This window comes from Gymnogyps californianus, chromosome 16 (assembly GCF_018139145.2).
Source record: "Gymnogyps californianus isolate 813 chromosome 16, ASM1813914v2, whole genome shotgun sequence".
Classification (NCBI taxonomy): Eukaryota; Metazoa; Chordata; class Aves; order Accipitriformes; family Cathartidae; genus Gymnogyps; species Gymnogyps californianus.
This window is the reverse complement of record NC_059486.1, coordinates 9,703,254-9,832,689: the sequence shown is the minus strand read 5'-3', so window position 1 is coordinate 9,832,689 and position 129,436 is coordinate 9,703,254. Positions and strand designations below refer to the sequence as shown.

General features: G+C 45.5%; 2 protein-coding genes across 2 annotated transcripts; both read left to right on the top strand.

Moving 5' to 3' along the window:
* Positions 1-20,746: 20,746 nt before the first annotated feature.
* Positions 20,747-105,307, top strand: ULK1 (unc-51 like autophagy activating kinase 1). Its single transcript, XM_050906422.1, is given in 30 exon segments — positions 20,747-20,811; positions 21,019-21,169; positions 22,016-22,108; positions 22,197-22,238; positions 38,007-38,039; positions 38,884-38,920; positions 45,902-46,075; positions 47,841-47,914; positions 50,729-50,830; positions 58,794-58,852; positions 62,784-62,866; positions 67,336-67,386; positions 74,619-74,707; positions 76,722-76,884; positions 78,163-78,223; positions 78,564-78,653; positions 82,698-82,823; positions 86,429-86,580; positions 87,414-87,497; positions 88,068-88,330; positions 88,980-89,164; positions 90,010-90,125; positions 90,715-90,819; positions 90,822-90,857; positions 94,008-94,195; positions 96,954-97,132; positions 97,277-97,395; positions 99,636-99,793; positions 100,011-100,146; positions 102,090-105,307. Coding segments are annotated over 29 exon segments (3,144 nt in total). The 5' UTR covers positions 20,747-20,811; positions 21,019-21,079; the 3' UTR covers positions 102,146-105,307.
* Positions 105,308-112,373: 7,066 nt separating this feature from the next.
* Positions 112,374-120,837, top strand: PUS1 (pseudouridine synthase 1). The gene is made up of 6 exons (XM_050906892.1): positions 112,374-112,469; positions 112,846-113,070; positions 114,572-114,709; positions 115,436-115,538; positions 115,778-116,475; positions 118,903-120,837. Exons 1-6 carry the CDS (start codon positions 112,374-112,376, stop codon positions 118,951-118,953), a joined length of 1,311 nt encoding a protein of 436 aa, XP_050762849.1. The 3' UTR covers positions 118,954-120,837.
* Positions 120,838-129,436: the final 8,599 nt, after the last annotated feature.

Below are 129,436 nucleotides of genomic sequence, written 5' to 3'. Positions count from 1 at the left end.
ATGCGGTCTCTGTACTCCAAAATGTTGCTGATGCTGTGCTGCCGGGCTCCCTGGCACCGTCCCTGTGCCTGGATTCCTCCGGTCCTACCCAGAGTCCCTGGGCCGGCTCTCCTCCACAACAACATCCTTAGTCTTAGCTGGAAAAGCCACCTCCACCCTCCGAAAAAATAACCTGAGCATCATATTCCTATTGCATGCTGCCCAGTCTGGATATTTTCTGACTTTAAATTCTCAGAGGATTCTGTGAGGTCGTTTCAGAGTTGGAATACTTCTCCTCTGTAATAGGAGGGATGGGAATTTAAGGGGGGGCACTGGCCATCTGAACCCCTGAGTATTTAAAGCTGAAAACCTGACTTTATGGCAGCTATGCTTGCTGGGGCTGGCTCCAGGGTCCCAGTCAAGGTTTTTCCTGGCTCTCACTCCCACCCATCCCCAGGCTCAGCAAGCCCTCAAGGACTTTTCTGGTTTGCTACCCTAAAGAAAAGCAGAAGGAAAAAAAATAAGAGTAAGGTGGGCAGGAGCAGTTTTCAAATGACAAAGACATGGCAATGCCTGGATTTTAAAAGAATTAATAACAAGTCATCTCAGACAAGACCTGGGATTTAGCAGCTTGAGAAACACAATAAAGTTATTGAGAAGAGACTCATCTTTACTTGCTGATTCAAATCATAAGACAGGTGCGTGTGCTATAAAAGGTTCCTGCCTCCTACAGCCCCCTTATAGCCGAGGGGAAGACTCTCAGCCCTTACCCCAGAGGGCTTTTCTAAAATGGAACTTTCTGCTTTATTAAGACTGACATTTCTCTCCTCAGCCCCCAGTTTAATCAGAAAATGCCCTTGCACAGCTGAGGGCCAGCAGAGCAAGCCCCATAGCTCCGGTGGAGCTGCTCTGGATGACGCCCTACATCAGCAGGTGGGTACGTGCTCCTGAAACCTTCCTGCCTTGCTGCAGCTCCTGGAGATGGAGCTGTCTTTTGCTTCTCAGATGGCAGTTTGGGAGAGGACAAATACCAGAGCTGCCTCCAACCCTGCCACCTTGCTTTTTCCATCCCCTCTGCCAGGTGAGTGTGGTGTATGAGCCGGAGCTGAGGCTGATGCTGCTGTAAGCAGCAGAAGCAAGCCCAAGGGATGTTTTGTCCAGGGGAAGGGGTCTTGTCCTGTCTCTCTGTGTCCCAGCAGTTCCTGGTAAGCTCAGTGCTGTGGATCACTTGCTTTTCTCTGAAATTTCTAGACAGGAGGATTTGGCTGGCCTCATGGGGCTGGAACAGGCCAGGGGAGGGATATAGGACAGCCAAAACCAGGGAGTACATAGCTGAGTAACAGTCTATAAGAAGTCCAGCTTGGGCTAAGAATAGGAGAGGGTATTAAAGCTGGATGGTATGTGGAGGATTTCTGTAGGCATGTGCTATGGCTGTAAACGGGGAAGCGGGGGGGCTGTCTCTGGATCTTCTGCAGTACAAGCGATTACTGATATTGTGGCACTAACAAAATTACTACAAGAGCTGCCAGAGCAGTTCCCTGTCCTCCACCCAAATTTCTGGTGCCTGGTTTAAAAAAACAAATCCCAAACCTCTGGGATTTATGATCCTGTCAGCAGTGAATATCTAACTCAGCACTAGGTTGCCAGCTCCGGTGGACTTATTTCACAATGGTACGGAAGGATCTGGGTTTCTCTTTTTTTTTTTTTTTTTTTTTTAAAAGGGCTTTGAGCTTGACTGCACACCCAAAGCAGTCAAATAAAATAGGACCTAGGCCTGGCTTTCACTGGAACAGTGATCAGTCTGCTCCAAGCAGCTTTCAGCAAGCACGCCTTGGCAGGGGAAGAGCTGCATTGACAACAGGGCCACTTTGTTGCGGTGAGGACAAGACTTCACAAGCTTCCCAAGGAACTGCGTCAAGATTTATGGGTTGTGCTGTTGGGGTTGTGGCAACTCGTCTTTGGGCTTCGTGTGAGGAAACACATGTCCTGGGGAGAGGCCTTCCCACCCCACATCTGACAAGCTGAACCAAGCCAATGTGTTGTGCAGCTGGAAACCTCGGGAGCAAGAGGGTCTCTCACTCCAGATCAGATATTTGGTCTGTTCCTCTCTGTCGCAACAACAGGAGAGTTTTGGGCGGAGTACAGGTGATGATTGTGGAAGCCTGTTTTTATGCAAGGCCCCTCCACCAAATTTCAAAGTGTAAAATTGCCCTTGGAAATTTTGCTTCCCAACCCGTCTGTACTGCACAAATAGCCAAGCCAGGATGGCCCCTGGCATGCTCTCCCTGTGGAGCAGGGCAGGGAGCTTGGTGGTTACAGGGCAACTCAGTGACAATGTCTCCTTCCTCTTCCCAGCCTGAGAAATTGATGGTTATTCTGGATCCGAAGCTGGGTTTGTCCGGGGAATAGAAAATTATGGTGTTAGGTGGTCTTCATGTGGCAATTGTCCATCACCAGCTGTCTTAAAGCACCGTGACCATCTCATCTCCTGCAACTCCTCTGCTCCTGGGGACTCACCCTGCTACTCCATGTTTACTTGGATGACAGGTACACGCTGCACCCATCAGCTCCTGCGCGTCAGTAAGGAGGCAGCGTGGTGGGATGTCTTTGCTTGTTTCCAAAGTTGCCAGGTAATGGAGTAACTGTGGCCAACGAGGGCTTGTTGTGACGAAACCGTGCTCCCGCCTTGAAACCCTGCCTCTGAGCAGAGCTCACAGGGAGGGGTTTCCATGCAAGCGGTGGTAACTCTTTGCCCCACGTATTTGCATTGCCATGCTTGAACCTACCTGAAATGTCATCACTAATGCTCAACCCAGGCTCTTAACTGCTCTAACTTCCTGAGCACACAGAAGCAAAGGGCTCGGTGTTTTACAGCAATTACCTGCTTTCACCCTCCCTTTTTCCGCTGTTGTGTTCATCCTCCTTTTTTCCTCATCTGCTGCCATGAAGTTCTCCCTCCTCATTGCAAAAACGCACAGGTCAGGCTGGAATTGATGGTCTCTTAGGAAAGAAGATCCTGGAGCTCTGCAGGCACCAGTGGTTAGAGAGCTTCTCATATCTCCGTATAATGGATGGCCACCACCCATTAGAGGATAGCATGACCTCAGCCCAGGGTCATGAGGATCAGAAATACCACATCATATTTGGTGAATCTCCAATAGTCTGACCGAGGAATATGAAGTTGGGAGAAAGCAGGACTAGAGTGACCTGCGAACATCTATGGAAAGGAGATTTGTGTGATGGGATTTTACAGATGTCTGTGGTGCTGCTTTAAAACATCTGTCCAGATGTGCCTCCTGGGCAGCAGCAGAGTTCCCAGGCTGCAATGAGTATGTGTGTAAGGAGACCATGAAGAAGAGTGGAGCAATTTGGGTGTAACTCTGGATGCTCAACTGGCTCTTTCTCCTGAGGTACCCCTGCAACCAAGGGAATTCCTGCTTTTCCCAGCCCTGTGCCTCAGAGGGGTGCAGATATTTGACTTCCCAGGGAGGAGAGAGCATTTCTAGTACTCAGCAAGAGGTTGCACAGCGCTCCCATGCCCAGTCTCCCTCATAGCCTCCCTTCTGTCATGGGGGATGTGAGAGGGGGACTCTGAGATGTCCTTGTCACGTGAGTGCAGCTTGAAGTAGGTCTTGTTCACAAACAGGACACGGATCCTATTCTAGTCTCATAAAAAACCATAATGCCTTGTGTAGGCTGCTGAGTCCTCTACTGAAAGAGAGGGGGCTGACTCTGGAGAGAACAGCTCGTCAGGAATGCACTTCCTTCATCTCTGTTGGCTCTGGAAGGCTTTCATGATCAGGTACAACCAGGATAAACAAGTGAGATCAGAAACCCCCTAAGCAAAAGCTATGCTCAGGCGAGTAGAGCTTTGCAGGGCCCATGCTAATTCTATTCTGCAAAGCACATGCCAAACACTTGGCACCTCTTGCATTTATAGGAATGAAGTCATGTCCCTACTGGCCTCCATCTCCTTCGGGGGTACTGATGGGCCCTACTTCTCAAAGCTCTTCCCCCTGCGAGCCTGCCAGGGGAGCAAGCTTGTGGCTGCCCTAGGAAGCCTGTCTCTAAATAGTTTCATTCTGGCAGCATGAGGCAGTGGAGCCTGATTGTTATTCTTAACCCTTGGGTCAAGCAAGGTAGCAGTGACGTAATGGAAGAACTTTGCTCTGCACACTGTCACAGCAGCTCTGAAGTATGGCTCATCTGTCAACTGCCCCACTGTGATCTGCATCGAAACTTGTGTCGTTCTGTTTGTTGCTGCAAAGGGGGATGGCCCCAGTCCTTCTCTTCCACTGGCATAAGCCGTTTCTCATTAGCTCTTCTCTATGCTGCCAAAGGCGATCTGCTTATTTACTGTTGTCTACCCTGCTGGGAGCCAGCACAGGCTTCCTTGCCTCCCATGTTACCATAAGTGCAGGGCTTTGTGCTTTGCCTTGTTCTACCAGCCCCTTTGGCGTGGGCAGGATGAGGTGACTGTAGCTGTGTGAGCTGGCACCTCTACAGATCCTGGGCAAAGCCATTCAGGGGTAATGCCTCTCCTTCCATGAGTATCTGAAGACTGATACAGGCTGACTTGGCAAGCACTTGCCAGGAGATGTTGATCCCTTAGTAATTCCTGTCTCCTTGGGTTCCAGGAGGCTGCCAAGAGAAATGGGCTTGACAAATATCTGGAGAGGCTGCTTTACCAGCTCCTAAGAAGTATCCCTCTCTGCTGTGCTCCCAAAGCATAAGAAGTGCTCTAATGCTATCCTGAGCCTTGCAGACACAATTAAGGTGTTGAGTTTTAATTCAACTCTGCTTCCTACTTGCTTGTCCGTGTCACTAAGGGTGAGCAAACAAATACTTGCCAACAGACTCCACCAAAAGGCATAGCTGTGTGACTGCCTGCCTGTCCTTGTAACACGCGTGTGTTTATATACACGTTATCTCCAGCTTTGTTTGGACTGGGCTGGACTGTGCAGGTGTGCCCACTGGAGCTCCTGGGGGTGTAATCATGCTGCAGATAGCAGAGAAAAAGTGCGGTATTGTTCTCTGCCTGGTGTCAGGGCTCTCACCTCACTTGAACCCAGCTTCTGAGGCATATTCGTATAGATGGATGTGACAAGCTCTGATAAATGTGAAGAAATAATTCAAACACGTATCAGCGAATATTCATCATAGCACCAAACTTTTGAAGGCTGATATTTTGGGTTGCTGTTCCCAGCGCTGCAGAAGAAGCTGAGCTGCAGCAGAAGACCGGTTTGTGCAGCTGCTGTGTCTGGTTGAGCCCTTCTTTACGGGCAGAGCAGCAAAGACCATGTTGCTATTGGGCTTTCTCCTTCACTTCTTTCCCCTTGAAGCCATGAGTGCAGAGCAGATTTTTTTTTTTTTTTAATGTCAGAACAGAAGCCTAAATGCAGTATTTAGCAAACCATGCTGAATTAGGGCAGGGTGAGCAGTAGGAGAAATATTAGAAGTTAATTCTAATCTTGCCTTTTATATTGATTACAAGTTATGTCACTAGGGACTCGTATTCTAAACTGGAGACAAGCAGCCCGTTGCAATTGCTGGTGAAATCCGGCGCCAGGAGGGAGAGAGGAGCAACAGCCAGCCGGGAAGACAGTGCCTTCACTGGTGGTCCTCAGCTCAGTCCTTGTGCCCCGTGCAACTGCAGGTCACTGGCCACTGACCTCTGTAGCGGGTGTTTGACTCAAGAGCTGTCTTCTGAACTGTTTGCTCAGTGCTCTTGAGCTTCCCTCCTTGGGCCGTGAGCCAGGGAATCAGGCCTATCAACCGATGGGCTGTTTGTTTTTCCACAGGCTGTTTAAATTGCACCAGTGCTATCGGTGAAACCAAGTCTGCTCGTGGCCTCTTGGTTTGCAGGTGATGGAGGCCTCTGATCTCTTGCTCCTGTGCTTTTTGAGGATAGGGGAACACCTTGCATGAGTTTCCACAGCACCAAACACAAGGCGACCACACTGTAACTACTTGTAAAGACAAACTAGCCCTACAACAGTAGTGCTGTGTGTTTGGACTTGGAGCAAGTGTAAAAATGGCGGGGGGGGGGAACAACTGTGTGGTCATGCATCTGGGCTCACTGAGCTTTCCAGTGGTCCTGCCCTCGCTCTGAAATAAGGACAGGAAAATGCCATTATTTTGAAGGGTGCTGTTTGTCTGGTTAATGCTTTGCTCTGGTCAAGTGCGATGTGACCAGGCTGGAGCAGTTTTGAGGAAGGTCCAGGTTTGGACCACCTGGATTTTTCCTCAGATCTGGAATCTTTTGGTGGTTGGTTCAGTTCTGCTCATACCCTCACAGGCGGAGGATTTGCCTGCTGGAGTTTCTGCCCTGTGCTGCTCTTCATGATCAATAACCATCCTTGATCTATACCCTGATAAGGCTCTAGGAACCAACTCACCCTGCCTTGATAAAACTAGCCGTGCTGGTGCTCCAGCCCTGCGCACGTGGGTACAGCCCTGGGAACAGCATCTGCCTCTCCTGTATGCGGGATTCAGCTCACACCTAGCTCTGCCTCTATTGCTTCCCCCATCCTAGCAAAAACAAATGCAATCTGCTCGCATGTATGCTGCAAGAGCCCTGCCAGGAACAAAGAGAAGTTCAAATATTTGCATTGGGTTGTTAATCTTTCCATTCAGGCAATAAATGACAGGCTTCAGCAGAGTCTTTTGGTGCTGAGTGCAGGATTTCCACTGTACTGGCTCCAGCTTCAGAACCTCACCAAGATGAAACACCTACAATTAACAGCTGGGTTTTAATTTGGGGGAAAATGACTGAGGGTGATTGAAATCGGGTGTTTAACAAAAAAAAAGTTGAAAAAATCATCAGACTTTCCCTGTGTCAAATGAGAAGTGTCTGGTCTTTGTGTGCAGTTTCACACAGAACAGCATTTTCACCATGAACTCTGGAGCTCTGTTACTGATTTCTGTCCTAGTGCCTGGGATGCACGCCGTCAGTCTGCACACAAATATTTCAGAGCTGCCTTTCTTTGGAAAGTCCCAAGCTCAAAGCCACATGGAGGCCTGAGTTTCTCTGGGACTGGAGCTCTTGTTTCCATTTGGCTGAGCTGATCAAGAAGCCAAAGATGTTTGCTAACAAATTAATTCACGAACTTCAGATCTCTGCTTCTTGGTATCTGGGAAGCTGCTGTGCTTCAGCACTTGGTAAACCCAGGAACAGAATGGTGAAACAGCCCCAGGTATGAGCTAGCTCAGAAAACAAGCTGGTTTGGTGTCACTGAGCCTGTTCAAAACTTGGGGGACAAAGAAAGGAAAGGCATAATTCAGCCTTGATGGGATTTCACATGCCAACATGCCAGATCAGTAGCAAAGCATCGCAGGGAGTGCAACCATCCAACACTCTGGCTACAGCAATACAGAAATGTTATGTAGGTTAAATTCTGTCTTAACACAGAAGGACAAGGTAAGCGGCCGTCAGGGCAATGACTGAGATATTTTTTCTTTCTCTGTCATACCAAAATAGATGTTGCACAAGGTACTCATGAGTTGAATGTCTGCCGTTCAAAAAAATCCCAGGAAAGGCCACGCTGCTCTGTCTTGTGGGGTCTGCTTGGCTCTGTGCAAGTCGCGGTGTTGGTTCAAGAGCAGGGCTCCGTGACAGAGGAAGCGATAGCGGACGTTCCTGCCCTGGGGCACTTCTCCACCTGGCTCAGTTCAGAGGGATAGGCATGATGTGCTGATGGCACTTTGGCTGTAAAATGAATTGGGAATGTCTCTGGGTTTTTTTGGTAGGATATGCAAGCAGTTTTTGCCAATTCTCGCAAAAAATTATGTAATCTGTGGCAAGGCTTGATCTCTAACTAGACGGAATTTCTCAGTAGCCCAGGCCTGGAGATCTCCATGTGCTCTTCTTTGTGAATTCTACCTTTTCCCCCCACCCCCACCCCCTTTGGTGTCTTTCTCTGTATTACTTTGGATCTTCCATTATGCCCAGAAAATCACAGTGCTGCCAGCCTTTCCTAGCATCGGTCTGGACTGGATAACTACCTGTGCTTGACAATTCTGATTGCCTTCTCAAGTTAATTTGGTATTTTCCATTAGTCACACCATGAGTTTTCTGGCTCAGAAATTTCTTATCAGGAATTCATTAGGCCTGAAACTTAAAGGACTGACTCTTCAGGCTTAAATACCGTCTGCAATTACCTTCTCTTTGTGCTGTACTTTGGAAGATCTCTCTAGTGTTTCATTTTACACAGCAGGCAGTACTCCCCTAATATTGTAACATGAAGTTAAATCATCTCTACTTCAGGTAACTGAAAAACTACCAAAAATCTCAAGAGCTTCAGAAAAAAACTAGTGTCAGAGATGAAGCTTTTTCTGGCTTCCTTTTTTTGTCCTATTCATTATACGCAACAGAGATAAGCACTGTTTGAGTCTGCTTTAGCTGCTGTCTGTATTTCCGAAAAGGATCCATTTTGGCAGGCCTTTTAAGCTCCCTCCTTCTTACTTAGGTCTCTTCTGAGATCATGTAAGAGCTGAGGAATCTCCCAGTAGCCTGCTTCTCTAAGTGCTCTGTCCTGTTTTGCTTCTAGGCTCAGCCTGACACTTGACAGTCATGCCTATCAAGGCTGTACTAAAAGTATGTATTAAAATGTAGATATTCCAGGCAGAGAGTAGAAGGTGGGTAGACACTATATTGTCCACATTAGAAATGCTTAAATTCAATTTATTAGCATAGCCTGACCCTAACATTCACTGACTGACACCTTTGAGGAGTGGGTAGCAGAGGGCTAAATCTTTTACTGCCTTTGGGTCTTGAGCACTGGCGGTGGGTAAAGGTCAAAGACACAAGGGCACAAGGAGATAACTTCGCCAAACATATTTCCTTTTTCAAGATGATAAATGAAATACAGGTTGAAAACAAACCCTTGGCAGAGGCTATGTATGAATCATTGTCTATTTAAAAACAGTTGATCGATAACAGTTCTTGCAATCAGCACAAGCAGTACTGTTGGAAACTTCCTGGAAAACACATGTACACAGCAAACCTGTTACAATGAGCTGCACGGTAAGAGGTATTACACTTTAATGAAGTTAGTGGGTAAAGAGCAAAGAGGCCTTGGTTTCTTGGATAACAGGAGAAAGGAAAAAAAAATGCAGATGTTACGTGAGTCAGCAATGTATAAGCCAGTCTTTTTGTGTAGTCACAGAACAGGTTTAATGCTGGCTTTAACCATCGCGCACTGTGAACCTGGAACATTTTCATTACTTATGTTCTCCTGAAATTTTTCACCTCTTCTCCTCTGCTAGAAGTAATCAGGCAGGTATTCTGGCAGCCTTGTAGTCTAGCAGCCCAGTGGTTCTCCATTCCCACTTGCAATCTCTGGCACTCTAGCGAGGAGGCATTCGTATCGAAACAGCCTAACATTGGCAAGTCTGTTCTTAAAAGCTAAAGACTTGGCAAGAGCTTTGCTGAAGAAAAGCAATGAATGGCTAGCCTAAATCCAGAATACGGTGTGCTATTCAGGACCTGTCGGCAGGGATGCTGAATAACTTGCTGCTGCTGCGATGCATAGTGATGCCTTTACTTGGCTGACGCTGTGCTGACAGCCCGGGACAGGCAGGACGTTTCCTGTGCGATGCAGGCAGCGTGTGCCTCCTGTATCATGAGAGAACTGGCTAAACGATTAGAAGGAGGACACTTGATTCACTGCGTAACAACAGATCCTCTATGATTCAGATAAGAGTATACTTATGTTGTTAAAATGGTATCATTGCTCCAGGGCCTATTTGTGCGTACTCTTTCTAACTGAATCCAACCACAAAGAATTCCTCTGATCAAATTAGGCAGGTTGGTTCGACGTGGGTGGGTCTGTGGGTGACAACTCTCGTCTTCAGTGACAGTGCTGACTTGCAGTGCCTGGTAATGTTTGTGTTTTGATTGTTTCTGGTACATTTTCTTTTTTTTATCTTTCTTTAAATGCTGTTGGGGTATCCTATTTAGATATGGGGACCCTTCCTCTGAAGCTCACTGTAAGAAAAACTAAACCTCCCATCTACAAAGACCTAGTCCTCCCAGCTCTCACTCACATGCAATGATCAGAATGAATATGCCACGCATGAAAAAAAATGAGTGTGCATCTTGCTATGGCTATTCTTCCTACTCAGGTACAATGGCTTTTTCTGTGTCAGAGTCACAGGGACAGCCCTTCTGTGCCTCACACAACAGTCTGTACCCACACAGGTATCAGCAGACCTTTTTTTTATCACAGCCTTAATTGGGTGTCCTGTGACACGTTAAACTAATGCCACAGTGGTTACACGTCTGTCAAGCTGATTCTCTTCCTAAGCATGTTGGCTGGCATTAGCCAGCTCCTCTGCTGGCACAAGTCAATATAATTTCTGGCTGAGGCTCTAGGCTCCTATACAAGTGCAACGTGAAATTGAGAATGGTTGAGTATAGTCTTAAAATATACAACCTGAGGACTATGAAGCGCTTGGAGTTTTTAATGAAAGATACTGTATTAGTTTAAAAGATTGAGACTGTTGACAGAAAAATCTGATTCTCAGTGTAAACCCTGAGATCTGAAGGAAGTTATGCCAAGCAAATCCTAGTCTTATAAACTACAGGATAATGACATCAAAAAATAAACAAGTTCTCTTAAAACAAATAGTTCCAGTGTTCCTCTCTTTCCCCTAGATGCCATTTAAACTCTACTCTTCTGCCTGTTTTTTCTCTTTATCCATCATATATAGCTTCTGAAGGAGAAAATCTCTAACTTACAATCAGTATTGTTGGAAAGATACAATATATGTTACTTAAACCAAACTGACTGTGATGTTTTAAATGCAAAATGTATTGCATTGCTCCCTAGACTTAGGTCTGTAGTATTATGTCTATACAAGAGAATTCAAACAGGCCATTAGGATCCCAGATATGGTAAGGGTCAAAAAATAATGGGGCACTTTCTATCCCCTATAAGTCCCACAGTGGACAAGCTTTCCACTGCCAATCCCTTTGCGTTCCTCTGGAATTTATACCTGTTCGACCAGCAGCATCCCAGGCCTTTCTATGGCCTCTGTTACTGCAATCGATCACTGGCCCCACAATATTTAATGTATTTCATCCTCTCTACTCTGCAATTCCACTCACCCTGTTTTACAGAGAGAACAGAGGTATAGCGGGGCTAGAGAGGTTTGTCTGCAAACTATGTAATTTACCAGCATGATTATCTTGTTATAGTTGCAGAGGTGCCCAGAGCTTCCCAGGAAATTCATTGCAAAGCAGGGAGCATGAATGCACCCAGGACTTTGGAAATGTATGTTCAGACGCCCCTTCCATGCCTGTCCATGGGGTCAGACTATTCATGTTACAGTGTTAAGCAAGTGCATAACGTTTTGGCAGAAGGGGAGACAAGTCAACCTTGTTTACTATATTTTATCTTGTGGTTCATTTATGGCTACATTCTGGTTTCTATGTATTTGTCTGATAGATTTTGTTTATTTGCAGTAGAATGGCAGGGAACTGCATTTAAATATAAGCTAGTATTAATAGCTTGTTGCATGTGGTCATGCTTTCTGTAACTGGATTATATTAATATCGCTATTCAAGCCTCGAAGCTGCAAAAAGTGTCCCATCTTAATTACATAACCTCAGCTGAGGTCCCTTGGTAATAAGTGAGTGGATAAAACTCTTCCTTATGAGTTTCTCAAGAGTCAGAAAGAGGATGTTGGTATCCTGCTTATTATGCCATGTTAATTTTAAAAGGCTCTTGTCAACCAACAACCCAATAGCTTTTCTTCCCTCTGGGTTTTGTTAGGTTAATCCATGAGTCATGGAATATTTGACTACAATTTCATGAGTCATGGGAAAGCTCCATAGCCCTCATACTTCCAGATGATCTTACTGTCCGGTACTGCCAGGTCAGGTGTCTTCCCAATGCCTGGATACACATCGTGAATGCATCCTGCAACATTTTATAGTGTGAATAAAAACAAAATCCTCTACTGGGAGACATTAGGGTTAACCTGGCATATTAGCAGAACAGCTCTCACAGCTTGTACCTCGCCCTGGGGAGAGCATTAGCTATGGACAGAGAATTCCTAAGTCAGGGTTAGCCTTTTTCCTCTTGCTTTCATTCAGGTGTGTGTTTTTATTAGTGATTGTACCTTGTTGCATTTGACAAAGGGCAAATGACAAATGCTGAGATGTGTATATTTCTGATCTTTCATCGGACGTAACCATTACTGCATTACAGTCGCTACCAAAATCATAGTACAGAAATAATTATGAGAAATTAGGTCTTCAAAGACTTTGCCATTTACACAGACAAGAGAAAGGAAGAGATAGCAATCTAGGGGAGTTAAGTACCTAAATACCTGTCAGAAATGCATCTCTGATTTGTCAGGCAGGAAGTCAGCAGCTAGAGATCTTCAGTCCCAGCCAAGTGCTTCACCTAAACTGCATTTCTGGGCAATTGCTATGTGAATCCATGGAGCAGAGAGCTCAGATGTGCAAAAAAGGAGGAAAGAAATTTAAAAAATCAGATTTAAAATAACTCTTTTTTCATTATCTTCTTGCCCTTAGGTTTTCCTCTTTGCTGTGGGGCAATAAGTGCTGGGGGACAGATATGGGCAGGTCTGACATCTTAGCAGATCAGTGGGTTTTGGTTTTTTTTTTTTTTTAATGAGTTTGAAAGCACTAAACACTAAAAAAACTCTTCTGATGTTCCCCTGAAAACTTTTCTTCTACTTTACTCATTGCTTCAGGCTTCTGTGCTGGAGAATTGTCCCTCTGGTTTCCTAAAAATGTGCAAGGACGAGGGATCATTGCTTTGGAGTGTTGCAACGCGGGTACAGATCGCAGCTGCTTGCTGCTGCAAACAGCAACATCCAGACTCACTGCAGGGTGCATCTGTGCCGAATTTTACATTTCTGTAAGGCAGGCTGTCCTTGTCAGTTGAAAAAGCTGGCTGATAACAGGTCCAGAGGAAGAGCCTGAGTTTTTTTCCCAAGCGATCTTTCTTTGTATCCGTTGGAGTGGGACTAGGATGATAACTTCCAAGGCCTGAGTTAGGAGTAACTGCTCATCTTGGGCTTTTAGGGAGAGAAACTCTCAGCCTCTGCCCAAAACTAGAACACCGAAAACAAACCACAGAAAGAGGGAGAGAGCTGGGCATGACATAGCTTGCTTGTCCAAGGCCACAGTTTGACCTTGCCTGTGTCATTCCTGCCAGATGTTTGCCCAACCTGTCCCAGAAAGGCTCCAGCAGTGACAGTGCTCTGCTGCCCGGGCAGCCCGCTCCCGTCCCGAACCCATCAGCGGGGTGAGAGATGTCCTTCATTGCTGCTGAAGCTCATTATGTCTTGTCCTATCTCCTGTGGACATTCCTCACTGTTACAGCTGTTATTTACATGTATCTGTAAATAAAGGAAACTATCATTTCTGCCCTGGCTTTACATGGGATGAGTAAGGCCTTGGCTGGAGCAATGCCTACTTGAAATTGTATATGCTACTGGTCTACTTGAAACACAGACACCTCCAAGCCAGTTAGTCACAAAGAGGGAAGTTTCATTAACAGTTCCTTCCCCAGGCAAAGCTGAAAGTTTGCTGGAAGCAGTCAGCCATCCTGAGTGAGCTGGTCCCAGGCATGGGGTGCTCCCGGCCATGCCTCCCCTCCCCAGGGGCAGCAGTGCTGATGCACCAAATCCCAGAAAGAGCCCAGCTGCAAAGAAAATGCCTGAGAATCCCATTTTTAAGCCGTTGCAGGTCTTGGACTTCCCATGTTCATGATGGAGAGGAAGGAGTGACTGTTTCTATGAGCCTGCACACTTCTGCTGCTCTTTGCCGTAATCCAGCAGGGAAAGGGTGTTAAACCTGCTCTCAGATGGGCAGGTTCTGGAGCAGGAAAAACAACGAGGCCTCTGATTCATAACAGGACAGATACAGGCTCCTCTGGGAAGTCACTGCTGCCTTCTAATATTTTAGCTTTCATAGGTGATTTTTGTCTTAAGGCTGCTTTTGAGAAGGTCAAAGACACCTGAGGTGATAAATGTGACTTCACTGTCCACTTGGACTCTCGGGCTGAGAGGTTCTTTCTGACCATGATGTTCAGCTCTCTCCTGGAGAAGGAGATGGTCCTTAAACCTGGAGGTTTCCTCTGTATGAGTTATGCCCCCTCCTCACCCCATGTTGGCCCTGCCCTATCCGGAGAGAAGCCCAGGCTGAAGGCTGAGCGACCTTCTTCTGGCCTCCTAAACGTATGACTCCATAGATGTGAAAGATAAGGAACATGATGCTCCTACTCCTCTTCCTGCCACGAGGTGAGCAGTTATTTTTAACACAGAGGTCACCAAAGCAAGGGCTGATGCTGAAGCATGTTGGAGCTCCTGGAGAGGATCCTGTTGACTTGAGTGGGCATTGAAGGGGGTCCCAGAGGACCAGGGTGCAAGCTAAAGCAAGGCCCGTGTCCCTTCCCAACCAACCTTGGCTTTACCAGGACTGACATGAGGAGCCCCACAGATGGCACGGACCAAAGTGTGTGTGTGGATGTGGAGGGAGGCTGAGGGTGGTGAGCATGGGTCTGTTCTCATCCAGGACAGAGATGACATCTTGTAAGGAACTGCATGATGATACCTGCTGATTTATGGACAAGCAGTGTTCGTTCTGGCAAGAAATAGCTCCAATTAGCCTGAAAACAGACTGCTCTGGGTGGAGGACTTGCAGACTCTCTCTTATTTATTGGCAAACCTTATTTTAATATAATCAGCCGCTTGACAGGCAGGTTAGGTAATGGTCCTTGATGTGAGCACTAACGGATTTGAACACTGAGTACAGCCTTTAGTGCCCAGAGCCCTCTGCCAGGAGCTGAAATGCATCTGATATTAAAATGCAAGGGGAACCTAGGAAGCCCCTTGCCAGAGCACCTTGCTGAGTACATTAAAACGCCGCCTTCAATAATTCATAAAATCTGTTCAGTGAGCTGGTGTATATGTGTGGGGAGGGGAGTAATAAAACATCTCAGACCTAGCCTGCCAGGATAATTCAGTGGCTAGTTAAATCTCTCAACAGTATTAATCAATAAAGGGGCCCACAGCATAAATAAATCCAGAATGTAATACGACAGGGCTACGGAAGTGCATGGAAAGTGATTCTTCCTCTCCTGTGCGTGCTGCTAGGTGCCATACTGCTCCAGCAACTGGTATTTGAATAACCTCAATGCTCTAATAGCTTCAACATCCAATCTTTCCAGCTGTGTTATCCTGTGTTTAGATGTCACCTAAATGTCTTCGATTCAGCTGTGCGTGCGATGAAGGGAGCAGTTGGTTGTGAAAGGTAGGGAGCAGATTGTAAACTCCATCACTTAACTGAGTGTCTCCAGTTTCACTGATCAAGAGCTGATGTTGTGAGTGGAGGATCACTCCCTTTCTAAGATAAAAGCATTTTACCAGAGTTGGAACGCTGTTTCTGCAGATCCCTGGTGAGGTATGAACAAATACTCTTAACATAACTTATGCTGCTGCTGTAAATTTACAGATGTTTTCAGGGCTCCAAATTAATTTACTCATTCAACCTCTCCAGGAATGCAACACAACATGGCTGTGTTCAAAAGTCACTTATCCTGGTGTGACTTTGGTGCAATTCTACTGTAATCTATGTCTTACCCTTACTGTAACTGAGCCAGAATCTAACCTACTAACAGACATCTGAAACGGGTATGATTAAAAGATGTCATTTTAATTTTCCATTAAATTCAGCCTGCAGCTTGCCTTCTATTCATTAATGCTAGGCTAATATTTACTTTTACCATTTACAGATATTTGTAGACCTTCCACATATTTCTTCCACCAAACTGATTTTCAGCCAAGCATTGCATATTCAGTTCCTTCACTCCTTCTTGATGAATCTGGCAAAAATTCCAGCATTCAGGTTAGTGTTGGCTCTGCCCAGATGCTGGCGATTATGCTCAGCTATTAGGATGTTTGTGGAAAGCGGATGTGTAACTGTCTTAACATGTCTGAATTTGAATCAGATTTTGAATCGGCACGAATGCAGTGTCTGCTTTTCATCCAGATGTACTCTCAAACTAAGCCATACCTGACCTTTCCTCTTGTGCTACTCTGTCCATCTTTTTTGGCTACGAAGTACCCAGAATAAGTTTCAAGCATGCATTTCTGTGAAGAAAATTAATTACTCAGCAGCAGCACTACGTTAAAGTTCATCTTCAGGCTTAAGCGTTCATTTCACGCAAAGAGGAGATGTGTGGCCAATTATAAGGCTCAGTCCACGTGCAGTAACTTGTTCAGTCACATCTTGCTCATGTGCCCAAGCCTCATAGTTTGGCATTTCCCTTCATCCAGAAACACTGATTTGTTTTCCTAGCCCTTAGTGCCCCTATCTGTGAGGCAATTGTTGTAATAAAAAGATTACACAGGAGGGCCTTGGAAATTCCCTCTGCATCAAGCAGAACTTTGATTTCAAAATAGACTTATATAGCAAGGGAAAGAACTTGTTCTTTGTGATCGTATCTGGCCAAGGATTCCCCCATGCCTTCCAGATACAGTGGTTCAACTTCATGGGTGGCTGCTGTGAGGCTTCTGATCTTTCATCGGACAGTGTGGGGAACACTGGGATGGACTTGCTGAACTAGAAAAGCAAAAATATTAGGATCTTGGGAAAGATAGCTGTCTGGCCCGCAGAGGATGCTTGTAGTAAGTAGCTAGAACTGTCTAGAAAGGCATCAAGAAACATGTCACACATCTGACACAGGTTCTTTGGGACATGAGAACACAGGTCTTTGCTATATAGGACCAAATGTAAAATGTCACTTGTCATAGAAGACATAGTCAAATGGATACATCTTGCTCTTTGGGTATATCAGGACGGGACTGAAGTCTCACGTAAGTGTCCACAGAAGCTCTGGTACCTACAGCAAAGTACACATAGCAGCAAGCAGCTGAGTATGCACCAGCCCCCCCGTAGCATCCACCCAGCTTCCAAGTTAGGCTTTGCTGTTCAAAATGAAGTCTCTGTTGCTCCAGGTTACTGGTAAAAGAATTAGCTCCTTTAAAACCGATGCAGTTGTACCTGCGTGAGCTTCAGTCACACCTTGAGCTACTGGTTAGGTACATACATAATTTATTCCATAGGTTGGACTATGATGAGAACAATTTAGCCCTAGATGGAAATCTTTATTCTGTCTTTATTATAAATCTTTATTCTGAGTTTGCTTGTTCTTGCATAATTCCCTCATACTTCTGTAGCTTTAACCAATTCCACAGCACAGAGGTGGTGTCAGAGATAATTATATCGTACCTCTGCAGCCCAGAGGTAAGGATGGCACTCTCGGATTCCAGTAGGTAGAAACAGCCAAATTTTGACTACTGATTAAAACATGGTATTGGAAAAGAATATAATTTGAGTCATCAGGATATCAGTTGTCTGTTGCTTTCCTTCACGTGTGAATTAGAAAAAAGAATAAAGTTGCATTAAATTAAAAAAAGAATTTCAAGAGAACATTCGAAGGTTTCCCACAGTTGGGTATATACTTATATTTTTCTCCACCCATCGTAAATCACAGCAGTAGATCTTCCTCCACTCATGTTTTGCATTAGTAAATTGAACTATATACTCTGTCCTCTCAAAGATTAATGCATCCATCTGAGGAAGTAGTTGAATACGTGCTGGTGGTAGTACTTTCATCATTAGCAAATGGGAGGCTGTGGGAGGAGAATAGAATTGGCATGTGTTGGATGTTGGCCTAAACATACTCTCACTGAATTCTGGACATCAGGGAAGAATTGATAGAGCATAAGCATTTAATCAGCAAACCACAGAAAAAAATTTGAGGAATCCTACTTTTAATTAAAAAGCTTTTCAGCCCTGTTTGTTCCAAAATGAACAAATGTTTTGCTAATACCATGTGTCTGCAGAGTGCACTCCAAATATCTCAAAACTGTATTTGCTGTCAAGTGGCATTACATTTTATTAGTTGTCCTTGGGTAAGTATTTAAATCTCTGTAGAAGCTTGAAATCCTTTCACTAGCCTATTTTTGGAAGACATATTTGAGAGACATTTAACTGCTACAAATGTTAAACTGTCAGTTCAAAGAAAGTGTCATGCCTCGTGTGCGCATGGCATCCAGTACAACTTGGTCCTGATCCTTGTAGAGACCTCTGAGTACCTTCACAATTCTTATGCTACTTTGAAGTTTCACGTACTCACTAGAAAGCTACCCAGTGAGTCTGCTTAAAAACAAACCCAGTTTGCTCAGAATAAAATGTCAACAGAGAGGAAGCTGACTTTGCCACCTGGCTCTGTATATCGCTGCATGCAGAAAGCTACCTTAGAACTTACGTTTAATCAAAACCGACTTAAGTTAAACATTTTTTTCACAACCAACAGCACGTGAAGGAACAAATAAGCACACACAGAGTACAGAACAAAGAACATTCATCACTGTGATATTTTGGCCTCTAATTGAACAGCAGCGATACCAACTTCCTCCTTCGCCCAGCGCTAGGACTGCGTGGCTTTGCTGTGCTAGGAAAGCAAAGGCACAAACACCTGTGGTCACTAGAGATTTTACCGCAGTTCTCGCAAGAGTACGCTTGCTAACCATGGTGCCCTGGCTATTTTCCAGTGAAACAAGATTTTGCCTGCCTAGAAATCATCTAAGAAGTTTCAAAACCTTTTCTTCACTTCCTGTCTTAAACTTTTGCAACTGTTACCTTCTGCATCAGAGACAGCGGCTTTTAACAACTAGTAAAATAAATTCCTGTGTCTGTCATTTGCCAAGTAGTTTGACTTTTTTGCGAGTTTGATGGTGTTTGCCATTTTTACTGGTTTCTGTGTTAACTTTTGAATTAATCCCTTGTGAACACTGACAAAAGCCTGAAATTTTAGACCTCGTGGATGGCACAGGCCTAGAAGTGAGCAAGAGAACAAGTAGTTAAGTATATTGTATTTTTTAAAAAAGTAAATTTTAAGTTCATTTCTGCTGAAATCACAAAGGTGCTCTAGTCTTGTTTTGGTTTAAAGGCTACTTCAACAGATGCTGTTCTCAAATTCCCATCGAAGAATACCCTTATCACTTTTACAGTTCCCACCAAGCACTCAATAACTGCTGGAATTTGAGATGCAAATTACTACCAGTCAGGCACTGCTACTTTTATATTGGCGTTTGGTACATGCCGTCATTTTTCCACCAAAATTTTAAGCGCAGGACGGTACCTGAACATGAGTTATCTAGCAACCGAGGGCAACAGACCACAGGCCAGACGTTGTATCAGTCAGCCACTGCTTTTGTGTAGAAAACAAGGCCTGACGCTGTGAGGTGCTGCTTGTTCCTAATTTTTGCTGAAAACAGTGATAACTGCAGACACTCAGTGTCACAATACTGAGCACCCTCCGCGCTCAGTATCTGCAGAGCCGCCAGCATTGTAAGAGCAGCACACGTTTGGTATTGCAGTGCTGATACAGGTCGATATACAGGCGATGCCGTGCAATTGTGTGAAAAGCAAACTTCAGACTGGAGTGTGTGAGCAGGGGGGCTGCCCGTGAGGCGCACTGTTTTCTCTGCAGCTGGAATACGATGTTCCGCTTTGGACATTTTGATAAAAACTGGAGCGACTGCGCAAGCGGTCTAGATGATACCACCATGGCTGGCGGGAGCAGGTTTGGGCAGCCTGGAGCAGGGGATGGGTCAAACATGCGAGAGGTTCCTGCAACGGAGGGCATGAACTGCAGGCCCATGCCCACAGGGCAAAGGTTGTGGGTTACTGCACAGCGAGAGATTGAGGGTGGCCAAAACCCGAGTACCAGGCTCAGGCTGGGAAAGGTTTCTCATTGCAACAGTGATCGCACACTGAGCTCCAGAGCAGGGTGTCTAGAAAGGTTTCTCTGAGGAGAGCTTGATGGAGGTGCCCTCCATCACTCCTCAGGGGGAGCTGGAGGCCCGGTTTGCTCCCCTCTGAGAAAGTGGGGATGGAGCAGGGGATGGAGCAGCTGTGAGCCCCCAGCACTGGAGCGTGTGGAGGCCAGAGCGTGTGGAGGAGATGGGCCATCCTGTGGGAGAAGAAGGGGTGCTGTGGGCGGTGGGACCAGGTCCCACCTGGGCCCTGTCACAGCTCCTGTGGTGAATTTTTAAAAATTCACCCAAACAGACCCATTTTGTTAGTTGTTGAAAGCATTTCCCAAAGGCTCGGGGCAGGGGGGCTAGCAGGACCCGGCAGGAGCCCTGCCGTCCGCAGCTGGCCGGCGGCGCGGAGGGGCACGAGGGACCGTGCCGCGCCGCTGACTCAGGGCCGGCCCGGGCGGCGCCTTTAAATGTGTCGGGCTCGGCCCCCTCCGCCTCAGGTGGCCGCCGCTGCCGCTGCCTCCGTGCCTGCCTCCCCCACTGCCGCGCACCGCGCTTGCGCCGGGGCCGGCACTCTCCTCTCGTCCGCGCCGCGCTCCGCAGAGCTTTGTCTGGGCCCGACCGGGTGGCGAGGCCCGGGCGGGCGAAGAAGCGCGGGCGGGCGGCGGGACCCTCGGGGTAACCCCGGCCCCGCTGTGTACGAGCAGTCGAGGGGCGCAGGCGGCCCTTAAGGTGGACTCGCGCTTAAGGTGGACCGCTCCCCGTAAGGTGGACTGGGTGTTAAGGTGGATCGCGCTTAAGGTGGACTCTCCGCGAAGCCGCGCCTGCGAGGCGGGGAGGGCCGGGGCTCGGCATGGGGAGCCCCGCCTGAAGCGGCTGCCGGAGGAGCCGCGCCGGTCTGTCCGGAGGAAGAGATGGGGAAGGCCCGCTGCTGAGGAGCCAACTTCTCCCCGGCCTCTAACAATGACCAGCTCCCGGCCGTTCTGCAGGAAGAGGCAGCCCATGGACGAGGGCGAGGTGGGGGAGAGGAGCCCGGCGCTGAGCTGCCGGGGGGCTGACAGGAGAGAGGCTCCCCCCCCGCCAGCGGGTCTCCGGCTCCTGACTGCTCTTTGGGGGGCGGTGGGGGGGGTTGTGCCCCGTTGTGTTTGGATTGGGAGAGGTTTAATTTTCTTTAAAGGGAGCTCCTTCATCACCGCCATCCTCCTCCTCCTCGTCCCTTTGCAGCTCTGAAGCCGTCCCGGCCGCAGTCTCCCCGCCGGCTCCGGGGACCCCCCGGCGCAGCGCCATGGAGACGGTGGGAAAGTTTGAGTTCAGCAGGAAGGACCTGATCGGGCACGGAGCCTTCGCCGTCGTCTTCAAAGGCAGGCACAAAGAGGTGAATAATCGCTTCTTTTTCTTTTTTTTTCCGGCTTTTTATTTATTTATTTGTTGGTTTGGGCCGAGCTGGGCACCGCATCGCGGTCACCCTGTCCCTGCTGAGCTGCGGTGGCTATTCTTAGTCTGGGCATCAGCCCCGGGCTCTGGGGCAGCTCTGGTGATGGTAGACGTATTTATTATTATTTGTTATTGTTATCTTTGGAGTTTCTTTGGGAGGCAGGCGTGCGCCCCAGCAGGACCCGGGCAGGTGGCTTCACCTTGCGGCTGGGCAGAGCGGGGCTGGAGGCCGGCAGCCTGCTGCGGAGGTGTCCGCAGAGATGTCCTGCTCGCCAAAACTGGCCCTTCCCTTGAAAACAAGGGGAAAGAAAAAAGAAAAAATCGCCCCACAGTGTCTGTGAAGTGTGTAGAGGGCTCTTGCTTTGGGGGTGTAAAGTTTTGTCTTTCTCCACTTAATTTTTCTAAGAGGAGGGGAAATCACTCGCTGGTAAATAAAAGGAGACCAATCCAGCAGTGGATTTTCCATCGTTAGGGCTTGGGATAAGCCATGGCTCCCACAGTGCATTTATTTCTAGTGATTAAATAAGAGGATAATCATCGTATCAAGTAGTAACAAAAACCCAAAACTTGGGGTTTTCTCCTTGGGCTGACAAGCATAATTTGGGAAAGGGCAAGTCTGAACAAGTGAGGGATAGGCATTAGGATATAAAGTAGGAGGCCTTTACCGGTGCTGCAAGACACTTCTTTCAGTAGTACTAGTAATCTGTTAAGAGGCTGCTTATCCTAATGTAAATTAATGGTGAAATTTACATTTATCTTTGAATATGTAATTCACACACTCTTTCAGAAACCTGAGCTGGAAGTAGCTGTGAAATGCATTAACAAGAAGAACCTTGCAAAATCTCAAACTCTGCTGGGCAAGGAAATTAAAATACTTAAGGTAAAGGTAGACTGACTTGTTTTCTTCAGTCTTTGTTCTATATGCCCTTTGTGGCTCCTAGTTTATGGTCTTTGTTTACTTTTTCTAGGAATTGAAACATGAAAACATCGTTGCCTTGTATGACTTCCAGGTAAATACATTCAATTATGGCAAAGCATTCTGGATTTGGGGGCGGTTGAATGGAGTTTGTGGAATTTCAGTTTTTAACAGATGTTTTATAATCAAACGTGTATTCTGGGGGAAAAAAGTCTTCTGATAAGTTAGGGAAAGATAAACAAACATGGTTGAGCAGTACATGTATTAATTGTTGTCTGGACCACAGAACTCTTATGCAGTTGGGAGTTGAGGTGGGAGGTCCTGCTCCCAGGGTGTTACGCAGTGAAATGCAGTGTGTGGTGAATATGTCTGTGTTGGAAGCTCATAAGTTCTCAAAATGTTAGAAATAAAATTACAGTAGTTATTCTTGGCACGCCTACCTTTTATTTTCTTTCTCTGGTCTGGATACACTCCCTAAGAAAATTTCTTTTTCCTAGGCAATGTAAAAATAGTGTGAGCGTGACTTTGTAGCATATGATTGTCTCCAGTTCCAGAGGATTTTCATTTGCATTTTTCTGTTGTCCTTGTGGCAATCACTAAGTGTTAAAAATTGCAGCAGACATTTTTAGATTATTGTGGTTTCCCGCAGTTGCTTTTTCCTTCAAAGTCAGCTCTGAAGATCTAATCTAGGGGGCTAAAACCGATTCACTCTGAAACCCAAGTTATCCAATGATTTCCCCCCCCCCTTGAATTTTTAGTTAAAAAATCCTGCTGGGTCATGGGGCAAGTTTCTTTGACATTCGTGATGCTTTTTAAAAAAACGCTGCGGGATCTAGAAGCCTAAAATGGAGCCCTTCTGTTTCTGGATGGAGGGGCTGGCGTGCGGTACGTCAGCACAGCCTGTGCCGCCCTAAGGTCTGATGTTTGTGAGCCACGGCTGGGTGACCGCTGCCTCCACCAGACCCCCCGGGTGGCCCTGGGGTGGCTTATCTGGAGCTGCCTGCCCCGTCCCTGATATCACGTGTCCTGCAGGCCGCCGTGTTTGTTGACATTCCTCCTTCTCCCGTGGATTGGCTCCGGTGGCCTCCACGTCACCCCAGACACGAGTCCCAGCCGGTTGGTACGGCCTATTTGCAGTGCCTTCTGGGGGCTGTAGTCTGCCCGCATCACCCCGGCCCCGCAGCCCCCCGGGGCTGTGTCACCTGCCATGTCCCTCTCCGCCGGAGCAGGGGGTTATTGCGAGGTGCTGCAGGGGGCCAGGTCCTTGGAAAGCGTTTAATGCCTGGCGTTGTTTTGGCGAGAGGTGGATGTGGGGGATTTCAGGCTGCTCTGGGAGGGAGGCAAGGCTGCTGGGAACGGGATTGCTTCTTGGAAGTATCCTTTGGGTAAGAGGCCAGCTGTGCGTTGCCCCTGAACCACCCTTTAGAGCTGGTCTTGCAAAGCAGTTGACCGCCTCTGGCCTGATGCATGCTGTGGAGTAGCTCGGAGAGCTGGGGAAGTTTCCTCTGGACACAGGCCACTTGGGGCATTAGATCTTGTGTTTTTTCATTCTCCTCTGTACCTTCTAAGTTTACTTAATAACTTTTCAGTTGAGGGAGTGAGTGGCTGCTCCTGCGCTTCTTCTGTAGTTTGCATTTGTATGAAGCATTATGCTGCTGGATTTGCTTATTGCAGATCTTTCAAAACCTTTGTTCATCTTCTGTTCCTCGCCCTGCTTCGAATAACTACCGGGTAGGAAGCAGCTCGAAGACATTTCCTGCAAAAGGAGTGATTTCGTCACTGTTACAACTGCAGCAATGCATTTTTCTCCTTATGTGATGGCAAATGAGCTTTAGTTAAATTCTGTGTATAGCAGCGTAGCCTGGTGAGGTATTAGCAAGAAGCTGTGTAAGATACCACAATACAGGAACTTGAGAATGGTCCTGGGGTCAAGGCATGCCCAGGTATATGTTTAGTTACCAGCTTTGTCAGAAAGTCCTTGTATGACCTGGGTAATTTGATTTCCTGGACCAAATGAGATGACTTAGGTGGCATTGGATGTCATATAGTGCTATCAGGGTGTGGAGTCTCCTCTGGTGTAAGTTGATAGGTCATCAGACACAGTCTGGTGTTGTGCATGTAATGTGTCTGAGTGTTTGGCCTTGCTCTGTGTCTGCTTAGGAGTTGTATGAGCGTAAATTATCTGTAAAGGTAAAAGTGCAGTTCTGTGGCAGGCTGGCTTCTGCCCACCTTTCCTTACTTTGTGGAAAACACTACTTACTACTCACCTTGTTCCTCTGATACAAGACCGGTTGCTTCATTCATAGCTGCATATGTATTTACCCTCGAAAATGTCATAGTTGCAGTTAATTGAGCTCTTGCTATTAGGCTTTCTAAAACTGAAGAGGTTTATTCTTGTATTACAACATCATAGACCAGAAAGGAAAAAATATCTCCTGTGAATCTTAATGTTGCCCTGTAGCTTTGTCTATCGTTACATTTTTGTGTCATCCCTTCCTCTGCACCTCCTGTCAACAGTGACTTTAACTTTTACTCGTGTGTTCCTTACACACAAGGAAATGGTTGCCAAAACCACAGTGGCTGTAAGCAAGTGATTACACCCAATGATGCTTTCGTTTGCATTTTCCTGGTTAAAAACTAATGCTAACCAGGCCTCATACAAATCAAGATTTTTGATGGAGTGCCAGATTTGCCCCAGACAGACACTTGCGGTGCTGATATTTAATACTGACAGCAGCTCTCACCCTGGCACACTTATTTTATCCTTCAAATCCAGGAAGATTGCTGTGTTCCTTCTCATTTCATAGATCTTTGTGATATTGGTTCATAAATAATGACAAAATAAGAAACTTCCTAGGAATAAATGATACTGGTGAATGTTTAATGCATAAAAGTGCAGTGTCTGGACTTTTATAGATCCCCTCACTGGAGTCCTAAGAGCAGCATCATTACATGAGAATGGCTCACAAAATGAAATATGCATATTCCCATTATTATGTGCTCATGTATTAATGAGAGGTGCTGTGAATAGTCTAGGAGCCTAATGCGAGAACCTTTGCTCAAAAAGAGGATAAATCATACTGTATTGTGTTTCTAAAAGTACTGTCTATTTAGTGTCTGTATGGAGTCGTGGTGCGGATTTTTCCCAGGCACAGGAGATGTTTGGCATAAAGTAAAAACCGTATTCCACCATATGTGGAGTGCATTAGTTGCTACTGAACAATCCCTGACGACTCAGCTGACTTGCAGAGGAGCTGGAGTCGGGGGTCTCCAGACTGCAGCAGTCGAGGGGAGTACAGCAGTCTAGAGGGACATCTGGATACCAGAAGTCTTTTTACTGTTTGAAGACAGCCAAATGAGCTCTTGTTCCTTAAGGTGGAAATTAGTGTCAACAAGGATACAAGTGGTGGTTTCCACCGGATGAGGACTTGGTCTGGAAATGAGATTTCTTGGAAAACGGATTTCCAGAACTCTGAGGATAAGCTCAACTCTTCACGCATGTTGACGCTGAAAGCTTAGCAGCATGTGGTCTGGTGTATGGGACTTACTTGGGTTTCTTTCATGACTGAGAACATTGAATCCGAATCTGTGATCAGAGACTGCTCAATTAGCTAAGGGGATTCAAGGGTAGGAACGTAACTCTTCAACTTGTCAGATCCTGGGAGCACTATGCACTAGACAGCTTCTTCCAGCACTAGTAAGAAGTAGGTTCTTACATGTAACTAAGATCTTTGGGGCAATGGAAGGTCCTGGGTATGTTTTCTTCCCTGTGCTGTGCCAGCTGCCCCAGGAAGGTTGGTTGAATACATGTCAACTGAAGATCTCACATGTGGCTGTGTTGGTCCTAGGGCAGAAAATCTGCTATTCCTGGATGTAAATCATGCTTTGGATATTAGAAAGCATTTTCCTGCATGAAATAGGAAGAAGGATTATTTTACTGGCTCATTTTCCCTAGTTGTATGCTGTGATCTGAGCTTGCTTCTTAAAGCAGCCTAGCTATGACTGTGCTTGTGTGGGTATCAGGTGGTTTTTGTTTGGTGTTTTTTTCTAATTTTTGCACAGGTGGGATGGACTGGTTGTAGAAACATAGCTGTTAATGTCACGCAGGGCACTGTGCTGCTGAGTTTCTGGTTCAGCCTAGGTTACCTCAGGGTCTGCTTTCCATAATTTTGTGTCAGGTTGGCTTATTGTACTCACCAGCTCGGGATGAGCTGAGAGTAATGCTTAACTCACTCGTGCAGTACAGTCTCATCAAAAATATTTCTGCTGGGGTGACTGTATCACCTGGAGTTCCTGGAGACAAAGAACATGGAGTCCTTGCAGTGCAGCTTTTCTTGTACACATGGATTAAGGCATGGGTGGCAGAACAAACACGTCCCAGCTTAATGATCAGTCACCCTAGGCTGGTCTTGAGAGCCAAGTAATAACAGGCTTGTTCTATTGTTGCTGTATAGAAAGTCCTTGTGATCAGTAGGACCACGGCTGTTGAGCTGTGATGTTCCGTTGTGCTGTCTGCGCCATCACCCTTTTCCGACACGGAGCCTTTAGCTGCTAGTCCACATCTTGTGTACGTGCCTCCTGCTGTCCCCCGGGACCTCGGGAGCTCCGTGTATGGCAGTGTCCTTTGGCGTGCCCTCCAGCACCGCTCGCTTCTGCTGCAGTGCTTCGCTGATGAGTGTGATGTCGGATGAATCAGTGTTGCTGCAGTGTCACCTCCTTGCCTTGCCACCTCTCGTGCCACCTAATGCAGGATCTTCTGTTCCTCAGGCACTGCTGTTCGGGTGCCCCGTCTTGGGAGACAGGGCTCTGCTGTGACACTTGGAATGACTAAGGAGGCACTCTGTGTCTGGGAGATCACACTCCTGAGGTCAGGCTGCTTGCCTGGTTAAATCCTGTTTTAATTCCATCCTCGAGCAAAGCTGGCAAGTTGCCTGGTGAGTGGGTGTAAAGTGCAGACTTCTCTGAACTGCCAAGCAATCCTCTTTCTGTTTGTGCTGCGTACAAGAATGGGGTGTCTGCTATCCTGCTCCGTCAGCATCCTCTCATCTGTTGAGGGGAATCACTCTGTTAATGAAGATTGGGTCTGGCTTAATTTAGAGCTAAAGGGGGAAAGGACAAAAACCCAATTACCCTCTGCCAGTAGTTTTGTAGGATGAGGCTTGAGAGTTTAGGGGACCAAAATGGCTATGTTTATGGAGAGTAGAGAATTTTATAGTCTTGAACTTTGATTTAATGTTGGCTTCACTAGCTGAGTACCCCACTGTGCAGGTCACAGAAACATCTAGCAAATATTGACCACTAAATATAGACCTCAGAGGAGTCATGGGCTTTTTTTAGAGGGAGTGGTCTTGTTGCATTTCTGAAATTATGATCACTGTTTTACTCATCCTATGTGTAAAGCACATACCTGTGTTCCTCTCACATGATTAAGATGTCATGGAAGAGCCGGTGACGTGGAAATTAATAGCCTCTAAAGCTGCTGTGGAAGGTAGCATTACTCAGACTATAATGACAGATTAAGGAATGTTTCCCAGGAGTAATCAGAAACTGGTACGCTGTTGTGTTCGCAGTTTGACAGCAAAGCTCTGGTAATGGCTGAGGTGCTATTCATACTGCTCTTCTTGAAGCTCCATCAGTGCTTCCGTTATGAAAATATCCACTGTTTAAATCCTTGTGATGATTGAATGCATTTGGTTGGAGTGAGCAAAGCAAGGAGGTGGAGATTTGGAAGATGGATGGGAAGAAGTGCCTCCTAAACAGTGGCTGGGTGGGATTGAATTCATATGGAGAACCACTGTTTGAATTTCTTTCAGTTATTTATAGGTCCAAACCGATTTATAGGTCCAAACCAGAGCCCAATTAAAAGATTTAATTTAGTGGCCAGACTGGAATTGACCCTAAACTGCAATAAAACTGTGTGTTTCAAAAGCTCATCTTAATGCTCAAGCATGTGTAGAGAATTGAGGATACAGTTCACTTTCATGTGTCTTCCTTTTTACTTTCCCTTTCCTGCACCCCCTGCCTTCCCATTGGTTGATACCAACTGAAAAGCTTTTGCACGACAGGCAGACTAGCAAACAGCAAACATAGGGTTGGTGTTGGTGGTAGGAATCTGAGCTGGATGGCTCTGGTTTGCTTTGGAGAAACTCCTAGCGAAGCTCTGGTCCTCTGAAGCGGACGTGTGTCTTCCATGAGGCAGACTGCCTTCATCACATGGCACGCAGCGAGATACAGTGGGAAATGAGAAGCTAAGCACAGGGGTGGTCAGCAGAGGTGGTACTCTTTGATCTGCAAAGTCAAGGAGAGGTGTTTGGTTTGGTTTGGTTTTCAAAATAAGTATGTACTTTTTTGCTTGTTGTTTTCTGTTGGTTGGCTGCGTTTTTGGGTTGGGTTTCGTGTTGGTGTTTGGGTGTTGTTTTTCTGCTGTTACTCATGTTCATGTAGCAACACTAAATGGCAAACTTGACGGAAAGTGAATGAGTGGTGTGGTCTTCCAAGGCAATGTTTCTCAGGTACAGACCTAAACATACTTTGCTTAAGAGAAGCCATCTTAGTTGTCCTCAGATGTTATGGTTCCTCTCTGAGAAATTTAATAATGAATGTCCACAGCAGAATCCAGGGAAGAGCCCTGCCAACAGCTTTCGAACTTCTTTTGTGCTTAGTATATAGCAAAGAGGTGCTTTAACTGTGTGATGGCTCCTGCTTTATGATGTGCAGGCCTTAAATATCACCACAAACATAAAGAGATGCTCTCAAAATGCGAAGTGAGGATCTCAAAGCTGCATTTGTTTATTAAGCAAGGTTGTTTCAAGGGGTGCTGATAGAAATGAATCAAATTCTGCATCATTGGTTGCTTAGGGCAATGATGTTCTGTCTGGCTGCAGGAGCACCTGGCTTGTCTCCTAGCATCACAATAACAGGAGGAATTAGGTCAGCTGAGCTGGCATACTAGAGATCAACCAGACAGTGTGGTTCCGGTGGGGGGGAATGAAAGATGCAGAATTTTAAGTCATTAGAGATCCTATTTAGCAAAGCGTCTTACATCTGCAGGAAGGGAAGGCCTCCCAGCCGGCTCGGTGCACGCTGGTGGCCCAGAGTGTGAGAGCTGCTGGTGTGATGGGAAACCCCACGGATGGCAGCGGAGGGTGAGGTGGTGTGAGGCAGGGCTGAGACACAGCCCCACCGGGCTGCCGCATGGGTTTGGAGCACATAGGCTGTATGTTTCCTGTATGTGTGTGCTGCTTAATGTCACTGTGCGCACAGCTGGGCAGTTGGGCTGCTTTCTTTCTGGAGGCTTCTTCATTTGTGTTTGACTGATATATTTTTTTCATTTAGCTGGCAATTGTAGCCAGCATGTTAAATACGTTAAAACATACTCAGTTCTCTTTGTTTTTTAAATACTGCAGATTCAAGCCCATGTTACTCTGGCTTCCAGTAATTGGATTTTCTTCCCTCTTAAGACCATTTTTATTTGAAAGAAAACGCATGCTTTTTTTTTTCCTCTAAACTCCTTGTTATAACACCTTTGTGCTGTGTGTTTTCTCAAATCTGGTAAATGAAGTATGAAATAAATGGATGTAAAAGACTTGCAAAGGCCAGTCAGTCATGCAGCTGCCATAGAAAACCCCGTGGAGGCTGGGCCTCTAATTTCCAGCATGGCTTAAAAAAAAAAAAAAAAAAAAATCTCCTGCAGGGTATCAGATTGTGTTTGGGATATACCATTGTCGTGGTTTAACCCTAGCCAGCAACTAAGCACCACGCAGCCGCTTCCCCCTCCCCCCTCCCGGTGGGATGGGGAGGAGGAGAAAAAAAAAAGGTAAAACTCATAGATTGAGATAAGAACAGATTAATAACTAAAGTAAAATAAAATATACTACTGACTAAGAATAACAATAATATAATAATTGTAATGAAAAGGAATATAACAAAACAAAGAGAAACCCAAGAAAAGACAACTGATGGACAATGCAGTTGCTCACCACCTGCTGACCGATGCTGAAGCAGTGATCCGCCCCTCCCGGCCACCTCCCCCCCCCCCCCCCCCCAGTTTATATACTGAGCATGACATTCTATGGTATGGAATATCCCTTTGGCTAGTTCAGGTCAGCTGCCCCGGCTGTGCTCCCTCCCAGCTTCTTGCACACCTGCTTGCTGGCAGAGCATGGGAAACTGAAAAGTCCTTGATTTAGGATAAGCGCTACTTAGCAACAACTAAAACATCAGTGTGTTATCAACATTATTCTCACACTAAATCCAAAACACAGCACTGTACCAGCTATTAGGAAGAAAATTAACTCTATCCCAGCTGAAACCAGGACAACCGTTAAAAAAACAAGTTGTTCCCAACTTTAGTAGAACTACATTAATTGGTTCTAAAATCAAATTTCTGGTCTGAGTCACTTTGCTTCTATTTGCACATATCTCAGTAAGTGAATATGTCTCAGTGAGTGTGTGATTAAAACTGAAATGTTGGCTCTTGTAGCCTGCCTTATTGTCTCCCTCGACCCACAGCACTCCCCCCGCTCCTCCTGCTCTTTGGGCAGGCTCATAAAATACAACTTTATGGTATGCAAGGATTTCATTCCAGTACATGTGACTGAGCTTAAGGTAATGGGGAATTCAACCTTAAATGTTCATTTTTATAATATGACTGTGATTGATACAGAAAGGAGATAAGGAATAAATATAGAAAAGCAAATTGGATCTTCAATGTTTTTATCATTGTTTTTAGAATTCTGAAGTCTCCTCTCTTGATAGCATTAACATAATGCATTGCTGTTTGCAAAAAGGAGCTTGCTTTTGTTTAAAGAAGCTTCTAGGTCTTACTCTGTCTGTTGGCAAAGGGGTAACTATTCTTTCTGCACCATGTCAGAAAGTCCAAACTTTTCAGGATTCTGCTGCTTTTTCCCTCCGCAATCTCTTATCCTTGCTGGGCTGCTGCAGCTGCTGCATACAGATGTGACCTGTGCTGCATGCTCTCAGGCAGTAATGCCTCCCAAAGAGCTGGCCAGCTCGGGGCACAGGCTGGTGTAGGTGGTGCAGCATTACACCCAGACGAACATGACTGCTATAAGAAGTGATTGCTTTTCAGTGTCGCAGCAGCATGAGTCTTCAGTTTGCTCTGATGCATGGTTTTGGTCTCGCCTTGAAGCTCTGTGACTTGTGGGACCTGCCACTTTGTCTCTATACTCTTATTATGACATTAATCCTTTATTTTGGTTTCTGTGGTTAGGCTCAGATGCAGCTCTCAGCTTTGACTTGCAGTAGCGCGTTGCTCTGCAGAGGCCCGGTCTGCCTCCAAAGGAGAGTCATGTTTTCCTGTTTGAGCTCTCTGCAAGCGCTGTAGCCATCAGTCATTCAGCAAGTGCGTTAAATCTCAGGGCTTTGATCAAGGCCTCCAGTGAACTTGTGTGAAGCCAACAGCAGACTGCCCAGTCAGTGGGGCTGTGACAGTACTGCAGCCTGCCACCGCCTGGAGGTAGAGGTGGAGAGGAGAAGAGAGCTGGGGCTGGTTTGAAGGAAGCTGCAGAAAGCTCATGTCCAGTGGAAGAGATAGTGAAGTTTCTTCAGGTCACTTGAAGATCGAGCTGTCTTACCAGCTGTCCTACCATTTGCCTGTGGTGGTATTAGCTGCCTGGCAAACAGTAGCTCCATGGACATGACGTTGTCTTGTTTGGTTTTTAATGTCATGCAGTCAGACTTTAGGACTGTTGCCAGGGGGATGGGAAATACTTTCCCTCCCTTCCTGAAGCCTGTGTAGAACCAGAGGATAGCTTTCCTGCTGTTTTTAATCTGCCCTGAAGTAAAACCTGGCCTGAAACAACTCATCTGTTTTATAAGCAGAGAATACCGTAGTGCCCGGAATGGGGTAACACTGGCCCTTGGCATCATTGTTCTTCTGGTCCTACAGAAATCTGCCTGCTGCAAGGCTGGCCATAAGCCACTCTTGTGCTGCAGGGCCTCCCTTCTGCTTGCCCTGTGCCTACACTGGTGCTCTGCATCCGGGAGCAAGCTCACAGGTCTGTAGGAAGCAGAATGCAGTCAAGAGCCAATGCAGAAGTCTGTGGGCCTCTCTGGGTCTTGCTTCTTATGCTTATTCCCTGGGATCTATATGAGGAAATTAGAAGCCCTCATTCTTTTGGTAAGTCAAAGATCTGCTGACCATAGTAATAACGCTTTCCAGTTAGTAGCAGCAGGTTTTATTGCTGGACCTGGAGGTGCCAAAACGGGCAAAGGTATTGAGTAGGCTGTTGGATGATGGTATTTGTTGCTTGCATATCATCTCCTGGACCATGCTTATGTGTGACTGCTACTGTAGCCCAAGATTTGTCACTTCCAGTGTAGCCCATACACAAGAGGAAAGTGGCTGCTGGTTCCTTTTAACGTGCTAACTCTCTTGGTGCAGAACCTCACTGGCTGCAGGACTTGAATCCCAAAAGTCTGTCCTAAAATGTACTTTTGTCTGGCTGCGAAGCTGTGTCTGAGTTTGAGAAACATTTTGTGGTATTGTATGTCTGTGCAGAGAGATTATACTGCAGTGAATGAGTACTTTCCTCTTCTTTCCTCCTTTTCTTCCTTCATCCGAGTTAATTGTTGTCTCCTGAATTGGAAACCTGCTTGAAATGTTCCTGAGTTCCTTATTGGTAAGGTTCAGAAGGAGTGAAGAGAACGACCAGGGCCAGAGAACAGAGGAAACACAATAGGCTCTGAGACATGTTTTTCTTTCTGCATGAGGTCAAAAGGCATGTGAATATCTTCTAGCTATTTGCTTTAGATCTATTTTCCAAAGGGTGAGCATTGGTAGGTGCTCCCACAATTCAGACTGATGTTAGTATTGTCTTTTATCTTGCTTCCGTTCAAATAGTTGCGTCAAGAGATAATCCTTGCATAGCACGACAGTTTTCCTTTCCCTCTTTAGAGGTTAGCCTGCTCAAGCCAAGCTGTGAGCCAGAGTGAAGTAATACCAAGAGATCTTACTGTTTGGAAAGTTTCTTCCCTCTCTTGAGAACAGTGGGTTCTGTTTCCCGAGCCCAGCTGGCTTGGGAGCCCCTGCCTTAGCTAGAAGCTTTCCAGGTGCCGTTGGCCTAGGAACTGGTTTCTGTAAAGCAAAATTGTGTTCGTTACAGCCCATGTTCGTGACTCCAGTGCCACTGTCAGAAGAGTGATGACTAGAGACCATAGGCCGAAAGGGCGCTGGCCCCATGAGATCCTACTGGCAAAACAGGAGGATGCGGTGTGGTGTGGTTCTGCTACAGCGAGTGGGGGAAGTAGCATTAAAAAAAACCCAAAACAAACCAGAGCAGAAAAGCTTAGCTTTCAGTTGGTGTCGAGTTTATCCTCCACTGTCAGACCCTTACCTTTATTTTATGCTTCTGTTGTGTTGGTACAATTGATGAGTCCTAGCCCCGTTTACAGAGATCTGTGTGCGGCAATTATCTTTGCTTGGCAGCTGCTCTGGGTGCTGTTTGAGAGGCAGTGTTGAGCAGCACGTGGTAGATATCTTCTGAGAGGTACAAAACGGGAACCTTTGCCATCGGAGGGGAGGCCAACAAACAGGTGGTGGTATGCCGCTCTTCAGGAGAGTAACAAAACCAGTTTTGAGGACTTGAGTCCATATGGCTCCTCTCCTGTAGGCAGTAGGAGCCTTGTCAGCCACATGGTGCTCAGCACATGGGCGTAACAGTGGAACTACGTTCATCTCCGTGTTCCTCCTGCATCCCCCAGTCTTCCTAGAAAAGAGGATTTGTGTGAGGTGGAAGCCATTCTTTGCTGGTTTTACCCCAGTGTCTATTACAACACTGGTCCCACACAGATTGGTGAGAACACCGCACTGCTGAGAGAGTTTTGGAGTGTTGTGTCATTAAACTTCAAGTTTTTTCCTTTCCTAAATGTCTTTCTAAACTTGGTGGCAGGCTAGGCGCTGGGGTAGAGTGCAGAGGAGGATTTCTCTACAGAAGTTTCCTCTTGCAGACTTTTTAAGCTGTGGTAGGAGGATGACTAACTGTGGGTACACCCAGACATTTCCCTTTGGACACACCTAAACACACACTTTCCAAGAAGAGGATCATGCCACCTTCCAGTATGGGTGGAGAGAAAATTTAAAAGGAGACAGGACTGCTGGGTCTTCATGTCCTTAACGCCCTCCCTCCTAGTGTCCCAGTGAGGCATTTTAACACAGTACTGTCCTGGGGTGGTTTATGCTGTACTGCCAAATGAAGTTTCTTCATTTCTTTGTCCTCTGTCAGCAGATGTGTGTTATTTGTAGACAGTAGAGGCTGTTGCCTATTTTTACACTCAATTAAATTGTAACTTCATCGTTGGGGCCTCCGCTGCAAGAGCTACGAGTCAGGCAATGATCCAGACTGATTAATTATCAGCTTGATGTCTTTGGCAGAGGCCTTTTGGTGCTGTTGTGGAGCATGGTCAGGGTACTGCTGCACTTTGTGATGAGAGGATAAGTTAGAGGGTTGCCTCTATGCTGTTCCCTTTGTCAAGCTTGTTTAGTGTCAGGATTAGCCTTGGCTGAACAGACTGGCACATGTGAGTAAGAGGTCCAGAGTAAATTATCTGTAGCGCTTCTTGGACATAAGCTTCTGCAGAAATACAACAAACTAATGTTATTCTTTTTACTGATGTGGAAATGAATGGGTTGGGCATTTTGTTTCTTTTCAGAGAGACTGATAGCCTGCAAAATTTGGCTTGCAGTATTTTTTCCTTGTTTTGTTAATGAACAAATCGTAAATACTGTGAAAGGATAAAAATGGAAAAAGTTTCTGCTGCTGAATCAGCTTGAGAGAAGTCCATCAGCCCATTTGAGAAACCAGAAGTCTCTTTAGACAGTTGTATCTGACCACAGTAAGCTACTGGCTGAAGCCTTTTTCAAACAAGAGCTTGTTTCTGGGGCCCTTCCTGAAATAAATATTTAGTTTTATTGGCAAAATTCCTACAAATCTCCTTCTGGTAAGTGGGTCTTGAAATGCTGAAGTTGCAAATGTGGAAGACGTGTCATCCCTGCCACAGGCGTCTGCGATCTGAAAATACACTTGCTAGATGTTGCTCTGCTGCGGTGGGTGCGCATGCAGCAGGGTGGAGAGTGCTTCCTAGCAAGGCTTGAATGTTCAGAGGGTGCTGTTGCCAGTAAATGGCTGGGGCAGCCACCTACTTCTCTCCTAGAAGCCTTTCAGGCATTGCCCTCTTATCTCTTCACCCTGTGTTGGTAGGATAAAACCGCCAGCCACCAAGGTCACTTTGTTGCTGGGCAAGTCGAGCAGAGCATCTCCCTTGCCTGTGTAGGTCCTTATTTAACCCTAGTCACTGTACACACTGGCTGCCAAAAATCAATGACTTGATGTTTGTTTGCAGAGTCTTTAAATCACATACAGTGGAAAAACAGTGCACATTAGCTATTGGCTAATAACTTATTACAAGTGTCTTTGGGACTTAGTTTGTGTAAGCTAAACTTCCTCTTCATTTTCTATATAGGTAATAATATACTAAGCTTCCCCAAACCCTTCTGGCACTATACGTATTAATGTGTAGAGTTACTGAGCTGCAATGATCACAGCACGTTTAGACAAGAAGTGTCTATGAAAAATGTTGCTGTGGCAGTGATGAACTCAGTGTGGGCTGCAAAAACCACTTCAGACACTTCCTCCGTGCCCAGCAGTTGCCCTGTAGTGAGCTCCCTGGCCTGCTGCCCCGCAGTCGTTCCCTGAGCAGCTGCACCGCGCTTCTGGTGTGTCCTTGCGTCTTCTGGTACATCTGTGGCTGGGGTTCCTGGAGAAGTGAAAGGCCTGGGTGTCCTTCATAAACCTTGGCTTTCCACTGTTCCTGCTAAGGACAGCAGGAGCTGGTGGGCTTTGAATGCTTCTGAACGTTTCCCCCCAGCGCTTTGTCACATGCAAAGCTTGTGACGATGCCTGGGGTTTTCTTCTTGCGCTGCTTCCCTGGGCTAGTGCTTTTAACCACAGACTGGTTTCCTACTTCACCTGAAACAGGTGTAAAAGTGGATGACTTAACGTGTGCTGCTTTTAAATGCAGAGGTTGGAAAACAAAGCCTGTTTAAAGCAGTACTTTTCATGCAAGGAAATGCAACAAACGCCTTCTTGAAGTATCGCAGAAAATTGCTTTTTGGACAAACAAGGGGACTTTCAAAACGCTCAGCTGAGCTTGGCAGTGAGAATGGCTGTAAGAGCCGGGGGTGGCCAGTCCTGGGGTCTGGTGAACGCTTGAACCAGGGGAGCCACATGAGCCAAGGCTGCTGGACTGCCCCGTGCCTTGAGCCCCTCCCGGGGAAGGTGGCCTGTGCTGGATGCAGCTGTAGCTTGAGTCTCTCAAATTGCAGGTAGTTCAGCTTCCTCCCCTCTCCCCCCTTTCCTCCAACCAATCTTCCAGCAAGCATCTGGAAACTCAGATTTCACGTTGTGAGGTTAAAAGAGGACTGCAAGAGAAATGATGGGAGGTGCTGAAGACTTGAGGCGTTGACAAAGTCAGTTTGACAATTGGTCAATTTGGTACAGGCTTGACAGAAGGTAGAGTCCTGTGGGCAGACCAAGATGAAAGGGGCTTGAGACCAGACAGTGGAGACTGCTTGGAAACTAAAAGGCTGGTAGGGTGGATGCTGGAGCTTTTTCAAATTGTAGTCATGCTTGGAAGAGGAATCAGGCGGGCAGGTGTCTAAACAGCCTGTAAGTAAAGGCATGCTGCCCTGGAGCTATGGAAATGGAGCGAATTCTCTTGCTCTGCTGCTGCTTTCAGAGCTTCTCCACTCACCCAGGTAATTGCTGCCTGTGCTTGTCCAGGACTGGGCCTTGAGTTTAACAGTGACTTCTAGCATACAGGCTCTTACGTAGTAGGTCTGCTTCTGTCTGACTTCTGTTTCAGTAAGAGGATTTGGAGTCATTCACCTTTCTGGGTCTACCCAGGGTTGAAACATCTGGCTGTTTTCATGTTTGTTCTCTGCTAGCGGTTTGGCGGCTCTGCTAAATAAGTGCCAGGCAGCTGCTGGTGTCAGCATGTGTGTTGCACGGCCACCAAAGTTCCTAATGTGGCTCCATAGTGCTTTATGTTTGTGGGTCACTTCTCTGCAGTATCCTGTGCTTGTACCATGGATACACTGCCTTGTACATGCTTCCTAAGGCCAGGGAGTCAGTGGAGATCAGCTAAGGCTGGAGGTAAACTCTCAAGATTGTGAGAAGCATCACAGTGCAGCACCTGGAGCAAACTTAGGAAGACAAGCATTTGGCCTGGACTTTGCTGGTATTGACCCCCATGATAATCCAGAAAGCTTTAGCCACCCGATAATAGCACTCTGTTAACGCATGTGCAGAAATTGGTTGGCCAATGTTGCGTTTTTGACCTGAGATCTTTCCTTTTTGCCATCAAATCAAAGGTGAATCTCTTGCGCACTTTTCAGCTGTGGGGTTGAATTGCAGGTCCCAAAGTTGCATTGCTCTTATTTCTCTGTTCAGGCTAGCGCTGCTCATGTGGGCATAGCTGCTATAAAGGGCCAAGTTAAATGTGGAAATGATTAAGGCTTTAAGATAGTAGTGTGCCAGCATCTGCGTTGCGTGCCACTGTTAATCCCAAGAGCCCGAAAGGAACATGAAGACCCAAGTCACAATACAGGAGATCTGCTTGGTTAAACAGACGCACACTCGGAAAGGAATAACATGCTTAAATACCTGGCACTTTCAAAGTAAGCAATCTTCCAGGAATTAACCTATAATGAAGTTTTTACCCTCTCTTCAGTCTGAATCATAACGGAGCACAGTTTACTTGTTAAAAAGGAAATGCAGCAGTTGTGAAGTGTGTGAAATATTTCAATGCATAAACCTTATTTTTCCACTTTCTATTTCCCCAGGAACTGGCAAACTCTGTCTACTTGGTTATGGAGGTGAGTGTGTGTCTCTCTTTTTAATTATTATTTTTATTTTCTTTTCTTTCCCTTCCTTTTCTCTCTTTTTTTCCTTTTTTTTGTTTTTAGTTTTTTTTAGACTTGTTTTAAGCAGACCATCTTGATACACAAGTAGTGCTTTCTGCTTGCAGTCTCACCTGTGATGCTTTTGCTAATCTAATCTGCAGCTGCATGCCTTTGAGAACTGCAGCAGTGTGGGTGAAGATAGCAGCCAGGGAGATTTTTCATATTGCTGCTGTCAGAAGGTCATGCTGGCACAGGTTTAGTCAGTCAGACGTCTTACCTCAAGGGTCAAATGAAGTGTTACTGGGTAGTATCTGCTTCAAAGATACACGGAAAGAGAATTTTCTTGACACAGTCTACCTGCAAAGCTTTTGAATGTTTTCTTTCCTCTGCAGTCTTCACTCTGAGGTCTTGTTGACTTTCCTTACTGATGCGGATCATGATGTGGGGAATTTCAGTTTTCAGCTGTGGCTACTCCCAGGCTTTCCTCAACCAGCTTTCTAGTAGTGTCTCTGGTGGTGACCCTTCTGCCTTGTTCTGGTTTTATGTTTCTCTCTGATGTGCATGTACACAAATGTGCACATGCACAAAAGTTAATGCTGGTGTATCATAATGCAACGTAACGTTTAGGGGAAATAGGACAGAAGAGGAACCTACAGGAATGAGGTTTTCCCTGTCAACTTCTGAATACATATTTTGACATGTGTGATTATTTATGTTTAAGTACTACGATAAGCCTGCCATCCTAGTGAAGTTCACTGTTTTTCTTTTTAGTCTTTGATTTGCCTTGCATTAACTGAGCTTTCTGTTCTGTTTGCAGTACTGTAATGGTGGTGACCTGGCAGACTATCTTCACAGTAAGTAGAACAATCTGGAGAATATCCTCTGTATTCAGAAGAAAACACTGACTGTTTTAGCTCATTAAACTTGCTGGGGTTTGTGGAAGATCTAAGTAAGCAGATTGTGTATATATATTTTTTTTTTTTTTTAATTCCTGCAAAATAAACAGTATCATTGCTCCTCGTCTAAGAGGTTCACCCTTGGTAATCATTTGAAAACTGAGAATCCATGACAATAAAAGCTAGTCTTGTAGCCTTTCCTATGTAGGTCAGTAGTGACCGTTGTCAGTAGTTAAGTATTTTAGTTACAATGGCCTTGTAGATTAAACTTATTTTAACACTGCTAGGGACATGGTTTCTCTTTTTCTTGGTCACTGGAAAAAAGCTATTTATACTGAAGCCTTGCAGTTCTGTAGGGTTGGATTAAAAATAAGATCCCAAGAGTATATTTCACTTTCTTTAAGTTTACCACTAAGGATGCCCCCACATCTAGGACAGAACATATTTTTTACTTCAGTGTATTGAGGGTGACTAGTGTAGCCAGTAGTGTTGTGAGAGTGATGATACCTACTAACTTCAGGGTCTTTTGGAGAATATAGCACAGGTATCTGTGGCTGTGGTGCCTTGGAGAACCTTTTGGTGAGACTGCAGTGTGTCTTTGCCACCAAACCGAATGCAACATGCTTTGCGTGATATCCAGCTGTATGGCTGGGACTCGGGCTTCAATCTCCTAAGCTATTTTTCAGTGCAGCCCACTGTACAGGTACAGGATCCTGGCCTACGTGAAAATCACATTGCACCTGAGTACCTAAGCGGTAGGAGGATAACATGGTGAACAAGTTGCTTAGCTGCAGTCAGACACAGCCCTTATTTTCTGTTGGCCTGACTGTATTTTTTTTTTCTTTAAAGTAGCTTTCTTGTTGTTTTGCATGTTAACTAGAAGATTACTAAATGTGAAGAGACAACTTTAATCTCATTTCTGATATGGCTCTGGGTCATGGTTAAATAAAGTTTGTTCACATTGTTCCAATTAAAAGCTAGTCAGCTGGATAATACTTCAGGCTCCTTATTTGAGGTGCATGATGCCTAGAAATGGCAAAAATTGAAGGATTAAAAGCTAAATTTACATTTGCCCTACAGCTAGTGTTGGTATCCCTAGAATGATTATTTGGGGCTTGATGCTAGTATGTTGCACTCTATTCATACAGGGTAATGAATTACATTTGTGGACTTTTAATTTTCAGAAGAGATTTAGTACTTGAAGGAAAATGAAGGAATATTCTGCCTTTCATGTGTTTTGCTTGTTTAAAATGTGAGTGAGATAGAAGTGACAGGCATTTGTTTTTTAAAATCCAGGTTTAGTGTGCTTTGTCTTAAATAAGTGATGGTGTTTTGCATCTATTGGATATTGCTGTGCTTTAAAAGGAGCATCTTTGGGGTGGTGAAATGCTGTTATGAATACCAAGTGAAAATGTTTTTTTTGATACCTTCTTTTTCTCCTTGAATGCAAGTGCAAATTTTAATAATGAAATGCTTTTAAAAAATAGTGAAACTTCAGTTTTACCACTGCGTGGGCTTTGAAAGCTAAAGTTCTTAGCTTTCGTGCAGGTGAAATGAACTTTGTTAAAGCACTGGGCTGTGCACTCTTGTTGGCAAAGCAACGTATATAAACAAGAACATAGCTTCTGGCTGAAAGATTTATAGAAACATGGATTTATAGAAAATTTTTCTGTTCATACTACTGCTTTTATGTGTCCATTGTCATCTTCTCCCTTCCACCCCCCCACCCCCCCCCAAAAAAGTGAAGCATACTGTGCAATTAGCTAGGCTATTAATACAGCTCACTTGTTTATCAAATGAGAGTACTCAGGAAATTGGTGGCTAGTTTGAGAAAGTGACGGTGAATTGTATTTTCCAAATACAATTTGGTTTGTTTGAGTGTTGCCTGGGATAAGGTTTGGTCCTTCTTTGCCTGAGTTAATTTGAAAAAGTTACCTTTAGCTCTGTTTTTACCAATAAAATATTTTACCTTGACAACTGTAAAGAGCAGCTATTGTGACTGGGAAATCGGTGCTTGCTTTTATTTTAACTCTTAACATCTGTGTGCCGGTTGCCAGAAAGAAAACCCAGCAGGCACAGATTTCCGGAGGGAGCAGTCAGTAAGGGACTGCAGCAAAAAAGTTAGTTACTCCGATCACTGCAGCAGAGACCTGGGTCTTCCAGATCCCAGAGCCTAGATACAAGTGTCAGCTTTTGCATCACATGGCTTTTTCCATTCCTCCATGTGTTCCTTTGGGGTATCTCCTTTCCCAGTTTCTGCAGGTGCTCAGGGTGCTTTTGATGATAAAGATTTTTTTTCCTGAAAGCTCATCTTGGAAAGTTCCGATTTCTTCCAGGATGTTTCACTGGTACGCAGGAGGCTCATCTCTATTGAGCAGTTATTGTGCTGCTTCAGTTACTTTAATAATTGCGTGATGGTATTTAATTGCAACATCTACTTTCCCACTGACGACTCAGACGTTTTTGCTGGTAGTTCCTGTAACACTTATGCAAGCTGCGCATGCAAATCCCCTGTTTCTCATTGAACGAGATGCTTGTAAGCTTCCCAATCCATTCTGCCCTCTAATTACAAGCATTAAGCAATAAGGTAATTCTGTGTTGAATCCAAAGGCACTCTAATTCTCCTTGTCTTTGTAACTGGAAGACGTGCATATGTGCACGTTTCAATGCAATACATGTTTCGGCTGAGTTACACTGTTGGTCACCCCCTTCTGTTTGATACAACCCAAGGTTGTGTGTGTTCTGCTAAGCACAACTTCTATGTTGTTGTTCTTTAATGGTACAATGCAATTTCCCTTCTGATAGATCTCTGTGGATGTTGCTTTCATTTAAAGCCCCCAATAGGGTATGTTTTGAGCTGAGAGTGGCAGATTGCCGCTACATGTGGTAGAGCTGTGGGGAGCGTTACAGAAGTGACCGTCCTCTGTATGGGAATAACTGGAATTCTGTGGCCTTGGGTACTCAGGAGGTCAGAGCAGGCTGACCTAAAATTTCTTCTTAAATTCTGTGAGTTGGCCTTGACACAGGCTGTTACGGACAGTTCATAAGTGCGTATTCGTGACCTTTCTTTAAAGCTGCTTCTTGGAGAGCACATCTCTGAAGAAAACTTCATATCAGAGCAGGGCATGTCTTGGTTTGACCACCATACATGCAAGGAGCTGTTATCTTTCTAGTTCATCCCAAGTGGTGTGGGGACCCTTTTGCGAACAAGAGGTGTGAGGCACTGCTGTGTAGCTTTTCACCCTCTACAGCTAGGTAATTAAGAAATATCTATGATAAGACTAGACCTATCTGGAATAAGTCTTCTGACTTGTCCAGAAGACTTCACAGGAGTCTCACTGGCCATGCTCTGCATGAGTGGAGCTGGGGTAGTTACAAGATGGGCCCCAAATAAATCAGCTTGGTCTCTCAGACTTCAGTGTGATTTGGATTGGACCCATGTTAGAGATACTTGTGGCACCTGTGGGTAAGAGGAGAAGTTCTTTTTCCTAAATAACTTTTCCAAAATGGTGTTGTCATGTAACATCAGTGGGAGTACTCCAATGCATCTACCCTTGGATCAGCTGACAAGGGCTGTTTACTATAGTTTACCTGGCAGCCTCTTGACAGGTTGAACATCTCAGCACAGGCTGACCAGGGCACTTCTTAGGTGGTTTCATCCCTTTCCTACGCCTCAAGAGCTACGAGGCACATGGGCCCCACACTGACCCATGGTAAATATTTGCTCTGATCTACTGACCTGTGTAGCTGCCATTCCCAAGGCAGTAAGCTGAGTGCCTTGTCACTGAAGTGGAGCCCATGAAAATAAACACAGGGATATTATTACTTCTCAGTAATGGCAAAGTAGAGCTTGTGAAACAGCATTCTCTGCAAGAACGTGTTGCTCACCACAGACATCCACGGGGATACCCAGCCTTCAGTGCGGGCTTAGTGTTTTGCCAGCAGTTTTCTGGTGAACATGAGAATATCCCCTTTTTACAGGGACAGAAGTACAAGTTCTCTATTTGGGATGTAGCAAAGAGAGGGAGTTGTTTTTGTTCTCCATGCTTCCCCCCCCGGGTGGCACCTAAATTGAATGAGTCTTCTGTATCTTCTCCCTCCCTCTGCCGATGGTAGCTGGTCTAGAAGATCTTTTGCAGACCGATATCCTGGAGTCGCTGAAAGTGTCAGTTGTATTTATGTCTCTGTCCTTCAGTTGGAGATTGCTGCTGTCACACAGTAGACTGATGGACTGAGTATGAGAGATAAGGACTTTTGTTTTTCTGTGTTACAGCCTGTTTGTTAATGGAGGAAGGTAAAAGGGTACTCCCCTACGCTCCCCAAGCAACTGACTGTCCCTTCTCTGTTACTGAGGGCAGCATCTCAATTTCACAGTCCTACCTTGCTGCACTACCTGGATCCTCTGGCAGCATTAAATCTCACAAATCCAACAGACCTCTGTCTAATTTTGCTGCGCTCTAACGTGGTAGCTCCACTATGCCACAGCAGTTGCACTGGGGGAATCTGTCGGCAGGCTCAAGACACAGGCTTAGATTCTGCGTGTGTCAGGAAAACAGTACCTTTGCAGGGCTGAGAGCTTTGTACAGACTTCTGTGAAGTGGAAAAGCTTAAATTCTGCAGAAATTAGTAGCTTAGAGGCCCTATTTTCTTTGGGTGAATGGATTTTTCTGATCTTGGTAGCAATGTTGTTTTCAGTGTAAAGAGTTAGAATCCACATTAGGGAGGCTTAGCTGGTTTGCTGAGGGATGGTGGCTAGTGCTGTGTTAGCCTTATAGCCACCAAATTATATAAAGGAGAGGGTAACGCCTTAAAGATGTGGCATGCTGTTGGGACTGCAGGTCAGAACAAGGCTCTCAACAACACAGTTTCTCTGCTAGAGGCAGAGTGTATTTAGCCAGGAGTTTGTAATTGCCTGCTAGCTTAATAATGTTAAGAACTGCCAAGTTTCAAGTCTTGCTTTGTGTTTGGGGTATGATGAGACAGCCTGTCCTTTCCTGGGCCTGAGCTGAAGTGGGCAAAAAAACTTCAGAATTCTTGCTATTTTGTTTAAAGATGGTGTTTTAACCATTCCTGAATAGATTTCCTTGAATAGGGATTACAGAAATATTGCAGAGACCTTTCGTTGGAGAGAAGATTGAGCACAACTAAGATGCTAGACCTTTAATAGACAGAAAATGGTACAGGACTCAGTATACTGATATATTTCAGCAGGAGGTCAGGGAAAGCCTCGTTAAAGATGAGGCAGTGCTTTTTTCAGAAGATGCAAGTGGGTTTGGAAGACTTGCATCTGAGCTGCCTCTTAATATCCTTAAAATCCCTTCACAGAATCTCCCCTTCTTGCAGAGGAGTCTCTTGAATTCCAGCTGAGTGCCAGTTCATGAGGAAAAAGGCCCAGTGAGGGGAGAGAAACTCTATATACATGTGCACTGGTCTCACATGTATGAGTCCAGGACCAGCTGATAGCTGTGGTGACATTTTAGCTCTGCTTGTGCCTCCTTCTAGAACAGTGAGGTTTGGGAGTGGTGAGAGTTTATTTTTTATTCTAAGTGCTGTTTAACTTATCTGTGTCCCTTGCTGTTTCCCATGCACATATTTTAAAAGTTAGATTTTTAATTTCCTGTGTTGTGTTAAAGCTGTGTGCAACCTCATCTGTGTTTTCATAAGGATTCCTCCCTTCTAGCTGACTAGGTAGAGTAGTGTTTTGAAGCTCCTGCCAGCTTGTTTTAATCTCTTACTAGAGAACAGCTGGAAAAACACTAATGAAGTCCCAAGTAATTTAGAGGGACCTTTTACAAAAGAAATTGTTTTATTCAAGTGGAATGGTGCTTGCTTTTAAGCCTGACTTGCTCAGTGACTGACAAGGGGGCAGGCTAGTAGCACTGTTGATCCTGGGGTTTGTTCAGCAGGCTGCTCCCAGCTTTGGCAAGAGTTTCATACGTATGGTTCTTAAAATAACGAGAGCTAATGTCGCATCGCTCTGATTAGAAGAGCCAGTTGAACACTATTTTAATACCTTCAATGTTTATTTTCACACCACAGTTCTTGGGAAGCCCATATGTCAGGAGAGTGCAGTTCAGAGCTTCCATATTTGCAGATTTTGATTACTAATATTTTTTTTTACATTTGCTTATGAAAGGATTCTGAGATGTTCTTGCTGCATCTATGGATGCAAGGTGGAGGGTGTCAGATGACAGTTTGCAGGGGCCATTTGGTAGGGGTATGTTGTTAGAAATTGGACCGTGATTCACTCTAACACTGGGTTTGGGATTAGAATTATGGTTTGGTCTAGTGGGTGATGATGCACAGGGGTTAGGCCTAGACTTGGACTCATACCCCAAAGTTACAAATCCCTGCTGGCCATGTACCCTGACCGTCTGAATTTAACCTACCAACCCTTTCCAGGCCCAGCATAAGCCTTAATGATTCTTGCAGGCCTAAATCCTAATCCTAACTGCCTTTCCTCTTAGCTCCACCTTTAGGCATAGTCTTTGTGATAAAGCTCTGACCTTAGGTGTCCAACCACTATTGACCATAGCTCAAAGGTAGTGACCCTCCCACTCCGTGGGCCACAGGCCCTGCCTAGTGCTTGCCTAGATCTGGCTGGCAGCTCTTGCTGAGGGAAGCCCTAAACCTCACCAGATGTCACTTTTGGGCCCAGCTGATAACCCAAATTCAGCACCTGCCACTGGCCTGAGTTCACCATGAGAGACTCAGGCCTGAAAACAGCCCTGACCACAGAATAAGCTGGGAATGCAAACGCTCTCCCTTGTTGCCTGTAGGAATCATTCAGAAATGGTGTGTGGAGAAAAAAACACCATATGTGGAAATAAAAATGGCAAATTATGACTAATTGCTGTGGAGAATCTGCCCTCTGGGCTCTTCAGAGAACTGACATTGTAATTTTTTCATCTGTGGTTATTTTTTGTTCCTCCTTCCTAGCTATGCGGACACTTAGTGAAGACACCATCAGGCTCTTTCTCCAGCAGATAGCAGGTGCCATGAAAATGCTGCACAGCAAAGGCATCATCCATCGGGACCTGAAACCACAGAATATCCTCCTTTCCTACACTGGAGGCAGGAAATCAAATCCCAACAACATTCGCATAAAGATCGGTAAGAGCCCATTACGAACGTCACCCTAAGCGCTCTCCGGATAGTTTGACAGATAAGTGGCAAGCCTCAATCTTTCTTTGGAGAACTGTCTAGGAGAAAGAATTGCTGCACTTTTTAAAATGCCCTGATGTTTTTCATCTTCCTTGCTTAGTTCCTCTGCTAGACATAACCTTCAGTTGGCTCCAAGCAGTAGGAGCAAGAGCTTTCTGCTCTGCCAGGACACAGACTAACACAAAAGAGTTGGGCAGGCCTTGCTCCACTTCCAGCTGAACCGTGCCTCCCTCAGTAAAAACAAATACCAGCCTGCCCTAATTGGCTTGTAGTCTCCAGGCTTACCAAGAAATGAGCAGGCATTGTGACTTTTGTCTTCAGCTTTTAATAGTATTGAGGTAAATGTTGGTGTTTTAAGGCCTGAAACTGGCTGCTCTCCTGGCTGGCCTCAGAGAGCACAATGGGAGGCAGGCACACCTAAAAGCAAGTGTTTCCACAGTCCGAATTAGAAGCAGGCTTCTCAGCTGCATCTTGAAGAAATTCACTTTTTGCACATTAGGCAAGTGGCACAGATGGACCAGTAGTTGGGACAAATGCTCCAGAAATCCAGTTACAGAGTACGCATATCCCCTGTGGTCCCTCAGAAATGAGTGCTGGATGATATCACCCTCAACATGTGGACTTTTGATTATGTTACAGTTCACGAGCTGAAGCTGACACCAATTAGATAAAACTGTTCCTCACCTGAACCCTGTGCTGCGGAGGAAGTGTTAATGCTTTCATTCAGCTGAGAAATGAGGTCTAGTGGAAGAGTTTGAAATGTTGCTGCCTGTTTGGCTGAAGCTTTTTTTGTGAAGTGTAGAGTTTTCTGGAAGGTGGAAGTGACTGGGAGCCGCAAACGCAGGCAGGAGGGCTGTGGGCATGGCTGCTCTTGGGTGTGATGTACCCTCCAGCCTCTCCCTCCTGCTTCCCTGAGAAGTACATGGTCCAGGGAATAGCTAGCCATACCAATTCATTAGTGACAGATGACAGTGTAAACAGCTGTGTCAATCTCCTAGCTTGAAATATCTGCTAACCTTGAGAGAGCCTCTGAGTATCATATGATCAGATGCTGAGTAACCTGCAGAAGTAATTCATCTTGGTATTCCTTGTCCCTGGCTTTTCTAGGCACTAGGTGAACTATGGCTCAGCTTTCTGTCCTCGTGCTGGGGTTAGGACTGTTGAAACTCTTCTAAAGGAACAGAGCAAGACTGTTTTCAGTAGAGCTGGTCTTGAAATGTGGGTGGTGGAGAGTAGTGGTTTCTCTTGGATGTCTGTTACATTGCAGCCTTTTCAATGGAGGGGAACTTTCAGTTCCCCAAATTAAAAGTTGAAAGAGCAGCAGATGAACTAGCTAGTATGAACTGGCACACTCTCACTGAAGTCAAGAGAGCTTTATTTACCAGCTTCCAGCAGCTGACATTTCAGAGTGCAGGCAGATGGGTACAGGAAGAAGTGACTGTTGATCTCTGAAAAATGAATGGGAGTTTGTTCTTCTGAATACTTTTTTGTGGCTTGGTCTATCCTTTTCTAGTGTCTGTAGCATGCATTAATAACTAGCACAAGGATGTTGCTGCTCAAGAAGAAAGCTGTCAAAGTCTTGTTAAGATGGGGTGCTTCACTTGCTGTGAAGACTCGTGGGAGGTGAAAGGAAAGTAGGGGGAATCAACTGGAGACGGTGCAGGCTCTCTAGAACTGGTGTCTGATCCTGACCTATCTCTGTTTCTCTTTGTAGCTGACTTTGGGTTTGCCCGATACCTGCAGAATAATATGATGGCAGCAACATTGTGTGGTTCACCAATGTACATGGTAAGTGTGTTTTGCCTACAGGTTTTTCTGTATTGTTCTTGCTTTGCCCCCCAGAACCAAGGCCTTGTTTTTCGCTAGTCTTTCCCCCGAAGGTGAAAATTTATTTAGTTGTCAGAAACCAGCTATTACACAGGGAGACTTCATAAAGTTCTAGCTGCTGGTAATGTTGGACCACAGGTGCCTGTGTTGTCATCTAACTTTCAGGTGGGCTGTGGATAAATAAAACTGACCAAAACAGAGTATTGATTGCTGTCTGCTCCCCGAAACTGGATCTTCCAGAGGGGACCAGGGCCTCTTCACTGAAGGCATTGGGAAATGAAATCTATTTCTTCTGCTGCAAGCAAAGCAACAAAAGAGAGTGAGGGCTGAGGTGATATTTCACACATCTGGCTATATTTGAGATGTTGCTTCCTTGGAGAGGAACCTCAGTAAATCACTGCTTCAGCAGGCCCTTTTGAGACAGAGTGGTTCCACAAGCCTGCTGTCACCTTGGGCTTTGCAGTCATTTTTGCTAAGGCCACAGCATCAGGAGCAAGGTCCCTGTTTAACAGCAGTTTTGTAAATCTCCAACTGTTTTTAGCTCTTTGGTCTTGCAAAATCCCTTCAGATCTATGGACCTATGCAGGCAGAGATTTTGCTGTTCTGGTTAACTTACTCCTGAGTATGCTTTGGTGTACAGCTCAGCAGATGGGTGTAAACAGAGCTCACCTGCTTCTATTTGCAATTAATGTTTTGTGCATTCCCACTCCCTAACCCTCCTCCCCCACTAATTCTTTCACCAAACCAGCTGCTTCCAGGATGACTTCTTGGCTTGTGAAACAGATAAGTTTAAAAAAAAAAAAAAAAAAACCAAAAAAAAAAAAAAAAACAAAGCTGATTACTTTCACTCCCTTTGTACTTTCCACTCTGGGACCAGGATGTGAGGAGGTGATCTCTTGTTTGTGCTCATGCTAGCAGTCAAGATCTCAGTGTTGCATCAAGTCAATGAAATTAAAAATGACAAAACCAGGCCAGAAATAAAAATGTCAAAGCCAGCCATGTAATAGTTCCTGGGGATGTGGCTGGCTGAGCTCAAAGTAAAAAGATGATGTGGATCAATTTAGGTTTAATTTTTTATAAGTGCCCTGGGGGCAGTAGGCACCTGATTTTGAACATGGTCTAGTCCACTAAGTTTTTTTTGTCTATGCTCTTTGGGCAGAGTTAGGCTGGACTGTACTGCACTGCACAGGGGTAGCATGTTTGGTAGTCTGTTCCATAGTACTCAAGCAAAACAGACTTCCTCTCTCTCCTGTTTTTTTGAAGCCTGGATGTTTATTTGAACTATGCTATATGTGAAGATGACGTAATTTTTTTCTCCTGTGAGAGTTTCCTGAATTGTCTATTTCTAGTGATACTTTTTCTTTTGGAATCTCTTGTGAAAGTAAATGAAAATACCCAGCCTATTTTTTTTTGAAAGGACTGGAGGAAGCTAGTGATGACCTTTTCCTATTTTATTTTTTTATTTTAAACAACTCTGGACAGTACGAGGAATCTCAATGTTTCATGTTGTTCTCTGTTTACTGATGGATTTGAAGGAAGACGGGGAGGGAGGGTTCAATGAGGGTTTAGGGGGTGTTTGAAGTCCGTCCCTACTGCTATTGTGGATCTTGTGCAGTAGCCCTGGGAACATCTGCTGGCCAGGCAGGCCCTTATTCCCTGCTTTAGCTCGTAGCCCATTGCTGCTCTTCTCATTTTGCTCTTTTAAAAAAGAAAGGTATTTTACCCACACCAGAACGAGCTTTCTGTTTGAACCCTGATATGATCCATGTCACGTGAGACTTCAGACCTCCTTGTGCAGTTCTTGTCCTGCTTCCTTGGCTTTGTTTGGTGTCATGCCTGCTTCCCTTAGGGACAGACTGAGCTCCTGTCTGCAACTTGTTTGCTGCTTTTTTTTTTTTTTTTTTTTTTTTTTTTTTTTTTTTTTTTTTTTTTTTTTTTTTTTTTTTGTTACATGTGGCCTTTACTTCTAATAGAGCTAGAAAATTGATCCTCTTCCATGCTGGCAGCGCTGCGATGAAATCTGTTGTTGCAAACACACGGGATTAGCAAACCTGCCCTTCTGTCCCTCTTCTTCTGCTGCCGCTCCTGAGGCATGCTGCCTCCTGAGCCACAGGGCCATGTGGGCTTGCACCGTCTCCAGCTTCTGGAACAAGCCTGGGAGGGAGCAACTGAGGGCATGGTGTGAGATTAGAAACCAGAGTCTGAGGACAGCAGGGCTCAAGCTGTTGGACTGAAACGCACAGATCTGCCTTTGAACCCAAACTGTGACCTTGGCAGCAGACTCTGGAGCATAATTAATATGCTGCCATCTTAGGCTAAATGAGGAAAGTGCGTAAGTGATGCAGATCAGGATGGAGGCTGAAGCTTACCTGTGCAGTGTGAGCCTTTGCTCTTCTTGATCATTTACCTGTTACTTGCTTTGGTTTAGAAGATCTGTCTGTGTGATTTCAGTGAGGCTTCTTCTGAGCACAGGTGGATTCAGCAGAAAATGGTACGCTGAGAAGGGAAGGTACTGAGTTTGCCCAAACTAGCCAAACAGCACAGAGTATTTTTTTGTCTGCCTGAATGAAAGTCTCTGCTTCCCCCACTTAGGCAGGGAGTTGGCCCTTTCAAGGTACTGTTACACTCTTCTCAGGAGCAAATCTTTCATGGTTATTGGGGAATCTAGCTCAAGCGTTTAAAGCATAGTAGTGACTTCTGTTTCTTTCTTGCAGCTGCTAAAAAAAAAAAGCTACATATTTTTATAAAACAGATTTCTGTTCACTCCCCAAAAAGGCACCAGAAGTCATTATGTCTCAACACTACGATGCCAAAGCTGACCTCTGGAGTATAGGAACCATCATTTATCAGTGTCTAACAGGAAAGGCTCCTTTTCAGGTGAGTTGCTTAGTTCTAATGTTTCTGACTCTTGCTTTTTTCTCTTTTTCATTTTAATTCATTTACTCTAAGGCTTCTGTAATCTGTAACATTAAGTCCCATAGATCCAGCCTCATGGAGGTCTGGCTGTCCAACACCTTGACAATGTGGTGCTTGATATGTTGTAATGCTGGATGTGTTACTAGAATATGACTCTCCTTCTCTGGGCTGTATCTCAGTGAAATGTATTTCCTGGTTATAAATCCTTAGGAAGGGTCATCTACTCAGAAAATTATCATGAATCAGTTAAAGCAGTGTTTTTTTCCCAGGCCCACACTTAAAAAAATCAGTTTCTGTTTACAACTGTACTCAGCATATAATGTATAATTATAATTCTGTTGGGTGTGGAAGGACAAGAAGGAAGATTGTAATTTCAAGTTAATGTCCGGGATGATTTGGTGGTAACTGGTGTATTGCAGCTAAATTGACTGGGTTTAGAGCAGTTAAGTAGGATCTTATCTGTCATCTCACAGCAATCCCTTCCAGCCTGAAATGTTTATGTTCATCAAGTCAAAACCCCTCCAAATATAACACAGTCCAGTAAAACTCCACCCTGAAATTCATGCCATAACTTCTGGATGAGCTAGAGCGTATCTTTTGTGAAAGGCATTCTCTGATTTTAAATTTTCGAATGATGGAGAATTCATCAGTCTTACGCAAGTTGCTTCAGGATTACTTCATGTATTTTTGATCATACAAAGCTGGAGTTCATCTAGACTCAGTGAATTTTTCTTCTTCCCAATCATTAGTGTGCCACACTGCATATTCCTGTTGTTATTCCATGCTGAATGAGACCTGCAGACTCTCCCTTGAAACCACTATTTGAAAGTACTGTACTTGTCAGGTTTTTTTCTTGCTGTCTTACAGCATAGCAGAGAGATGCTTGAGCTGCTGATTCTTCTTTGCTTCTCCAATGTGTGAGCTCTGTAGAGCTCATCTCTAATCCATGGAAAAAGACCAGACCTCAAATTTGCATGCTGATATGTCAGCTGATGCCAACTCTTCAGCTTCTTAGATCAGTTAGGGCAAATGTGAACTGTGGCCCTATTTTCTCATGTCCTGACATCTCTTTATCCTGACTCCCTAACAAAAAAATAAAACCAAAACTAACCCAAACAAAAAAAGTCAGCTGGGGAGGGATCTATGCTCATGTAATAAGGCAAATTTTATGAAGTGCAGGACTTTCTGAGCTTTAGTTCCGCAGCTCTTTAGAATTTCACACAAGACCTTGAATGTTTATGCAGTTAAATCATCAGGAAGGATAAAGTGAATTCTGAATCTGTTGCAGGAAAGAGTGGGCAAATACAGAGGTAAACTAATGGTATGTTTTGGTTTTGTCTAGAGCCAAGAACACTTTTCTCCTTCAGGGTAATTTTTTCCCTGCTGCTGTAAGAATCTTCCATTCCAGTGCTTTATATTCTGTCCACCAGCTTGCTCTGTATTTAGAGCAAGACTTCATTTCCTTTGTGTGTTTCTTTTTTTATAAACACCCCTACAAAGTACACTGAAACTCCTGAATGGCTCCTATTTACTGGCTGCGTCCACTTGTCGGTGTTGGTATCTTTGTTTGAGAGGAGAAAATGGCTGTTAGGATAAAAGAAAATAAAGATTTGTGCATTAAGAAAAAAATGTGAGGGAGGAGAAAGCAAGCTTTGACTCTACATGCATAAGAGAGCCTTGCAGTCGTTCTGTCTTGTAACTTAGTGCCTTTTAGTCTCTAAAGGCACCTTGATACTGTACTCATTCAAATGATTTGGTTATCATTTAACGTGGAGACTTTATCATAGGTGTTCTTTGCTTAGTAGCTCACACACAACCGTGGGGCATCCGATTTCTTTGAAAAGAATTAGGTGGCTTTTATCATTGGTCATTGAAGCATGTCACCGAAATGTTCTTTGGAAAACATTTGTTCTTATAGAGAAGACTTTTCACAGGAAATAAAATTGAATACTAGTCAGCTTCATTCAGCTCTCCAGCCAAGGTTTTGAAAGGGCAGGTGGTCAGAAAACCATCAGCTCTCTGCCTGTGTGTGTCCTCAGGCTCACACAGAGCTGAGAACAGTCCTGTATGCCTGTGTCCCTCTGGTTGAGGCATGGCAATACCCTGCCTTGTGGTGGGCAATGAAGGGCCATTTCGGTCCCTGCCCAGCAGGTCCTGATCCTTGCTTTGTGCTTGCCTGACTGGGTAACTTCTCTTTCCCATATGCATCCAACATCTGTTGGGCTGGGGACGGGGGTCATTTGTTTCTCTATTTTAATTTTTCCCCACGCCCTTTCCTCTTTTGGAGTTTGTATTTTGAAGCAAGATGCCAGGCTCCATTTGTTGCTGCAGTAGCAGCTGTGGATTTGTTTGATCAGGGAGAGAGAAGAGCTCAGCCCAGATGGTTCTCTGTGCACCATCTATTTGTTTTGACCATGTGTGTCACAAATTGTGGTCTCCTAGCTGCGAGTTTCAGGTGAAAGAAGCCTGTCTAGGGCAGATGTTAGAAAGCTAGTTAAAGGTTAACTGGCTTTATTTCTTTGTTGGCATGACTGTGTTGTAAGAATTTGCTGATGGTCACTGAGCAGGCAGAAGCTATTGTTTACAGGGCTTTTAGGAGGAGAGAGGGATAGTGGACAGAGGTGATAGGGAGACAATGAATAGGAATGAGTGCTTTTGGGAGGGACATCTACAAATGGGTGGGGAGATAACAAGCTGAGTCCATGTAGTGCCACCAGCAGACCCAGTTGTACTGGGCAGCCAGGAACTGGATTTCTGACGTTAACCTCTTCAGGCTAAATCCTCGCTGTGCCTTCCCTCCCAGGCTGGCAAGGACAGCCCCTCATCTCTGTCTAGCTGAGATTCCCATGGGAATCCGGAGCACAGTGGTGTGAAACATGCTGCATTTGAGTGCTCTTGCTGTTCGCTGCATGAGCCAATTAGGCACCTTCACGAGGATGCAAACCAAAAGGACTCCAGTGCTATCTGCAGTGAGGAGGAATGAGCTGTCTAAAAATAAAATAGGGCTTCAGGGGCCTGGATTAGATGGAGAAAAGATCAAATGTGCGGAAAGGCTGAGGCAGCTGTCAATCCAGAAAGTGCTTGTAAATCAAGACAGAGATATGTGTATGTGCATGAACGTGATTTCTAGCTGTCTCAAAGTTAAAACTAACTATAGCTGGGTCACCCAAGGCAACTTCCCAGAGCCATTCCTATCCCTTCCCTGCCTCACTGCATGCAGACAAGAAAGAAGCGGCTGATGCTCAGATGTGAACAGTTGGTAGGATGGCTGGTGAAGCTGTCTTAAGGAGCTTTTTGTATTAAACATGCCCAGAAACAAAACAGTGAGACTGCCATAGGGATGAGATTAATGGGATTCATAATCCCTATAAACAGATTTGCTGAGCACTGTATTAATGTGGAATTGTTAATTTGCCTTGCCTAATAAGTGGTCTGTGCTCACATCTCTTCATTTCTGTCACTTAGGACAGGACTTGAACAGTGCGTTTCCTGGTGTTGCTGACCAGTACTGAGAAGTGCCTTGAGAGTGTAGTGGTTTTCTCTTGTCCTTACCTGAGCTGAAAAGATTGGGACCCAGTGCCCACCATGAGGTGATGTAGGCTGTGTAGACAAGTGACAACGAGAAGCAAAACTGGAGGTAGAGAAGAAAAAGATTTACACAAGGTCTAAAATATCTTCCAAAAACAATCTAGTCCTTGTCAGATGGTGTTTGAAATATGATTAGAGTTAAATGACCTCAATCTCTTTTTTTTTTTTTTTTTTTTTTTTTTTGGTGGGGGATGAATTAGGCTGACGTTCCTGGTGTTTTCTGTTGTGTGACCCCTTTAAAAACTGGGCAGCTCTTAGTGAGCAGAGGCACCGCCAAGCACGTGCGCTTTGTGTCAGAGCTGTCTGGCAGTGGCATGGGTCCACTTGGACATCAGATCCTGCTAAGGACCATGAAACCTGGTTGTCTGCTGTCTGAGCCTTTGCATGAATCTTCTCCTAGCTGCTTTACGGACATAGTGCACTGTGTCTGCGGGGGAGTGAGCCGGGGAGCAGGGAGGTGCCAAGAGAGGTAATCCAAGTTTTGCTGCCTGGTCTTGAAAGAGTTAACCTGCCTGCATATGTTCTCATCCTAGCTAGCTGCTAGGTGAAAAATTAATTTCTAAGCCTAGTGTACCAAGTCCACTGCTTTATTTCTGGTTAATTCTGCCTGCATAAGTACTAGGATTATGTATCACTTACAACAACTGCTATGTTGTGAAATGGGCCTTGAGGAAGACTAGAGAAGGGAGGATTTTGTACCCAGAATTTGAACTCCTGGTATATTTGTTAGGCAGGCTGCTCTTCTGTTGCCAAAGCTGTTCCTCTGGACTGTCATGTGTCAATGGGGAGAGGTATTCCTGGCAGTGGTAGGTTATTCTGCTGAGAGTGGGCGCAGTGATTGACTTGTTGCTGTAGTCAGTGAGCCATTGGCTTTTGGACTAGTGTTTGTGGGTCTGATCCGGCTCTGTTGGGAGTAGAGAGAAAAGCATCCATGGACAGCTAAAGAAAAAGGTTTGGGGGTTTTGTTTGTTTCTGGTCCTTGTGCTTTCAGGTTCCCCCAAATGCCAGCCACTTAGTTGTGGGAGTCTTAAAATATCAACTGTTAAGACTGCATAAGCGGAAGGTATTTGTAGCAGGGTTTCAAGCTCTTCCCTAGAACTACTGAGCTAGAAATATCATTACTTATTTCTTTTTTTCTTTCTAACATATCTGAATCCCCTCTCTGCACCTCCAAATCCCCAGGAATCCCAAAGGAAAGGATTCAAAGAACAGAGCAGATACCATACACCTGCTATGAAGTGTTGACTAGACAGTGCTGTTCACTGAGGGTGTGAAAGTCTCTGGCCCTCTTCTGACTGAGCACTGGGCTTTTGCATCCAGCCTTTGCCCAAGCGCAACAAATCCAGTGGTGAGCGCTTTTGGAAGCACCACCCTGCGTGCTTTTCGCGTGCAATTCGCTTGCAGGCAGCCAGCACCGAATGGGATTTGGCAGGGTTACGCTGAATGCCTTTGTTGGCTCAACATATTTCCACTGCTGTTCAGGACAGAGTAACAGCGTGGCCGGATTGAATTTGTCCAATTGTCTTTATATATAGAAAGGACAGACAAAACCAGAGCCGGTTACACTAATGCAGCTGCTCCATAGTAACATGAGAGGGGGAATGAGGCATGAACTGGCCTGCTAGTGTGTCTCCTGTTCTTGGGGAAAACTGAGCTGTCCATTCTGCATCCCTGTTTCTGACACATGGATGCTGTCCTACAGGTAGCAGCTGGCTCTGTGCACCTCGAATGGTCTAGTTGTTAGGTGACTAAAATGTGCTTTTTCTGCTGTTTTTCTTGGGTAGGGTGTACCTGCCTGGAAGGTAGATTGCAAGTTAAGTCCTTAGCTTCCTAGAAGAAGGAATTCAAATGGCATTTTTAGCGTCTTGCAGACATTTCTGCATTTTTTCCATGATTCTCAGAGAAGCACTGTTTATTGAAAGAAGAGGTGAGCAAAGTGGCTGAAGGTACCAGTGCTTTATGAAATGGATGCTAACAGCAGGAGAGCAGTGGGCATGTTACTGCGAGCCTGGGAGCCTGCTGCTAGGAGCAGAACTGTGTGACTTCGTTGATTAATAATGAAGTTACGTGAAGATGCATTTGGTTTTACCAAATTAATGGTGATCCACAGTTGTCTCTGCTGGGCACTCACTAAAATGACTCTATTCCCCAGCAGGCAGCTACCTATATCAGACACCAGCCTTGAATTGTGGGCTCTTGGGGGCAGCCCTAGTGAGGATGTGTGGTCTGGGTGGGTAGGAGCCTGACACACTGGATATCGTCCTTGCAGAACAAGTGGGAATTGTACGGAGACAGCAGAATGTGGAGAAACAACGTCGCTATAGGGATATCTCTAATTTGTACAGAGGAGGGGAACTTTATGGAGGATTTTGTTTCTATCCAAGCTAGTGCTTAGAAACCCTCTCTAATGAACTGGGCTTTGCATGTGTGCTGCTTTTAATATACTCTGTCTTTATTGCCAGGAAAATTTCTGACAAAACAGTGTTTGAAATAGATCAGAGCTTCATTGTATTTGTGAAACAATTGAGGAGTTGTGACAGGAAATGAACAGAGCAAACAGCCAAGGCTTGTATCTCTGATGTGAGCAAGCACTTTGCTTCCCTGCAGTGGAGTTCTGTTCCTCCTTGTACGTTATGTCTGTCAGGCATATTTTTCATCACGCACAGTGTTGTGGCCAAGCCATTTGGTACAGTGTGTATGCTTGCCTTGTTAAAGTTTGCCAAATATTAAGAATCTAATTACAGGGCAAGATCTGCAAGGGGAAGGGTGTAAAATGGAGTTTTACTGAACCAAATCAAATTGAGTGGCAGTGATTGGAAATTTTGATGCAGTTTAGCATCTATGTAAAAAGGTGCTTTGCTAAATAACATTCATTTTAATGGTTTGTGAAGAAACTATTTTTGCACCTCCTGTTTGGGTCCCTGCTGTGTCTGTGAACAGCAAAGGATTCGTTATTGCAGAAAGGAGAACCAGGAGATCTTTCTTATTTCCTTCTTTTAGGAATCCAGTAGCTCTTATTGGTACAAATTGATAGGAGAGCTGTGAAGCTTGGGTTGCTAAGACTATGCAAGAAATACTGTCCTGATCAGTACTACACGAATCTTTTGATATTAGCAGCTCTTGAGACTCTCCCTTTCGTTTCTTTTGAGGTTTTGTGCTGAGTTCTCAGTTATCCTTAATTTTCATCTTCAGCCAGAGGGAGTAGGTGATGTTGAAACAGCATCTTATGTGGCTGCTTTTCCAGCCATGCTGTCTTAGTGGTATTTTGATGGCCATCTGCAGATTGACTTGTCTGATTTGCCATTTTAAGCATCTTAATTGACCTTAAATGCTTCTAATTTAGAAGTGGAAGTAGGTGGAAGGCTCGAGGGTTTTTTGAGCCTGCCCTGAACATCAGGAGAAGCTGCCTGTTGCCTCCTCGTTCACACTTTCCTACACACTCTGCTGCACCAATAATTGATTGCAGATGAATCTCTCTGATCTTCTTTCCCTGTTTATGTGTGCCTTCATGTCTGTGTCATGCCAGCCAGCCTGCTCTGCCTTTAATAAAGAGACTTTGCCTAAGCAGAAAAGCTTGAGACACTAGGGTTAATTTACTGGCCTGTATTATTCATTGCATAAAAACAAATGGAGAAATGACGTTAGGAGATTTTTATGTGTCTGTGCTTCTATACTGGCGATTTTATTTTTAACCTCAGCCATAAACCTCTTGTTGTGCCTAGGTTTTTTGGTTCGTTTTTTTTTTTTTTAATCCCATCTCTCAGAATTTGGGATCTTGTCATCAACATCCCCAGCAGTTGTGTATATTACTGCACAAATAGGAGCTGTGGCTTGAGACCTGGCTTCCTGGAATTAAAGTAGAAGATCCTAATTCAGTTGCTGTTTCCCCATGTTCCTGGTCTCTTCACAGATCCCTTGCCCATCAACAGCCTCCCTGCCCCTTTTCTAAATGCCCTGCAGCACTAATACGTGTTCTCAGCGGGATCTGCCATTCATCATTTGGGACTCCTCACGTCTGCAGTTACTTAGCCTCCTGGGTGAGGCTATTAGGCCAGCTCAGACCTGAGCATCAGAGCTCACTGCAGTGAAGCTCAGCCCTTGGAAGGTGAGAGTAGGACAGAACCAGGTCAGGGACAAAAAGACAGTGGCCTGAAATACTGTGTTTTCACTCTGGCACAGTGCTGGCTCTTCAGTCTAAAGCAAGCTGCACGTTCTCATTGTCTGCTGGTTCAGCAATTGAAAAGTGCCTCTCTGCTCTTCAGAGTAACTGTGAAACAGAAATGCCTTGCCTTCGTTGTCAACTGCTTCATGCACTGGTTTTTTTTCTCCTCTACAGGCCAGCAGCCCACAGGACCTTCGCCTCTTCTATGAGAAAAACAAGATGCTGATGCCGAAGTAAGCATTTTTTCAGTGTCACCGTTTGCATGCACTTGTTTACTCTGTATTTACACCTGTCCTCGCATGCTCCTGGCTTGTCACTCAGGGAGGTGACTGTAAAATATTTGGCCACCTGCCTTCCCCCATTCCTTAAACCAGGAGTGATGTGGCCCAGAGTAGTCAGACAGCAGCAGATTGCCAGAGTTGGTGTTCTCTCTTTCCGCAGATACTTCTCTCCTACATTGCAAAAATTCAGGATCATTAGTGATTTCAAGAGCTAGCTAGTGGTCCTGTCCCACATACAGCTTCCCTGAGGCTGGGAGCCTTGGGAAGAAATCATGGCAATTTTTGAATCATGCAAGCAGCCAAACTGCAGTCTCTCCTGTAACCTGCCATACCTGACTGTGGATCATATTCCCATTTCTCACGTGTCAAGGCAGCAACTGCTTGTGTCCGTCCTGCTAATAGGAGGAAATATTATAACCTCGATGGAAATGTACACTGCTGCAGTTTCCAAGGGAAAGATAACTGCTTTCATCCCACCTAGCTGCTTGGTGCTGTGATTTGTCAGTGTATTTTGGTTTTGTTTCTGTGGTCTTTCCTTTTGATCTCTGAGCTCTTAAAGCAGAAGAACCTCATGCCTGCTCTGACAACCTCAGCCTGGTATAGAGACAGGACTGAAGTTCCAGATTATACATTCAAAAATTGAAAGGTGTTTTTTAACCAGAAAGTTAGCTTCCATTTGGCAGAGCTGCTAATGCAGCCACGTACGCAGGAAGTTCATTGAGTTGCTGTATATAGATTTTTTTTTTTCCTTATCAGTTTAGACAGCTCCAAGAGATAGCAGAAGGAACTGTCCAGAAGCTAGAGCTCTTATCAATGACCTGTGCTATGCATTTAACTTCCCTTTAAGTACTTCCTTTTTTGATTTGGGGAGGAGGGACAAGTTTCTATCAGGATTAAATTTGGGGCACCTGCATACTGTCCTGGATTGAACCAGAGGGCGTGATGGAGTAGAACACCCAAACATAACTATTCAAAGCAAAAACACTGCTGCATAATTGGAGCCAGATAGTCTGTGTGAGCAGAAAGTAGAGGTTCTGTTTCCCCTACACAGCCTAAAACATGGCTGCTCACCTTTGAGGTAGTCCCTCTTATTAATTGTGGGGGTTAATTTCTCTCATCGTAAGCTTCCTTGTGTTGATCACGCTGCCCTTTGGCTCGTGGCGCATGCAGTAGGAGGCAGGTGAGGGGAGAAATGAAACTCAGCTGTAAGAGGAGAGCATGTCTGTTCTTGTAGAGATTAGTCCTTCTCCTTTGTTGTGAGTCCTTTACGCAGGCTGCATTTACCATTTTCACTTATCTCCACTTTTTAACTACCAAATTCCTCCAAAATTTAGATCCAAGCCCATTGTTTCTTCACCATAGAAGTCAGATCCGAAGTGGCCTTTGTATAAATGCTGATTCCCTGCTTTCCAAAGTCAATTTGTCTCTTTAACATGAGCTGCAATCTGTGCTATTTCCTGAGTAAACATGAATAAACTGCCTCTGCCAGCTCTGCCAACACAGGATAAAACACGAAACCACTCCAGATATCTCCTTCTCAGACTGCAGCGGTGCCAGGATTTGGTTTCGTTCTCCTTGGGGCTAGGCAAGCTGGCACCCACCTCCCCGGCATCACCATGGAAAGTGCTGTGTTTTGGCTTGGGAACAGGGTGGGGAAGAAAAGCTCATTAAATGCTCCCCAGCGGTCTCTGCCTGCCAGGCTGGTGCTGTTGCTGACAGGTGAAATGCCATTCTGAGGTGGGGAGCCTATGTCAGTAGGAGAAAGCCCAAAGGCCTCACAATTTTAATAGCGCTGATCTAAATAGCTAATATTCATTGTGCTGATTTGTGTGGCAAAGTACATTCTAGATCATGGGAGGAAGGAGGCAGTTTTGTTGCTTAAGTTTAAAAAGATAATACTGTAGCATAGCAAAGCTTGACGTTTTAGACATTGAGAGATAAGAGGGGGCAAACAGGCTGTTAATCTGCACCGTCTTCAGTCTGTGTTGTGACATCTGAGGTTTACTACTTGACCTGCCTGTTTCTTGGCTTTAAAACCATGCAAAAGCTAAAGTTATTGCTGGGAAATGGACTCATTTTGGATGAGAGCTTTATGTGTCATGGATAAATAAATTATGATGATAACACTGGAGGACTGCAGGTCTCCAGCACTAATGTATTTTTCAGGAGACTCTGCTAGCTGTGGTATCTTAGGTTATTCCGTTACGCAGTGTGCTTCGAAGGCACTTCTAAGGCACACCTTTTTTGATGAGGGGGTGTTTTTTCTTGGCTGAAACTGAGTCTCAGTTTAACTGCATCCCTTCCAGAGTCCTAGTGGCCTCCTCCTTTGTCGACCTGGGAAGGCACACGAAACCATTCTAGTGTCAGGGATGGAAAAGCAACTCCTCCAGTACAAACAAGGATGAGGGATGCTTGCCATCATTCTCTGTTCTAGGAATTGCTGGGCTCAAATTCCTGCACCAGCGAGGCCTAGGGCTTCACAGGAAAAACAACTGGGTAGTACTGAAATCTATAAATACATATGTTGCCTCACATCTCTAGTTTCACTGAACAGGAGTCTGTTGGTGCTAGCTAGCACCTCTTTTCCCCCCCATTATTTTTGTCCTAACTTCTTTTTTTTTTTTTTTTTATCCTGTCCGTGGCAGGGGTAGAGTTGGTGGAAATGGTGTAGGAAGGGTTGTTTCTCCCAGCATCAGTCGGGCTTGGCTTCAGGGTGGTGAGTGATGCCAGCCCAGCAAAGTGGAGCCCTGCCTGAGCGAGCCACATGCTGTGCTGCTGAGCAGGCTGGGGCTCCATGCAGTTAAAATTACTGTGCTGAGCACACATGCCATCACCTCAGCTGACCCACGCACAGGGAGAGGGGAAAGCCTGGCAGACGGTGGAGGCCATGCTAGGCACAGCCATGATAAACAGAGTCAATACTGAAAGGAGTTGGAGCCACCTACGCTTAATTTGGAGAGCTGTGCTCTGGCTGCAGGCAGGGCCCGGCTGCTACAGCCCGCCTGGCTGCTACAGCCCCTAGCAGTGCTTTTGGTTACGGAGGAAAGTCAGCAGAGCTGAATCCACTTATGCAAGAGCTGGACTCTGCTTTCCCTGCCTTAATCCGTTCATTTATTCCCTGCTTCTTGCAATCTACTGGGGTTATGAGGGGCTGCCCTGGCCTCTCCCCCATCTGCTTGTGGGATGAGGGAGAGCGCAGTGATTTACTAGCTCTTTTGTGCTGCAATGGCTATTGAAAAGAGTATTTTCTTCCAAGCTATACTGGAAAGTGGGGTAATAGCTGTGCTAATTTTAGCTTGCTTGGGTGGCAGTTGCTCACATCTTAGTGGCCTTCAATTAATAAATGCTGTATATCAAGGAAGCAAATAGATAAAGGTTACTTACTGGTCTTACATAAGCGGCATTGAAAAAGAAATGCCTTAATAAAATGGTAGTAATTGGTGATATATCTCGCCACCAGTGTCTTAATTGGAAGCTTCCCCTTGATAACTGCTTCATTTGAATGACCTCCTTATTCCCATTAGAGCAAGTAGAAGAGATTTTACTCATCATGTGCAAAATATTGCCTGTTCAATGGACTTAGCTGAGAACCAGAGAGGTGACATTGGCACCACTGTGGAAGGGAAGGACCTGCAGGTGCTCATGGGAGAGGCCACTAAAGCTAGATTAGCTGTAGTCTTAACAATGACAAAGGGGAGTAAAAGCCAAACAGAGATGCAAATAGAGATGTTACTGTTCAGCCTCTCTCCAGTGAGCTCCTCTTATGTTCCTAGCCCAGCAGGCATAAAGTGAGTTTGCATTTGCAGGTTGCCTTCCTGAATATGTAAAAGCAGTTTAAGTAGACTGCAAGTCTCTCTTATTTTGCTTTTGTTTTCAATCCTAGCATCCCCAGGGAGACATCAAGCCACCTGAGGCAGCTGCTGTTGGGCCTTTTGCAGCGTAATCATAAGGACCGCATGGACTTTGGTAAGACCTCCTTCCAGTTTTAGTTCTGCTGCCTGTCTGTCGTCTTTTGTGCCATGGCACTGCAGAAACCTCTGTACTTTTGGCTGGTGCTAGGAGAAGCACCCAGACACCTGGATTTCACCTGTGCCTGCAAGACTGCATAATCTTGGCAGTTTTAGTGTATGTGCTGGAAAGGTCAGTGCTGATTCCAGTACAGTTTTGTAAACCCAGAGACTTGGCACACCTTCAGCAAACGTTTCTGTGGGGGGTTGACCCTGGCTGGACACCAGGGTCCCACCAAAGCTGCTCTATTACTCCCCTTCCTCAGCTGGACAGGGGGAGAGGGGGAAAAAAAAAAAAAATGAAAAGCTCGTGGGTCAAGATAAGGAGAGGGAGAGGTCACTCATCAGTTACCATCACAGGCAAAACAGACTCGACTTGGGGGAAAAAATTAATTTAATTTATTACCAATCAAATCAGAGTAGGATAATAAGAAATAAAACTAAATCTTAAAAACACCTTCCCCCTACCCCTCCCTTCTTCCCGGGCTCAGCTTTGCTCCTGATTTCTCTACCTCCTCCCCGCCAGTGGCACAGGGGTCCTTTCCCCTGAAAGGACCAGGTCATCTAAAGGCAACACAGTGGTCTTGTATTCTTCCCCCACCTCTCCCTTCCTCTTGGGCCAAGATAGTCTAGACCTGTCTCAGGTAAAAAATCAGGACATGAATACTTTCTCTTACCAAGAAAGTTGGTCCTGGTGGTGTGTCTCTTTGGAGTGCAGAGGAGAACAGCAGGGAGCAGCTTTGCTTCCATGGGCCAGTGCTGCTGGTGGAAAGGGTAGGTTTGCCCCTCAGCCTCGGTGTTTGAATGAGGTTTGGTGCTGGGCAAGCCTGTTCAAGTGGTTTTCCTGAAACAAGGCTGCAGGGCCAAAGCCCACGGATTTGTATTAAGTATCAGGTGGGCAGTATCACAGCAAGTCATAGAGCTTTCTGCTTTTTGCACAGACATTACCATTTTTACCTGAAAATAAAGTGTGCTGCTGTGTGTTTTCAGGATATTGCTTTTTAGTCAGGCTTGGGGTAAAAAGGTTTGATATTTCTGTCTTGGGTGTTGGTTTTCTGTTGGTTTTTTTGTTGCTTATCTGCTCAGATGGATTGTTTCCTGCTGGGCAGCATATGCTAGTTGATGAAGAGAAATTGTTTTGCAGCCTCTGTTATTCTTTTGGATTAGAGATACCGGGAAAGCCTTTCTGGGGACAGTGTCACTTGGGTGAAGCAAGTGTGTGGATTAACCGAGGCTGATTATAATTATCCAGTGCTGAATGTAAAGGGCTGGTTACTAGGGTGCAGAAGTGAGAAAACAAGCCTTTCGAAGAGGGAGTTGTTGAAGCTACTGACAGACTGACTTGGATATAAGCACCTCTCGGTATTATTCCCTGCAGATCTTCTATCTGGGCTGTGGATCTCTACCTCTTCTATCATGCTGCTGTGCATTTCAAAAGAAAATATCTTTGAGGTTCCTGTTTCCCTGCTATCAGAAATTGAGTCTGGTGAATGTTTTTAGCCCCCCCCTAAGCTGTTTTTGTGCCTCTTGGAAGTAGACTGCATGAGTCAGTGTTTAACTCTTGGAAATTTGAGTAATAGACTTCGATTTTACTCAGGACACAAGTACAGCACATCTTGCTGCATTGAGATTGTTGCCTGCCCTTAATCACATGCGGGATCCTTTCCTCTACAAATTGGCATGTCCTTGTAAGACGTGATTGTTTCTCAGGGAGGGTTTGTGAATATATTCTTACAGAAGCCTGTATTTGAGATATTCCTTGTGCTTTATAGAAGGCAGATCTCAATGGCTGTGTGGCATCCCATGCTGTATGCTAATATCTCCTGTCAGTTGAGAGGAAAGCAAGTACCAGAGCCATGATTTATTTAGACCAATACACTTCCTCAGCATCCAGTTGTGTTCTTGGTCTCATCCACCTCTGCCTCCTCTCCTCCGACTCTCTGCCGAAGCATCTGAGCTTCCTCCCTGCTTGTGACACAACTGTTTTCCTTTCCCTGCTGTCTGCTGGTGCTTGGTCTTCAGCCCCTCTGTGTTCCTGAGGGCTTGGAGACTCTCTGACCTACACCTGCTGAATGGACCCTTCTTCCTTTCCTTAGGATGTCAGCTCCGGAGACCTCCAGATGATGCCGCTTGCCAAAATAGTAGCAATACTTAAATGAGAGCACTTCCCTGTGCCCAACTATTGTCATGTTTTCAGCTACTGTCTTTGGCCAGCTGTGCACAAACTGTTAATGTCCCACAGCTCCAGATCCTGTCTAAAGCAGATCTTCCCCTTCCCTTAGGTGGCTCCCAGTAGGCAGGTGCTTTGTCCTCCTACTGGCAAACTAACCATAGGCTGCTCTCTTCACCTACACTGTTTATAAAAGGTCTGCTTTGGCTGATGGTCGGTGCCTTTGTTCACTGTTCCTTTACCCTCCTGCGCTCTGTAAGGTGAAGATTTGTGTGTGCTGCTGGGTCAGGGATGATTCCTGAGCCACCATCCCCAGAGGAGCGGGGTGTCCTGCTGCTCCTTGTTCACTGAGGCCCTGTGTAGTCCGCCTGGAGATGTGGGCAGTGCCCCCCAAGGAGCTCCCCCAGAGTTTAGTTGATTCACACAACAGCAACATATAAACTTGAAACTTCATTTACTTGTTGTGTGTCTCAGCTGCTCTTCTTCCAGGAACGGATGGTCTTTGCAGTCTCAAGATTATCTAGAGGAAAGCCAGGAGGGTTTCAAGTTGCAAGTTTCCTGCTGATGATTACAAGCAGGGTTGTTTAAATTTTGCCTTGCAAGCACAACTAATAAGCAGTTTGGAGCGGGGAGGGGGGAAGCAAAAGAAATCATCATTTCCACCCCCTCAGTTGAATCAGCTCAGCTGAGGGATGGTACCCTCTAGAGGAGCAGGCTGAAGCAGAAGCAGGAAACTCCAGCAGCTGAGCAGCTTCTGGCAGGATAGGGATGTTCTCCATCCACAGCAGATCTAATCTGTGAGATTCTAGCTTTCCCTGCCAGAGACTTCCTTCACTTCTCTTGTGCTAAGCTCCAGACCAGTGCACTCTGACTGCAGGACCCCGGCATGGCAGTGGCAAGGAGGGGCTGGGGAGAGAGGGATTGTTTAAAAAGCAGACAAACAAAAAATCCAGTTGCTACTTTCTGGAAAGCTCACTGGCCAAAGAGGAGCTGTTTACAGAAAGAAGAAGTTTGTAGATGTTAGGTGTTGCAACAGGAAATCCATGCTGGCCAAACAAGTTGAACTGCCTGCAGTTAGCCAAATAATCAGTGTTGATCCATGACTAACGCTCCTGAAAGGCTGAGTTGCTGATTGTGATAGGAGAGGACTCTGCCATAGAGCTGCAGTGGATCAGAGACAAAGGAGTCAGGAGGGGTGGCTACTTGTGAGGACAGGCAAACATGTAGAGGGTCTCCAGTAAGCCAGGGCAGAAGCTTTTCTTGGCCTGGATCTGTAAAATATCCTCCTGTAATGAGTGAAGAAAGCAGCAGTTGTGTGTGGTGTGAAAGGAGGGGAGTTCTGGGCTGTCGTTCTGTAGTGGCCTTTTAGAAAACGCATTTCTGCCTTTAGTGCATGATGGGTTTGGGTCTGTGTGTGACGGAAGATCACTCAGTGGAAGTCCTTTTGTCCATCATTCCTCTTCTGTGGAAGGAGTTGGCAGCACAGTGTGATAAATATAGCTCCCCTGGATCCCTACAGTTAGGGTGACTTGCCATCCTGATCAGCCAGGGACTTTGTCTTTTAGTGCTACATTGTGCCTTTTCTTTCTTCTTGCTGATAGGAGCTTTTGATGCACATGCATAGACATGGCCATGCCAGGTCTCTACATAGTCACGCTATCTGGCCCTCAATAACTGATTCCCGTTCCTACAAGTGTAAGAGCTGTTGCAAGACAGAGGAGCATTAACAATTAATTTAGTGTATTGTCCCCAGCAGCCCAGGGTTGTAGCTTGCAGCAAAACCTTACTAAGTTCTTTAATGCCCTGTGGGGAAGGAAAATCCATTAGTACTGGTGATGAGTCCCAAGGTTCAAACCCTCATGTCCTTTGGCCATGCTTTTGGCAAAGATTTTTTTTTTTTTCTCCCTGTCTTCATCCATGTAACTGCCCCAGCTGATTTCCCTACTCCGCTCCCCCCAGCTGATTTTGCAGAGATGGCTGGTAGCAGAGGAGCCACTTTTTTTTTTTCCCATACTTACATAGCAATCCCTGGGTCCAAATAATTTCCCATCCTTTTTTTATGAGTAGGTCCTGCATCCAGTCCCCAGTCTACATTCTTGACCGCTACTATATGCAACCGCAGTCAGTCAACTGCCATGGTTGACTGGATTGCATGGAAAAATCACTGTAAAATACTGTAACTTGCTATACTTTAACTGCTTTGTAAACTTCTTACAGTCATTTCCTTTTACTGAGTCATTGTTCTTGATTTTTTTCAGATGAATTTTTCCATCACCCGTTCTTGGATGCAAGTGCCTCTATGAAAAAATGTAAGTGTTGCATTTTTTCTTACAATTCTTTTTGAACCATGACATGACTTCCTTTGCTGCTAGTTCAAAAGGAAAGGAAAAGACTACTTTATGTTTTCTTAGTTATTTAGACAGGGATTCCGCATTTGTTACTGTGTCATGTCCAGATTTTGCTATCAAAATGTATTTGATTTTTGCTGAGTTATCTTCAAAGGGATGATTAGGAGGCTATTTAGAAACTAAAGTAGAACTAAATGTAGCTTTGAAATGTATTCAGCTGCTTTGTATGAAGTGCTTGGCCAGTGGGTATGCTTGTAAGTAAACAGGATTATGCAGCATGATCTTGCTTTTCATCCACACCTGTAGGACAATTCAGGATAGTGAATGGTGGAAACTGGCACTCTTGTCCCTGCTTGCCAGGTGGTACCTTAGGTTGGCTGTGCAAAATGGCAGGCTCTGGTTACCAAGTCTTGTTTCAGCATTTACGTCCAAATTCTTGATAAATCTTGTTCTAGAAGGGTTAAATTTGGGTGCTCTGTGAGAACTGGCAAAAACAAAGACAGATTTCCATTGAAAGTTCTTTCTTTCCTCTTTTGATTCAAAACTTTTGAAAATTTCCAGCCACATGTGCTATGATTCAGAGGTTTGTTTTCAGTGGAAAACAGTTCAAAATTGCTTCTAGTGCATGGGATATAATAGTCCTCTGGCCAAGAGACTTGGTTAGTGGAATTGCGTGGTCACCTCCTTCTGGAAGGATTCTCCTGGGCCTTTAATCTCCTGAGTAAATGATAGAGCCAAGAATTTTCAGCAGTGACTGATTTGGGGTGCCCAATGCAACGGCTGGAACTTTTGGAGGAAGCACGTCCAATGCTTTCTGAACACTGAGCCCCTCTTGGATGTATGCTGTGGGTGGACACCCCTTGTCTGATGTCCACGTCACTCCTGACAGTCTCTTGCTTTCCTGGTTCCAGAGCAGGACTTCTCAGTTGTTCCTGATACAGATTTTAACTGTGTACTTAGGTGACCGTCCTGCAGGCAAGAAAAGACGCTTCTGGTTTAGGAGAGCTTGCAAGCCAGCCAGGCCCCTATCTCCATCTGCGCCGGCAAGATGTGGGGCGAGTCCTGTAAAACAGGACTGCTCTGCAGGCAGGAAAGGACTCTGCCTGTGTGGGACTGCTCCTAAGCCAGCTCAGCTCTTAGCACCTGCTGTACCACTGCCGTGTGGGAAAAGCCCTTCAAAGTCTGACCCCCCTGTGGGCAGAGGAGGACTCCCTCGGGATTTTCTTGCATGCCCACCAGCTCATCTCTTACCTCCAGCAGTTCCATTGCTTCATTGGCCAGGGGAACAGAAAACCCCCTGCAAACGGGAGAGGGTTCTCCTGACTTGGCCTCAGTTTCCAACTTCTGCGCATTTGCTGTGCAGAAACCAGAGGCACCGTTATGAGCAGGGGACTGTAGCTCAGCCTTTGCCCCCAGCTGCACCAAAGTTAATCGTGTGGGGTCAAGGCCCAATAAAAAGAGCACCTTTACAGGCAGGTAAGGACTATATGAACTCCAGACCTCTCTGCTGCCCTGCTGGTCCTCACCTCCGGGCATATGTCCACAGCCTGGAGTCCTCTCCAGGCAGGAGAGAGCACTACAGGTTTTGAAAAGGTGAAGGGAGAAGTATCTCCCCATTGCTGGAGGTCTTCAAGTTGTTGTGCACAGAAATCTGCTAGTGGAGAAGATGGTTCTTGTAGTCTGCTGTGGAGGTCTCTGCTACTGCCAGATGGTAGTGATGGATGAAGGCCTCTGGGAAGTGCAGTGAAGAGCCTGGATGAGAGAGGCTGCATGTGGGAATGGTGGTCCTTTTGATTTCTGAATAAGTGAGAGAAGAGCCAGTGTGTCAGCAAAGGTCTGGGTTATGGTGATCTCAATAAGAAAAACTCACCTGAGATGTATCGAATGCTGCTTAACATGGTAGTGTGCTTAGCATTTGCACAGTTTTAGCTGAAGTAGATGACTTAGCAAGGTTGCAGTTGCTCAGGGGCTAGCTCCCCTGGCTTTCCATGCAGAAATAAGTCCAAAAGTTTATTGTGCTACTTCATCTCAACATGTGGCTTAGCATCATGAGTGTAGGAAGTATCAAAGAGGAGAAGAGATACGGCTGCATCTGAATCATGATGGTCGTGCTCAGACTGAATTAGAGTCCTCAGGCCTGCATTGGAGAGCTGGAGGGGGAGAACAGCGTGCCCCCCATGTTTTTGTTCTCCTTGGGAGCTGATAACTGGGCTACCACTGACTTCGGTGGAAGCAGGACTAAGTCATTCACATTTAACTGTGCAAGTTTCTCATAAGAGAGTTTCCTGGATGATCTGTACCAGCATCTGTGTTTTGGAGTAGTAGCTGTTGCGTGATGAATGCACTGAGACCTCAGCTAAGCTCAGGGACCCACTGTGCAGCCTTTGCCTAAAGGACCTTCCAATTCAGAGGTGCCTGCACTGTAGTTGCAGGCAACCGTGCATCCATTTAGGTCCCAAATCAATTTTAAGGTGAGACACTTCCTTTCCATATGAGAACATTTTGCAGTCTGAGCAGAGCATGGTGGTCTCCGTACCCCTGCAGGCAAATCTGCCCTCAGGTGGCAAGGGCAGAACGAGAGAGCTGCCACCAGCATGCAGAGCTGAGCACATCACCCGGGCTCCTGAACCCTGTCAAGGCTGGTCCAGAGCTGGTCACACAGTGATGAAAAATAAAGGCTGTCCCTTCTGTATGGATATGTGTTAGTACACTATCTCATGGAATTATAAAGAATTTTTTTAATATAATGTAATTTTGGAATTCTGGAAAATTGGGGAATCCTCAAATGTGGATAATTCTCTAAGTGGATAATTTTGAAGTTGCTAAAGTGGGGGGTCCCCCTCATTTAAATAAATGTGCATGTTTTTCAAGACACTTCAACAAAATCAACGTTTCTGTCAAAAATCTTTAAATATGGCATTTCTGACAAGCTCATCCACTCCACTGCGGTTTCGAGGGATGGTTGTTCTCATGTCCCTCCTCTCATCTCACTCCTTTAGGGAAGCAAGGACATAAGTCTGCTGCCATCCAGGGTGTACCGCAAAGCTCTGCCACAGGCTTTAGCCTGGAGAGTGGGTCCAGGGCCTTGGGCTTTGTTAACTAAAACGTGTACTTTATTTTTTGTTCATTTATTTATATTTTATTTTCTTTTGTGGGTTTTGTACCTGTGACTAAGCATGTACTTTAGATGTGTAAAAATTTATTAATAAAAAGTCTTTAAAATACTGTGTCTAGTCAGAACGTCGTCTGTCTGTAGCCAGGTCTGATCAGTATATGGTATGGGGCAGTGTGTTACAGTAATAATGCATGAGAAGGCATAATTAGATGCTTGTGCAAGTCTTCTCTCAGTAAACACATTGTAATTGGTACCCATGCAGAATATTTTGGAGGTTTTTTTGCTCTTGCCTTTAATGAATGGTAAGCTGGTACCTCCTTTACTCTGAGTTAAGAGAGCATGAAATGTGAGCGGTTATGGTTCAGAAGTGTACTGGTGGTTCAGTGTCTGGAATGTGTCAGGCTTAACTTGACTTTTACCATCTTTGTAATCTTACTGTACATAAAATACTCAGGTAGAAACTAGCAAAAAATCACCATGACTTCTGCATATAAAAGATTTTAATGGTGCAAATTTTTGAACTCTAAAAAGCAGCTTATTCTTTGGGCAAGTCCTTTCAGTTTTTGCATTCAAACTATTGCCTCGTCAGAGACTGCAATTAAATAACTTTTTGATGACTGGTTTTAATTGAATCCAGATAATCACAAAAATGCATCTCTCCAGTGTGTATAAAACTTGGATTCCAAATAAAGCTTTTATGTAAAGCTTGAGGCTCAGATATTTTTAGGACAACCGAGCCCCTGGTAGGATGATTTGTCAGAAGTGATTTTTGCAGGTGTAGGATCCAGTATCAAGATCCACACAGCTGGAGCACAGGCTTGCCTTTATGGCTTCCAGCTTTCCCATTTTGAAACCAGTTGGCATCGGTTACGCAACGTACAGGATGGCTGTTTTGTTGCTGGAACAAGTTGGAGAGGACAATTATGAAAACAGACTTATTTACATTACAATTACAATCCAGCAATTTCTGGATTTGGGTGGGGGCCTACAATCCATGTTAACATTCCCTGCATTCAGACTTGAGCTGAAAACATGATGAGCCAAGTGTTTGCACCCTTTTTAATTTTAAACTGGGAGTGCCTGGGTGTGTGGAGGAGATGGAAGCAAGCGTCTTGCTTTCAAGCTGCCCTACGTGGCTGACGCTGAAAAATGCACCAACGGGGATGTGGTGGTCAGAGAGGGTTTGTCAGAGCCAAACCTTGTGGTACTACATGCATGAAAGTCCATTTTTAGTGTCAGGACCTTTTGAGTTGGACCTCACAGCATTACAGTGTGAATTTGTGGAGTTTACAGGGTTTTAAATAAGAACAATTTTAATAGAGGCTGTACCTAAAAGTGTGCTTCATGCAGATAGTTTTAACTTGAGTTTCAGATGGTAGTGGCAAAGTCTGCCTGCTTGTCTTCCTTCCTAGATTAATGGAAGGCTGTCCAAAGCAAATAGACAAAAATAGAAAAGTCTCAATTCCAGCCAGGTTTAAATCAATAATAAACACAGAACCAAAATAGAGTGGAGGGGACCTTGAGAGAGAACTGAAATGACTCTAACAAAAATACTAATTCCAGGAAAAATGAATGGTGATGCAAGTCTTGCAGCAGGCACATGTGGATAGAGTTCAGAAATCACTTACCTTTTCTTAAAAGCACCTTTCCATAGTAGGAAGGTCTGTCTGTACAAGGGTGAACTGTTCTGTAACAGTTGGCAGGATAAAAATGGGGAGACTTTTTTCCCCCTCTCAGATTTCTGATATTAAATATATAGGGAAGGTAGTAAGGATTGCTCTGCAGGCTCTGTGGGAAGATCACTAAGATCAAAAGTAGTGTGGTATAGGCAGGACAGAGCTCTCCATTTTACAGGCAAGTTCTCAGACCTCTGTGTGTGTTCCCTGAGTGTGGGGAGCGGGAACCAGCTATGCTGGAAGAGCGCGTGGGGTGCAGGCGGTGTAGCTCTCCGTGCCAAGCCCCTGACCGACCTCCCAGAATACCCATCATCAGGGTACTGCGGTCCCTGTTCCTTTACCGGTGCCAGGGCAGTGCATTTTAACAGAACAGTCCACCAAGGGCACAAAATCGATTGTAGAATAGATGCAGAGGCTAAAAAGTAGCCTCTCACAAAGCTTTGGAAAGCTTTATTTCATTATGGACCTAACGCTCAAAACTCTGGTAGAGTGAGAACTGCCAGTAAGGTCCAACACAGGAGGGAAAGGCATCTGCGTGTGCGTGTGTCACTGCACACAGGCCCACGCAGCTATCCCGCTATGGCTTCCTATTGCACAAGCCCCGGGACTCTGCTGAATCAATCTCCATTTGCAGTATAACTTAACCTCCTTAGAAAAACATTGGGGTTTTGTTAACGTTAGCAAAGGGTGGAGGAGATCACTATGACCCTGGTTAAACTGTTACAGTGGTTGATTACTTACGTTAAAACGTATAGTTTAAGTCTGCACTTTGGCTTCATTTTCCTGTTGTTGGATCTTGTTACATCTCTGTCAGACTGAGGAATTCAGCATCTAAGTGATTGCTCTCTTTGTGCTAGGAGACGCTGGTCCAGTCATCCTTTAACCTTCTTTGATAGGCTACATGGAAAGACTTCTTAAAGCTTTTTATTAAAAGGCATATTTTCCCATTCTTTTATCATTAGAACACTGTTTCAACAGTTAATTGCTGAGAGCTGTACTTTTATTTTTCTAGCCAGTTGAATCGAGTAAGTACTATGTAGTATCTAATGTGATTAATGACAGCAGTAGTTTTACTTCAAACAGAAGGATTCTTCTTCTAGGTGTTATTAACCTGCCTTGTATTAAGTATGGAGTCATTAACACAGATCCTGTAAAGGTAGAAGTCTGATACAAGGTGCTAGTTTTCTGCCAGCACAATGGAAGAGAAGCAAAGTGTTCCTCTCCTCACTTAAGCATTGCCTCTGATCTCTATCTTAAGTGATTCAAACACCAAAATGGTTGTAGAGTAAAATCTGTCTTCAAGCTGCCTTGAAGTGGGGATGTTGGGACTCTTCTGCAACTTCTGCGCTGTTCAGTCTTGTGCAGGTGGACTAGGGAATTTGAACCACTAAATACTTCAAAGTCCTTTAGGGAGCCAATGTTATGTTTGACTTGTCTCCCTCCTCGGCTGAGCTGAGCTCTTCTAAGTTATTTACTGAACCTCACTTGCATAAGTCATTGGAGTTAAATATTCTTTTCTCCTGTGATGCCTTCATCGTCTTTTCTGCCTGAAGGTCAGTGCTAACTAGTCCTTTCAGTGTGAGCTTTATGCCTCTGTGAGAGTTACAAAAGCGAGTTCAACAATGAAGTGAATAAAATGGGCAGTTCTGATATTGAATAATAAAACATAAAAGGAAGGAATGCAAGAATAGCCTGTGCTGTGCAACAATTTCTGTACAAGGAGATTAAATAAGCAAAACCTCTTTAACTTGCAGAAGTGACCGAGGGAGAATGTGTTGAGGTATAGGAAGCAATGAACTATTTCCTTGTGAAATGATTAATTCTGTGGGGATTTTTTTAATAGCATGTAGCCTGGGATGCCCAAGTGACTGTTTGGGCAGCAAGCACATAGAGTGTGAGTAGGCATGTAGTTTAACTTACCGCAGACCTCCCAACATTTGATGTATGTGTGCTAAGCCACAAGGTCTGATGAAGAAGAAACTGTAAGGGTGTAGTCTAGCTTCTAACCTCTGCCCCTGGCATGAGTAACTCAGTCCACTTTTCTGTTTATCTTTCCCTTCATTTGCAAAGATGCTTTGGAGGCTCTTTAGGGCAGAAACCATCTTGCTACCTGTGTAGGTCAGCTGTCGAGTGGATGTCTGATCTTGGTCAGATGTTCTGAGACCTTCCACCCCAAGATCTATAACTGTGAAATAGTGCACGGAGGAGTGGATGGATTTGAATCATACAACTGAACAGAATGCTAATTTTTCTTTTGTTCTCCTTTAATTGGCCACATCTGATACATAAGATACATGATGGTACATGAGATACACCTGATGGGAAGAGATGAAAAAGACCTTTTATTATTGATTGATCTTAGTTTGACAACTTCTTTTGGTTTTGTCTTTTGCTGGTTTTAGCTGCTTCCGTGCCAATGCCTTCTTATCCCAGTTCAGGCTCCGGTAGTTCCTCCAGCAGCTCTTCTACTTCCCACCTGGCATCACCTCCTGTAAGTACAGCCCAGAGGATCCCCTGCTTGTGTTAATGGTCTTCCTGCTTGCTTCTCTGAAACAAGGTCTCTGCTTTTGCTGTCTTCTGGTACAAGTTACTGAACGCTTTAGTTCTGCCTGGGTTTGGGTATTACATGAAATGCCTTTATGAAAGAAGTTGGTATTAACGACACTAGCTTGTCTTGGCAGAGATGGAAAGCTCCTTGGAACCAAAAAACAGTCACTAACTTAGGGTATAGCACCGCTTACTTGGCTGCGAGTTCTCAGTTTTCAAGCAAAATCTCTGCAGCTTGACAGCATATCCAGCCTTCTTTGTAAGGTGACCCTCCTCCTTTCTGACCAGCATTCCCAGGCGCCACAGAGGGACGTTCAGCAAAGCTGTTTGCTCAGACCAGACCTGCCACAGTCCAGTGGTCTTGTGAGAGATGATCTGAACTGACGTTTTTTCGTCTCTGGTTACCTGAAATGATGAAAACTTTTCTGGAGGGCAGAATATTAACTGACCAGGGAAGTGACATTCCTCCAGCTCGCTGAACTGAAAGCTTGTTTTTGGAGGCTCTTGGTGAAAGCTGCCTTTTGACTTTGAACTCAGAAATGCTGGTGATGTGATGGGTAGAGGAAGGGAGAAGGATTGGGTTTTTTCCTCCCTGGCATTACTGCTTTTTTGCTTTGTTCTGTGAGTTTCCCTGGGCCAAGGTGTCTCAGCCTGGTGCGGGAAAGGCTGAGAGGCACTATCAGAAGTTGATGTCAGTGCTCATGGTGTGGGCTGGCAGAGAGGAGAGGTCTGCTCTCCTCTGAACGTAGCATAACTGTATCCCCGAGAGCTTCTTCCCCCCTGCAGCCTTAAGTAGGCTGAGACCCTCCTGACCATAAGACTCCAGGAATGGGTAGATGGTGTGAAAAGCAGACTCTCTCCCCTGAGCTTTCCTAGTTTGGGAAGCTCGGGGATGGTACAGACGTGCTGCCAGACCAGGAGGGGGTCCCATGTTAGAAGTGTCCTGCACTGGTCCCGCTCTGCATTTTGAAGTTTTGCTGATGGAGGTGTGCTGGTCCAGCATGTGAAAAATGCCACATGTGCAGGGCAGAGCTAGCAGGTTGGGTGGAAAAGAGACAACTCTGACAGCTGGAAAATGCGTTCTGCTTGTATGTACTGCACGTACAGTGAGAGAGAGTCCCCGCTGGTACAGCAAGAGAGTCTTTGGAGGGTGAACAGGGTCTTAATAGGGCCCAAGTGAAAGCTGATTCAAGTTTTTCTCAGCCTAAAAATGCATTAGGAGAAAGATTGTGATCTACTCCGTGGGCAGTTCAGCTGTCTTAAAGCTTTCTTAAACCGTCTGGCCTCCTCCATCTGTCTGCAAAACACAAGGATTGTGGGGCTATTTATCGTTTGGCTGAAGGAAGTGGAAAAATGGGACTTTTTAGGGTCTGTCCTGCCTCTGACGGCTGTGAGGTGTTCATCTGTTGAATGCTTAGCCTCCTCCAGGCCTTTCTTTAACTCCTTATCAGCACTACAGCAAAACAGGGTTGTCCTGAAAGTGCAGGGACACTTCTGTACGTGCTCCTGAGTGCTGCTTACTGCAAAAGCGCGAGTAGAGACCAGATGTTTCATGTTTAAGAACAAAACAAAAAAAAGTAACCCAATTGAACAACCAAAACTATCTCTGAAAGCTCTTCTCTGTTTCACAGCCATACTAAATTGAGTTGGTAGAAAATGTGTGGTTGATCCAGAAAGCCTTAGCAGAGGGATGCAATACCTCAAGTGAATTTTTCTTATCTGGGGACCATCAGACATGCTGGTAGTATCTTTTGTGTAACAAAAGATGCGCTGTTCTGATATGGACATAAAAGGCTGTTTCTTTTCAGTAAACTAAACAGCTGCTTCTGGCAAACTGTCAGCCCTAGTTTATCAGCAAAATGTTGTTCGTAGCCTTGTACAGCTCAGTTTAAAGGATCCAGCAGAATGATGAAGTAGCTGTGCTGAAGCCAGTGTTTGTTTTCTTCTTGAATTAGCAGTCCCTTGGAGAGATGCAGCAGCAGCTGCAGGAGAAGGCGCTGGCATCCCCTACCCAAGATTCCCCCGGCTTTCTGCATGGATCTAAGGACTCTGCTGGAAGCAGCAGTAAGAATTCGTCCTGTGACACAGATGACTTCGTTATGGTCCCAGCACAGTTCTCAAGTAAGGTGTTTTCTGGAAATGCAGGTGTTCTAAGCAGAGGGGTATGTGGATGTTAAGGACAGTTACTAGAAAGTTGAAAGAGCGATTAAACCTGTCTGTTTTGACTGAATAACAGGAATGTTTTTGTTCTCAAGCTGGAAGACATATCTGTCTCACTGGCTGGTTTCATAGGATATTTTTTAATTACCTTCAGAGATAGGATTTGAGAGTAAAGATTACTCGGGGACCTCAATAAGAGATTGAACCTGGAAATCCAACTGGAAAAGAAGATAATTAGGCTCACAGGGAAATGTCTTTCTCTCTCAGAAACCATTCCCATGTCATCCTGTCTTCAGTTTCACTCAGCATCAGAGTCCAAGACGGGATTTCAGCTAGCAAGCTGGATTTTGCACTTGAAAAAATCCCTGAGAAAAACTAAAAGATGTTGAATTTTTCTTCAAATGTTTTAGCACCTCTATGTGTTTATACTTTGATAGGAATTGCTTGAAAATACATATGTACATAGAGGCCAGGGCCCCAGTTCAGCCACATGCCTAAGTATGTCCATGCACAAGTCCTTCCTTAACCAGCAGAAGGATATTGTTCAACCTTGACTATGTGTATGATGCTTTGCTGAGTTGGGACTTGGTGATAAATGCTGTGATTCCTCCTTTCACAGTTGCAGTACTTGTATTGAAACAGGAATTTGGAGGGGTAGAACTGGAATCTGTGAAAGGTCTCTGCTGTGCAATCCTTATGATAAGGAAGAGCTCAGTGTTGCTTGTATTTTTCCTGGGAACAGTGATGGGACCAGTATACACTTGTCTTGTGTTAGTCGTGTTTCCAGTGTTCAGATGTTTTGGCAAAGGCACAAACTCCCCTGTGTTGTGTATCCAGCTGCCAGCTCATTTGGCTGCCCTGGATTTTTGCCACTTAGGACACGGATGTTTCAAAGCCCTACGTGCAACATATACCACTGTCTTTTTACACAGCAGCTAGTTGCTTGCACCACAAGTGGACATATACCTCTTGCCCCAAATGACTCTGTCAGGTTTTGGCGCCCTTCCGAAAGGATTTCCTTTCAGCTTAAATTTTCCAAAACTTCAGGGTATAAGGATCAGCAGCATCCACATCAGCTTCAGCCCACATGTATTTTGCAAAACGCTGACTTCAGAAGCAACTGAGCAGGTTTTGGAGGAGCAGGAAATTCTACCCAAAATCTCAGTTGCTCTGAATATATAAAGATTTTTAAGTAAATTATCTTGAATTAATCTGTTTCTGCACTTCCTTGTTCCTCAGGTGATTTAACTGCTGAGGCTGCAGGAGGGAAACCAATCCAAGACAGCCTGATGTACAGTGGGTAAGATCACCAAGGCAACTGAAATTGTTTAGCCACTGGAGCATACTGTGCATTAGGGACTTCTGGGTTCTGGTGGATGGGAGGGAAGATGTTGCTGAGTTAACTTTTGTTTCAGGGATAGCTGTCACCTGCCTGGTTCTGACCATTTTCAGTCTGATCATCAGCATGTGGCTCCTGAATACCAGAGTGTGTGTCAGGCAGTGTGACAGGCCCCAGGGCTCCTACAGCTAGACTCAGCAGAGGGTGCTGGGCAGACATAGCTCTGTTGCTGTGCTTTGTAGGGGTGGAGCAGGGTTGGTTCCCAGGCTCTAACAGCTGGGTTCTTTCTGTCATTCTTCAGGAGTTCTCTGGTGACTTCAGCAGGCTTGGAAAGCCAGGGAAGGACACCGTCTCCTTCACCCCCGTACAGCAGTTCTCCTAGCCCATCCAGGTAAGAAAGACTGTTCAGTGGTGACTATGAAACATTGATTAATTGAACACGCATTGGCTTCCAAGAGGGGATTTTACAGATGTTGGTGTGCTAGACAAGATCCACATCTCTCATTTAATTAAAGGGTAACAAGAAACACCCAGGAGAAACTCCCCAGCCTCGGGCACTGATCAGTCCCAACTGCAGAGCCTGTCTGTCCCTCTTCTGGCCCTCAGGAGGGGCCAGGAGAGAATGCAGTAGAGCTGGAATTAACTCTGTGCCCTGGGGGGCCAGGGATTATTCTCAAGCAGAAAGTAAATGTACTCTACTGGCATGTATGTGCTACTCATCCCCTCTGTGCTCAGCCTGCAGAGGCGGTGAGTATTCCAGCTAAAGACCCTTGCTTCTAAATTCATGCAGTGAGTTAGAGGCTGAAACTACTATGGGCTTGAATAACTGGGAAGGAATAGGAGGGCAAACGTGGAGGAGTGTTGCTCATCTCTCCTTGCTGTTGAAGGACAGATCTGGGCCTACTTAGTTGTTTGCAGTTTGCTTGAAGCTCCAAACAGCTCGTTGTACTATGTCTGTATGAAGTAATGCTGCTACATGGGCCTTGTTTAGTAACAGAGGGTGCAGGAGTAGGAGTAACAAGTGCAAACAGGCGTGGTTATAGATTTAGTTCCAACTGAACCAGTTGCTATAAACTCAGCTTTGGCATTCAGAAATGTTGTAGGTGACAGCTGCCCACGCACAACAGCACCAGCTGCCAAGCACCGCCAGCGCCTCCAGACGCGTTTATGTTCAGAAGACGTTAATGGTCTGTGGAAGGTGATCCCATTGACTCTAGAGCTTGAAGCTTTAGGGTACGTGCTTAGCTTATAGGGAGCTGGCGGTGTTGCTTCCCATCTCATTCTTGCCTACTGGGGAAGCAGGACGGCTTTCATCTTCTATTCTGTCAGTATGGCACCTGTTGGGGGAGGACAGTTGAAGGGGATTTCACACTGGGAGACGGATGACCCTAAAATCTTTCTTAAGAAGAAAATGTAGTCCCAGGCTATGTGTTGGACACACTTGTCACATAAACGGAGCCCAGAAAATGACAAAACATAGCCTCAAAGCATACAAATTTAAAGGAGAGGAATATAGCTCAAAGCCTTGCTGACGTGATCAGATTAATTGGCAAGCATGTACCGCAATGTGGAGTTTAATTGCATGAGGCTTCTTATGCCGTTGCCTGCTAAGCTTTTTAACAGCTTATTCCTTAACTGATTCCTTTGCATTCTGAGGATCAGTCTTTATTAAAGGATTTGGCCTTGTTTCTGGACAGCAGTGAGTGGAAATTCATGGAAGTTGACTACAAATGCTGCCTGCTTTTCACTGTTCACCGCTGTCTTCACCGAACTGACCTCATTGTATTCTAGTGGATCAGAAGGTGGCAAGTCGATGCCAGTGGCTATGATCTAGACATGTTTCTGCTCCCGCTGTCTTTCCTAATCATTCCCAGCAGCTTCTGTGGGGCAGATACCAAACCCTCTAGTGCTACTCCCCACTTTTCTATCTGCTTTGAAGAAAGACTGAAAAGTTACTTCCTGCCCTGTCCAGGATGGGGAATAAGACATAAGTAATGAAAGATTGGAGTAGTCACTCCAAATCCAGAGTGTAAAGCATGATCTTTGATCTGTCCCCTGAAAGTGCTTTGAACTGGTGCCACCCAGGTATGCCCTTACTATTAACATGGGTTTCAGTGCCCTTCACTGTAGATGTCATGAGGCCTGTTGGTTCAGCGCTTGGCTTCACTGGCACGGTGATTTTCTCTCCGTCTTTGCTCACTTGGAAGCAGCAGTTCTCCCTTTCATGTGTGGCTCTAGGCTAGCAAGCAATGCTGGATGCAGTCCAACTAGGACAGAAAGCAAAGGCTATTTTAGAGTGGCCAGCAGTGGGTTTTCCTCAGGATGTCATGGTACACTCTAGAGCAGCTCTCCTTGTTTTTAACTAAAGAGCATGAGGACTAGGCAGGATAAAAATATGCTGACAGTTGATTTCCCCCCCCCCCCCCCTTGTTGAAGATGCTTAATAAGTCTAACAAAAGGTACTTTCTTGGATGTATCCCACAGCAATGAATTTAATACCATTTTCAAAGAGCTTTTAATTACTGCCAAGTAATTAAACTCCCTGTCCCAGCTTTATCTCTTGATCTTTGCAAATTTATGGTCAATCGTAGTCTTTAAGGCTTGAGGGCAATTAGCAGGTTTAGTAGGTGTCGCCTCATTTGGATGCTTTCTTTTGCAACACGCACCTTGTGGAGAAACCTGGCTCCTATAAGGATTTGTTATAACTCTTGGAGAGAGGGGGGATCATTTCACCAGAGAACTACTTTTCCCCCAAAGGATTTTGGCCAGATTGAAGAGATAGTGTTTGAAATGTATGTTGAAAGTCAGGATATGTATAAAGTTTGACGTTAACCCTCAGATTTCTTGGTTAAAGCTCTGTTCGCTTTATGTCTGTCTGACTCCATGTCTTACACTGGTGGAAGGCAGAGACACCAAAGCCTCACCTTTTCACTGAGCAATCAGAAACCTTGAATGTCTTTATTTTATTGTACGTCAATGAAGATTCAAGGCTTCCATGCTGCCTTTTAGAGACAGACATCAGATTAAAAGTCTGTTCTCTTGGTGGAAGAAATAAGGAGGAATATATAGAACTTAAAATATCAGTAGACATTTTGAGAGAGGAAGGAGGAAATCGGAATCATGTTTTGATTTTTCAGCCTTGATGAAAGATCTGTTTCAGTTATTTGGCTCTGTTGTGATGGAAGAGCATCTTCACGTGCACAGTGTGCAGATCTGCAGACACATTCCTGGAGGTCAGCTTTGTTCAACACTGTCACTGTAAACCACAGAGTACTGCTGACCTTCCCCAAAAAAGAAATTCTGGTAATGGGATGCTTTGCCAAATAAGACACAAACTCTTCTCTCTTCCCCTGTGCACACATGTACATTCTTGCTGAATTAAATATCTCCGTTTGTCTTACGTAAAACACTTCCACTCCAAGTGTTAGACCCGAAGAAGTGATACTTTCTGCTTCTCAGGGGCAGACCCAGGTGCGCGTCCTTGATTGACAGCAAGGAAGACCGCAGAAGCCTTCATTACCAATAAGATCTTTCTGTAATTGTGCAACATCCCTGCAATGGGTGTTGGCAGTTGTAAATAGCATTGCCATGGCAATTAATCCTAGAATTCTGGAGCCTTTGGGAAAAGACTTTAGGCGGCTACTTAGTTAAATGTGGTGTATAGCATGGTTTGTGTATAGTGTGGTGTACAGGCTAAGAGTAATAGGGGAAACTGTCACCCGGGGGAATAGATATCAGACGTGAGCTGATTAACCTGCTGGGATGGAACTAGAATGAAGTCTGAAGTTTGCAGAATGGGCCTTTCCCATTTTGTGTGTGTGATATTCCAGCTGACCTTGATGAGTACATAGATACCACCTCCTGTCCCCTAAATTTATTCTTGCCCGAGTTGCCTTCTCCACCCTGTAGTTAACTTGCAAATACTCTGATATAGACCGCAAGTTTATATTCTCTTTGTGGCGTGCTGAGACTTTCATGGAGATGCCATTGCTGCAGCAGTGCCTCTGCATGAATTGCAAGTAGCTCTTGGCAGCAAAATATTTACTGGTGTCCTTTGTGAGCCACGAATGTTTAGCCCCTGTTCAATGATGTGCTCTTTGGCTGTGGATCTGAGCTGCTGGAAACTAGGCCAGTTGTGGCCTGAAATAGCAGGGCTCCAGTTTTCCTGGAGGGAGTGGTGTGCTTGGGTGTGTGTTTTAACTTTGGTCTGTGGGTGGGAATCGTGCTGGAAGAAAGGTGCCTGTTTTCAGGAGATGTGTGGTGCCACTTCCCTTTGATATGACTTTGAACTACCTCCCAGTATAAACCCACAACCCAAGAGCAGCCAAGGGGACGCTCTCTGTGTACTTTTGCTTTATGAAGATAAAACCTCCAATTACCTGGTTGATGGCCCACCCCTTACAAGAGGCTTTCTTTGTGTGTCTCCTTTCAACAGCCGGCCAGGTCAGTGTTCTAGCAGCAAGTACGGACACTCCGTGCCCATTCCAGTCCCAACACAAATTCATAACTACCGGCGGATTGAGCAGAACCTGCAGTCTCCCAATCAATACACCTCTCCGCGGTAAGTGCTGGGGCTGGGAGGAGGGGGCAAAGTCAGCGCGGAGGCTCCTGTGTTACAGCCTGAGGGTTGTAAAACAAACTGTTTCACAGTTTATTCTCTGTACCTCTAAAAATTTCCCTGTGTGATGGGCTCTCCTCCTTGCTGTAGGGACCCAATGTGGTATGTGTTACGTGGTAACATAGGTTTGGAGTATTTCTGTAGTGATGTTGAGATTTATTTGTTACCAAGTAGTATAAATTTTATCTGTGTGCATGTATGCGAGACAGCTCCCGTCAACTTTCAGTGCAGGCTGAGCCCTTTTGAGTCTGATAGCTTTTCCCATGGCAGCTATGGTTTGGGTGTCCCAGCAGAGAACCATCCATCCGGCAGATGCCTTTATAAAAGGAAAAAGTTGAGATAAACAACTAAAATGGATGGGGCTGCAGAACTTACCTGACTTCACCTTAATTAGTTCCTGTAGCTAGTCACACCATAGATGATGTGTCTTACACGAGTTGCATATTAATGTGGTTATGCAGCCAGGATTGATTAAATCATGAGCAATTTATGCCTGTGAGGCAGAGCATGTTTTCTGAAGGCTGTCAGGAAGACCCAGATGCCAGCCTTCAGCCGTACAGCTGACCTTCTGAGTTCAGTGGTAATGCCTTGCACATCCAAGACACATAGGGCTTCTATCTCTTTTCACGTATAATTTCTGGTTCTTACAGGTTTGAAATCTGGGTTGACAGCGGCAGCCCAGGTCGTAGACTAGTTGGAAGGGACTCATACGGGATCTTAAAGAGTTTGTACAGCAGGGGCATTCAAACAGAAGTGTCTATGAGGTGTCGTGTCTTTTTTTGGATGAGTTGTTTTGGTATCTGGATTAGTTCAAGTTTAGATTTCAGAAGTAGGGTAATACCTATGTCAGCCTAAGTTTGGGCTTCAGCCAGCCTAATTCAGGATAAAGCTTATTCAAAGTGGACTCAGAAGTAGAGACACGATATGTTGATATCAATCAAGGATGAGCAGAGAGATTGTTTTGTGCCAGTGTTACTTTAATACTGTTTGATGTTCACTTCTTCGAGTACATGGCAAGCTCCTTCCTGTTTCCTACGTGCCTTGTATTTTTTAAAGCAAAACTTGTGGACCCTGTTAGTGTTGGAACTCACAGAAGAGTCCTGGTTATCCATGTGACGTATAAAGCGAGAGCTCTGGAGCAGAGGATGCACGTAGGCACGCTGTGCTGACCCCAGGCCTGGTGACGGGCTGCTGAGTTCAGGTTCACAGCCTGCAGCTACCAGTCAGGGATCAAACTGTCATGTTTGCTCCTTTTAGTCACCACTGTGTAATGATGAGATTAGCATCGTCCCTGCAGAGGAACTCGAGGAATGGAGACGATCAGGATGACTCACACTCTGCTTTTAGCATCTTCTCAAAATCTCTGGCGTCATGTTTTTTTCTGCCCCGGGAAGCCATATTTGTCTCTCACCATCACTTCCTCTAATCAGCAAATTCAGTAGACACCCTTCAGGAATGGAAGGAGAAATCTTCATCAAGCATTTAGTATGTGATTCCACTTTTCCATCAGGTGTATCAATCAGGCCATTACAGCCAAGTGCCTCGTCATGTTTGCCAAGTCATTTGACTACAAACACTCTTGTTCCTGAAAAATCGACCACTGTCATCTGACTGGCTGGTGTATGCCTGCGTAACGTAGCTTGTTTGTGGATAGATATGTTGCTTGTTGAGGTGATAATTATGTGTGCATACTTTTGGCCACATCACCTGTCCTGCTCGTCTGCTTGCTTGCTTATCCCATGTCTCGTAGGGTGGCATTTGACATTCCACATCTCTCAGCCGCAGCAGTCAGCTGGTGTTTTTTTCTGCAAGTTCCTGGTAGATAATATTCAGCCTTCTGGATGGCTCATATTCTGGAGAGTTAAAAACATGAGGGAGCAATACTTTCTGCCACTGGACATCTAGCTATCTTTTCACCTTGCCAGGCATCGATTCCTTGTTGTGTATTCATTTTGCTTCAGGGCCAGGCACTTGATGAGCGTTAGGCCTCTGAATCTGGAGCAACCTGAAGAGAAGTGATTTTTAGGTTAAAATTTTAAAGGATTTCCTTTTTTCCAAGCGTGTGCATATAGCATGGATTCATTTAGCTAAGAAATGTAGTAGCACATTGAAAAGGGAGGTGGGGGGGGTAGCGGATCAAATTCTTATATCTCAACTACTGAAATACTTTTTATTTATTTATTCATTTATTTTCTGGGACGTGTCATAAAGTAAAACATAGACCTCGTAGTGTTGTTGAGTAGATGTACTGACACTTCATCAGGATGACTTTGCCATTCCTGGGTAATGTAGCTAGCCCTGCTTGCGCTGCTGAAACCCATATGCCTTTGTTCCTTCTGTTCAGACACGTATGGACAGCTTAATGCAGCATCACTGGGAGAGGAGGCAGGATACCTTGGTGGCAGCATCTTTCAGTGGCTTGAGCACAGAGGGGTTTTTTCAGCATATTCATCAATTCATGTCCAGAAAACCACCTACTGTCTGAGACTAATATTCTTTTAACAAGGGAAAAAATGTTTCCAAACTGAGTGTAGAATGAAGGATTTGATGAAAAGACTGTTTTCTCATATAGAGGAGTGTAATGGGAATCTTGGTGAAGGAGCCTGCAGAGGCGGAGTGACATTTCGGTACACAGAGTTTAGGTTATGTGTTCTTAATGAGTGGTGAAAACACGAAAATATTGAGAAATAATTAATTAATGTACAATAATCCCAGCTCTCTTCCGAGTGACAGTGTGGCTGTACTCACTTTCCCGCTAGTCTAGTTTCCTCTTCTGTTTCATTTTAGCAGCTGGGTAATACTTGAGGTTCCTGCATGCGTGGGCTGTACAAATTAATTTTAACTCCCTAAAGTGAGGCTTCACAAGGAGTTAAAGGAGTTTGGAGCCCAGGCAATTCTGACTATCCAGCCCAAAGAGAAATTCCTCTGGGTAGTACTGAACTGTTTCAGATCTGACAGCCACACACTGCTCTGTTTTGCTCTGTAGTTTCTGATTTGAGTCAAAGCTCTGTTGCAGAGCAGTGCCTTTGGCACAGCTTACCTCCGCATCATACAACCTGCACTTACGGAGCTTTCTACCTAAACGGCTGCTCTGACCAAAGAGTGAGTGGCTCAGCACAGGAGGAATACTTGAATAAAGCCCTCTCAGGGCATTCTGAAGACACTGCCTAAAATAAACACCTTGAACGTGGCAAGATATGAAACTGTGTCTTGTTCAGGATTGATTTAGATACCTGAAAGCATCTGGAAGTGACTTCTGAAAAATGACAGACTTTCCTGCTTACACCTAAGCTAATCTCGTTCGTTCTTTTCATTTGTTTTGCAAAATTTTGTTTGGATTGAAACTCTTGAGAACAAGGATTATCATCTTAATCTGTATTGGTGTAGTCCTAGAACAGTGGGATTTTGATCCAGAATAAACAGCCATGAAGTTCTGCTTCTGTGGAAGTAGCTCTGTGTGTGTGTGTAAGTGTCTGGTGATACTGTTCTCCTTACCCCTCTTTACTGGCACCTGGAGTAATGTGCGTGCTGCTGTTGTTTCCTATAAGGTCTGGTACGGTCCGGAGATCTAGCAGTACAAGTCCTCTCGGCTTTCCTAAAACTGGTGCTTCCCCTCCTTATCCTGGAGAGCATGGATCTGTGCCCAGCTCTAGAAAGCTCTCCTTTGGCGGTGCCAAGCCATTTATGCCATCACCGCAAGGTAAGATGTCAACTGGCATGTTGCTGCCCTAATAAATTCACGTGCCTCTTTCCTGTAAAGAGGGAGGTTATGACCAGCTGTAGCTGCCAGGTAATAGGGAATTCAGATTGTTGTGTTCTCCCATGGCTCTTCTCAATAGATTATTTGACAAGTGTTTTGGGCTCAGTAAAATGGAGAGGAAAACACCTATTAGCCCCAGGAGAGGCAAGCTTTGTTTTGGTGTCTGCATCAAACATTTTGCTGCCCTCTGAAGAGGGCTTCTGTGAGTGCAAAGTATCTTTCTACTGGCTGGGGCTGGGGTGAGAAAAAATGTACGCCAATTGTTGTCAGAGCAAAATTCTGACCAGCTTTGGAAGGGCTTGAATGTCACTGTTCAAACTGAAAAGTAGCTGTCTGAGTATCTGGTAGCCTGATCCAGACGCTAACAGGCAATTCCAGTGGAAAGGGATAAGAAAAACGCCAGGGTGCAACTGATGCAATTTGCTGTTATCTATAAAGAAACAGACTCTGATGTAAGTAGCTATTCTATAACCCTCGTGTCTCCACTCCTATATTTATTAGTCTCTGCTGGTGGGGAAATGCAGAATATTCATATTCGATCCCTCTGAATTAATACCACTGCAAAGTCAGACTAAAACTTGCTAAACTAATACCAGACAGAAGTTTTTTTTCCTCCTTTTACAGGAGTTGTTGATCTTTTCACTACACAGCTAGGGCTGAGAAGATGGAAGAGATAACTAGCATCTTTCTATAAAACAGGTGGTGCATAGTGTTGTTATTACCTATGGAAACTTAATGCTGAATAAAATTTTTTTTATTGTGTTCCCTCAAAGTTGGAACAATCCCAGAGCAGCCCAGCCAGACTGTTATCCCGTCTTCTCTTGGAGCAGAAGTGAGAAGCCGGATTCCTGTTGCGGGTGCGTTGGTCCTTACCTTCCTTCATTATTCCTGTGGATAAGTCCAGAACCATAGTCTCAGGGCATTCAAGGTTGGGTATGTTCCTTCAGCAGCTTCTCTTGATGCTTGGCCGGCCAGGATTTCTGTGTGCTGGTAGGAGTTGGGGTTGATCCGTTCACATCCCGTCAGCCAGCATCTTCCAGTGCTGACAGACCCTGTGTTGCAAAAACTCAAATTTGGGACTTTGAAGTCAATGGACTGAATGAAGGAAAAGCATCTCAAAACCCCCAACACCCCCTCTGCCAAGTGGCCTGCTTGATGTGTAATTTCCTTGCTGCTGAGCTCTGACAGTCAGGGTCCCTTTCTCTGTAAGGGCTGCAATGAAGGAAAGAAGCTACACTTTTATTTCCCCGTTGTTCATCTCTCTTCCTCCTGTAGAGTCAGTTTTGTGGCACTGATCAGAGTGCCACCCTTAGCCATCCACTGAAGGTTTTGATCTGTATATGTTTGAGTGGTGGATCCTGGGATCAGGCTGGTTTTTTTGTGTTAGAACTAGAAAATGATGTGATTTGTCACTCTGGGCCCTCCAGGTTCCTCGACGCCGGAACACTCTGCTCGAGGGATGGGCTCCCGGCTCCACAGTGCTCCCAACCTGTCAGATTTGCATTCCTGCAGGCAGAAGATAACCAAGCAGCACTCTGACCCTCTTGTTGCTCACTTTGGTCATACCCCAGTCAGCCAGCCTCTGCAGATTCATGGCTTGCAGCACTGCCGGCAGCTCAGATCCTCACCGAAGCTGTCTGAGTTCATGCAGAGAAGCCCTTTGCCAACTATAATGGGCTCCCCTACAAAGGTATGTCAAGGAGTCTGCTTTTGGGTTTCTCACGGCTCGATCTTTTGGGTTATTTGGGGGTGAACCACTGCGTGATCAGATAACTCTGACCTGGATTTATCACCGCTTGTTTGCTTTTCTTCAAGGGCTGCTTAGTGATCTGTGTGAAATAGGGTAGTGTCCTAGTTCTTAGTGGACAGATCTCACTTGGCAGCAGTGTGCAGCATCTGAGCAGAGTCCAAGGTTTTAAACAGGCAATGAAAAGGAGCTGCCCAGATTAGGCAGAAGCGCATTAGTGAACTGCAGTGCCTGGGCTGGTTTGCACACAGCGACTTGGCTTGTGATGCAAGTGTGTCCCCGGTAGGAATCCCCAGCAGAGACGGCAGACGGTTAAGCAGGTGACAGCCCTGGTGTCTCATGCAAAGCTGACACTGTGACAGCGTTTTCTCTGCTTATGTTAGGCTGCTACAAATTTTCAGCAGAGTTTGTTGTCCTTTCATTTTAGTCTTTCTGGGACTGGGGACAAGTAACGGCATGGGGTGGGATTTCTGCCTCTTTATTTCAGGCAGGTTGTTAAGCATACAGTTTAATTTTGATAACAAATGGGGGGGCGAGGGGAACTTTCCTCCTTCTTTTAAAGACAGATCTCTGTTTCTTCTGTTCTTCTTAGGCTGTGTCCCCATTTGAGTTTCCCAAAACCCCAAGTTCCCAGAATCTCCTCACCCTCTTGGCCCATCAGGGGGTCATGATGACTCCGACACGGAACAAGACCTTGCCAGATCTGAAGGAGATGGGTCATTTCCACTGCCAGCAAACTGGCTTGGGATTGAGGCCTGTGGAAGAGATCAAGGGCAGGTGAGCTATAGTCTGCTTTATACCGTGGTGCTGCGTTCCCTAATACAGGACGGATGGGGCAAATTTCAAACCCCAGCTAACATTGAAGTTGTAATGTAGCATCCATAAACATTCTGTAGTTAACTGCTAGCACCCTTGGATTGCAAGCAGATATGATGCAGATTTTTAAAGTCTTCCACTACAGGGGCAGGCCCTGGCCTTAGATTTTATAAAATGAAAGATTGTCTGCAGCTTCACGCTGTGTTCAGTGTCCAGGGTTTCATCAAGTGGGGATGCAGGATTTTTTTATTAGACCAGACTCCCTGCAATTATGCAGATGCATGCCTTGCCCTTTGTGGAGCCTGTCCCTGTCATGGATGAGAGGGCGTTATGGGTGTTCCTTGTCCATCAGCAATGTGTCCATGGGCACGGATCTTCAGACTAGAGATATATTTGAACGCCACATGCTGACTGTCATGAGCATTGCAGGATACAAAGTCACTCAGGTGTTAGTGTTAAGTTTTTCTTACATGCCTTTCCACAGACTGCAGCTTTCTCCAGTGATCTGGAGGAGTCCTCTGATATTAATTTCTGTATCTTCCATCAAAGAAAAATTGTATTGCAATAATGCTGTAGTCAGTACTTGCCTTACTGCAGTTAGTCATGGTAGTTGTATGCTTTCTACAAGTAGCAGGAGGTGCTTCAGATCCTCTGTTGAAAGAGGAAGAGTGGTTATTTCAGCTCCAGACTGTTTGCTGTGTAGTGTTACGTGGTTGTGGACCAGGAATGGCACAAACTGAAGTGGAAGTTAGCTGAAACCTTGCACCTGTTGACTTTCTGCATCATGCTGTACGTCCTCTTTTTAGATCTCTGAGCACAGGCAGGCTCACTGACCTGCTTTTGAAGGCCGCCTTTGGGGCACAGATCTCAGAAGCTGGCAGCAACGACAGCCTGAACAATGAGAAGCCAATGGAAATTGCAGGTAGGTGGGGAGGCCAGGCAGATCTGGCAGGATGTCCTGGGTTGGGGTGAACAGTTTGCCTACATGCCTCCTACAAATGGGAGGCTGCTTTTCTGATGGCTTTTGGCAAAGCAAGTGACTGCCGTGTGTGAGGAGTGTAATGATGTTTCCTTTCTTTTGTGGAGCGCTCGAAGGTCTGTGGGCTACGCGTGCTGTGTAATTGGTGGCTAGTGGTGTGATTTTTGTAGGCAGGGCTTCCTCTTTTGGCCCCTTCTGAATGTGATGACGTGGAAATGGGGACTTTCTGCCAGGCTGCTCGAGTATGAATGGCTCTGCAAGGGTGGGTCTTCCTGGGCTTGCAGGTTGGGAAGCGAGGAGGAGAGAACAGCTGCAGCAATGTGTAACGCTGCCCAGGCTCGTGTCCTGTAGTCCATGCCAGCCTGGCCTGGTCGTGTTTTCGGGGAACGCCTCCAAAGGGAGCGCTGGCCTGTGCTGGTAGCCACTGTCTCCCAAGAGAGTCTGCAGGAACATCAAACCGCTGGGTGAGGCACACCATGCTCTGAGTAACTTTCCTGTAATGCCAGTCTACACCTTTCAACTGTCTCCCCAGCTCCCTCAGGTGCTTACGGAGGGACCCTGCACTCTGGTGCCCGGGCTGGGGGCTCTGCTAGCCCATCCCCAGTGATTTTTACTGTCGGATCCCCTCCCAGTGGAACAACCCCCCACAGACCACGAGGACCAGGATGTTTTCAGGTAAAGGGCTGATACCTACCTGCCTGTTCCAGTGGGAATGCCTGGGAGCAGAGCGATGTGTTGAATTCCTTGCTGCTGAACACTGGTGGTGGCAGAGGGCTGCTCAGAGCACAGTCTGTAGAGCTCAGCTGGTCTAAATGCCTTTGAGGTTCTCGTGCTGGCTCCTGCCAACCCCAGTTATTGCCGGTAACTGTTTGCACTGGCACAAGGACTAGTGCCAGATAGTGGTTTTCCAGTACTGGAAGAGACAGGCAAACTCTTCTTTTACTTCATTGCTCTCTGCTTCAGGAATAACGCTGCAGCTGTTCATAGACCCACTGTTGCTGACAGGTCAACAAACGTAAAGGTTGTGTTGTGTTCTGATCGTTTTCCCCATGGGTTTTGGATGAGCTATAAAAGATGAGCGTGACCATCCGTGTCCAACAATTTCAGTGCATGAGTACCGTTAGGAAAGGGTCAGGATGGCTCTGTATGCAAAATTATTAGTGGTGTTACTCATGCTCTGAGCTGCTTAAGTAGGAAATGGGGAAATGCGCTCCTGCTTGACAGATACTTCTTTTAAGAAGCCAGTGCTCTGGCCTCATCAGCCAACAGTTGAAGCTGTGGTAATTGGCCCTTTTGGGATAGTGTGTCTGGGAGCTAGAGTCTATGTTCAGTTTAAGAAAATATTTGGACACTTTTATTTGCATTTTTGGCTTGTTTGGGTTCTCGTCTTGGCTGTTCATCATCTGAATGTAGTCGACTCTGTTGTTCTTAATTACTGCAGGGAAGGTTTGGATGTAACCATGAATAAGCTGCTTGACTGGGATGGGGGCACACATGGGCTCAGTTCCTGGGCATGGCTTGGATTTCTATCATAACTAAAACCACTCACATCCTTGATTGTCTGGAAAGTTGGGACCATAATCCTTTCTTTGTCTTGCCTATTTAGAGGGTAAGCTCTGTAGGGCAGAGACTCTTACAAAGTGTCTGAGAGGCCTGCAGCACAATGGGGTTACTATCCTGGCTGCAGCCTCTAGCTACTACTGAAATGTTACGAATAGAGAATTCAGACTTCCTGTATTGCTTTTACAGGGATAATAGCAATTTGGAAGCAGATCCAAGCACCAGTTTTTAGTGGGTTGATATTTGGATGCTTAAGGGTCTGCCGAACAGTCAAGATCTCAGATGGGATGCCTGGAAGAGAAGGCTGTTGAATAATGAACCTACAACACATACATAGCATTAGGTCAAGGTGGTCAAAGCAATGCTGCTTGGCAAGCTTTGTTTATTAGGTCTGTGCAGTAACTCCTTATGTTATAGTTAATGCACAAGGTTAATGGTGAAAAGGGGAGCTTTGCAAGCTGAAACTCTGCACCCCAAGTGCTTGGACAAGCCATGAGTAAGATCACTTGACAGATAGAAAGGCAGAGCCTTTTCATGAGTCATAACAGTGTCTGCAAACAGCCTCTTGGAATTACAGGGTATCCAGAATGTGATATTGTTGGTCCTTTCCTCTCTCTGAAAGATCTGAGAATGCTCTGCCAGTCTTTGATGATCTACTTAGCTTTGAAGCATAGCTGCTGTTGTGGTTTAACCCCAGCCAGCAACTAAGTACCACACAGCCGCTCACTCACTCCCCCCACCCAGTGGGATGGGGAAGAGAATCGAAAAAAAAAACCTCATGGGTTGAGATAAAGACAGTTTAATAGGACAGAAAGGAAGGAAAATAATGATGATGATAATAAAAAAATTAGAATATACAAAACAAGTGATGCACAATGCAGTTGCTCACCACTGGCTGACTGATGCCCAGTTAGTTCCCGAGCGGCGATCCATCCCTCCCAGCCAACTCCCCCCAGTTTATATACTGGGCATGACATCATATGGTATGGAATATCCCTTTGGCCAGTTTGGGTCAGCTGCCCTGGCTGTGTCCCCTCCCAGCTTCTTGTGCCCCTCCAGCCTTCTTGCTGGCTGGGCACAAGAAGCTGAAAAATGCTTGACTTGGTATAAGCACTACTCAGCAACAACTAAAAACATCAGTGTGTTATCAACATTATTCTCCTACTAAATCCAAAACATAACACTATACCAGCTACTAGGAAGAAAATTAACTCTATCCCAGTTGAAACCAGGACAGCTGCCAACAGGGAGAGAGCTTTGGGAGGAGAGAAGGCTGTGCCTCTGCAGATCAGTTGTGCATTATTATATTGCTGAACCTTTTGAAGGCAGGGTAGGGCAGCAAATTAAATTTGTGGGTAGAAGAGAAACATCTCCTTCCAAAGGATCAGTGACAATGGAGAATATTGCCTTGGTAGAATTAGCAGAGCATTGTAGCTGGTATTGGCATCCCTCCGTCAGACAGAATATATCCCTCTGTGGCAGTGTGTCAGGGGATACGAAGCCCTCTGGAAGTGGTGAAGGTATTAGGAATACCCTGAGACAGAAACTCATTTTGAAGTGTCCATCTTTGATATGCAGTATGCTCTTAGGGTGGATTCAGTGGTCAAGAAGGGGAAAAGATGATGGTGAGGGAATTATCTGATGGGCACTGTACTTACAGGATCTGCTGAATCCTGAAGTTAGGGTCTTGACTCAGCTGAAGTCACTCTCTGCCCAGCCTCCTGTTTGTAAAGAGGAGGAAGCAGAAGTGCAGGGCATGTAATGGAAAGCTCTCCTGGTTTGCATGTAGGTGGTTGGTGGTTTAAAACCATGATAAACATCTCACTTATCAGAGGTGCTCATTCAGTGATAGTGTAAAAGCTAGGGAACCAGGGTTCAAACCATGCTGATCCACGACGGGGAAGCTGGCTATGGTGGTGTATGATAAAAATCAGCCCAAGACATTGTGGCAGGATTCAGAAAGGGTTTGGACAAAAAAGAAGAAAAGAGTACTTCTGAATTGTCTCCATAAATGACAGACATTCTGGAAGGTGCACTAAATCTGCTTGAGCTTGTAAGCTGGTCTACCTGAGTTGCTAAGGAGCTTATGTTGGGGAGTGGTTATTCTGCATCAAGAGTCCTTGCGTCTTCCTCCAAAGTACCTGTTGCTGGCTCCTATCAGATCCAGGATCCTGGATCCCAGAGGATTGTCCCCTCCGCTAGGCGAGGAATACCTGGCCTACTATTAATATCTTCAGTAATTCCTTTGCCTATTTTTCTTCTCAGTGGGGTCTTCCAGCTCTCTCAGTTCTGGAGGCTCATTCACCGGCAGGCACTTGGCAGTGGGAACTGGTGGGGATGCTGTGGAAGGCCCCTCAAGTCTCCGGTATGCTTTTGCTGATCCGATCACCGCCAACCTGGAAGGTGCTGTTACATTTGAGGCACCAGAGTTGCCTGAAGAGACACTCATGGAGGTGGGTATATCCCAAGGACTTGGTAGGGCCAAAGGACTGGGGAATAAAAGTAAAGCAAATCCAGAGGTCACATGACTCCATGTTTGCAGCCAAGGGGGTTGCTTCCAAAGATGGAGCAAACTGGTTGTTTCAAGAGAGCAAGGCCAGTGCAGTGCTGAGAAAGCCCAGGGCATATTTAGCACAGTGACTTTTGAGCCTGCTACCAAGCTGTTTAGTCCATGAGACAGCCCATGACCGGGGTTAAAATTCACCATTCCAAAGCTGAAATTGCAGGCTGGAAACATCAGTTATCTGATGCACTCTGTATTAACAGTTTCTGAAGAAAACCCTGGGTACTTCGGGCCGTTTCCCTTTTAAAAGGCGCAACATGAGTAATAGCTGACTTGAGAGCGTGAGTAGCTTAGTGTATCAAATGACTGCCCGCTGCATGCGCTTGGGGAGTCAGGCAGTGATACGGCCTCTGCTGAAAGGATCTGGAAAAAAGTAAACCTGACACTTGTGCTACTGGTGGGGCAGGGGGGACACCATGTTGTGCACCAGAACAGCTGAACCAGATTGTCGAGGTGAAAGGCTGCCAGGCTCCCCTTCTCTGCAGGCTGAAGACAGGCTGAAGCCGAGCAAATGCTTTTGTAGCTGAGATATATTTGAAATGTAGGTCAGGCTGCCCATTTGCAGTAGAGGTAGGAGGCAGGTTCAGTCACGGTTTCAGCTCTGTTCGTGATACCTCCTTGGGCTGTCTGGGACTGAGGAAGGCTTTTTGTATCTGAATTTTGCTGGTGGTGCTAAAAACCCTTAGATACCCGCAGAGATATGCATACATTGTTTTAAGGGTGTGGGTTTGCTCTTCTACTTCAGATTTTATTTAGCTCCATTTTTTTGTCAATTATGCATTGAATTGCATTCGTTTGCTTAATTACCTGCAGAGCCACAGGGCTAGGACTTTCAGCATTGATGTGATCACAATAGTAGTGAGATGAACTGAGCATCCTACCTGTGTGAGGTCCCAGAAGTATGGGGCCCTGCCAGCTGCCACCACTTCGGACACTGGTCTGAAGAGAAGTGTCCTAAGGAAGTATCAACTTGATGTTGTTAATAGCGCTCAGCTTCTATGTCTGTAATGAGTCATTTGGGTTCGGTCATCATTTCTGCTGAGCACAGTAATCCATTTGCATGTCATAAAACCTTTGTAGCATATTTCGAGACCCCTTTGTGCTCTGTGGCATTGGCCAGAATGCAAACCTGGCAGATGTTCTGATTTCTGCTGATACTTTCGGGGCATTGAAATCTTACTGTTTAAGCACCCTTGTTTATCTTGAGTAAAGCTGTTGCATTCAGATGGGTGGTTCTTCCATCTTTTGTAAAAGTTTCTTTAGGTGCAGACAAGGCAAATTGAAGGCTAGGTTTTAGTTTCTTTTGCAGTGCTTTAAAAACACAATACAGAGATGGCTACGGAAGGAAGGACTCTTGTGATGCCAAATGAGGCCACAAATACCAGCGTAATTAATAGAAGCTGACCGTATAAGCAGAGAGGAAGGACCGTGCATTGGTTAGAGATACCAGGCTGAGACCTGCAAGATCTCAGCAGTTTCCTGCTCTGCCACAAACTTCTTGTATGGCTTGGCAATTACTTAATCTCCAAGTTCCTCCCCTGCTTTTAAAGAAAATAGAGGAAGATGGAGCTAACATTTCCTTACCGTAGTGGACTGTCCGGGTAGCAAGATAGTGGGAGGAGAGATTCATATTTCAGATAGTCAAAGCTGCCTCAGCAGCCAAGTGCCTGAGCCAGTGAATGAAAAACAAAAGCTTGCAGAACTTGAGCGTGGATTTTTTTTTGATAAATTCACGTAGGAAACATCCTTACCAGCCCCCTTTGAGAGAACTGAGCCACTGAATATTTGAAGATCAAGCAGGTTAGCCACTTCTCTACAGAGAGAGTACGAACAATGGAGTTGCATCTGATCCAGGCGGCAATTCATTTTCTAGGACCCACAAGCATTCAGTTTTTCCACAAATAGTAACTTCCCAAAAATGTTTTCAGTGACTTAAGCAATGCAGCTTCCCAGAAATGGGATAATCCCCTTTGATCTGTAATAGCAGAGGAAAAACTGCTTTGAAATGAACGTAGCACTTAGCGTGTATGCCACTCACTAAGTGGCAAGGAGTTGCAGATAAAAGGTTGTCCTTGCTGTCCCTTCAGAGGACCTCGCCCAGGGCTCATTGCACTGAACTGGAAGGATATAAAGACTAAGGGCTAAGTGAGGGCTGGGCTGTAGGGTTGGACACGCTGTGTTTGCAGTTTTCTGTGGCGTAGGAAGTTGTCACTCTCATGAAATCCGCACCTGCTTTCCGTTTTGTACCAGCATTGCTGTGGTGGGGACCAGAGCTGGGCCCGTGATGCAGATGGTCTCTCCCCTGTCCTGGCTGAGCTCTGAAGGAGTCCCACAGAGCTGAGATCCTCCTTGGGAAGGGGGCATGTAATTTTGGAGCAAGTCTCACCAGCTTCTCCGGGGAGCTGCCTGGAAATTTCTGGCCTGGGGCTGTTGCTTGCTGCTATTACTGTGGAGAAGGAACTGGTGTGGTGTGCGGGCTCGGGGCTGAGTTTGGCTGTCCCTGCCCAAAGCAGAGGTGTAGGGGTGTGTGGGGACGGGGTGTTAGTTCTGTAAGCTGGGATGACTTGCTGGCACAGCTCTAGGTGAGCAGCCCTTCCTGGCATGCCAGCTTTCCCTCTGTAACCCCCACCTTGGCATCCCTTCAACAGCAAGAGCACACTGACATCCTGCGGAGCCTCCGCTTCACGCTGGCCTTTGTCCACTACGTGATGGAAATTGCCGCCCTTAAAGGCAGCTCCGGCGAGATGAGCAGTTCAGTGACATCTGAGTACCAGCTCCACGAGAGCGTGGTGGCCGACCAGATCAGCCTCCTCAGCCGGGAGTGGAGGTAAGGACTGGGGAGAGAGCCGCCCAGCTCCCAAGTCTTCTGTCACTCCCTCTCAACCCAAGTATCGTTACGTACCAGAAGTCCTTCGGGACACTTACCGCTGTCCCCTCGATCTGTTTGCATTGCAATGTGCTTTCTTTGCAGCTATGCAGAGCAGCTCGTGCTGTACCTGAAAGTAGCGGAGCTTCTGTCCTCGGGGCTGCAGATGGCCATAGAGCAGATCAAAGCTGGCAAGCTGTGCCTCTCCTCCACCGTCAAGCAAGGTAAGGGACCGCTGGGCACACGGCACAAAGGACTTGCCTGGAATGGAAGTATTAAAAGTATCACAAAGGGTATGGGGGGGGTTTAGTGAGTGTGAACCCCCACTGGTATGCCCAGGAGCTTATTTCTTATTGTCCCCTTGCACAGCCAGGTCTTTTTTATTCATACTGAGGGGAATGTTCCTCTCTTCACATTGGCTTTATGTCTCAAAGCTCTTGCTCGTGCCCTGTGAGAATCTTCAGCACTAATTAGCGAGAGGGGAATGTATCTTATCTGATCCTTGTACATCTCTATCTCAGGTGCTTATTTGTACTTGACGTAAGTCCAACTTAATTACACAGTGCATGTCCTAGGAAGTGTTTACTTGGCAAATGGACACCTGTCTTGGCAGTGATGATTTTTCAAGGGAAACAAAAACACAGGAAGTGAAATACTGGTAATGCCAGAGTCACTGCTTTGCTGGTGTTACAGCCTTCCATTTGCATCTGACTGGCTGGCTTGTGATGCGAGCTGGCTGTGATTCAGTGATTAGAAAAAATAATTTTAAAACTACCATTGTAATATTACTTAGCTTTTTGAAGCACTTGAAGTACTTGACCCACTAGCCACCTTCCCCAAGGACTTGGTCTTTGAAAGTACTCGATCTGCCTTGGGATGGGGTATAAAAAAAAAAAGTTAAATACATTGAGCACACATAAGTTGCAGCAGGCAGTATGGAGCAAGATACACAGGTTTAGCTACGCATCTTCCACAAGTTCAGGCTAACAGGAAAGTTGTCATAACCCAAATAAATTACTCCTTTTCAGGGCAGATTGCAACTTCTAGATTCGTAGTGTAATTTGTCCTTCAGTGTGTGGGAATTGGGCAAGGCTGTCTCTTCTTGTTTCTCTCCCCACAAAATACTGATCCCTTGAGGCTTTTCAGGGCACAGTGAGGACAAGAGGGTTTTCAAGGTACTTTTGTCCCATGTATATGGAAAAAGCAGGGAAACACAACAGGACACTGCCCTTGGAGTATCCTTGGGCAGTGTGTGCCAGGCAGGGTCCCTACCCATAGCCATCCTCTTTTTCCTGATAATTTGGGCACAGCTCAGAGCTCTGATTTGAATTCCGTGGAGGAGGATATTGCTGTATTTGTGTGTTGTTTTGTTTTTGGTTTTTAAATAGTCTCTCTTGACTCTCTTCTCATGGAGTTTTTCATTTCACCCTCCTGATGTGACCCACGAGCTTTGGGGTTCCCACTCCCTCTCAAATTCCTTCTGAGCAAGGGTGATCTGACAGTGTGACCCTGACAGGGATATGTTTTTGTGCCTCGGTCCTTTTCTCTGATGAAGAGTTACAGCAGCCTTTCTTCCTGGAGGCAGTCTCTTCTCTGGCTCTCTGCTCTCTTTTCTCTGCCTGGGAAGGCTAGATTTAGTCGCAAGGCCTGGCTGTCATGTGAGGTTGCCTCTCTGCATTGTAGCTGAGAGAGGCTGGTTCATGGTATGGGTTAATTTGCTGCCCCCAGGAGCAAATCATTGAGCGTGGGGGTTTTCAGATGTGCACATAGCAGTTAATACTCATCAGATGTTGGTGGGAGTTTGTATTCAGTACTTTGAGTAGATCACACCATGCAGCTAGGGAAACTCAAGCTTGTGGCATCGCTTGCTGTTTTGGATTGTTACTTAATTCCTCAGAATCATATTTGATTCCTGATTCTCTGTCCCATGACCTTCCTGTAGGAGCTGCCTTGGTTCAGGAAAGGAGGTGGCCTTTCACAGGCATCAGTGTCTTTTCTTTCTGGGACAGCAGTGTCCTGAGAGAGATTCCCTTGCTTAGTCAGTGCTGCTCATCCACACTCAGCTCCAACAGCTACCACATGCAAGTCACGTACTTCTTCACGGCATGTCATCACCCGTCAAGTAGCAGAAGCTTTGTATCTGGCACGTCTGTTGCTTCTGGTGGTGCGTGAGACATCTTGCATGGTGCAAACTGCTCTCTGCCTTGTGGCAGCTGAAGGAAACAAAAATAGAACTGGCCTCGGGTGAACTAGGCCTTTGCCACATGCAGGCTCATAACTGGTGAAGGTGACAGAGGAGAGGAAAAAGACCTTGTTAGTGCAGCACGTACTTTCCTGCCAGTCTTCTGGCTTTAACATAACCCCGTCGTCTTGAAGTTACTCTTCCGGGGACCTGTGCGTGGAGATTGGGAGGCACAGGGAGAACTGGAAGTAGCACCTAAAGCATTTCTTTCCTTTACTCTAGTTGTGAAGAAGCTGAATGAGCTTTATAAATCCAGTGTATCATCCTGCCACTGCCTCAACATGCGACTCCAGAGGTTCTTCTTGGACAAACAGAAACTCATGGATCGGATCAACAGCATCACTGCAGAGAAGCTCATCTTCAGCTATGCTGTGCAAATGGTAATAACCATACGGTGCCTGGGAACAGGGTTAGCGCAGGGCGAGTGTCAGGCATTAACGGTTCCTACTGGTGGCCTTAGCAGATGGTTTTACTCATGATGCTGTGTGCAGCCTCTGGAGGCTGGGTGAGGGAGGTGTTCACGCAGCTATGGGGCCATGCTGGGAAAGCTGGGTCTGGTCTGGGAGTACCCTCTTGGCACGGGGTTGTTGCCCGCAGGTGCAGTCTGCAGCCCTGGATGAGATGTTCCACCACAGAGAGGACTGCGCACAGAGGTACCACAAGGCTCTGCTGCTGATGGAGGGGCTCCTGAACATCATCACTGAACAGGGGGACATAGAAAACATCAATAAATGTGAGTGTTCAGTGACTTTTTTTTTTATCCCACTAGAACATGTGTTTTTCTAGCTGCACGGATCAGAAGTTTCAGTACCCAGCATCCTTTTTTCCTTTGGCTACATCTTGGTGGACACAGCAGAGATCTCTTGGCTTGTTACAGCTTCTCGCAGCCTGGCCTCCTGCTTTCCCAGCGGGAACTGTTAGAAATGCAGGTCCCTGTTCTGAGCCATATTTTGAGAGCTTCCCCTGCAGAGCGATTGCCAGGGCTTTGTTGGAGCTTTTGATGTGTGAAAGAACTTGCTGAAGGAAGTGGTTTGGCAACAGCAGGGGCCTGGGTTTGGTTTCCAGCCGGAACCATCCCTCTCATTGCACAGAGCACTTGGGAACACGAAACTGCAGCGGCTGTCGGGCAGAGATGGCCGATCAGCACAGCCAGGGCTCCTTCCAACACGTCTTCTGAAACAGGACTGCTCGCCTGTCTGATTCCCCGGCCCCAGGCCTGGCTGAGAAGGCAGCAGACAAATATTTTTCTCATCAGCAAGTGCTTGTGTAGCGATGAAAGCTGAACTCTTACCTACTTGCTGTCGCTTGGCTTCCTCTCCCAGGGACAGATGGACCCCTCTGTCTGCTGCTCCAAGCTGTCACCTCTCTCGCGCTCTCCCTTTGTCGTGAGGGGCGTTATTCTCCACTGCTGCAGGCTCCGCAACTAACACATGTGGAGTGGAAAGGACTGACCTCACTTGCTCTGAGCGCACTTTCCCTGCCCTTATGGCGGGGGTTTAATCACCTCTGTCGTCTCTCTCTACGGGAGGCGGGCAGAGGGGATGGGGGATAGCCATCGTCTGTTAGAGCAGCTTGACTTGGCCTCGGCTCTGCTCTGCCACAGCTAAACCAGCCCATCCGCAGCAGTCCCTGATGGCGTCAGTATGGCTGAAGGGAAAGGCCACAGCTGGCAAACTGTGCCTCTCCCCTCTGCTGGCTACCGAATGCCTTTCTTGGGCCAGCATCCAGAGTGCTGCCAGGCTGCTCCAGTCGTCCGTGTACGCAGAGCTCTCGGATAGGTAATGAGAGAAGAGGTTTCTGGCTCACAGGCAATCAGTCAGTTAATTATCACCAACTTTCACAGTTGACGTGAGGCTCACTGAAGGAGAGCAAAGGGAGATTGGCAGGTGGTGTGTGATACTGGAGGGCTAAGTGAATAGGGAATACTAAGTAGTTTCTATTGTACCGTTTCCTACCTAACCTAAATCACATCTTTTGTCCAGAGATACAGTTAATGCATCTAGTAGATTTCCTAGTTGATATACTGGTATTCCCTGTTTTACCCTATGTTCCAGCTTCCTGATTGAGCTGTTGTCTGGTAGGCTGTAGGGGGTATGCATTTCATTTTAGATCTCAGGTATGTGATTACTTATTTCTGAAAAGTAAAATGATGAACCTAGAAATACAGCAAATCTTCCTGGGAGAGGAATGAATTCCACCAAACATTTAGCTTTTGAAAGAGTCTTGGGCTCAGACAATGAGAATCTGGCACTGACCGTGCTGGGCTGGGCTCAGTCTCTCAGTTGTAAGCCAGGACAAATGGCACTGGAGACCTTGAGTCATCTTGCCTGCTGGCAAAAGCCACTCCAATAACTAAAAGTGAATAAATTGTTCCCAGCGGATGGTGGTTCTTATAACATCTTGCTACCTCTATCAGAACTGCTGCCTCCCGACTTTTGTTGTTGGTTCTCCGATTATTCGACCCTTCGACCTGTCCCTTCCCAGCATGGTGTTTGCAGTCAGGCCCTCACCTAGTCTAAATCAGTACCTGGTAACGATTCTTGAAGGGCTGCTTAGATTTGCTGAAGCTCTGCCTTCCCCCCCCTCCCCCCCAAACTCCAGTGTGTTTTGGTAGTCTTTATATTGCCAGGAAAATGAGAAGTTGATTTCTTTTGTTTGTTTTTTTTTCTCTCCCAGGTAAACTGTGCATCGAGCGCAGGCTGTCAGCTCTGCTGTCGGGGTTCTGTGCCTAATTTCAGTGGTGGTGTTCTTCACGCACCTCGCCCCAGCTGATCGCTTTGTTTCCAGTGGCCTGCTGCTGTGGTGGGAAACTATTTTGGCAGTAGGAGACCTGGAGGATGAACTGCTCAATGTTTTGTATTTTGACATTTTGGGAAGTTGTTCCACAGACTCAGATTCCTTTGTGGGGATGTGTGACTGCAGCAAGCACAAATACTTCCCTGCCCAAAGGCCTGGGCGAAGATGTAGCCGATGTAGAAAGGTTTCCCTCGTTGGCAGAGGGGATGAAGGATAGAAGTCTGCTTCTTCCCAGCACTTTGAAGGATAAGACTGCTGCCTGTCCCTCTTGCTTAAGAACAGGGTATTCCAGTGCTGTGTCCATTGCAGGCAATGGATGTGCTGAAACTGCTGGCTTCAGTTAATGTTGGAAGGTGTCATTCAGAAATCAAGGCCAGTTTGTGTACTTTCCCCTATCCCAGCTGAGAGCCAGGCATCTTCAAGCTTCCTGGCAACCCGAGGCTCCCCTCCTTTCTCTCCTTTCTCCCTTCTCATACGTGTTTATGCCTTGGAGTGCTTACTGACTGGCAGAGAGGAAGGAGCGGTCTCCCTTTTGCCTGCGCGTTGCTGAAGTAGCTCCCACCTCCTACAGACGTGCCGAGCGAGGCAGAGGACGCGCTGCTGCTGGGGAAGTTCGCATCTCCCGCGGCTGCCGTGCGCGCTGCCTCTCTGCCTGGATAGGCGAACGACGCGGGGAAAGAGACTCTGCGCAGGAAACAGGACGACAGAAAGTGTAACGCTCCTGTGTTTGTAAGAAGCCAAAATGAATCCGTTCCTCCCTTGGTCCCCAAGCTCAGCGGGATCAACAGGAAAGACTCCTGGCTGTTCAGCTCGGCCTGTCAGTACATATCTACCAGGAAGAAGCACTAGTGCTGTCCTGCTTTCAGCTGTTGGCTCGATAACCCCTTTCCTGGAGCCCTCCCCCCGGCCCCAAACTGAAAACACTAGCTTTGTGAATCAAAGGAGCACTTTACACACTTATGGGAACTTTGAGAAGTTGACTTTGCATCACACAACAACCCAGGAACATCACGACTGTTAGGAATGCTGTTCTTTTTATTCCTTTCCTTGCTTCCTGGTTGTTTTATTGCACTACGTGTGTGCGTATATTAATATGTATTCCTAAGGGTGAATATATATTGATATATATATATGGTTTGTGTGTAACTGTACGTATTTAACTGTACTGTATCTTGTGAGTATGAGGCAAAAAGCACTGCAGAGTCTGTGGTGTTCCTCCTCCACACCAGGCAAAGCTGACTTGCAGTCTGGCAGTACCAAGAGTTGTTTTGTTTTGGGTTTTTTTTATTTAAATGTTCTTTTAAGGACAGTCAATATAAAGCTCCATGCTTTTTAAGAGCTCAAGAACAGGCGTTAAGATCCTACACACTTACAATTGGAAATGCATTTTTTAAGAAGTTTTATTTGCTGCTTCATTGTTTTTTATAAAGAAATCTTGTAGTGTTCAGTTTTATGTTCAGCATTTCTTTTAAGGAGACTCTGTAGCCAAATGAGGCCGCGGGTGCAAGTGGCTCGAGTTCTGGTTGAGGCTTCGGATGCCGTGAGCATGTGCGTGAGAGGATAGCTGGCTGCCTTTCCGTCTGTCTGCGTGCGCATGTGTGTGTGTCTTAATTTATCAGAGTCGTGGCAGTATTTTGTTAGCGCTGGGCAGAAAAGTATCTTTGAAAGCAACTCGAAACCTCAGGCTTTGTTTTTGGGGATCTGAAAACATTTTGCACATGGTGGTTAAGTCCTCATTGCTTTTTTTTCTCTCAATATCGGCACGTTCAGTGTGATACTTTACAAGGGTTTCAGGAGCAACTTAATTGACGTTGGAGCTGGCATCGTCTTTGGCACCATGGGTGTTTCTGATCACAGAGCAGAAATGCCAGTAAAGAAATACAAAAATATTTCCAATTGCCCCAACCAGGGAAGTTTAAGTGTAGCTTTCACAAATGCTTCAGTATTGGGCCGCTGTTACATCGTATGTTCACAGCCTGCTGCTTCTGTGGCCGTTTGTGCTTGTGCCTGGGAAAAAAAGAAAATTAAAAAAAAAAAAAGACAAAAACAACCAACCAGCCCCCCCCCAGCCTGTGGACAGAAATGCCGAGGAGACCCAGACTGCTTCCGAAAGGCTTTTTCCAGTTCTGCAAAGGGCTATGCTGCAGGCGGGAGCGGTGCGCTGGGAGGCAGCACGAAAGCACTAAGCCAGGACTGACTCTGCAATACAGACGCCTGCTAGGCCCCCCGAGCCCTCCCGGCGACCCCCCGAGCGCACGCCGACAGCTCCTGCCGAGGAGAAGCACAGCCCGGGATCCACGTCTCTGCCGCAGGTGCAATGATCCGTGTGTGTGGCGCGCTCAGCACTAACCTTCCAGCTGTACTTAATTACTTGAATGTATCAAAATTGTCCACATTCAATGTATACAAGTATATATTGCTCCAAAAAATGGTGGTTTACAGACCGACAACCAATATATATGTATGTGTTTGTGTATATACATACAAGGATATGTGTGTGTGTGTGTATGTATATAGATACAAACACACAAACGTGTATATATATGTTTTCTCTCAATACTTGAAACTTAGCCACTGTGCTTGAATTAAAAAAAAAAAAAAACAACAAAAAAACCACACAGAAAAAAACCCCAAAAATGAGGGGGGAAAAAAAAAAGAAAAAAATCAGACAGGTGATTTATTTTGCCATCATTTTGGTGACTTTCTTTTTTATCTAACTGCATGTAGCGTGAAACCAACTTTTTTGGTGAAAAATATTTATTGCTTTGTAGACAATAAGGTATGCAAAAAAAAAAAAAAAGAAAATGCCCCAAAAACCAACCCCCCAACCATTGTCGAAGTTGCTAGTGTAGTCCACCTGCTATTGTCATGGCTTTGTTACTGTTGCAGCGTTTGTGTGTAGCGTCTTTAATAGATTTCAAGAAACCTCAGTCTAATAAACATGTATCTTCAGGTTTGTGAGAGCGTATGATGATGTTCTTTATAAGGTAATGCTTGATACTTTGTCAACATTTTTTATTTGTGTTTTGTGTGACTTTTTTTTGGCTTTAAATTGTACAACACCAATCTAAGAAAATAAAATTGATTTGAAATTGTTAGTGGCCTGTTTTCAGTACTTTATAATTCCAGTTAGCGCAGTATCCAAGTAAGGTGTTTAATGTGTTTGGTTCTACCAGCCCTTTCAGGTGAAAACGTGCTGTTGCCCCCTTTTCACAGCGGGTGAGGCTTGGGACAAAACAAGCTGCGTTGCCTAAATCCACAGATGAAGCCTTTGAATTTGGGAAAGTTGAAGCCAGTGTCTGGGTGGGAGCAGTAGTCCCTGGTTCACCTGTCCTTATTACCTGGCTGTGCTCTCCTCCTGCTGCGGTTAGAAACTGTCGCGAGTTGGTCGCAGACCCCTTCCCATCCAGTTAGATGCTTAAATGTTGCCGCCGTTTCAGTATTGGCAAGATCAGCCTGTGGGAGCTATTTATGACTTGGCACTCCAGCACAAAGCACGCTGGAGCAGGGGTGGCTGATGGCCGTCTGGAAGGGTGAGGACTCGGCGTACGGCTTTATACTCGTTGCAGTTTGTTATTTGAACAGAATGGCACATGGCTTTGCTTTCTCTTGCCCGCCTAGCTGAAAAAACTACTGAACATGGCAAAAAGTACACCGAGGATGCTGTGAGCATTGGTCGTGACCTCGGGTGCGAGACAGGTAGCTGTAGTCCCAGCTCTGTCTGACTCGGAAAATTCTAGGATGAAAAGCTAAGCTCCGCATCTGGGACGTGAGAGAGGTCCTGAATTAATTAGTCCAGTCCTTCCACTCTTACAGAAACGTCAGCAACAGAGGTGTAAACTTGCAGGAGCCAAGTACCATAATTCCACCAAACATTTCCCAAAACTCCGCTTGCCGGACCGTGGATGTTATTGTTGGCCGCGAGCGTCCCTGGGGAGAGTCCTGCCCACCAGCCCCTGTGTGACTCAGCATCACCCCGCACGGTTACTGGGCTGTATTGTTTTTTTGTAAGAAAAGACCCTATTTCAAAATCTTAATTTACCATGAGCTGGAATTGTTTTTTTCTTGCTCAACCCTATTTATAACTTCTGCTTCCTGCCCCTGCCTTTCCCACCACAGGGAACTGGACACCACGCGTTCGCTCCGTGAGAACGGTCCTGCCTGGAAACGCCGGGCTCTGGTCACTTGCCGTTTATGCTGACTCACGGGCAGGGAGAGTCGATTCCTTTTCCCTGCGGAGTTGCCCCACGCTGCAGCGGCATCGGTGTTGGGGACAACTCTGAGAAGCTGCGCTTCGGTGCGGTGAAAACGTGGTGGTCTGGGCAAGACCCTACGGCAGCCCTTGGAAAGCTGGTCAGAGCTACATAAATATAAATGCTGGTGTTGCTTAAAGTCTGGCAGCTCAGCACACTTGGATCGTTGGGTTTTGGGGTTTTGGTGGGGGTTTTTGTTTGGTTTTTTTAACATGTAAAGCCCCTTTTGTGGAAAAACCTAGTGTGTGTTTGTGCCCTGCAGCATGGTATTGTGGTAAAGAATATATATACACAAGTGTTTTGATGCTGAGGGTAAGGGAGCGGGTTTCTTTCGAAGCTGCCTGTGAAGAAGTTTAAAGGTTCAGGTGGAAAACGTATAGCCAAATGAAAGACGGACCGCTGTGTGTCACATGCCCGTGGGGACAGAGAATACTCTGCTGAATCCATGGGACTCTTTCATAGGTGGCAGCAAAGCAAAGGGGGAAAGTGCTAGCTGGGAAGACTTAAACAACAGAAATAAACAATCTCTTCGAAAAGCACTAAACCATGGGGCCTGAACAGTTTAAAAGCACCAGTGAAAATTGCACAACTTTCTAGATGTTGACTGTGACGTTACACTGCTGTTGATTCTAGGAGAAAACAAACCCCAGCAATTCTTCCAGGGCATTTGGCTTCGTTCCCGCATTTTATATTTAGTTGTTGGTAAGTACGTCAGCAAAAACATGCTCATTCAACTCGGGAAGATCAGAGGTGGGTTAGTGACATCAAGGAAGTAGAAATGGGTGGGTGTGCGTTGGACCAAGGCGATACAAAGATCAAGTATTCCGCTTTTAGTTAGCAGCCCTGTTAAAGCTTTATTTCACGAGGAGTTAACTCCTTCACAGCGTATTTTAGCTCTGCACTGTTTAACTTGACAGCGTCTTCTCCTCCTGCAATAGCACGTTGTGCCTGGTTACAGCACGCTCCTGCGTGCTGGCTGATAGTCCCGCTCACCCGCGCGGGGTGAGTACTCGTGGAAGTTGTAATGGCCGGAGGGTTTTCGCTGAAGGAGGGGAAGGGCTGTGTGGCAGGGAGGCCACGCGCTGCCAGAGCTCCGCAGGGCAGGAGCTAATGTTCTCCAGACAAATCCTAGCGGCTGGATTTATTTGGATTTGTTACCATAAATGTAGCGCTGATGATGGGTGCCATTCCCTGGATAAGGAATGGCACATAGTGCGGGGATACAAGCTTCCCTGGGACAATTCTGTTCTAAAAACAGCATTTTTAGGGACAATAGAGTCAGAACCACCCCCACTGCCCGGGAGCTGAAACCTGGCAGGGGATTTGGATGCTTTCAGAAAACATGTTAAATAATGTATTTCTAAGAATGAGCTTAAGCAAGTAATGATGTCAAACACAGGTTTCTGCCCTTACTGTGGACAGAGGGTAACGGAGTATCCAGATGTTCACGGTTGTCCTTCACGAGCCCTCACTAAGACCCAGCTGCTACTGTTAGAGATCCCCGGGAGCTGGACCCAGCCACCTCCCGCGTTGTTAAACACGCCTGGCTGTGTCCACAATACGGCTCAGATCCAAAGCCCTGGTGCAAGAAGAGTCAGCTCCCAAAAAGTCGTTCCCAAGTCTGCTGTGCACGAGGCAATGCGCTGCAGACCTACGGCACGTGGGGTTTGTGGCTTCGGCTTCTTCTCAGCATCTGCTGTGCGTGAGTATTCGCTTACATTGGAGAGGGATCATTAATACACCATGGTGGGGAATTACAAGTCTGCTAGGGTTCCTGCTGCAGGTAATCTTGAAACACTTACAAGTGAATTGTTGCTAAAGTTCTCCCAATTCAGATCTTGTTTTAGGCAGTTGAGTCACTTCCAAGGGAGAAAGGACTGGCCCGTGTTACACCAGGAGCGCCTGGTGGAGGAAGAACTCTTGACTTGGTCTCAAACAGGAGTATTCCCCACAGCTGAAAGAGTTTCCAGTGCTTTTCCCTTGTATTCTTCTGTGTGCTCGTTTCCAGTCAGCACGGATACACAGCTGCTGGGGAGCTGCAGACTAAGGTACTCCTCGTCCCTTGCCATGCAGCACGTCTCCAGTTCCCAACATGGAGGTAAAGAGCTTTTAACTACGACGTTTGGCACCTCCTGAACTTCTAGTGCCACGCAGCACAGAATATTTGCCCAAATAAGAAAAATGTGTCTCCCCAAATTTGCTTTGGATTTGCTTTCCCAGCGCTGCAATGAAGATCTTTCCGCTGCGAGGCTGAGGACATGCACTGACCCTCAGCCCCGACCTCTTTTCCAGGGGACAGAAGGGCTGTGGGTTTTCATCCTCTGCTGGAGTCCGCTGCGACAGCTGGTTGCTGGGTGCACTGCACTCCCCCCCCAGCCCTTAAACTCATTAAACATCAGTTGAGCAGTTTTTTTCTTCCCTTTAACAGAAAACAATTTGAAGAAAATGTCCTTCAAAACACAATGTTTCTTCAGAGCTTTTTTTTACTGATTTAGAGGAGATTCCATTTCTCTGAAAATTTTAAGCAAATCCTCTGGAAATAAACACGTCCTTTTTCAAAGCAGGCCTTGGGGAGGGAGACGAGAAAGTCGCTGGGGTCACACTGCCCCAGCACGGCGGGAACAGGCTGCTCAGGGAGGGGAAGGCCAGCTGCAGTGGGGCTGGCTGGGCATCGCGCGTGGCCGTGGGGCCCCGCTCCGCCTGCCGGAGGGGGAAGGACCGAAGCGTCCTCGGGGAGGGGGGGGAAGGAGCGGGTCCCCGGCCGGGGGCTGCGGCTGCGTGTCAGGGGTGCCCCGGCAGTGAAAAGCTGGGGAGCCAGGGCCGCGAACGGCAGCTGAGCCTCGCCGTGTTCCCCAGGAAGGCGCAGAGAGGCGGCGTTTTGGGGAGGAGAAGGCGGTTGGCGCCGGCAGAGCCCCACCTGCAGGCTGCCGCGCCCGGGCACCCTCAGCCCGCGCTCCCCGGGGCCGCCGGGCCGGGAGCGGGGCTGGGACCGGTCCCCGGCCCCTGCGGAGCCCTCGCTGAACGTGCCCGCTCCAGCCCCGGAGCGGGGCGGCGGCGGCGGGGTCGCAGCCCCGGTGAGCAGCGTGACGCTGAGAGGGAGGGAGGGAGGGATGCAGCAAGGACTTGCCCCAGGGAAGCGTTGAAGGACCCCCTGTGAGCGCGCTCACAAACCAGGTTTGAGTGAGGATTGACACCGATGTCATTATGAAAGCAAAATTAATACGCCTCGGAGCACGCCCGTGCTCGAACCCCTGTGCTGCGGCTATTTTGCTCGCCGTGCCGGCTAGCTGTTTGACAAAGGTGTGATTGCCCGTGAGTCCCCAGATGCACTTGTACCTAGAAAGCTTTTACGAGGCCGATTTCACTGCTGAGTAAACTTGATGGCAGCACTCCCACTTAAGGCCAAGCAGATGTACCATTCAACGTACTTTAATTTTATCAGTCCTATTAAACACATATGAAATGCTCTGCTCCTCACATAAACAGCAGGGAACTTTGCGAATTCTTTGCACCGATTCCAATTTAATCCTGGGTATGCGTGTGAGAAGAATGAAAGCCCTTGTTAATTTAATTCCTGAAGATGTTAGGTGCTCGCTGTGCATTGCAAATCAAATCCAAGCAAGTGCGCTGGCTTCGCAGACCCCACACAGCGATCTGCAATTGGACCTTCTGCTCCACGCCAGAAACCGCAGCCGTGTCTCTGCTGCCTTTTCGCTTGAGATATACATCCCCGAGCGTCTGCCCTCCTGGTGTCGACTCCCACAGAACTGACCAACTTGCAACTCCGGCAAGCGACTTTAATTCCTCCTTGCCTTTGGTAGCTACCTGTTTAAAGATAAAATAGATAAATTAAAAAGAAAGAGGCAGCACATGCCATGGCAGGTTGAGAGCAGAGCTTGTGCTGCCTGTTTTGAAGCTCCTTTACTGCTCTTGGAATGGGTAAGGGGCTGGGATACCAAAGCTCTTTCCCTCATGGGATATCCATGTAAGTCTCCTGTCCCACCACTGTTTTTCCATATCAGCTGGGGCCTTCTTCCCTCTCTCAAATTTAGCTGGAATGAGCCAAATTCAGAAATCACAGCAGGAAGGGAGGAGGAAGCAATGGTGGTGGACAGACAGGCAGCGCGATTGCATAAGCTTCACTTCCTAAGGAAATGAGGCAAAAAAAGATTCAGACGCCCTGGTTGAAGCGATAGAGAAATTTGTATTCCCGTTTCCCTTGGCAGCAGCGCTGCACTGTGACAGGCGATCTTTTATCACTTCTCTAAACAAAGTGCAGCTGGGACCGTGTGATAAATCTTCCCCTTGCCCCATGCTGCTACTGAAATAACTCAGAAGTGTCAGTTCAAAAAAGGACATGCTGCATTTCTTCTCCTTATTAGCAGAAATAACAGGCCTGTGTTTGATAATCTGGCCTGCTTGGAAACGTCAACCCTTCCATTTTCCATCTGAATGAATAAATGGAGCTCTCTTACGCCAATCTCGCAGCGTGCCAGGGAACCCGCGTCCTCTCTGGGTAGCTCCGTCCTATAAAGCACTGAAGCTCGTAGCATAACAAAACAATTTCCAGGTGCATTTGGCTTTTTGGGAGGTACATGCTGTTGCCTGATAAGGGTGCCCATTGTACTCAGCTTTCCCATTAAGTGCATCACTGCAGATAAAACTTGTTGCAGAAGACATGAGCACAACAATGGCTTGAGAAAGCCGGCTGGAGGAAAACCCGACGGGAAAACAAAACTGTAGGTGCCTGTGCTTGATACTGGCACAAGCAGAAGCTACGTGGAAAGCGGGGGACAGGGACCAATGTTACATCCCTCTGGGAAGGGAACCATGAGCTTTTAATGACAGACCTGTGTGTCATGTGAAGTATTTCCTCCCGCTTGTTGTCCTCCTCTCACTGTGACTGCAATGCTGTTGGTAGTGCTAGCTTCTCCAGGTGGGTTTGTAAGGGAAAAATGGACTGGTTTACTTACAGGGCTAATATTTACCACAGGAATGTATTTGTTAGTTTGCCATTCCCCTGCTGTTGCTTCGTTTAATAGTTTGACAGGCTTTTTGCGTGTGTTGGCTCCCGAGAGCCTGTGTGCCGTGGTGGGGCCGAGCAGGGGAATGCCCCTCCAGCGCGTTACTGCAAACACCGGAGGCAGGCAGGGCCCAGGGCTCCTGCGCCTGCTCCTCAGGCTGGAGATCCCAGAGCAGGCCTCGGATCACCTTGCCATCCCTTTCTAAAGCTGAGAGAAGTGTTTGCTATGAAGCCAGATGCTCCGGGAAGGACTAGGCTTGCGGTACGGACGGAGCCAACAGGACCGGGCTGTGATGCTGATGGAGACGGGTTTGCTCCTGCCATTACACGAACGCGCTGCCCCGCCCGTCGCCCTTCAGACGCCCCAAGGGGGAATCTTCGCCCCCACACAGCGAGGCCCGCCGGAGCCGCGGGCAGCGCGGCGCCGCACGGACTCCCTAAGCTCGGCTCCCGGAGGCCCAGCGCACCGCCCCGGGCGGGCACCGCTTCTGCCGCCACAACGCCCGGCCCCGGACAGGAGCCGGGCCCGCCGCTCCCCTCAGCGCCGCCGCTCTCCTCCACCCCGCCGCTCCCCTCAGCACCGCCCCGCCCCTCCGCCCCGCCTCTCCCCTTAGCACCGCCCCGCCCCTCAGCGCCGCCGCGGCCCCGCGCGGCCGCCGTAGGGTGGCACGTGGCTCTCTCGCACGGCATCCGCGTGGTGGCGTTGCTCCGCAGCGCCCGCGTAAGTGGCGGCGGCGGCGGGAGGCGCGGGGCCGGGGCCGGGGCCGGGGCCGGGGCCGGGGCTGGGGCTGAGGCTGAGGCTGAGGCTGAGGGCGGCGGCGGCGGCGGCGGCGGCCGCGGCCTCTCCCGCCCGGCGGAGCCGCCCGTCGCGGCCTGCGCTCGGGGACGATGCTGCGGCTGCGGTGGGGGCTGAGGGTTGTGAACTGCGGCCTCTCCGCCCCGGGGAGCGCGGCGTGTGGCGGGCCCTGGCGCCGGCTGCGCAGCGTGCGTACCCGCCGGGCCGTCGCGCTCTGCCGCTGGCGTTGGGGAGGTGGGAGAGACCGGGTGGGCCGCGGGGGGGAACAGCCTCGGGTCGCCCCCTCCTCGCCCGGCCGGTCTTCCCAGCAGGCCCGCCGGGCTGCGGGCTGAGGGCTGCCAAGTGGGCCAGGCTGTGCAGGCCCTGCTCCCCGTCTCCTTCGGTGAATGGCGGCAGCCTTAGGGGAGGTGACATGGCCTAGGAGGGAGCAGCGGGCGGGCGCCCTTCCTGCCTCCAGCTTGTTAAACAGCCCCGGGTGCCCCCCTGTGCTGCTCCGGGGGATGGAGGTGTCACTTTTTGTCTCAGTTTCTTGCTGAATGTTGTCTGCTGTTGTGTCCCTTGCAGGTTCTCACAATGGCTGAGGATTTGAGAACAGCGGTCACCAGCCAGACGAAGAGACTGAACAGCAGCAGTGAGGTGGTTGAAAGGCTAGAAGAAAACGGACATCAAAATAAAAGGCTGAAGAGAGATGCGGACGAGGAAGATGCGGAGGATCAGAATAAAAAGTCACCCAAAAGGAAGATTGTGTTGTTGATGGCATATTCGGGGAAGGGCTACCATGGGATGCAAGTATGTGGTTTGGCAAAACAATGTGGCCTCCTTTTTTTTTGAAGTCTGTTAGGTTTATAACTGTAGTCATAGTGACTGAGTAGGGAAGTAGTTGCAGCTTGAAAAGCTGGGGCAGGAACAGTGCATGCCTGGATTCAAATGGCTTGGTAGTAACTTGAATAAAAAAAGTCAGTGGTACATCTCTGATATTTGGTGATTCTAGTGAGTCTGCCTTTAGTACAGAGCATCAGCACAAGATCTTTCAAAAGCTGCAGACAAGGCTCTTGAGGAGACTGACAGCACAGGTACTGCAGCTCTGTCAAAACCTGAAGCACTGTCTAGTGCTCCCCTTCTGACCAGTGAGTGCTCCAGCTTCTGGGTGAAGCTTTACATTTCAAAGCAGTTAGGCTAAGTTTCTTTTAGGTTAGACCTCGAGTTGTCTCACTACGTGCAGATTCCAGAGAACCGAGCTGCGTATTTGAATGAAACAAATTTGCATCTATGTTGCCATCTCTTGTACTGTTAAAAAGATTATCTGTACTTGAAGACATTTTAAATTCTCCTTTTTCTGATGTGCTCTAATGGGGTGGCTTGTAGCAGTTGAGAAACAGGAAAACTGTTGCAAGACTTCTGTGTTTGCATGTGGAAGGAAAGGGATGTTGCTTTGTTACAGCACGAGCATTCGAGCAGTGCCCCAGCACCAGACCTGCCTGTGCAGAGACGGTCCTGTGGCACACAGTATTGACAGCAAGAGGGTGATGTTGCTCCATCTGCCGCTCTTCTCGGCGTACTGCAAGCTCCATACATGCTCTTGAGGCATACTTTAAAAGCTCCACGGGATAATTGACAAGATTGCACACAGACAGGGAAGGGAGTCTTTCATGCTTATGCAACAAAGTAGCTTTGTTCAACAGCAGTAAACCTTGTGCTTATGGGCACATCCCTGTAAGTGCCTATCGGCTTTACTGCTCTCATAATTGAATGGTATGTGTTGAGGGTGTGTGCTTTGCAGCCTTACGCACACGTGGAGTTGTGCATTTCTGTTATAGTTCGTCTGTGAGTTGAGTGCAGAAGTCACTGGAGAAAAACATAGTCTGCGTTACACAACAGCTCAGGTGAACTGAGCAAAAGAACACAATCTAATTTCTAGAAGCAGAATTTGCAGAGGGTAGGTTTGGAGCAGCAGCTGTTACCTTGCAGGCACTGGAACAGTATTTCATTGGTGCTGTTTCATGCAGTTGAAGGAGTCATCAAAAAACTCCGTTGCAGAAGTATTGCACAGTGAAATTAGAAATGATCCTTTACTTGCAGTAACAGTAAAAGGTAAATCAGAATGTAGATGTTTTATTAACGCTCTCTGGTAAAGTATAGTTAGTTTTGTTAGAGAATGGCAGTGCTTTTAGGGCTGTGAAGGGAAGACTTTTAAAGAATTTCACAACAATGTTCAATTAACAAAATTTTTCAGTTACCCAATTATTACTATTTGTTCTATTTCTTATTTTTACTATATATCCTCTTCTAGAGAAACGTGGGATCTTCACAGTTCAAGACAATTGAAGATGACTTAGTATCTGCCCTTGTTCAGTCAGGCTGCATCCCAGAAAACCATGGGGAAGATATGAAGAAAATGTCTTTTCAGCGGTGTGCTCGAACAGATAAGGTATGTTGGTTAGGGCCTGTGCTCTCATAAACTCTGGTGTACCCCCGCCAGTGCTACTGGGATTGACTGGTAAAGCGTTGTCTAGGGTGAGATCCAATAGCAAATACTGTTCACAGTGAATGTTGCTTGAAACGTCTCCTTTCATCTACTACTAAACTTAAGTACAAGCAAATATTTAGAAAGCGCAGGATATTGATTAGATGGTGTTTGTAAAGCTGGTGCTTCATACCTAAACTTTGTCTGTGTTTCTGTCACATTCATCTGCTTCAGCCTCCCAGCCTGCTGCTGCTGCTCCTCATTGTTGTTGCTGCCTTGTTGATGTGGTGCTTGAGGGTTTAGCTGCATCTCGGTTGTTTTTAAGCCTGCCACAGTGGGGTTCTGAGTCTGAACTGGAGTTCACGGCTGATCTTACGTATAAGTAATTTCTTTTCAGTTGGTGCTTTACTTAATAGCAGTCAAATACAGTGAGATGTCATGGAAGGGAGTGCAATGTTCTGCTATGTAAGACTGCTAAGGTGCTGTACGGCTATACAGCACCAGCAGGCCTTCCCGGAGTACTCTGACTTGGATTTCTGCCTGTGGCCTTGCCTTTGCCTTGCTTCAGCCTGAAATGACTAATGAGGAAAAGGAATAAACTTGTTCTTCAGCTATTTCAATTCTGCAAGTGCTGTCCCAGAGCTTCCAAGGTACATAATTATGTGTTCGTCTGTTTTATGGTTTTCATAGGGTGTGTCTGCAGCTGGACAGATTGTGTCGCTAAAGGTCAGGCTAATAGATGACATCTTAGAAAAGATCAATAACCATCTTCCTTCTCACATCAGAATTCTGGGTAAGGATGCTGGAATGGGTCTCTCAGAAGGTCTCTCCCTTACCATTATAATTTTACTCATAAGCGGTTTAGTTTTAACATAAATCCGTATGTTTCTGTGAGTTTGAAATTAGGGTCCTATAAAATAAATCTATCTTTTGATTGTATTTTATTTAAAAAATATTCTTGTTGGTAGGAGCGAGATCACGATCAGGTTGTAACCTACTGATTCAAAAACCTAATGTCACTTTTAAAACAAGGTCTGAAGAGAGTCACTGGGGGATTCAACTCCAAGAACAAATGTGATGCCAGAACCTACTCTTACATGCTGCCAACGTTTGCCTTTGCCCATAAAGACCATGATGTGCAAGAAGAGGTTTATCGACTGGACAAAGAGACCCTTGAAAAAGTCAATAAACTGCTTGCGTGCTATAAAGGAACACACAACTTCCACAACTTCACATCTCAGAAGGGACCCAGGGACCCCAGCGCCAAGCGGTACATAATGGAGATGTACTGTGGAGAGCCGTTTGTGAGGGAAAACATAGAATTTGCAGTGATCAAAGTGAAAGGCCAGAGTTTCATGATGCACCAAATAAGGAAGATGATTGGGCTGGTGATAGCTATTGTGAAAGGTTATGCTGCTGAATCTATCATAGAGCGCAGCTGGGGAGAGGAGAAAGTAGATGTCCCCAAAGCCCCAGGACTTGGGCTGGTCTTGGAAAGAGTACACTTTGAAAAATACAACAGACGGTTTGGAAATGATGGGCTGCATGAGCCACTGGAGTGGACAGAGGAGGAGGAGAAGATTGCTGTTTTCAAAGAGCAGTATATCTATCCTACCATTATCAACACAGAAAGGGAGGAGAAATCCATGGCAAACTGGCTAAACACCCTCTCCATTCATGACTTCAACTCTTCTGCTGTTGGGATGCAAGCTAACAACAAAAATTCAAAGGTAATGATTGAAGCCATTATTTTATCAAATGGAAGCTGTCAAGTTGAAGTGGCTCTTCCCTTAGTAACATTTTTGTTTTCCCTGAATATGCCATGGAAGATGACAGTCATCTGGAGTATGAAATGTGTATTATCTTTTCCGACTTTGTGCACTTGATGATAGTGGAATGAACTATACAAAGTGGTTTTTTTGCAGGGTTTTGCATGGGGCAGTTGAGGGAGGGAGGAATGCTTTAAAGCACAGGCCAGTTTGCAGAATCATAAACTGGCAACAGAAATTGTGGACACATTACCAGCCTTTGTTATTGTGAAGCTGTTTGAGAGACTACTTTTCAGGTTTACAGTTTCCCTCTAAATAACTACTGGCTCTTTGTATTCTCTGATTTTGGGCTAATTCTCATTTTGTGTAATGCCCTGTTCACAAGATAAGGTTTGGAATCCGGGAAATTTAGGACCAGTTTTTATAAGTAAATCTGCCATGAGCTCAAAATGGGTCATCAGAACAGTTCCTACTGATTAAAATGGGATATTGTGGAATCTGATTTCTGACAACAGGAACTGCTGTCAGCTGTAAGTTCCAATAAAACAAAGGTGTAGAATACATTTTTAACCAAAAGAAAATTACAGTTTAAGTTAAAGATTTTTTTTTTTTTTTTCTGGGTGAGATGTAGAACAGCCTCACAAGAAAAGAGTGGAAAGATGTTTGGGACACGCTAGCAGTAGGCTGGAAACCACATGAGGAAGCTTGAGTCAAACTCACAAAGTATTTCTTTAAATTGACAACCACTGGAGTGACTTAAAATACAACAGTGTTTGATTGGACAAGTCCCTGATCAACCCAATCTAACTTTGAAGCAAGCCCTGCTTGAGTCAGGGGTTGGACTTGATGACCTAAAGATACCTTACAGTTCTGTATGTAACTCAGATTTTCTTGGTCAGAGGGCTGGCAAAACCCTGAAGGATGAATGATGAGCAGGGCTAAAACTTCTGCGTAGTGCAACTCAAGAAAATAATGACCTTTTTCACTTAATGGAGTCCTTAAAATGAGCTTTATTTTGTGTAGATAATGAGCCTGCTCTGAAGAACATTAGGTTTAATCCTGTCTCTGCCATTTTTTGTTTGAGTATGAGAAAGAGTTTCAACATACAAAATAAAATTTACAGCCTCGTTGAGTAGTAGAAGCAAGATAGCAGAAATTTCTCAGGGTTATTTTTGTACTTGTGGTAATTGTTTTTCTGAAGTATAGTGCTGTATGAGGACATTTGTGACAGGAGGTTATGACAAATGCCACATCAGTTTGGTTAAATGGGACCCAAAGAGACTGTGTGGTGCAGAGAGTCCTTACCTGGCTCCGGGGTCTAGATGATAATGTTGACAGGACTTACTGCTGACAGGTTCAAAATCACTGATATATTGCTAGCAGGAGGCAGGTCTGCTTGCTTTAGATAAACTCGACCAAATGCAGTTTTGGCATCGTAGTTAGCACAAGCTGTCTCGAGAAGGATAAATAAGGGATGATATGACAGACTCCTTTGAGATTTTGCAGGCTGTTTGCACTTCAATGAGCTGTGCTTGCTGTTATGAAGACAACTGTCTAAGTCTCTCAGAATTTGTTTTGTAGCAGGATATTAAATTGTCAATGTTAAATTCGTGGGATTTGGAGGTTTGTATGTTTTCAGCAAGTGGTGGTGAGGAAAAAAAGGAGTAACTACAGGCATATTGTCATGTTAGCCTTTCTTTATAAAATCCTTTGATGCCAATCATATCAGTCAAAATACTTGCTTCAAAAAATTACATAAACCCCCCAAATTTATCGCACTGTATTGACTTAGTCCTGAAGGATTGGCTCCCAGTTAAGAACTCAGACTTCAGTTTCCTTGTAAGTTGCTAACATTTGTAGTATTTCCCTAATACTACTTCATACAACTGACTTCATTTTTAAACAAATATTAGTGAGTCCTTGCATATCTCTAATACAGTTGGGACGTAAATTCTCTGCAGCAGACAAACAAAATTCTCAAATCTGGCTTTAGACAATGTAACAAATTTAGCTTTTGAGGGACTTGCATGAAAAAAGCACTTGTTAACTTGTCTCACCTGCATTTATTTTAAACATCAGCATTTCATGCTATTATCCCACTTTCAAGTTTCCCACATACTGCAAGTTGTAATCATGCAGTTGTAAATATAAATGAGAAGAAATTTCTTCTGCTGGCGAGTGTAATCCAATGTACATTTTTTTTGCTACGCTAGAAGCGTCATTTACCATCACAGAAGTTTGTTACAATAGACGGGTTAAGACATGAAGTTGGGATCTAGCCCCATTTTCTTATACTTTTGGAGAAGTTTAAAGTAAATGTCTTTGATTTAGGTTAGTCTCTAGATGTAAATGAAATACTGACAAACCATTTTCCATTTTCCTTTACAGAACAGCAGTGATCTTGAAGGCAGTGATGGTTGTGATGATGATTCCGACTGAGCCAGTAAGTGGCTGGACGTGGGACCCTTACTGCTTGCAATTCCCTTTGTCCACAAAAAAGTGGCCTTTCTAAATCCAAGAATCCAGTAAAGCAGGGATTTGTGTGCTTGCAGAACAAGAACCGGATACCCAGGAGAAACTGGGTGGGGAAAACAGTGCAGTAGAAAAAGTAAAACAAGCTTTTTATACCACTGACTGATTCACCTGACTGGTATACTTGAAAATAGTGTAACGAGAAAGAAGCTTTCTAAAAGAATCGTGTAACGCGGGATATCTTAATTGCTATTTGAATAATGTTTTTATTATATGTTTACCTGGAAAATAGTATTTTAAATAGGTATCGCTACATAAAGATGGGGCAAAACATTTTAATATACTCTTTTTTTTAATTGTTATTATGAAGTTATGACTCCATGAACTTTTGATATTTTTTATTATTATTTTCTTCACCTTTACTTATTCTGATCTCTAAACGCCATTAAGCTTTTTTTTTCCATGTCATCCGTGACTTTCCTGTGGAATAACATGCCTGGGCTAGGAACTCATTGTCATGCTGACTGCTGTGAATTCTTTTGGTATTGAAACAAATTTTCTGTGTTTTCTAAAGCTTTGCAAGTCTAAAAGAAATGATTCCTTACTCAGTGAGAGGTCTTAATTTTGGAACATGGTCTGAACCATATGTTTCAAGATGAGACCTCCCAGTATTGCCCATGTGCTGGGGCAGACTCGAGAATATAGATCTGCAGCTACGCGTGTAATCGGGCCTTTACTTGCCTGAGGTGTCGTTTCATACACCTGTAGTTGAGACGTGAGGAGAAGATGTAAATTAATTGTTAGGACTGCAATTCAAAGTGTGCAGCCATGAACATTCTAGCGTTGTCTGTGGTGGATCACTACATGTGTTGCTGCTGGTTTAGTATTTCTGTTTTTAATGGAAACTATCTAGCCATCTGCTAGATTCGGGGTTGAAACAACTTAGCATGCGTGAAAGGAATGGTGCTGACTTCCTCTGGGCTTTAATCAAGTCTGCATTCACTTTGTGTGTATGAACTGTTAATTCCCATCAAGCTGCTCAGAATAGAGGAATGTGTGCAATGATCTGGGAAGCACATGTCTGAGGACTGTCTTCCTTTGGGAATCGATTTTAATTTTCTGTGTTTTGGTGATCTGCATACTCTGGAGTTCTTGCTCTCCTTTCCCCAACTGTGGTTTGACTTCTGGTTTGTTTCCAACTCTCTGTGGAGGTGGTGGATGAAAAAACAAGTGGAGGCAGCAGCCCTCCTGCCCTCCCTGCCTGTAGGACACTTTTGGAAGGGGAGGAACAAGACTGTGCAAGCATTCGGGTGTTAGTGCAAGTGCTTGATACGCTTCCCTAGCTGGGTCTGTATGGAGACTTGCTTTGTAATATGGGAGTTACTAAAAATGAGGAGTCAACTCTTTGCTCCTTCATTCAGCAGTTTCTGGCCAAAACCTCTAATTTTATGGCTCCTTCTGGAATTAGTTTGGGGTTTTTTTTTGCCAGAGCACAGCTGTCCTTTAAAAAGGGATTTGCTTGTTTATTTTATCTGGGTTTTAATTAGAGCTTTTTATTTTATTGTGAAGGCCTTGCTCTATGAGAGCAAGTGTGTAAAAGTGTTCTGGAGAGGAACTCTACCTAGATTTTAATTTATATCCCTTGCTGGTTCATACTATTGACCTAATCTGCATTAGTCTTCTATCCAAAGCTCCATCTTTCTACCCCTTTCAATCTGAAAAACAAAACCTTTATTTGCTTATAATAAAGGCCCCAAAACTCACATGTATCTCAGCTGAAATCAAGGAGAACTTCTATTTATAGCCTTTGGAGAAAACAAAATAATAATAATAATAAAAGGATATTTCTTACCTCTTGGTATGTGTGCTGTTTTATTGAGGATATTTCTTACCTCTTGGTATGCGTGCTGTTTTATTTAATGGGAATTATTAATTTGGTATTTCAGCTCTGGTTTCAGTGCAGGAGCTGAATAATAAAATTTAAAAAATACAGAGGTGGTCTAAATTCTAAAACGGACTCTTTGAAAGGGCGCAACGCTAACCTGTGTTATGGGGAAGAAAATAAAGACTGAGCACTGTGCTCAATCCAGAAGGCGGCTGTCGCGGGAAGCGGCCCACAGGGACAGAGGCAGGCTGCAGGCTGCGGGCCTACGACGGGCCCTCTCAGGGGCCTGCATTTGGACCTTCCCCACTGGTGACCTTGCGTGGGGCTCTGAGCTGCGGCGTGCGAGCCGCCTGAGGGGAAAGGCTGCATTTCAAGGGAGACGGAGAGTCTTCGCCGCTGCCCGGATTTGACTTCACGCTGCCATTCGGGAGGAGGCCTCCCCCAGCGCCACCCGGGCTTCGCGCATGCGCCCACCTCGGCGGCTCCCCCCCTCTCTGCGGGTGGGACCGGCGGGTGAGGGGGTGCCCCCCCCCAGGTGAGAGGGGAATGGTATAGCTTCGCGCCCGGCGGGGCGGAGCCGGCTGAGGGGGCGGGGCGAGGGGCGGCTGCCGCCGTGGCCGCGGCCGCGAGGGGGCGCCGCGGTCGCTGTGCCCCGCGGAGCGCGGCGCGGCGGGGCGAGGCCGGCGGGGCCCGGCGGGCCAGGTGCGTGCCGGCGCGGTGCGGTGCGGTGGCGGGGCGGGGAACGGGAGACGAAACGGTGTCGGGGGTGGGCGAGCGCGGGGGGCGGCGGAGAGGTCGGGGTCGCGCGGGCGCTCTGAGGCAGCTGAGGGAAGGGCGCTCCCCGCCCCGGGCTGCGGGGAGCCGCGTCAGGGCTGCTGAGCTGGGCGTTAGGGTCTGTTTTTCTCGCTCCTGGAAGATGGAGGGCGTTAAGTAACCTGCCGCCTTCCTACCTCGGGTACCGCAGCCCCTCCGTGACGGGGTGCGGCGTCAGTCAGGAGCCGTGCAGCGGCGGGCGCTGCATTGCAGCCGGTGGGGAAGTTCCTGGCAGGAAAGGTGCAGGTAACGCTGCCCGCTCCGCTCGGCACCGACGGGTTTGTGGTGTATCTTGCAGCAGAGGAGGGTTGGTAATGCGCTGCCCTTGTACGTTCAGATAACTTTATCTTTGCACTAAAGCTTCTTCACAGCCTGGCCGGTAGTGCTGCAGAAGTTATCCCATTTTCAAGGCAGCATTTAAACCCCGCTTGCGTTTGTATTAATAGCATACGTGGCTGTAAGGTACTTGTAGGAGAAATCATTCTGCCCCTCACTCAAACGGCAGCGCTTTATGAAACGAGAGATCTGGGAATTGCATGAGTGAGGCCAGGCATCACCCTGTTGTTACAGCCTCCATCGCCTCCCGTGCGTGACCGTGTGTGGGAGCACCGGCCTCTCAGTCTCCACGCTGACTGCGGTGTTGGTCGTCCCGAGTCCGTGTGCTGGAGAAAGCCTAAAGCGCCTGCTGACTATCCTGTGTCATCTTCAAAGTGCAAAGGTACCCACTCAAGACTCAGTACGTGCTGCAGGAATCCTCTGTGTCTGACTGCTAGAAATAAAGTAACTGGATAAATCTACTGGAATGATAAAGAATTCAAGTGGCTAAATTGAGTTAAAAGGTCAATGACCATCGAGGTGCACTCTCTTTACAAAAGTTGGGCAGGAAGCAATTCTGTGGCCATAAAAACCGTTTCACAGCAAAACACAAAGAATGTGAGAGCGAAATCTAAGGTAAATGTGGACAGAGCTTTGGAAGTGATAGACCGATGCACCGTTTTACTGATAATGAGATACTTTATTAGGTTAACTTTATTTTAGTTCCAAAATAGTACTTCACAGAGAGACGCATAATTAGTTTTGATAACAGTTTAAAAAAAAAAAATCACAACCTTTAAAATAGCGCTGGTACATCTAGTACATATATTAATGATTTATGATAAAGTACTTACGATCAAATGTAAGTTTTAAGCTTTGTAATTAAAGATAATTGCTTTAATGAGATTTTCTGTAATTGTAACATTATATCTAACACCAATTATTATATGATTTAAAAACCCTCTGGAGAAAATCTTAGAAATCTTAGTGAGCACTGCACGTCTCATTTTCCATGCATTGGGGTTAAATTTGTACCCTCTGTGCCTAATTTGTTGTTTTCTTTAATTGATGTTGTTGCATGAAATTTTTCATTTTTGGTCATTTGATACCCTGATAGAGATTGGTTGCCTAGCTATCACCTCTTGGTAGGATATTGTTAAAAAAGATCTTCATGTTGTCAGGTTAAAGAGCGGATAAGTACATTCTAGACTAGCATGCTGATTGATTTGCATCTTCATAGCTTTTAGATGTGCAATTGTATTGTGGTATGGTAGAAAGTTGATTTAACCAACTATGTAACAGTCTGTATTGCCACTTTCTTTGGTTCTGTTTGATATTCCACTGTTTTAATTACTGAAATTGCAATTTTTAAAAGTTCCTCTGCAGGTGGAGTGCCTCCTATTCCTCAAGTAGCTCAACAGATTAGCCAGGAGCAAAACCAACAGCAAAATGGACCAAACTTGTCAAGTTTGCATAGCTCCTTACCTGCTCCACACACCAGGAACCCAGCTTTTCTTCAGCAGGCACAACCAGCAGGCTGTGACAAGAAGCATGTGATTTTGGCCCCAACTCCTGTTCCCATACAACAACAGGTATCAGGTTTGCATATTATATTGTATGTGGCTTTGAACGGCTGTTTTTTTGTGTATTGTAATTGCTGTTGTCGTCTATTCTGCATCAATAAATAGTCTGTCTCAATACTGGGAAGAGTGTCCTCAGAAACAGAGCGGTAACATCTGTCTCGTTAAGAAAGTCTAGACAAGATTAATTTTTAGCACTTTACCGCTACTTTCCCTTGAAATTTTACTTCTGTGAAGAACATATCTGTTCATTTATGTCATTTGCGAGGTCTACCCAACTCTCAGTTTAAATGTTCTTGTGCTGGATTTTCGTTGAATCAAATTCATCTCAGGCTTCAAAGTAAATTTCAGACGTGTGGAAGGTTGCAGGTAAGTAAGTTACAAGGTGCAGCAAGAGGGAACAGCGTGCTAACCTCTCACGTGTCCTGGCAGTGTTGTCCTTTGTGTTTTGTATTGAGACTTTGTGGATTTATTACTCCAGCCTCGGGAGAAAGGAGCAAATAATTTCAGTAGTTTTTGCAAAAGACTTTACCAAGCACTAATAATTTGCTTCAGATAGCTGTCGTATAGCACAGCTGGGTATAAATCTTTCTTTACAATAAAACTTTGTGTTCATTTAAGTTTAGAATGCTCTGTAGATAGCTGTATCTCTTTTGGTTTTAATTAGTGGTGCAGACACGCCATATGATTTTTCTTGAAGAAAGAAAAGGAACGAGAAGGAATCAGGCAGATTCTCTAGGGAAGTAGAATTTGTTCTTGTAATGAAATCCTAGGAGATTTAATTAAATAGTATCAATTATTTTAACTTTTTATGCAGCATATTTAGAATAAGGGGGGAGGAATCACAATGAAAATTTGTGCTGCTTTTGCTTACTTGCCAGCAGTTGCAGGATGCTTACATGTGTTAATAAAAATGCCATAAACTAAATGTATTTTTATATGAACTTTTTAGAGAATTCTGTCCATCTGCCATCTGGCAGAGCATTTCAATTCTGTGAAAATTGTCACTGAATCAGCCCTGCTCTTCTGATGAGATCTAGAGGTACTATATTTTAGGAGGAAAAAATAAAGTTCTCAAGACTGAGTATCACTGCATCCCAAACCACTCTACTGATTTTACATAATACCGCTGCATCACAAAGTCCTGCAGAGACTTTATATAAATCTGCACAAGATGTGTTAATTAATTGTCTTTTAATAAAGTGCAACTTCAAACAGCGTAGAATGTTTCCAAGGACTGAATAATCATTTCTATTGGTTATTCATGTAACATTTTTCACAGTGTCTCTGTCTTGGTTTTGTGTTGTGCAGTAGGAAACGTAAGTTTAATTATTTTTACTTGAAGGAAAATGAAATTCTGCAGCGAATAACAGCACTGAGGAAAGAAGGTTTATGGTCTCTGAAACGTCTGCCCAAACTCCAAGAGGCCCTACGGCACAAATCACACCATGGTTATCTTTTGGAAGAAACGCAGCAGATGGCAACTGATTTTGTTCAAGAAAGAAGATGGAAGATGATAACTGCCAAGAGAGTAATGTGAATTTGATATTTTCAACTAGAAAAGGGGGTAAGAATAGGCAGCATTTTCATGGTTAGGACGTGATCACTGAGGATATGTGAGTTTTGGTTTGCCTCTCCACTGTGGCTGTAAAGTTTGGGCAGTACTCTTAAAGGGATTGTATTTTTTTTCTTTCTTTAGAAATACGCTTTTTAGATAGAACAGAGTAAAAACTTAAAATAATTTTACGGTTTTATGCAGCTGATTTTAAGTGTGGCTCATCATCACGAGGATGTGATACTTCATAAGGAAACATGCAAGAAAAGAGAAGAGAAGCAACTGAGGGCTGTTGCTGCTTTTACTGCTAGAGGAATCGAACGTTTCTGGTCCACCATTAAACAGGTAAATGTAAAAAAAGAAAAAAAAAAATCTAAAGACATACTGAATAAAAACCTATTGGACCATAACAGTGGGAGTCTTACAACTGAGCTTCGCTCAGCCCATGTGCTGAATATTATCTGTTGGTAAAGATAGCTTCATGTTACGGTTGCATGAATAATTTCAGGCCTTATATGTCATGAAGGAGAGTGCTTCACTAATCCTAGTTGGTGCAGTTGGCCTGCTGCAGACATTAAATTTTGATGTGAGTTATTCTTGGGTAGCTCTTGCTTATTATGTGGATGACTTCTATTCATGGTCAGTTTTGTACACACTATTTTTTTCTTTGAGTGCTCTGCATTGTAGCTGTGTCTGATGCCTGTCTTACTGTTGAAAAGTTAAGTAATTCATAGCTGTATTTGAAGCTAAGTGCATTCATATTTGTCATTTCCTTCTGCTGTTTTCCCCCCACTCTCTCTCCATTTTAGGTGGTAGATTTCAAACTGCAAGTAGAGTTAGAAGAGAGGAGGAAGAAAGCATGAAACTCACAGAACATCTCAAAAAAAGGTAATAAGAACCTAGGACTTTTTTTTTTTTTTTTTTTTTTGTTAAATGACCTTCCCCCCCCCCCCTTTTGGGTACTGGTAGTAGTAGTATAAGCTTACCAAAATAAATGTTTAGGAGCTAGTATTTTGGTCTTGGTTTTGAGTCATAAATATTTCCTTTCTCTAGCTCACTAACTTCCTGTCGCTTACTAAAGCTTTGATAAACGCACCGTAAAGGCTTTTTGTTGCTGAGCTCTTGTTTGTATCAGGTTTTAGTTTTATGTCCCTTGGGGGCCATGCATGAGACTGAATTCACGAAAACTATCATGTGCGCAGCTGTGTCCCGCTGCAGTTTGCCCTTGTTTATGTAGTCAAGCTCGACGAACTTACAGTATTCTTACAGTGTAGAATTCTTGTGTTCTTTAGACCCTGGATTAGCTGTAAATGGCATCAAATCTGTTAATGGATTATTCATCTCAGATATGGCAGCACCATGATTTTTATTATTTTGTGCAGAAATAAGAGACTCCCTGAATAAGAAAGAGAGCCTTCAGGAGGAAATGCTACTTCCAGATCTTCTCACAGCTACTGTAAAGAAATACATGGCAGATTTAGCAGACATTGCTGCTGCTGCAGAAGCATTGTTACCCAAAGGCAGCGCTCAAATCACAACAGCAGTAAAAAGTGACACTCCGTCCTTATTATGTGGCTCTCTTAGAGATTACCAGAAGACTGGACTGGAGTGGTTGGCAAAGCTGTATAAGATGAATCTCAATGGCATTCTGGCTGATGAAGCTGGACTTGGAAAAACAGTGCAAGTTGTTGCTTTTTTTGCACACCTGGCATGTAATGAAGGTATGAAGTATTGTAGATCTTTTATTTTATAAATCTATATTTTTAACAGTTCATTAGTGAATTTGTTTTCAGTAAGGAAAAAAAAAATGCTTTTAATATGTATAATTTAAAGAAATGTACCTGGAACAAATTTTATAAAAAGGGATACACAATTCCTTTTATTGTTAGTGCATGTGTATGTTGTTTGTCTATATACAATTGCCTTTTCTTATAAGTTCTGAAGTGTTATGCAGTCATTTCCAGTCATGCTGTACCTTTTATCCCTACAGGTAACTGCGGTCCTATTCTTGTTGTTTCACAAAACTTTAATGTGCTGAAGTGGGAGATTGAACTGAAATGCTGGTGTCCTGCTTTGAAAATTCTTCTGTATCTTGGGAACCCAGGAGAACTTTTTAAAAAAAGGCAGGTATTGTGGAACATTGTTTCACCTACACATGTACTGGGTAACATAAGCATTACACAGAAAGAATCAGCCTGACTCACGGTTATACAACTGTGGTTAAAAACTTCAGTATAGTAATATCGCAACCTGGTTCTTTTCTTTTTTGTTATGTAACATACTGGAAGAATGAAGATATTTCATCATTTCATGAATGCTAGTTCATAAGCAGAGTTTGATATTTACCAATAAAATCTGCTTTGATGACCAGCAACGTCTGGCTAGCCTTTGCAAGCTGTGTGTATGTACTCACTGACATGATTCCCTTTGCACAGGTATTTTTGACTAGGACCTAATCTCTGTATGGGGAAACTCACATCTTTGCTCCCGTGACTTATACCTCACCTTAGTGTTTGCACAAGTTTATTAAGAAGATGTGTTGAATTTAGCCATTTTTTGGATGAGAAGTTGACATGTAATCCAGAAGAAGCAACAAGAAGTTTGGTGTGTATTTTGTAGCTTAGACGCCATGTATGTGTTTTCAGGCTTCAAAACTTCACTAAACTTATTTGCAAAATATACTGCTGCTTTTTTTTCCCCTCTAATTTTTGTATTTTCAACTTCCATAGTTAAAAGGAACTTCTTGGGTTCCTCCATTAATGCTTTTACAACATACAACTTTTATCCCTCCTTTTGGGATGATGTGTCTTTTCCAGTTACTTTTCAATTTCTTTCCTTGTTGGAGTCCTTCATGTAGTCTTAGATTTACTAGCAATTTTTCACTTCTCTCTTAATTTTGTAGAACTGGGCCATATAAATCATGTAATAACTTTTTCTTGCCTTGTGACCTGAGCAGAGCAGAAGAAAATTAATGAAATTGCCATAGCTTTGAGCATATTTATTCCTTTAGTTTTGTGGCTTTTCCTTTCATTCTTGCAATTTGAACTTTCTGTCTTGTGCTTCTGATTTTTTATTTGCCTTTGAAAGTAAACATTAGGATGTTAATTCACACATTTGACAGCTTCAAGTCCATAATAATTTTGATACTTCCGGGTAGAGTTTACCTAAAGACTGACAGATATGAATCTTAGAGATTAGCATTTATCCATTAAGTATGAATACTATTGATAACCTGTAACAACAAGTGTAAGTATTCTGAAACATGTCCAAACTCTTCAAGGAACAATTTAAAAATTTATAAGGAAAGATGGCTTTTCATTGCCAATTGTTTTTGGATGGCTAGGAAACTTGGTGTACTGTGTTTTGTAGGAAACTTTTTTGCTTCTTTAAAAAAACAGTGCCTGTTAAGGATATTTTATATAATGTTTCAAACATCACAACCAGAGAGTTAAACTGAGCATTCTTTTCCCTTTGGGGATTTTGAAAGCTTTGGAGAACTACACTGGGATAAAGCGCAAGATAATCTAGTCTAATCCCCGAAGAGGAAACACTTAATAATCTTTGCTCTGAAAGCCATCAAAAAAGCCTTTAGGATTTTTGTGTTTTTATGTTGCAGGAATAGACTGACCCCAACAACTTTGATGTATGTATTGCCTCCTGCAAGCAATTCTTTAAAGACTATGAAGCATTCGTGGAAGTACAATGGAAATGCCTAGTTTTAGATGAGAGGCAGAATGGTAATAATCTGACAGAGAAGCACTGGGATGCGATATTCAATCTCCGGAGGTCTGAAGCATTCATTCAAATTTTTCTTTTTGCTTTTGTCTATCAGTTACTTTCTGAAATACCTTCAGTGCTTATACCTGCAGGTTTTTTAAATTTTCTTGCTGTGATGTAATTTAAGTTATGAAATAGATCTTGCCTTAATTGTTATCTTCATTGTTCACAGTCATCATCGTTTACTCTTGATGGATACACTTCTGCCTGCAGCCTTAAAAGATCTGTGGGCCATTGCCTGTTTCCTGATTCCAGGGTTTTCCCAATCCTGTCTGGATTTTACAAAGGTAGCATCTGTGGAGGGGAATGAAGGTCATTACCAGAGAGTTGCAGTGAGACTGCAGAGAGTACGTCTCCCTCGAGGATAGTGTCTTAATACTAGTATCTCTTTGTCTGAGGAAATACAATTAGGAAATTATTTGTTTTGTATTCTTTTAGGTAGTGCAGTCATTTATTTTGCAGAGGTCCAAGATTCATGTTGAGAAGCAGTTACCAAGGAAATATGAGTACGTGCTTACACGTACT

What these genes read in the sequence shown, in the direction of transcription:
- PUS1 (XM_050906892.1), top strand. Translation starts at nt 112,374, where the DNA reads ATGCTGCGGCTGCGGTGGGGGCTGAGGGTTGTGAACTGCGGCCTCTCC. An exon ending in AGGGCTACCATGGGATGCAA is followed by an intron (nt 113,071 to 114,571) that starts GTATGTGGTTTG and finishes ATCCTCTTCTAG; the next exon opens with AGAAACGTGGGATCTTCACA. An exon ending in CTAACAACAAAAATTCAAAG is followed by an intron (nt 116,476 to 118,902) that starts GTAATGATTGAA and finishes TTTCCTTTACAG; the next exon opens with AACAGCAGTGATCTTGAAGG.